General features: G+C 39.2%; 1 protein-coding gene and 1 long non-coding RNA gene across 4 annotated transcripts; one reads left to right on the top strand and one right to left on the bottom strand.

The window, feature by feature from the left end:
• The first annotated feature begins 14,884 nt into the window (after window positions 1-14,884).
• Window positions 14,885-73,153, top strand: LOC103876822. 3 transcript variants are annotated; one of them, XR_004177800.1, is made up of 5 exons: window positions 14,885-15,351; window positions 17,684-18,179; window positions 21,747-21,872; window positions 70,683-70,757; window positions 71,355-73,153. It is a non-coding gene; the product is annotated as an uncharacterized LOC103876822 (long non-coding RNA). The 3 variants fall into 3 exon arrangements; XR_004177798.1 differs by lacking the exon at window positions 14,885-15,351 and adding an exon at window positions 15,375-16,156; XR_004177799.1 differs by lacking the exon at window positions 14,885-15,351 and adding an exon at window positions 15,375-16,156 and having other exon boundaries at window positions 21,747-21,860.
• Window positions 20,915-44,806, bottom strand: FCRL4 (Fc receptor like 4). Its single transcript, XM_003892853.4, has 12 exons — window positions 44,145-44,806; window positions 42,568-42,588; window positions 35,582-35,833; window positions 34,231-34,485; window positions 33,642-33,926; window positions 32,571-32,858; window positions 28,023-28,136; window positions 26,851-26,878; window positions 25,319-25,401; window positions 25,023-25,091; window positions 21,912-21,943; window positions 20,915-21,813 (listed from the first exon to the last, which is right to left on the bottom strand). Exons 1-12 carry the CDS (start codon window positions 44,173-44,175, stop codon window positions 21,703-21,705), a joined length of 1,569 nt encoding a protein of 522 aa, XP_003892902.2. The 5' UTR covers window positions 44,176-44,806; the 3' UTR covers window positions 20,915-21,702.
• Window positions 73,154-119,675: the final 46,522 nt, after the last annotated feature.

A 119,675-nucleotide genomic window follows, 5' to 3' on the forward strand; every position in this document is an offset into this window, starting at 1 on the left:
ATATTCTGATTCTTCCGTACAATGACAAGCAATCATTAAAGAATAAGGTAAATCTGAACATGCCAAGAAGACGAGACCACCTTGTTTGATGTGAAGAGAATAAAAGTGGGATATAGATTGGTTTTGTAGTATTATCCCATTGGGTAAATATGAAAAATAGGATATATGTGTACATCAACTCTTTTAAGTATACTTTTTTTTCCCTGGAACGTACACACAATAATACTGATTATGTTTGAGGAGCAATAGGTGGGAAGAAGACAATTTATTTTATGTATTTCTGTACTGTTTGATTTTTTAAAAAAAATTACCATGTGAATGTACAGCTCTTATGATTTTCTAAAAGTCAAGTTTCCATCCTGGTATATGGATCAACAGAAGTTCCTAAGACATCAACTGCCATGAGGAGTGCCAGTTTCTTTCTTTCAAATAATTTCCCACCCTTTCTCTCTGGGCCCATACCTTGGTCTTCCTAAGGGGGCATTTAATTTTATATCTACAAATGCACATCACCTTAGGTATATTATGTCACATCCGCCCCACTGCACCCTGAGGCAAGAAAATCATACAGGGGTTACAGGAGTGAATAGAGATTAATCCATCTAAGTACAAGAGGAGAATTTCAAAGGGAACACAAAGTCTTTGCCTACTTTTTGTGCTAAAACAAATAGTGCTGCTATGAATATTCTTGCATACATTTCTTGGGGCATGTGTGCACATAATTCTGCTGGGTATATACCTGGGAGTGGAATTCCTGGCTCATAAGGTATGCATATATTCAGTTTAGGAAGTATTACCAAATTATTTTCCAAAGTGGTTGCGCCAATTCCCATCACACTCACCAACCAATGTATGAGAGTTACCATTGTTCTAAAATTCTTGCTGATATTCGTACTGTCATCTAGTAAAATTTGACCATTCTGCTAGAATTATCTCAATGTGGTTTTAATTTGTATGTCTCTGGTGAATTTGAGAATGAGCATTTTTTCATAGTCTAATTGGTGATGTAGATATCCTTTTTATGTGCAATCTCGTTCAAATATTTCCTCATTTTTCTCTTAACTTTCAGTCTTTCTCTTCCTGTTTTGTAGCTATTTTAAACTTTGAATATAAACCCTTGTTGGATATATGTATTGCAAATGTCTTCCTTCAGTCTGTGGCTTGCTTGTTTGCTCATTGATAGTGCCTTTTGATGAACAACCATTCTAACTTTGACATAGTCCAGTTTATTAATCTTCTTTTTTATGGTTAGAGATTTTTGTATCCCTTCTAAGAAAGTTTGTCTACTCCAAGATCATAAAGATACTCTCCCAGGCTATCTTCTAGAAACTTTATTTTTTTTTTTTACCATTTATTTTATATTTATAATAGCATTACAATTGATTTTTGTGTACAGTATGAGTGTTTATATTCACTTTTAATGTAAATATAGATAATTTACCCAGCCCTATTTATTGAAAGTTAATTTTTTCCACAATACAGTGCAATTTCACCTTTGTTATAAAACAGAAAGCCACGTAGGTCTATATTGGATATTTCTTTCATGTCCATTAGTCTATTTTGTCTATCCTCATGCCAATACCACACTGTTCTAATTATTGTTGCTTTAAAATAATGCTTATTAACTGCTAGTTTAAGTCATAAAATGTTGCTCTTCTTCAAAATTGTTATGGCTATTTTTGGCTCTTTGTATTTTTCTGTACATTTGAAAATCACCTTTTCAATTCCTGCTCCCTCTCTCCCCAAAAGCCTAGAAGACTTTTAATAACTGGGATTGCATTGGATTTATAAGTTAATTTGTATAAATTAGAAGAGATTGAGTCTCTCAATCCATAAACACAAAATATCCCCTCATTTATTTAGGTCAACTTGTCATTCTTTCAGTAATTTTCTGTAGCTTTGACTGTGGAAAGTATATCTTTTGGTAGATTTATCCTTAGGTTATTGATATGTTTTTGATGATATTGTAAGTGACATCATTAGATTTTTTTTCTAAATGTATAATTGGTATATAGAAATAGAATAGTTTTTTGTTTTACTGACCATCATTTTTATTTTTATTTTTTTGAGATGGAGTTTCGCTCTTGTCCCCTAGGCTGGAGTGCACTGGTGTGATCTTGGCTCATTGCAACCTCCACCTCCCAGGTTCAAGCGATTCTCCTGCCTTAGCCTCCTGAGTAGCTGGGATTATAGGTGTCTGCCACCACACCCAGCTAATTTTTGTATTTTTAGTAGAGATGAGGTTTCACCACGTTGGCCAGGCCGGTCTCAAACTCCTGACCTCAAGTGATCTGCCCACCTTGGCCTTCCAAAGTGCAAGGATTACAGGCATGAGCCACCATGCCCGGCCTTACTGATCTTCTAATATCTACTAAAATTGCTGAATTTACTTATTAATTCTAATAGTTTATCTCTAGGTTATTTTAGATTTCATGCATACACAATCATATAATGATAGTTTTATTCTTTATTTTTAATACTTAAACTTCCTTTTCCCTCACTTATTGAGCTGACTAGGAACTCAAACATGATACTAAAGAGAAGTGGTAATATCAGGCGTCCTGTCTTAGTCTCACAGAAAAAGCTCTTAATATTTCAATATTAAATATAATATTTTCTGTAATTTTTTTGGTAAATACTATGTATCACACTAAATACCTTTCCTTATATTTCTAATTTGTTAAGAAATTTTTCTTTTTTCCTAAATAATGGATGCTGTTTCAGTAACTACTTTTATTGCCTCTATTAATATGATCATATGATTATGTACTTTTATTGTTAATGTGATGAATTACATGGATGATAACAAATGTAAAATCAACTGCACATGCCAACTTGGCCATGATGTGTTATTTTTTTTATATATTCTTGAATTTGACTTATAAATTTGCTGTGCTTTTTAGCATTTGTGTTCATGAGAAAGATGGACCAATTTTCTTTCTTGAAGAATTTTAGTAACAAAATTATATTGGTCTCATAAGCAAGCTCCTTCTTTTTCTATTCTTGTGAAGACTTTGTGTAAGATTGATGTTATTTCTTCCTTAAATGTTTGGAAGATTTTACTGGTAAAGATGCTTAGGCTTGGAACTTTCTCTGGAGGAGGGCAAATTACAGATTTGATTTTTAAAACTGATACAAGATTATTCAGATACTTTATTTCTTCTTGTGCCAGTTTTGATATGTTGTATATTTTTTGGAATTTGCTTATCAATAATTCTAAGTCTATTGACACAACATTATTTGCAACGTCCTCATTTATTTTTTAACATATTTGAGATCTGTAGTAATGTTTTTTATTTTTTCACTCATAATATTGATAACTGTCTTCTCTTTGTCATTCTATTTTTTTTTATTCTTGATCAGTCTCTAGAGGGAATCATCAATTGAATTAGCATTTTCAAAGAACCTTTTGGCTTTGTTGATTTTTCTGTATTGTATGTTCATTTTCTATTTCTTTAATTTCTCCTCTTTTCTTTAATATTTACTTCATTTTACCTTTTAAAAGTTAACTTGCTTTTTAAAAACTTCTTACAGGGATACTTACGTTTTTGATTTTTTAGTCTTTTATTTTCTAATATGCTATACAGTTTTGTCTAAGTGTGGCTGCAATGTGTAAGTTTTGATATGTCATATCTCTATGATTATTTTGTTAAAAATAATATTAATTTCCATTAGGGTTTTCTTTCTAGCCCATGGGTTGTTTTGAAGTGTATTGTTTCTTTTCCTAATAGAGATTTTCATTTTTATTGATATTAATCTCTAATTTAATTCCACTGTGGTCTGAGAACATGTTTTATGATTTCAGTCTTTTGAAATATGTTGAAATTTGCTTTATGGGCTAGTATACAGTCAAGTTTTGTAAATTTTCCATGTTTTCTTTAAAATAATGTATATTTGCAAATGTTGGTGCAGCATTTCATTTCTGTCAGTTACATAATTCTATATTCTATATTGTGTTATTCAAATATCCTATGGTCTTACTATTTTTTCTGATATTCTATAAGTTACTAAGAAAATTATGTTAGGGCTTTCCATTATCATTGTGAATTTGTCAACTTCGTTTTCATTTCTGTCATTTTTTTGTTTTATATTTTGAAGTTATTTTATGAATTGCTTACACATTTAGAATTGTTACCTCTTCCCGATAATTTGACACACTTGCCATTATTAAATATTTCTCTTTATCTCTGTTTCTTGCCTGAAAGCCACACTGGGAGAGTCTCATCTACATGTGGACTTGATTCAGTTGATTGGATGCTATGCTTAAAAACCTGAATCTGATGCTGTGTTTGCTGTAATGTTTTTAATGACGTTCAGCCAATCTGAGTATCTAGTTGAGCATGGTCCGTTTATAGAATCATTGTTGTTTTAAGTCACAAGGTTTTGTTTGTTTGTTTGTTTTTTTAAATGCAGCAACAGATAACTGAGATGGGCTTATTCCATCATGTTTAGGAATGTTATTTTTTGTCATTAAGTGATAATCCAGTTATCTCTAGTAATGTTTGTTTAAAATTTATTTTTCTTGTTAGATCAAACTTGTGAATCATGGTATTCAAATCCACATCTTTTCTAATTTTAATCTATCTCAACTCTTGATTTCTCTTATAGCATAGCTTTTGCATGCTTTAATTTTATCTCATTCTTTGCAATTTTTATAATTGCATAGTTTTATTTCTCTTGAAATAAAGACATTTACTGCTCACAGAACACCCATATGCTCCACATTTTTCAGCTCTCATATAGTAGAGGACCATGTGACTAGATGTGTCCTATAGGCTGTGAGAGGAAGTAGAATAAGTTATTTCCATGCTGTCATATACAAGAGCAGGCAAGAAATGCCCCTGTATCACTTCTCTTGCTATAGACACCAAACAGCCTATGTGATTCAGACAGTGCAGGTACAAAATGGTGAAGCCTCTGTGAGCCTGGATCTGTTGCCAGTTCATGTTGGACATGTAACTTGAATTAAAATAAGCTATTATGTGTTGAGTCACTAAATTTTTAGGGTTGTTTCAAACTGTCTTCTTCTCACTAAAACACACTACCAGAACATTTCTAAATTACCGTTTTTCCAGCCTTACTGGGAACTATTTTGGTGCTCTTCATTAAATACAAATTTAATTTTTGGCTTGAGATACATAATTGTTATCATATTAAGAAAAAGGTCCGGCAGGGTGCGGTGGCTCACACCTGTAATCCCAGCACTTTGGGAGGCTGAGGCAGGTGGATCACGAGGTCAGGAGATCAAGACCATCCTGGCTAACACAGTGAAACCCCATCACTACTAAAAATCCAAAAACTTAGCTGGGCATGGTAGCATGTGCCTGTAGTCCCAGCTACTCAGAAGGCTGAGGCAGGAGAATCGCTTGAACCCAGGAGGCCAAGGTTGCAGTGAGCCGAGATCACACCACTGCACTCCAGCCTAGGTGGGAAAGTAAGACCCTGTCTCAAAAAAAAAAAAAAAAAAAAATCCTTCTAGTTTTAATTTTTGTGTGCCTCAGGACCATTTAAGTAACTTGCAATTATTTATTCTTTGAAAGTTAGAAAGATTTGTCTTTGAAACTCTCTTATACTGATATATTTCTATAATGGGATTGTTCCTCGGAAACTGTTTAAAATTCTACTATGATAATTTATCTGTTTAAATTTTCTATCTTATTCCCGGGCAATTCTGTTTTTTGTTCCTTGGCATTTGTTTATTTTTTTCTTTCGAAGCAAAATTAGCTCTTTAATTACCAGCTCTGTTGTTTTGTTTTCTAACGTGTGCATTTCTGCTTTTCTTAGGTATATTTTTGCTTTCTAAATTCTTAAATTAAACGTTTATGTATTTTCAGTTTTCTTATTTAGTAATTTAAATGTTCAAGGCTGTGAATTTTCTTCAGTGCTTTAGTCATGTTCTATAGGTTCTGATATATTCTTTTCATTACAATATGTTGTACACAGTTTACTATTTCAGTTTTGATTTCTTTAATGCAGGAACTTTTGAAACATTTAAAAATATCTAGATGGTAGATTTTTCTTTGTCTGGTTTTGCTATTAATAGTGACATTTTACCATTCATTGCATTTTAATACAACAACGTGATATATGTAGTTTCTGGAATTTACTACTTTCTGGAATTTATTGAGATTTTCTTTGTGATCTAATATGGTCTTTTTTCTCCTCTTTTTTTTTTTTGATAAGTATTTCATGGACCTTTAAAAATAAAAGAAGATGTATTCTTCATCTTCAGAACAGGGTGTTTCACATATATTTATTATAGCCAGTTATTGAATATGTTAAATAAATCTTCTATAACCTCATGTAATACTTATTTTTCACTGATTTATAAAATTTTAAAGTACAAGATCTGATGCATAAAAATTCATAGCCAATATTTGTTGCAGGTTGTACTCTCTATAATTATAGAGTAGTTTTTTGGGTGTGATTTAATACTTTATTGTTTTGGGTGTGATTTAATACTTTATTGTTTTAGCTGAATTAGACTTGTTTGATATTAATGTCATGATTCTTGTTCTCATTTGTTTGCATGGCTGTATGCTTTTGTCACCATTTTATCATGTCTTAGACTACTTTGTTTTAGAATTATTTCTTGCATATAATATATGCTTGGGTTTTGTTTTTAGATTACAAATCTATTTCTTTGATGAAATTATCATATTTCCACATTCGTAAGACAAATGTGGTTGGTCTTAACTCTGTTATATAATTCATGTTATCAAACTTTTGCTTTTAAATGTTTTATTTTCTTTCAATCCTTTGTATTTTTAAAGAGCGTACAGCACTGCTCATGTTTTGAAGGAATTATAGTTTGTTCTTAGTTATCCCAGTGGTTAACCTTGTAACTCTGGTATTCTTATAGCTATCTTTTTTGATGGATAATATATCTACTTATTTCCTATTAAAAAAGAAAGGAATCGGCCTGCTATTACTTTATCCCATATGTTTTCATATCCTCCACCTCCTGATTTTTATTACTAATAGTATAATTTCTATATTTTCAGGGTTTATAATATTTACACTGTGTTCTATAACCCCATAATTCTCATAATTTCCTGATTTGAGTGTTCTATTTAATTGAATTCAATACTCATCATAGGTTTTAAGTCATGTTTTGTCTTAAAGTGCCACAATCATGGAGTTCTTGCACGTTAGAAAGTATGTCTTTGCTTTATTCCTGAAATATATCTGGATTTAAAATTCTTGGGTTAATCTTTCTTCTCTAGAGGGTCTTTAAACATTAGACTATTGTCTTCTAGTTTTGAAGGCAGCTATGAGTTTGAAGACAGTTTTTTCCCCTCCTCCACATAACTTGACTTTTTTCTGGTTGTCCACCAAATTCTTCAATTTTTTTTTTTGAAATGGAGTCTCTGTCACCCAGGCTGGAGTGCAGTGGCACCATCTCAGCTCACTGCAACCTCTACCTCCTGGGTTCAAGTGATTTTCCTGCCTCAGCCTGCCGAGTAGCTGGGATTGCAGGCGTGTGCCACTGCACCCTGCTAATTTTGTATTTGTAGTAGAGACGGGGTTTTGCCATGTTGGCCAGGCTGGTCTTGAGCCCATGATCTTAGGTGATCTATCCACCTTGGCCTCCCAAAGTCCATTAAATTCTTTTTTTAAAAATCTCTGAAGTATAGTAACTTTATCTAAATATGTCATGTTGCTAATTCTGTATCAGTTTTCTGGATGCTTTCTTCTATTATATCTTTAAATATTTTTCATTTGCATTTATTCTGTTGGCTTCAGAATACCACTTATGGGAATATTGGAGATCTTTTATCTGTCACTCATATCAATTATTTTCTCTGTAATAATTTAAACCTTTGTTCTTTCCTATTTTATTTTGTTTAGTTTTATCAAATCCATCTTTCATTTACTATATTTTCAGCAATTTTTATTCATTTTTTATTTTCTGATTTTAATATGGCTGATTTTCCTCTTCTGGTTTTTGAACTTTATTAATTTACCCTCAATAGTCTTCTGTTTCTGCTACATTTTTTCAAGCCCAAAGTGTCATTACATGAAAAAGAGACTTTATTTTTAAAATTTCTCTGATGTCATGGAGAAGAGGTTGTCTGATTTTTTCCGGGTGGCTGGGTGGCGTTGTGCTTCTTCTGCCTATACTCTTTTACTGCCTACACTTTTTCATTCTGTCTACATGCCTGAGTCCCATGCTAGTGACAGTCTGATTACGGCTTATCTCTCAACAAGGGCCACACTTTCTCAGCTCTCTATTGACTGAAGAGCAGCTTGTGGGACAAGCTGGTGTGTGAGCTGAGGCAGCAGACAGCTTGGACCTAGGTATTTTGCTTCAGAATATTTCCTCATGTGGTGATTTAGCATGTACTTCTCTTCAGCAAATAATGTTCACATCTGCAGAGCCAGTACTGTGTATACCATCTCTCCTCACCTCTGCAAAGTGTCTCATTTGGACCGTATGTCCCTGTTTTTTTGAGTGTTCTATGGGACTTGAGGATGTTGCTACAGTTTCCATACTCCCAACACCTTGTCTTCTGAGTATGAGTTTACTGGTTTGGAGCTTCAGGACTTTGCCCCTTACTTTTGGAAAACTTGGAGCTTTTCCTTTAGAAGTGTATTGGAGCCTGTGTTTCTTGCCACCTCAATTCTTCCCTTGGTTTGATTTGAATTTTAATTTCACTGTGGTTAGAAGCTGCTCTCCAGAGTTTATAAGTCGGGGAATGTGGGTTTTCAAAAGTTTCACTGAGGATGGAGTTTCTTTTTTTGTTTGTTTTTTTGTTTTTTGGTCATTTGTGGTTGGTTTCAGTATGTAGAATGTGTAGATATGCCTTTTTCTCAACTGAAGGAGATCCTTACCCTTATCTCAATAAGAGTTACCATATATTGGATGATTACTGTAACACAGCATCACACCAGATACTTTGTAAATATTACCTTATTTAACCTTTGAATCAACAGGGAAAAAAACACAGAAAATATTCTTTCAGGGAGGTATTTTTATCCTCATTTTATAGATGAGAAAAACTGAAGTTCAAAGAAATTGCACACTTTACTTTCAAGCACCTCATAAGCCAAAAGCCAAAAGTGGTAGAGAGCTGTCTGAGCATGAGCCTAAAAATTTCAACAAAGAGATTCAACAGTCACAGGTATCTGAACAGGAATCTAGATGCAAGATCTTCCTACAGCCAGCTGTAGCAGCAGCAGGGGCCACGGTTTAATAGTTACCTCTCAAGAGTAATTACTAGGGGACGATTTTGGTGACAGAAAATGGAAACTTAGAGTTCTGAAGTTTATAAATAACCACTGTACTATTTATAACACAGAGAGATAAAAACTAAAGGTTCTTGGAGGGCGTATTTAAACAGGCAGTGTGGAATTAACCACAGTAATCTCATGATCACCGAGTGGGCTTGGAGCAGCTCTTGGGCTCTGTCAGTCAGTTTGGAGAGTGGGCAGAGCCTCTCAGGAGCTCCTGGAGGGATGAGCAGAATTTTGTATACTGACAAGCAGGATGCTATGGCCACAAAATATACTATGGTAAATGGGGAGAGAGAGTTGATACAGATGAAGAGAAAGTGCTGGCAGTGAAAACAAATCTGGGCAAAACGAAGATTTAATTTCTTAAATATTAATATTGGATTTTCCTGAGGGAAAGTCTTACAGGCGATGTTCTGTCACGATGGAGAGGTGAAGGAGCACAGGCCCTGTTACCAGAAAAACTCAGGGCTCTGCCACTCACCAGCTGGGTGACCCTGAGCAAATTATTAAACCTGAGCTTAAGTTTCTTCATCCTTAAAATGGGGACCACAGGCCGGGCGCGGTGGCTCATGTCTGCAATCCCAGCACTTTGGGAGGCTGAAACGGGTGAATCATGAGGTCAGGAGATCGAGACCATTCTGGCTAACACGGTGAAACCCCGTCTCTACTAAAAATACAAAAAATTAGCCGGGTGTGGTGGCGGCGCCTGTAATTCCAGTTACTAGGTAGGCTGAGGCAGGAGAATGGCGTGAACCCGGGAGGCGGAGCTTGCAGTGAGCCCAGATTGCACCACTGCACTCTAGCCTGGGCGATAGAGAGAGACTCTGTCTCAAAAAAAAAAAAAAAAAAAAAAAGGGGACCACAATGCCCACCTCACTAGGCTGGTGTGAAAAATCACACTCAATATATTCGAAACCTTTGTCTACATGACACCAAAATCTGTTGCTTTTTCAAAGTTCTATTCACTTTCTGCACGTCAGCCTTTCTACCAGTTGTCTTTACTTATGCTAATGGATGCTTATGAAAAACCCTGGGTGACTGCCTATGTATTTAACAGCTCTATTGAGGTACAATATTTAATGATATTATTCACTCATTTTTATCACCATCATCTAATTTTAGAACATTTTCACCACCTCAGAAAGAAACCTGGCATCCATTTGCAGTCACTCTCAATTCCCACCAACAACCCAGACTACTAACTGTTTACCAGTTGACTTTTTTTCTCTATAGAGTTGCCTTTTCTGAACACAGAAATGAATTCATATAATTTGTTCTCTTTTGTATCTGGCTTCTTTCACTGAGTATAATGTTTCTGAGGCTCATCCATGTAATAGCATAAGTCACTACTTTGTGAATTTGTTTTTTGTGGTTTAAATATTCTAGAGCAGTATAAAAAGGTTTATTAAGAATCTATTGGAGGGCAGGCATGGTGGCTTATGCCTGTAATCCCAGCACTTTGGGAGGTATAGGCAGGAGGATCGCTTGAGCCCAGGAATTTGAGAAGAGCCTGGGCGATATAGTGAGATATAGTGAGAACGTGTCTCTACAAAAGATACAAAAAGTAGGCAGGTATGGTGGTGCGTGCCTGTAGTCCCAGCTAATTGGGAGACTGAGGCAGAAGGATTGCTTGAGCCTGAGAGGTTGAGGCTGCAGTGAGCTTAGATTGTACCACTGTACTCCAACCTGAGCAACAGAGGGAAATCCTAGCTCAAAAAGGGGAAGAAGAAAAAAGAATCTACTGGAATATTTCACAATTTTCTGAGTGTACTACCTATACCAACTTGAATGTGATAAATAAGGGCAACAGCTAGAGATGAGGAAAGAAAATGTCTCGATGTCCACCACAAGCAGCTTCTCTTCTTTGTGGCTCTTCTCCCACGCAGGCATCTCAATACAGCATTGGCCTTGTTTATTCAGATGCTGATCCTTGGCAATGGAGAAAGCTTGTTATATGGAAAGAACATAGGTTTTGGGCTGGGCATGTTGGCCCATGCCTGTAATCCTAGCACTTTGGGAGGCTGAGGTGGGTGGATTGCTTGAGCCCAGGAGTTCAAGATCAGCCTGGGCAATATGGCAAAACCCTGTCCCTACAAAAAGTAAAAAAATAAAAAATTAGCCAGGTGTGGTGGTGTGTGCCTGTAGTTCCAGCTACTTGGGAGGCTGAGCTGGGAGGATCTCTTGAGCTCGGGAGGTGGAAGTTGCAATGAACCGAGATTGCACTACTGCACTCTAGCCTGGGTGACAGAGTGAGACCCTGTCTCAAAACTAAATACATAAATAATAAATAAGAGCATAGGTTTGGGAATCGGACAGACATGAAACTGAATCTTAGCTGTGTCACTGTCTGGGTGACTGTGGGAAAATTTTTGCAAGATATAATCCCAGTTTTTTCATTTATAAAGCAGGTATTAGTTAGACTTGCCTTCTAGCTGTTGTCAGGATTAAATGAGATGTTTGTAAAGTAAATATTAGAAGCACATAGCAGAAGCTGCATAAATAGCAGTTATAAAGTTTATCAGCCTAGCCCTCTGAACTCTGGCCTCAGGTCTTCTTTCCATTCACACAATTACTATTTCATCAAGGCTGTTCTTAGGCCAGGGCTTTGATGCTCAGTAGCCCCCTAAGCACAGCACAGTCATGGTCAGAAATTCCAATGACAGGTTAAAATAGCTACAAAGAATTTATTAAAAGAGAGTACGAAATTGTTGGGGGCCTGTTTAAATCTAGAAGATCAGTTCCCCATTGGAGAGCCCTCCCACCAGTCTCTTGTGACTTGATGAAAATACTCAACTACAGTTGGCTTCCTCGGATATGTCCGATGTGGTCACGCAGGGCCCAACATTCAGAAGGGCCCTGAGCTTGGTTTAACACTTTGTTGTTGCCATCTTGAAACTTGTAATAGTTCTATCTTTGAACTTGTGTTTAGTACATGAAGTCTAATTGGATAAGAGTCTATGCATGAGCTGAGGAGATACTTGCAATATGCGTGTTCACTATTGTAACATCACAGGATCACAGAATTTCAAGTGCACCCACAACGAGTGGGACTTCAGTGAGACGCAAAGCAAGTACAAAGTAAGTGTATGACATCAATGACCGACAGCCCCACGAAGGCATCACTTTGCATTTGACCCAGATCTTGCTTCTCATATAGAAAGAAGGCAGTGGTGTTTCTAAGAAACAAACAGTCAAGGAACTCTATCATATCTTCCTTATGTTACGTCCTTATATTAGTTAATCACTTTCATTGAAAACAACAGAAGGAAATGGAAAGACAGGGCAACCTGGAGTTGTTTTACCTTTCCCTCCTTCCATTCTCATCAATAAACCAAAGGTAGAAAGTGTTGTTAGAATGTGCACATATCAAGAAATAAAACAAAAAGAATCGCGTATTTTTAAAAATTTTATAGCATTTCCACTGTTCTGATAAGAACAAAATGCCTGTGTGCATAAGCTATGAAGTATGTATTGTCTAATTTTAATAATCCTGCATACTGATTAAATGCTTTTATAGTGCAAAATATAAAGATGAACAGTAAAAATTCACACTGATAATTTAAAATGTCATTTTTTTCTTCTCTTAGAATGACATTAAATAGCAAATAAAGAAGCATCGTGACAAGTTAAGGGAGAGACCATGGAATAAAGGAAAAAGTGCCTTTAATGGCACATTTTTTCTTGCTTTTTGAACAAAGGGCCTTGCATTTTCTTTTTGCACTGAGCCCCACAAATCATGTAGCCAGTTTTGCATCTAACTCTGTTCTCTTTTCTGCAGTCCCTGGGTAACTGCCAGGGGAGGACTTTGGCTTTTTAAAGAGATAATAGAACAGATGTGTTCTCAAAGAAGGAAGGCCTTATGCAGATGAACTTTCTTCCTTTTGTCATGAAAACCCTCATTATTAAACCAGAAAATAGAAGGCAACTGGTTTGAGGCTTTCCCCTTATCCCCTCAGCTTATGTAAATATTTGAGGTGTTATTTTTCCATGGCTCTGGGAAGTCCGATGACCCAACACACTTTTGCATAAACATAAATGATATATTTATCTTGAGGTTCCTCTTTCTGAAAGTCTAGAACTAACGTTTGGGTGGGGGTTGTGGAGTTTTTTGTTTGTTTGTTTTCTGAGACGGAGTCTCACTCTGTCTCCCAGGCTGGAGTGCAGTGGCGCAATCTGGGCTCACTGCAAGCTCTGTCTCCCTGGTTCAAGTCATTCTCGTGCCCCAGTCTCCTGAGTAGCTGGGACTACAGGCGCCTGCCACCACACTGGCTAATTTTTTGTATTTTTAGTAGAGGCGGGGTTTCACCGTGTTAGCCAGAATGGTCTCGATCTCCTGACCTCGTGATCTGCCCACCTCGGCCTTGTGCTGGGATTACAAGCATGAGCCACCACGCGTGGCTTGTGTGGGGGCTGTTTTTAAATCTTCTCTAAAGTTCATGCCAGCTTTGGAGATTTCATTAAATATGACAAGTGAGAATTTGGGATGGAGCTTATGTGCACTGAAGGCTGATGGTGTGCACAGGGGAATCATGGAATACATGGCACTGGTCACAGAGATTATATAGGTAAACTTTCTACCTTGACTCAAGAATAAAGGCAAGAAATTGTCAAAGGCTATTTTTTGTTTTTAGTGAAGACACAAAGTGATATTCTGGGAGAAAGAAACTCAATATGAATGTCAAAGTTTCTAGAAATTGTTTTGGGAACAGATTTGGAAAATTAAATCATGGAGCATAAAATGCAACATTAAGAGAAAAAGAATGAAACTGCAATATGACCAAGGAGCTTTTAGATTATGCTGCATTCTCTCTCCATTTATGGCACATCATTCCCCTGGCTGTCCAAGCCAAATTCCTGGGAATCAGCCTAGACTGTCTCCTTCACCTCCAATCAATCACTACTTTTACTGTTTCCTACAAAACAAGTTTTGCACCCTTCTGCTCTAGCACATCTGTGACTCTGGCCCTCTTTTTCTAACCCAGGTGATAGTCACAGCAACCAACCACCCTCCCTGCCACCAGCCAATCTCTCCTACCTTAAAGTTATTTTTTACACAACCACCAGGAGAATCTATCTGAAGCACAAACCTGGATATGCTGCTTGATTAAGCACTTCAGTGGCTTTCAGTTGTTACAAGATGAAGCTCCTGATTATGGCACCAAGGCCTACTAGGGTCTCACCCTCTCTGGACTGACATGATTTTCCAGTAAAGAGAATTTTATTCTGCAAATATACTAAATTGCTTGTAGTTTCTTGAACACATGTTATTGTCTTATGCCTCTGCACATTTTCTATTTCAGTCTAAAGCCATTTTCTTCATTTCCCAGCACATCCTCTCTGTGTCTAATTTTCCAACTCCGTCTCCTTTTGCTCTTCTTTCTGTTCCCTCTTGCCTTCTCATACTTGCTCCTCTTCCTGAGAGCTAACATTTATTAAATGCTTACTATGTAATTATGCAGTGCTTAAGATTTCACACATTTAAGTGAGCCGAGATCACACCACTGCACTCCAGCCTGGGCAACAGAGCGAGACTCCGTCTCAAAAAAAAAAAAAAAAAAAAAAAAGGATTTCACACATTTAATCCTCACAATAAGTTTGTAGGTTCAATTTTATTATATTTTACTGTTATTCCCATTATTTAGAGATTAAAATGGGTTGGAGAGTTTGAGTGATTTAACTAAGCCTACTAATTCTTACCTGAATTTCAACTCAGCTTTTCATGACTCCACAAGTTACTGTCTTGATGTCTGTGTGCTATATCCTCCAGTAAAATTTCCCTGAACGTTTCCCTTTGCTGAGTATGGGAGTATGGCAGTTACTTTCCAGGATGATAAGCAGATCTGTATCCTCTGCTTCTTGGGCAATAGCTAGACTATTTTTCCTACCCCTTGAGATAAGCAAGGAACTGTGATTGAATTCTGGCAGATGAAATGTGGGAAGGATGAATGCATGCCACTTTCAGGAATGGCCTCTAGAGTCTCCCGGATGATCTGCCACATACTCCCTCCTTTCGCAGAGAGTTTGGAAGCCCCGAAGATGGTGGTACCATGAGATGTAAGGAGCCTAGGATCCTGAATGATCATGTGGAGCAGAGCCTTGCCCTTCACCCTGGGAGTAAGTGATGGGGTGTTTTGTTTTAGAGAGTTTCTAAGATTTCTAGGATCATCTGTTAAAACTGCTAGTGTTATCTTCCCTAACACATAGACCTAGGGCCTATTAGTTCTAATGTTACTTTCGTATTATATGGAAATTATCTCTTTATGCATCTATCTCTTCCAGTATATTACTGGGGAAATTTCACAAAGAGAGACACTTTTCCCCCTAACCTGTATGTTGGTCAAAGGAGACACCTTTTTCTGATCAAAGTTTGTATTTGGTATACTAAGTCTTCAATAAATGTTTGTTGACATAGAAACATATCTGTAGTAAATACCAATACTAATGATTAACATGTATTGGGTGCTTATATGAGAAAGACATATTATCAGGCACTTACACTCATCGCTTTATATAATCCTCATAATTCACAATTCAGCACTTACCATATATTGGTTTCTATAGGATGCAGTGGGCATACATTAGTGAACAAAACAGATAAGAGTCTCTGTCTTCATAAAGCATAAACAATAGGTGAAACAATCAGATAAATAAATGAGAATATTTTAGAATATTTGATAGTGAAAAGTGGCATTGGAGAAACATGAGGTAGAGTAGGATGAAGGAGGTTGATAAGGGTTGGGGCATGTTGCTATTCTAAACATGTGGCAACAGAAGACCTCCTTAAAAAGATAGCATTTGAACAGGCACTGAAGGTTGTGAGGTCACAGACAGTGGTTGCCACGGGAAGAGCATTACAGTCAGAGAGAATAGCAAGTGCAAAATCTTGGAAGAAGAAATGTGCTGACAGCAGCTGTACAAGGTAGGTGTTATCTTCATTTTACACAGAAGGAAATAAAACCCAGAAAATGTAAGTAACTTGTCTAAGGGCTTATACTAATAAGTGGGACATTATGGATTTGAACTAAAATCTTTTGAATTTAAAAATCTGTATTCTGTTTTGATACACTCCCTCTGTCTGCAACTTTTACTAATTACACTAAAAGAATACACACACACACACACACACACACACAGAGCATTCTAAAAGAAACATGGTGGTAAATACTGAAGAGTAGCTGTTTCAATAGCAATTTAAGCTCCTTCTAGAGTGACTTCTTGTTCAATAGGAAGTAGAAGGGTAAAGCCAGGGTCTTTGCATATAGCCTCTTTTCCACTAAACAGACCACCTGCAAGACTCAGAAGTGAGCTTGAGTCTAGTTAAATCATAATTGTGTGGCTATTCTGGAAGCTGGGTGATGCAAGTGGATATTTTGCTTTTTCTGAGCTATGGCCTTTGGTTGTCTAATCGTGTAGTACCGAGTGGCAATTAGGCAGCTTTTTGACTCGAGAACTTTTGCAGTAGCAGCAGAGGCCCCACGGATCTTGAGTCAGCTGTGGTGATAGTGGCTTGTCAGGCCAGTTTGGCAGTTTGCTTCTGGAAGTTGTTCCTAGAGGCCCAGCCTAGAGCCTTACTCTCTAGTCTTTCCACTAATACCCTAAACAAATTCCTTTCTTCATAAACCAGTTAGGGTGGCCTCTATTGTCTGCCACTGAACCCTGACTGGTAGAGCAACTGGCAGGAAAATGGGGTGACTATGATTCTCTTCAATGATTCTAAGCAGGCTTCTAGTTTACTGTCATTTGTATACATATGGCCTGCTCACCTATTTTGTTTCTATGATCCAAAGTTCTTGTCAGTCATAGTATTGTCATTACCATTTTCTCATTATTGTAGCCATGCCTTCTTTTGTCTCTGCTACTCTGAGACTCCATCATAATCAGGGGGCCTACTTGTGAGACAATGTCTTCACTTTTGCCCTTGATCTATTTCTATTATACTTTTCAAAGGTGCTGGTACTTTTATCACTAATGTATTTTTCAATGCTCTGTGGAAATACCCTTTTAAGAGATACAGGGCACACGTGAATGGAACATGTGTGATAAATCCACCGCAACAATTCCATCTCTATACATCTTTGAATTTTTCTTCTACATTATACCAAGGACCTGTTATTACCTCACTTTATTTTTCCAAGGCCATTGTTGCCTAAGATTTTGATCCACCAAGAGAGAACTAATTAGAATCACTCCCAGCTGCTTGATCTAGTCCATTGAGTTGAGTCTCTTCCAAGTGTATCTGTATCAATTCATTTAGCCTCAAACAGAATTATATTCCTCTATCCTTGGTCTACTATTCTCAGCAAAATATACAGATTTCTGCTGTTAAAATTAATAGTTAAATAAATTCTATTAAATCTAATTCTTCCTTTATGGGGATTTATTGTGCAATTAGGTGTCTGCAACATGTTGGGATAGTAAATTAAATTGTTGCTTCTATTCTTTTAAGGAAGAAGCCCAACATTTGATACGCCTCTGGATCTTGGAAGCAACAGACGTCACATTTGGTTGCCTATTCTCACTCAATAACTGGATAACTCACAAATCTATCATCTTTGAGTGGGTCCCTGAGCAAGCTAGGGGTCTTTAGCTTGTCTAGGTTATAGCGCAAGCAGCACGGACTTTGGCTTTTAGGATCCAGCATATCCAAAGAGCCCAAAACTGTTATGGCTGGTCAGGATGTTGTGTAAGGGCTACAGCAAGGCTCTACAAGAGAATCACAGTTGAGAACCATAAAATTTTGGAGCAAAACTATGTTCTCTTCAAGTAACTTTTCTTTTTCACTGAACACTTGAACATGGCCCATCAGAGACCTGAGCTGTTCCCCATGAACTGGAAGCTGTCTGATCCACTAAGCAAAACTTCATAATATATTGAGGATTATTCCATCATTAAGTGGAAGTGATTTACAGGAGGTCTCACTCCAGAATGGTCTGAAAGCAATGGTAAGTTGAATAAACAATGAATAGCTCATATTCTGCTGCTTTTTTACTTCTCTCTCTCAACCAGCAACTGTGACCTAGTGGTGAGTTCCCTATGACCAACTGACAGAGGAGGAAAAAACAGTCTATCCTAGTTTAAATACACCCTCACGTCAGCTGAGGGTGCCAACTGCAGCACCACAACCACATTTGGGAATCCCTGGAGGATTGTGACAAAGGTGGGTATTCCCAGTGGTCCACTTTACCTGGAAGATGAGATGTCCAGAGGTGAGGTTCTACTCTGATTCATGAGCGGTGGCTAGTGTTTGGAGCTGTATGGTCAGGATTTGGAAAGAATAAAACTGCAAGATTAGGGAAGAATCATATTGTTGGACCTCTTCCAATGGATCTAGAGTACGAGAATATTTGTATCTTATGAGAATACTCATCCAAGGCCTTACTGAGGAAGATTTCAGTAATCAGGAGGCTGTGGTCACGTGCTCTGGCTGAATGTCAGGCAGCCTCTTTCTCCAGTTACTCCAGCGATTGCTCAAAGGGCTCATTAATGAAGTGGCCTTCGTGGAAGGTGCAGAGTTTATGGAATGATTCAGTAACATAAGCTTGTACTCACCCAGGCCTCTCTGACCACTGCTAAGTGCCCAATTGACAGACATAGAGGCCAAATCTGAGCCTCTGATGGAGAGTCAGATCCTCAGCGGCCCGTGTGCTCTGTGGTTGTGGATTATTTGCAATGGATCCTTTCCATCATGGAGAAGGCAACGATTTTCCTCACTGAAACAGATGATTCATTCATTCAAAAATATCGATTAAACACCTACTATGGACCAGGCAGAGTTCTAGGTACTTGGGGTATATCAATGAACAAAGAGAACAAGGTTTGTTGCCCTTAAGAAATCTAGTTTTTAGAGAGATGATACGCAGTAAGCGTAGTAAATCGGCAACGTTTGTTTCAAAGTATGTTTGAAAGTGATAAGTGCTATGGAAAAAAAGCAAATCAGGGTAAGGGAGACTGGAGGTGCTGAAGATGGGGGGGAAGTAGTTTCCAAATTTACATGTGACTCAAAGCCTTGAGTCACCAGGGCAGACCTCAAAGCTTTGGTAGATATCAGGGAGGAAGAGCATTCTAAGCAGAGAGCAGCTCATGCAAAGGCCTCAAACAAGCATTTACCTGGTGTGTGCAAGAAGCAGTACGGAAGGCAGCACTTCCTCTGTGAAGTGCTAAGGGGAAGAATGGCAGGAGACTGGCAGCAATGGAGGCAATCAGGTGTAGCCTTGTGGGCACTTAGGGCCTCTGGCTTTCACTGTAAGAGAGATGGGGAGGCACTGCAGGGTTTTGAGCACAGTGACCACAGTGCTGAGAATGGGCTGTGGGGATGAAAGGGAAAAAGAAGGGAGACATGAAGCTACCACTGTAACAGAAGTGAGTGGCACCTCAGACAAGAGTAGAATAATGGGGTGGTATAACGAGGCAGTCTTCTGGGTGTAGATATTTTAACTCTTTATTATGGAAAATTAAAACATGCAAAAGTAAAGAGTAGCATAAACCTCCTCTTCTTACCCATCACCCAGCTTCAGAAATGGTACACATATGACCGATCCTGCTACGTCTATACCTACCTACTTCCTACCCACCCTCACTTCATAGGGTTATTTGAAACCAAATCACATAATTTCATCTACTAATTTCATGTACACTGAATCTACATTAATAAACTTTAATCTAATACTTCAGTATAAGCTATAAAAGTGAATATACTTTTGCTTTGATAAAAACATCACTACAATAAACTATCATTTATATATAAAACACACAACAATTTCTTAATATTAGTGTACACATTTTTCTTAGTATCTCATAGGTAATTTTTTTTTCTTAATTTGAGTCAGGATCCAAACAAGACCCATGCATTCCTTTTGGTTGAATTGTCTCAAGTCTCATTTAATTGATATGTCTTCTCTTTTACTTTTTCTCTTTTTTGGGGGTGATACATGTGACAAATTCATCCATTCATATAATTTGTAAAGATCAAATCAATGTAATTGGCGTATCTATCACCTTAAATATTTGTCTTTTCTTTATGTTGGAAATATTCTAATTACTTTTCATCATTTTTCTTTTCTTCTTGCTCCCTTTCTTCCTCTCTCTCCTTTTCATTTCTTTTTTTTTTTTTTTTTTTTTTTTTTTTTTTTTTTTTTTTTTTTTTTTTTTTTTTTTTTTTTTTTGCCATTTGTTTGTTAAAGAAGCCAGGTCATTTGCCCAATAGCACTTTTTCTCAGTTTGTGTTTTGCTGGTTGCAATCCCATAATATTATTTAAACAAGTTCCTTTTTTCCATGGATTTTCTATAAAACAAGTATTTAGTTAGAAAGACTTGAATGGATTCAGTTTTAACATTTGGGGCATGGATACTTTGTAGGTGGTATTGTACACTTCCATCAGGAGACCTATAAGATTTGGCTGCTGGTTTTTGTCAATTATTTAACCAGTAGGTATATCATGAAACATCCATACAAAATTGTGGCTCCCTATTTCTTTTATTCTTTCTTCATTTATTGCAAGAGTTATTCTCACATTAATGAAGTAGTAACTCAAAGACACAGTTCCTACAAGAAAAGCAACCTTATTTCCTTTGAGTAGGGAATGGTATTTAGAGAATCTGTAAGGAGTGCTTATTGCTTACGGGTTGGTAATTAATTTCTAGGCCTTTTCAGTGAACAGATGTGGGAAATATTTATCTATTTTTAAAGGCAGAGTTTATTATGAGTTTATACTAATATTTTAAATTCAAATTTAGGTTTGGAGAATTGTTACTTAAGTTTTTAATTTTATATTTGTGTCTCTTTTCTCTAATGTTGCAAATCTTTGTCCCTAATGACATTAACATAATTATCATTTGCTTTAGGAAGCGCAGCCTAGAGCTTGCATCTCCAGCCCTTCTGATGTCCTCTTTTAAATTCCTCTGTCTGTAAACCATTTCAGGTGGGTTCTGTTATCTGCAACGGAATCCTGACAGTGTAAGCTGTGCAGGCAGAAGTGAAGGGGCTTTTCATTGTTTGTGCGGTACCCATGCAGCCACTCACAGTTAAACAAACTGATGCAAGTGAGTCTCCAGTGAGAGAATTGTTGTAGATGTATCAAGCAGAGATCCAGGTCACCCAGTCTTTTTCATCTCTGTGCAAATCCCAATTCACCAAAATGTGTGCTTCTGTTTTTCAAAAACAGTCATTCTCTCTCTTTATTCCCCTTCGCTAATGCAGACCCTAGGGAATGTATTAGGCCAGGCCCACAGCAAATAATCCAGGGTCTTGTCTTAACCGTGGATCCTGGTCATTTTAGTGAAGTCTTTCACGCCATTCCATCCCAACATCAGAGCAGATGAATGAGTGTTCCTGGGAGTGAATGCATATGCATGAAGAGAACTGGAAAGCTGGAATGAGTTGATCATTCCAGGGGCCACAAGGACTGCACTGGGCCTGGGACTTTGGATAAGGGACAAATCACATGAGTAGGACATTCTCGTAACTTTTCATTCTCGTAACTTTTCATTCTCGCAACTTTCTTCGTCCTTAGAGCTGATCTCTCCAACTGAGTTATCTGGGTGTTGTGTCTTCACCTCAGAGTAGACAACTGAGACCTCCTGGAATGGAAGAAAGAAGTGGAAACCAAGAGGGAGTGTGAGGCTAGGTAATGGTGGAGGTAATGGTGGAGATAAAACTGTGGGGAAATGAAACTCACCTTATCCTCTAGAAGTGTCCTGGAGGTATTAGCTGTGGAGAGAAAGATAATCACTGGACTATGGGCACAAGGATGCACTTAGAACTCAGTCTGTTAGCTGATTCCCTAGAGTCTGGGAGCCACTAGGCCCTGTCCATTGATTGTCATGTTTTCTCCACCTCTTCCCCTAACATGTCTTAGAATACATTTGACTTTCTGTTCTACCATTTCTTAACCCAGCCCTCTGCAAGTTCTTTTCAAGCTCCATTGATCTGTAAAGTCCTCCATCAATACCACACTAAGAAACCTCACATCCTTCCTCTACCAGATATTGAGAGATTATTTTTTTTCTTAGTTTTAGTTCTTGCTTCTCTTAACTTACAATACTGTCATCTCACCACCCCGGATTGTTTGGCAAGTTCCCATTACAGTGCTCCATATGTATGCCCTGTGAGAAAAACTCTCTCCTATATTAACAAGTTCTAGGTCTTGAATTTTATTGCCATAGTTTCCTAGAGTTGGAGCCAGAGTGAGAGGTAAGTTTAGCAGATATGATTTGGTGGATCATGCATATTAGGAATTAAGAGTCTCAGAGTAAAAGGTAGAATTATCAGAGCAGCACAGCAATTTTATGGAGAGAGAGAGCCTGAAAAAAAGATACACTCTGGGGCACTTGAGGTTTCTCTCTGTTTCTTTTTCTTTTCTTTTTTTTTTTTTTTTTGAGACGGAGTCTCGCTCTGTTGCCCAGGCTGGAGTGCAGTGGCTGGATCTCAGTTCACTGCAAGCTCTGCCTCCCGGGTTCCCGCCATTCTCCTGCCTCAGCCTCCCGAGTAGCTGGGACTACAGGTGCCTGCCACCTTGCCCGGCTAGTTTTTTGTATTTTTTTTTTTTAGTAGAGACGGGGTTTCAGCATGTTAGCCAGGATGGTCTCGATCTCCTGACCTTGTGATCCGCCCGTCTCGGCCTCCCAAAGTGCTGGGATTACAGGCTTGAGCCACCGTGCCCGGCCGCTTTCTCTCTGTTCCTTACTGTATTGTTACCATATTCTTACCTCAAACCTTTAGGGATTGCAGATATTTTTCATAATATGATCGAAGCTATGCACTCTCCCCAGAATAATGGTCATATGCATAAAACTTTGCATATGATTTCAGGGGCTTCATGTAAACCTTGAGGAACAGCTAAAGAAACCATTCTACAAATCATTAATACTTCAAGTGTCTGAAATGTAACTAGTCCATCAACAGAATACTTGGCTTAAATGGTGTTTTCACAAATATGTCAAGGAAAGAGTATGAAGAAAAGCAAAATGATAAAGATAGCTCTATAAGATAAGATGTACTCAATCCACCCAAGAAAGGTAGTGGCCTTTCTAATGCTCCCATTCAAAGGGGATCCTGATTAATGGAGGTGGCTCAGGGAACAAAGTGAAAGACAAAGCAAGTGATCAGGTGATATATGTTGGTCAAATATAATAATAGGCCGTGCATGCAGAAAATATAGCAAGACAGAAGACTTAGTCTTAGCTTTGTCCTTTACTGACTTTGTGACCTTGAGAAAGTCCTTCTCTGAGTCTTATGTGTAATACTTCATTTTCATAGAACACCTTCAGCATCAGGTTACAACTGAAATTCCTAGATTTTAACCTCCCAAGTGAGGTGCCATGGGTAGATTTATACAAGAAATGGAGAGAATTGTTTGTTTCCTTGACTGTAAGAACCCAGGTTAATCAACCAAAGCAAGGAAGTGTGGGGAGGAAAAAAATAAAAAGATTTGTTGAAGAGATGTCTTTAGAAAGATTGATCAGCTTACGTCCAATGTGTCTCTGCTTTGGTTTTCTGAGGTGGGAGTACAGGTGGAGACCTCTATTTTATAGCCCCCAGCCTGGTGAAGGAGATCTCAGAAATTCCTCTTGAACTTCTGAAGTGATTTTGAAGTGATTTCCCTGATGCTGGGATATAGAGCTCCCACCTCAGAAAGCCAAAGTGGACCACAGGTTGCAGTTACCTACAGTGATATTTTTCTAACAACAGATCTCAATTCATTAGTGGGTCTTAAAATGGAGTCTGAATAGGATTAAAGAAGCGAAGTAGAACTTCAAGGAACAATTCAGCTTATTCTGGCCAAAATGGACTAACAGGGACTGGATTTGTCTTCCCATTTTAAACAATGAGAAAAAAGGACAAAACAGTGCTTTTCAGATATTGCACCAGTTTACCACTAAGCTGTGCATGGACTTGGGAGTTCAGACAGAACCTGACTTCTGGCTTGAAGCCTTGCTGACTTGAAGTGACAGAGACCAACAGTTCTGTTTTACTAAAGCAGCTAGAATTTGTAGGACAGTACCAAAGAGACAGGAGGAAAACAGATCGAAAGCTCCAGAAGTCTGCAGAGGGCTCTCCTCAAGTCTTTGGCTGAATACTGATAGGTATATTTGTAAGATGAAAGTATCTCAGGCCAGGGTAAGAACCACCAGAGAAAAACAGGCAGAATAATCCCAGAAGCTGATGCAGATCTTGTAATTAATGGACCATCTGATGTAGAATCCCCAGAAATGCATTGCTTTACTATCAGGCTAGATTAACCCTACTCTAAAGGTTGCTTGAGACTCACCCTAACAAAGCTTAAAAGCAAGCCTCAAAAGGATCCAACTCATTCCAAATAACTTACCTTTCTCCAACATAAAATTCAAAATCTGACAGTAATTAGAGGAATACAATACTGTAAAAATCACATTTTCTAGCACTTAATTAAAAATGCCTTGCATACATATATATATATATATATTCTCAGCACAATGCTTACCACATAGTAGACGTTTTACAAACATTTATTCATTCAGACCTAAGGGAGACCTTAGTACATACACTATAATGATCACAATATCTATCAGAAGGATGCTTAATGTCCATCCTGATCATCAGCAAAAGTATACTGTGTATATTTCAGTACCTATTTTCCCTCCTTAGAATCTAAGCTCCCCACTGCAGGGATTTTTGTCTGCCTTGTTTACTGGTTGACTTCCCATACTTACAATAGTACCTAGCACATAGGAGGTGCTCAGTAAATGTTTGTTGAATGAATGAATGAATGAATATAGTTTGCAGCCAGAATCTCTTCCCAGGGACGTACCTTCCCCTTCTTCTCCCAGCCGAATAGTCTGGATCTCAGAGTACATCAAATCTCCCTCTTTGGGGTGTACTGGAAAGAAAAGACATTTTCAAGGCTGTTCCTGTTAGTATTAAAGTGCTACAGATACCTCTTCCTAAGCATCATTTCCACTCTTCTTGGACACACAATGGAACAATTATCTGGGAATATCTGGATTTGGGACACTTTAGGGAGTTCAGGGGCATTTCCCATGGCTGAAAGCGCATTATCTTTCCATGGCTGAGGCCAGGAACAGCTTCCTAGAGGGGAATCCTCACCATCGACACATAGCGACTGAAGCTCCACCTGGGCAGGGTAGATGGAATGGGAGGAGTCTCCTGGGCCTGGAGTGGGAGGAAGCCTGCGAGACACAGAAACCATAATAATCCCTGTCACATTATAACATGCAGGAGAGTGAGATACTCAGGGAGAGCGGCAGAGGAGAAAGAGGATTTGGAGAAAGTCAGCAGCCAACAGGGAACAGGAAAGCCTGAATGGTTTAATCAGAGTTTCAATACGTCTATGTAGAGTGAGATTGTTCTTTTGAAAGAAATCCTGGGGCTGTAGGATGGACAGGCTGCCTGGAAACAAGGTTAGGGAGTCTCTGACATCATAGTAACAATCATCGTCTCATAGTTAGAATGACTACTCTTGGTTGGTTAAAAAATACTAGCTTTCCAGCCTGGGCAACATAATGAGACCTTGTCTCTACACAGAATAAGATAAAGTTGACCAGGCATGGTGGCATGTGCCTGTAGTCCTAGATACTTGGGAGGCTGAGGTGGAAGGATTGCTTGAGCCTGGCAGGTTGAGATTGCAGTAAACTGAGATGATGCCATTGCACTCCAGCCTGGGTGACAGAGTCAGATCCTGTCTCAAATGTATACGTACTGGCTTCTTCATCATCAGGAAGTAGTGATTAAATGTCTTTATTTTACTGTTGGCCTGGTTCAGTGGCTCACACCTGTAATCCCAGCACTTTGGGAGGCTGAGGTGGGCAGATCACTTGAGGCCAGGAGTTTGAGACCAGCCCAGCCAACATGGTGAAACCCAGTCTCTACCAAAAATACAAAACTTAGCTAGATGTGGTGGCTCACGCCTGCAATCCCAGCTACTTGGGAAGCTGAGGCATAAGACTCACTTGAACCTGGGAGGCGGAGGTTGTCGTGAGCTAAGATTGTGCCACTGCACTCCAATCTGGGTGAAAATAAATAAATAAAATAAATAAAATGTCTTTACATTGTAATGTCTGTACAATTCAAGAAGGAATTAGACATAATCCACACTCCTATTCCTAACCTAAGACTGAGACACTGACATAGAAAGAGGAAGATGACAGTATTTTCCAAATGGAAGTTAAGGACATAACGTTTAATGAGTATATATGCATGTATGGTGCAAAAAGAAGATTATTAGAAACATAGAGTTCCCTGGAAAACCTAGAACATTTGTAGAAAATCTAGACTCTAGTCATTGTATGCATAGTTATAGTAACACATTGTCTAACTTAATTATAGTACAAGAAATATTCTTTGCCAACCCAGAAAATTTATAACCTTTGGTATTATCCATTTAGATGAGTAGGTTAAGGTCAAATAAGAAATCTATCATTTTTTATGTATTGCAAACTATTAGCTGACAAGCAAAGTTCTAGGAAGCTTCATTTTTGACCAATTCAAGGAGTGTGAAAATGGAAGTATCTAGCTACAGGGCCAAAGAGATATAACTTGACCTAATTTCATAACCCCACAGTTTTGCATATTGTGTACTTGGGAAACTAAAAAGGAACTGGCAGAAGCTGAGGTCTCACCTGGTTTCGTCTCCCAAGAAACCAACTCCTGCAAAATAAAGCAAAGATGCATTTGTGTCAGCAGAGGGAGCCCTTTCTCAATGACTTCACATAACAGGCGCTATCTAAGAGATGTCATCAAGAAAGTCAATTCAAACACCTGCCCGGTCCTGGGTTTTCAAGAAAATGAGGTGAAAAAAAGATTGAACAAAGCATATAACTTGTTGAGACCAGGACTGCATACTCCAGAGTTAAATATGCAATTGTTTGAGAATTTATGAAGACTCAAGTCTGTGTTGAAATCCCTCAGGAAACATTACATATAACCAAAGTGTCACTTGGAGAGTAGTGAGCTGTGGGTGAACTTCGAGGAACATCTGTGGTCATGCCCAGAGGAGCATCGGGCTCTGACTCAGGCTCACTAAGGAGAATCGGTCAGAGGTCCAAAGCTCCCTACCTCCAGCTCAATGCAGGACACATAGAAGGTGCTGTCAGGAATCTGGAAAGTTTAATTGAATTAAGAGACAGAGTTGAAGGATGTGGATAATTGTTCTAGAGCTGAAAAAGGTTCTGCTCCTGTCTTCTACACCAGGTTTCTTGGCATCTAAAGCCAGCCTGAGGTGGGCTGAAGCAAGAAGCCTTTGGAAGTACGCAGCCAGCAAACAATGCCTGGGACAGACCATGTCCAAGAGGCAGGGGAGGCTGACCTGAGGAGAGAGGGGCTGCTGGAGCACTAGATGGCAGGCTCAAACTCAGACCGAGAAAAGCTCCTGAGGGGACAGAAGGATAAAATTAGCCAGCTCTTATTCTCAGTCATTTCTGCAGAGCCCTTTAGTTCATTTTGAATCTCCATTTATGGTGCATTTAGGTTGAAGTATCTAACTGGCCAGTCTGTATGAACCAAAGAAACTGCCTAAGTAAACTGTTCAGATACAGTTTTTGGAACTTTACATTAAAAATTTCACTTTTCCTCCCCTTCCCTGAGACTTTGCCAATCAGACTAGATATGAGCAGCTCTCATTCATGGCCTCTATTTGCAAAACTACCCCTTAAGGAAGGGACAGACGTGAGTGTGTGTGAACGCTGGAAGGGGAGACTTGGGAGTGGTGGCCTGGTGGCCACTGAGGCTGGCTGCACGCTGAGTTCAGGGGAAGGGACAGGGCAGGAACTGTGGCAAAGAAAAGAGCACAAACCTGACTTCCTCCAGCGCCAGCAGTAAAACAGCAGGGCCAAGGCCAGGAGAAGAGCAACGAGCAGCCCCCCAGTGGCTCCCGCGGCGACAAGGCCATCTCTGTTGCCTGAGATCTCTAAGGGGAAAGGACCTGTGTGAATCTCAGTGGAGAGGTTCAGGGCTTGGGATTGCCTTTTCCTCAGCTTGGTTGGGTACTGAGCCCTGGAAGAGAGAAGAATCTAAAGGACTAGGACTCATAAAGACATCTTGGGCCAGGTTTTGGCCAGAAAAGCTCACACTGGGTGGGCCAGGGCCTGAGTAGAAGAGGAAACAGCTCCCTCTACCTTCAGTAAATCATTTTAGAAACTAACAATTTAGGGGAAATCCTAATGTTGTATTCTGGTAACCTGGCTTCCTGCAAATTGCCCCCAGACACCTGGAGAGATACTGTGGGACCATGGCTTGGCAGCACCTAACTTAGGAACAGCAAACTGCATGAGAGAGAATGAAAATTGCACCAGTGATTAGGGCGCCAATTGAACCAACAGTAACTCTGAGATTGCTCTGCATTGGGACACCGTGATGAAATGGCATCAGCCTCCTTCCTCACAGAAGCCTGTGCCTGTGTGCTCTGAAGGGCAGGAGAGAAAAAAACGGATGGTAAAAGTACACACAATCCATGCATTATTAGGGGATTTTGATATTTCCATGGGGTCCATTCTCCTATCCTTTCATCCACAGAAAAGGAAGTTTCATTCAATTTACTCATTTATACAGCAAGTATTTACTGAGGCTACCCTGTGCCAGGCACTGACCTAACCCTTGAAGATACAACAGTGAACAAGGCATTAAAGTCCCTGCTCTTGAATTGATAACCCAGGGAGGGGAGACAAGCAATAAACAAATAAATAAATTTATACCATGCCCTGTGGTGATGAGCTAAAGAGCAAAAAGCATGAGAGAGGGAGAGAGAGTGGAGAGTGAGGGGTGGTACTTTCCCATACGTATTCTTGGTTCCCAGGTAAACTAAATTCAGACCTCAGACACAGGTACCACAGAATTGACAGAGAACATGCAGGTAGTAGAACAACAGCAACACTGACCGTGATTTCCATTTATTTTCATCTATGATTTCGGGCACAGAGGAGCCATTGGCCAGGAGTGGCTGGTGACATTTCTGATATTATCCTTCCCTCCCTGACAATACCAACATACCTGCGCTTTGACCTTTGAGTGGTTCCACTGATAGACAGTATTCAGTGGACAGTCAGCCCAGCTTCCCAGCCACAACAGCTGAAAGAGTAGGGTGGACAGCAGGAGAGAAATCTAAGGACAGAGAGGCTTGGCCACTACATCCTGTATTGATTCTTTCCCTGTCGCCTGCTGGGGCATCCGCCTGTGCAAAATCAGAATCAGCCATGCCCAGGTCTAGGATTCTAGACTCAATGGGCAGAAAGCAAGTTACTCTACCTTCCTGGTAAGTCTATTTCCTAAAAGAAATGGCTACTTTGGGGAAAGTAATTGAAATTTGTCTCAGTTAGAAAGGCACAGATTCTAAATCCAAGTTGTTGGGTTAGAATCCCAGCTCTTCAACTTACTCACTGTGTGAGCAGGGAAAATTATTTAATCTCCCTTTGCCTCAGTTTTCAACTACTTACTGTTGTAAATGAGTTAATACATGTAAAGTGCTTTGAACAGTGCCTGACACTTAAGTGTTATGTCTAGGGAAGTACTAGTTCTTATTTTGTGGTCCTGACACCATGCCCTAGACTCTCAGGAACTTCAGGCAGGTCTCTCATTAGCTTAGAGAACACCTCCATAGGTTAAGCCTGCTCCCATACAGCCCTACCCCAGACAACCTCAGTCCATGCTGTGGATTGATTTGTACTCTTTTCCCCCAAATTCATACGCTGAAGCTCTAACCCCAGTGTGATGGTATTTGGAGATAGGGCCTTTGAGAGGTAATTGGCTTTAGATGAAATCATGAGGGTGGGGCCCCAAAGATAGGATTAGTGCACTTCTAAGAAGAAACACCAGAAAGGTTGTCCTGCTTTCTCTCTCTGCCAAGTGAAGATACAGCAAGCAAGTAGCCTTCTGTAAGCCAGAAAGAGAGCCCTCATAAGAATCCACATTATATTAGTGCACTAATCCCAGACTTCCAGCCTCCAGAACTATGAGGAAATAGATTTCTGTTGTTTAAGCCCCCCAGTCCCTGGTATTTGGTTATGGCAGTTCAAGTTGCCTGAGACAGCCCACCTTAGCCCAGCACATGAGGCTACTGCAGAGTTTCTCTCTTTGTTATATATTCTCCTATTTCTAAGCACAGGGGATTTTGCACGAAGTCTATGATTAAAAAATATTTAGGAGGGAATCCCTATTCCATCAAATATCACTGGATCCTTGACGTCCATTTAATCTTTGAGATCATCTGTTTCCTTAACAGATGTTGACACCTGCTTTCCAGGGCTGTCATGAGAATAAAGTGAAATGATACATGTGAAGTGGCCAGTTCACTGCCTGGATCGGGAGAAGCTGATCCATTCTAAAGACCCTAACCCCCAAAAGGGAGAGGAATAATTTATACTTACCAACAGATTCACTGTTATCTCCTCAGAGATTATAATCTTTGAGCTTCCTGAGGCAAACTTTTCAGAATAAGAGCCTTCCTGCAGAAGAAACACCCTCTACCATCAGCGTTACTCTGGATTTCAGGGCATTCAGGAGTCTTTAGAGCGAGCCCTTGGCAGTTTGCAATTTTGCTAATCCCTTCTTTCTCTTCCCTAATCTGATTCTTGAAATGCCATTGAGCCCTGGAATTCAAGACCAGACTGGGCAACATAGTGAGAACCTTTCTCTATGAAAAATAAATTTAAAAATGTAGCTGGCCACAGTGGCACATGCCTGTGGTCCCAGCTACTTAAGAGGCTGAGGTGGGAGGATCACTTGAACCCAGAAGGTCAAGGCTGCAGTGAGCCAAGATCACGCCACTGAACTCCACTCTGGACAATGGAGAGAGATCCCGTCTTTAAAAAAAAAAAAAAAGTCATTGAAATGACATTAGCTCAGTCTCAGTCCTTCTCTGCTGGGAATTACACCCAGTGTTATTCCCAGACTGAGATGCAGACTGCTGTGGTACTTAGTTCTGGGGAAACACCTCAGTCTCTTAACCTGGTGGGGCCTGCTTGATCACAAGACTTGCCAGCATCTGGGCTATTAGCATAGCAACCCCCTTGCTGGAGCCTCTGACTAAACTGTTCAGGTTTATGGCTCTGACCATCAGAGCTGACTTTGTATAAACAGTGCAGCTGTTTTGGGGGAGCAGTCTCCAAAATTTAGAAGTTGGAAATATTAAAAGGATCCAGAAAGAAAACTTCAAAAAGTATCTAGTGAATAGATAGAATACTAACAGGTTATGTCCCAGAAATTGAGCAGGAAAATGTTTCAAGAAGGAGGGAGGGATCAACTGTATCAAAAGCTGGAGGTAGGTCAAATCAAATGGGAACAGTTTTCCACTGGCCTTAGAAATATGGAGATCATTAGGAATTTTGGTGGATTGAGGCAAGCCTGGTGGTGATGGGTTTAAGAAAAAATAACGGAAGTAAGGAGAATGAATTGAGGAGTTTTACTATATAGAAAAAAGGGAAATCTAGCTTTCCAGTAACTTAATAAAAGCTTCTTTCTTTCTTTCTTTTCCTTCCTTCCTTCCTTCCCTCCCTCCCTGCCTCCCTCCCTTCCCTCCCTGCCTCCCTCCCTTCCCTCCCTCCCTCCCCTTCCTTCCTTCTCTTTCTTTCTTTCTTTCTTTCTATTCTTTCTCTCTCTCTCTCTCTCTTTCTTTCTTTCTTTCTTTCTTTCTTTCTTTCTTTTTTTTTTTTTTGCCAAGGATGCAACCAAACCTGAGATTGAGGAGGAATTGAATCCCCGTAAAGACCATTTCCTTAGTGCCAAGGTAGCTGAGTGAGAACATAGCTTGACCCAGTGTGGCTTCTTAGGGATGGAGGAAGAGACCTATATGAGCTAAACCTGTGAGATCCCAAAGTAAGGCTTCTCTCCTCAATGGACAAAAGTGGGCTCTGTATCTGCTCTCCATGCTTCTTGTGAGTTTCCTGAACCACATAGGATTTGGCTGCCGAGAATCCCTCAGGATTCTATTATAGTAATGAAGGAAAGGAATGCCTCGTGCTTTCGGTTCTGTGCGGCTGCTGGTCTGATGCGTGTGGATGATTTACTGAAAGGAGAGGTTAGGGTGACAGAGCTGTGCCCCATCCAGAAGCACTGCTAACGAGGGAAGGCTCCTCTTGGAGATAAACACACAATGGGTCCAAATACAGACAAAAAAAAATCACCTCCAAAAAGCAAAATGGCTCCCAGCCAGCATTACCTCACTACAGGACCTTACTCTGACCCGATTGAATTATTAACATTCTAATGGAAGAAATTGTTTATCACAGTGGAGCATGGCAAAATGGAAACAGAAAAAGCAGAATCACAGGGTAATGTTAATTACCTTACCCACCCTTAATTTGAGGAAGTTTGCTGAGAATAAATAAGGTCAATAGAGATGAAAACTCACCTCTCACAGTGATATTCAGCAGCGCGCTCTGGACGGGGCCATAGCTGTTGTCTGCTGTACAGTAGTATCCCCCTGCATGGCTCTCTCTGATGGCAGGGAGCTCCAGCTCCGCTCTGGGGGAACGCTGAGTTTTCCTCCCCAGACTCTCCTGCGTGTCCTCTCGGTGCCAGGAGAACGTGGTGTACCCTGTGCCTTCAGCCACGGAGCAGACAAGGACCAGCATCTCGCCTTCAACCGCCTGGCCCCCTGTGGGCTGTGTCTCCAGGAGCACCCCAGACACAGGGATCCCTATGTAAAAATGAGACCACAGGTCGGGGCCAGTTGTGAAGGAGGGCAGGGCTGGGTAGCTGGGGTGTTGGGCAGGGTCACTTCTTATGTGACTTCAAGATATCCTCTTCAGCAGGCACTAACATTGTGACCAACAGACCACGAATTTAGGGCTGAAAATATCACTAAATGTGATAAGCTTTCCATCCTGATATATGAGGCCCCAGGAAAGAAAAAAAGAAGCATTTGGGTTTTGTCTGACATCCTGGCTGGAGGTCTGAGTTGTTTTGAGGGAGAGGTAATAGCAGTAGTGGCCGTCATGGCAGTAGGCTGGACCACATCTACTTTTAAAAGTCATAGTTTGGTACCTAAGTGATGTTTATTGGACCTATCTATCTCTCCTTCTCTTCTGCTGTACACATCATAGGCACTCACATTGTTCATTGCTACTGATGGATGCTTGTCTTCTAAATAGTTTTCTTTGAGATCTAGCCATTCTAGAATCTGCCAACTCCCTAGCAGGGCACCTTATTTTCTTGTTTTGTTTTCCATAGCTCTCAAACGTAACTACATGAGTCAGCTGTGATTCTGAAGTCATAGAATTTCAAAGGAAGACTGAGGTTTTAGGAAAATGGAGGTAGAAAAGAAGTCATGTATTTCTCTTATTATTGTACTTCACTTCTTGGCCTAAGCCCGGTTCCTCTGTTGGGATGATAAAACCGGTCTCTGCTACATAGTCCCCATGCCTGCAGAGCCTGAGGGGCCCAGAAAGGCAGGGAAGACGCCTGGCTCTCCAACACTCACGCTGCACGTGGATCTGTAGCAAGAGACTGCGCTTGTGGATGTTCCCCATCACTGTTTCAGCACCACACCAATAGGATCCTGAGTTTTCTCTCCAGATGGCTGGGAGCTGGAGTTCCCGGGACGGGCTCCAGTCTGACAGGATGACCCTGTCATCTCTGAAGAAGATGAAGTGAAGTAGGGTATCCGACCGCTCTGGAGGAAGCTGTGTTTCACAGCTCAGGTTTACAGAATTCCCCTCTGTAGGCTGAGAGTCTGTAGCTTTCAGCTGTGGATGTGGAAATAGTTCTAGAGAGAAGAGGTAAATCAAGTTCTGAGCATGAGAGTATTTAGCACTCTGGGAGAGACAGGTTTGGGTGCTCAGTCCCAGGAAACTTCAGACACACAGCAAGACAAACTTATCAAAACCTCTATCAAAATTTTCTTCCACAGGTTTATTCAGGTACAATCATCCCACTTTCTCTGCCTCTTAGAGGACTTGTGCCTCTCATCTATCCAGGGTTTCAATAGTAACCCATAAATTCCTTCCTTACATGCTCAGTTTCCTATCCCTGACATTACTAAGCAAATCTATATGAACTGAAAGACTCACCTTGAATTTTAATCATTTTGAAATTTGATCTAAATACATCATTGTTGTCTCCATATCCAAAGCATTGATAATTGCCATTGTTATTTGAACTTGCATTTGGGATAAGAAGATCCCAGCTTTTATTAAAATTGGAAAGAATTTTTCCATTCCAAGTATATTTCACAGCAGTCAATTTCTCTTTCCTCCTTCTGTGGCATCTCAGAACCAACGTGTCACCTTCAAACACAGAATACGGGACCTGCAGGATTAAGGAGTCTGGAAAAGACACAGAGAGGAGATCGTCATTCAAAGCATTCCTGCTACTTCCTTCTTCTGTGTCTCTTGAATTACAAAGGCTGTATTGTTTTCTTCTTTCTTCCACAAGATGTAGTCTCTTGATCCAAGCTCACAAAACTCCTAAATCAGTGTAACATGCTTCAGATACAATTCCTAAATTTCCTAAATAAATCCCAGAGGCAACTATTTTATCATTCAAGGTCAGATTCCAAAGATAAGGAGTCTAATATGGAGAATAAAAGCTGAGAGGAAGGGTGATCAAAATCCCTGACCTAATAGAGCACGTCAGAACTTAAAACCAACCTGCTCACCGAGTGCCAGAGCAGGAGCTATGAAAGAAGGGGCCCTTGGAGAACTATGTGAGGAACTCTTCCCGGGCATTGGAGCGTGATTTGTAGCAGGATTCTTGTCAGAGACACAGTCTAGGTTCAAGGGACAGTGGATGTGGTCCTCTATGGAAATTCCATGCTGTTCAGATTCTAATGATTCTAATTTGAGGTTAGCTATATCTCTTCTTTCTTAGATGACTGTGTTGAATGCCTATGCCTGTAGACCATGCCCTTGCAAGTGACCAAAATCATTATCAATCAGGTAAAACTGGACAGGAGGAGCTGTGGGAGCTTGATGCCAATCAGAGGGAAAACTAGCAATGAGGAAGGGACACATAACAACGGGTGGGGATAAAAAGCATCAGTTCGGAGATTTCCCACCTCTGAGCTCCTCTGATGGCACTTTTGTCCTCAGCACAGTTATGTGTGTGTAACTTCTCCCTTATGAGGCTATAAAGCCCTGCAGGGCAGGATCTGAGACAGCTTCATTTTTGTACTCCCTAAAACTAACTCATTTTCTTGACCGTGTAAGTGTGTGGGGATGTCGATTAATATTAACCATTTAAACTCAAGTTTCAATCATAGTTTGAAAAACACTTGCAGCCATTGGAGGGAAAATGTGAAACTAAAGGAGCTGGGATCGAGGGTTAGAGAGCAACGAAAGACCCCAGTTCGTGGAACCTCCAGGGAGCTAAGATAAACGGAAACCCTTTATAAAGTTTCAACTAATTCACCTTCTTTCTCACCTGAAGAAAAGAGCAAGCGCACAGGGTTACTTTGCGGGGATCCCTGGGCCTGGCATCTGTACAGTCCAGATTCCCGAACCTCGAGGGTGTTTCCTGGGGTTACGGTCAACTTTTCTCTCCAATAGTGCTGATACCATGTTGTTTTCTCTGTTGCATAGAATTGAAATCCATTGCAAGTCAGAGTCACTCTCTCTCCCTTGAAGAATGTGGTCCATGGAGGATGGACGGAAATCACAGGTTTGTGTGCAGCTGCTGAGGAGGAAAGAGTAGTAGGTCTGAGGTGGAGGTGCCTGCAGTCCCAGCTGCAGTGGCTTGTGTAGGTTACACTGGAGGACATGGCTTGGGAGTTCCCTAAGAGGCCCCTGGATGACTTCTGTTTCCCCAGGTTGCAGGTGAGCTGTGCTCACCTCCTCCAGGGTGCAGTGGCTGCTCAGCAGTCTATAGCAGCAGATTGGCCTTTCAGAGGGAGGGCAGCCCTGGCAGGATCCACTCAGCAGTGATAGATGATGCGAGGCTCACAAACCCTCTCACTTGTTTCAGTGAACCAAGTCCTCAGGTAGATAGTTGGAAATCGCGTTTCTCCTGGACTCTCACCTGAGATCTTGGTGTTACAGGGACCTCTCTAAGATGAGTTCTTGTGTGTGAAGGGTACCAGAAAATGCCATCTCCAGGTTTGTCTCTTTGGCATATGGATTATTTTGAGCCAAAGGCCACTGAGAATCACCAGAAATAGGAAAAGTTCTAAAAGCAAGGCACAAGTTTTCCTTTATAAGTGAAAAGTTTTCCCTTATAAGGGAAATTTCCTTTTGTAAATGTGTCTCCCTCTCCCACACTAGGAAGAGGAAGACTCTTAACAACTTTCATCGATAGAGAAGGCATTGACTTAAATATGCATAAAAACCCTTGTTTACCATGTTTTTCCTAGTCAACCTGCCACAGCCTGCCTCTCCCACCCAGAAGCCCAAAACTCCTTTTCCTTTGTTTAGTCCAGGATGATATACAGGTTGAGTATACCTTATTCAAAACATTTTGGAACAGAAGGGTTTTGGAGTTTGAGTTTTTTTCAGATTTTGGAACATATACATAAACCAAAAATCTGAAATATGAAATGCTCCAATGAGCATTTCTTTTGATCATCATGTCAGTGCTTAAAAACTTTCAGATTTTGGATTTCGGATATTTGGATGAAGGATATTCAACCTGTGTAAATCTCAATCATCTGGCTGCCTCCTTCAGCCATTGTTTTCTTTGTAAATTCCCCTGTCTATGTACATAATTAAAAATTTTTTTTCACTTGTTAGTCTGTCTTTTTTTTTTTTCAAGAAAGGGTCTCGCTCTGTCACCCAGGCTGGAGTACAGTGGCGAGATCTCGGCTCACTGCAACCTCTGCCTCCCAGGTTCAAGCGATTCTCCTGCCTCAGCCTCCTGAATAGCTGGGATTACAGGCGAGTGCCACCATACCCAGTTAATTTTTTGTATTTTTAGTAGAGACGGAGTTTCACCTTCTTAGTCAGGATGGTCTCAATCTCCTGACCTCGTGATCCACCTGCCTCAGCCTCCCAAAGTGCTGGAATTGCAGATGTGAGCCACCGCACCTGGCCTAGTCTATCTTTTATCAAGTTAATTTATGGGCCTCAGAAAATTAACCTGTAGGATCAAGAGAAAACTTTTTCTTTGCCCTCTTAATTTGCTGAAAAATCAACTGATGAAAGGCAGATTCATAGAAGAAATGGTCTACAAATTTATTTACATGTGCAGGGCAGAATTACAGAGTGATTCCCCAAATATACCAATAAGGCCCAGACACTTACACAGCCATTTTTGGAGGGGAGTGGGGAGAGGGGGAATGTAGGTAACTCTTTTGAAGAGCAATAAATAATGACCATGGTGAATTAATGGATAAATGGTTCTATTTGGAAGATGAATGAGCCTGAAGCATAGATATTTTCTTGTGACGGAGTCTGTTCAGGTGTGGTTACACCCGTCAGTCTTCTTTTCTACAGTAGAGAGGAGGGAAGAACAGTTGTGCTTACTGGTGGGTCGACTGGTCTTTAGGTGGATAGGGAGAAGTTTCTTCTGCTGATCTTTAAAGGCCTTTAATTCAAAATACTAGTTATACCAAGTGGCCATATTTTGGGGTGAAATATTTTGGCTTTCTTCAAACCTAAGAGAGATGGAAATTTTTTCCCTCCCCTACAGGTAGCATGAGCATGTGGTGGGATAGGGGTTATAGATGGAGTGAATATAGAAATCAGGAAGCCAATTAGACTGTTATGGAAAGTGGTTTAATTTATGTTTTTACTGTCAAGAAATATGTATGGGAGAGGTGAGCAGGCTCTGTCTGTCATAAGAAATATATCTAGATAGCTGCAGAGAGTAAGAGTGCAGGGAGCTAGGTGGTCCTAACTTCCCAGACCTCAAAGCACTCTCTTGTGACAGTAAAATACTAACCCTACATGAAATTAGGCCCTAAACTCTTTGAAGCATTGGTGGATAGAAACTGAAGAATTTGAGGATAATACAAATCAAAAATAAGAGGCTTAATTCTCCCCGACAAAAGGAAGAGGCTTCTCTTCCTCTTTCAGAATTTCTTTCTCTGTCCTTTGCAAATGCATGTAAATGTTTATATTGGTTAAATAACCAAAACAGCATGGTACTGGTACCAAAACAGATATATAGACCAATGGAATGGAACAGAGGCCTCAGAAATAACACCACACGTCTACAACCATCTGATCTTTGACAAACCTGACAGAAACATGAAATGGGGAAAGGATTCCCTATTTAATAAATGGTGCCAGGAAAACTGGCTAGCCATATGTAGAAAGTCGAAACTGGATCCCTTCCTTACACCTTATACAAAAATTAACTCAAGATGGATTAAAGACTTAAATGTAAGACCTAAAAACCATAAAAACCCTAGAAGAAAACCTAGGTAATACCATTCAGGACATAGGCATGGGAAAGGACTTCAAGACTAAAACACCAAAAGCAATGGCAGCAAAAGCCAAAATTGACAAATGGGATCTAATTCAACTAAAGAGCTTTTGCACAGCAAAAGAAACTATCATCAGAGTGAACAGGCAACCTACAGAATGGGAGAAAATTTTTGCAATCTACTCATCTGACAATGGGCTAATATCCAGAACCTACAAAGAACTTAAACAAATTTACAAGAAAAAAAAAAAAACATCAAAAAGTGGGCAAAGGACATGAACAGACACTTCTCAAAAGAAGACATTTATGCAGCCAACAGACACATGAAAAAAGGCTCATCATCACTGTCATTAGAGAAATGCAAATCAAAACCACAATGAGATACCATCTCATGCCAGTTAGAATGGCTACCATTAAAAAGTCAGGAAACAACAGGTGCTGGAGAGGATGTGGAGAAATAGGAACACTTTTACACTGTTGGTGGGATTGTAAACTAGTTCAACCATTGTGGAAGACAGTGTGGCGATTCCTCAAGGATCTAGACTAGAAATACCATTTGACCCAGTGATCCCATTACTGGGTATATACCCAGAGGATTATAAATCATGCTACTACAAAGCCACATGCACACATATGTTTATTGTGGCACTGTTCACAATAGCAAAGACTTAGAACCAACCAAAATGTTCGTCAATAATAGACTGGATTAAGAAAATGTGGCACATATACACCATGGAATACTCTGCAGCCATAAAAAAGGATGGGTTCATGTCCTTTGCAGGGACATGGATGAAGCTGGAAACCATCATTCTCAGTAAATTATCACAAGGACAGAAAACCAAACACGGCATGTTCTCACTCATAGGTGGGAATTGAAAAATGAGAACACATGGACACAGGGCAGGGAACATCACACACCGGGGCCTGTCAGGGGTGGGAGGGCTGGGGGAGGGATAGCATTAGGAGAAATACCTAATGTAAATGACAAGTTGATGGGTGCAGCAAACCAACATGGCGCATGTATACCTGTGTAACCAACCTGCACGTTGTGCACATGTTCCCTAGAACTTAAAGTATAATAATAATAATAATAATAATAATAATAATATAATAAATAAGCCTATTGCCTGGCTCACAACCCAGGGAAGTCCTGGGAACCACCTTTTTGAATACAAACATCTAGGGAGAGAGTTCCTCTGTCTCTCTCAGTTCCTGTGGGAGAGTAAGGACTTAACTTTGGTGGCCTCAGCTTTCTCCAATGTGCAAAACGACCTGCTGTTGTAAAGACAGAAGTTTGTTTCCCTTCAGTTACTGAAGACAACGGGGTGGAATTCCTTTCTGTCTTTGCAGCTTCTTAGTGGATTGTCTGTGATGTTCATCATATTCTGGCTTATTGCTTATTCAATAATATAAATGTTTCCTTTCTCTACTACCCTTGTGGAGAGGATTTCTGAGTTGGGAGGAGATTTTGTTTTTAATTACGTATCTTCTAAGAAGAAACTGTTTCCGAGGCTGTTTTTAATCTGAATGTTTGTTTTCTGAGTTTTGTAGTTCTGACTTCGTGCTGGCTAACAACAAAAGTAACTACAACACAAATTATTCACTACTAGAAACATTCACTCAAACGTCCTTACCAATATAATACTACTATCTAGCCTTCTCCAAGATCAGTGCTTTGGTAGGCTAATCTTTAGTGGGTGTACAAATGAAAATTGATTGCTATTTTAGATTCTGCTGAAGACGCAATAATTTATAAACTTGGTAAGTTATGTGAAACCACTGCTCTGATCAGTCATAAAATCACTGAAGAGTATGGCCCAGCAAGACCTATTAATGATTATGAAGGAGAAATCAATAATAGGGAAAACACTTGTTTGGCTCTCAAAAGTCAGTCCCAATGCTCTTCTCTCTAACTTGTTGCCCCCTAATGTGTTTGAAAAAATGAAGTACTAACTTTCCCACCTACATGATCCAGGTCTGAATAAAGGGATGTCAGAGAAATAATGCTAGGGATGGACTAGGGAATAAGGATTCTGGGAAAGTGCTTTTCCTTTATTTGAAAGAAGAGATGTACACTGGGTGCTCTTTGACAGCTTTGCTTTCCTTCTCCACTTGCCTCCTTACTTCTCCCCATTTTCTGCCTTGAACAAAGTCATGAAGCCTGGAGCTGTTGCAGCTACCACATTTTGAAAAGTCAATATTAGATTCATGCTTTGTCCTACAGATTGCCTATGGTAATGTCACTTCTGTGAAGTAGAAAATAAAATGCATCATTTTCGTTTGTATTGCTTTTCAAAAATAAAATCTCAATTTTGGGGATTGCTATTTACTATAAAATTTTTAATAGAAAAACTTCTAATTATTTTCTTCTTGGAACCTTTTTACTCAGATGAGGACTGTCTACCTTTAAGGATTTATAGGCAATTGATTTTTTAAAGCTTAAAATTTTAAACATTCTTGCCTTTGTCCAGAAGAACTTCCCAAATAGATCTTTTAGTTACATCTAAATGAGAAGAAAATGCCCTTTCTCTGTTTGGGGGGAAAAAAGAAAACTGTAAAATAACCCAACTTCATGTTTTACAGGAAGAAGCTAAATGTTCTGTTGGGTAAGGTGAAACATCTGTGTGTCTCTGCAGAATTTATTTTATTTTATTTTTCAGATAGAGTCTTGCTCTTGCCCAGGCTGGACTGCACTGGCCTGATCTCAGCTCATTGCAACCTCCACCTCCTGGGCTCAAGTGATTCTCCTGCCTCAGCCTGTAATCACGTGCCACCACGACGGGCTAATTTTTTGTATTTTTAGTAGAGATGAGGTTTCACCATGTTGCCCAGGCTGGTCTTGAACTCCTGACCTCAAGTGATCCACCCACCTCAGCCTCCCAAAGTGCTGGGATTACAGGCATGAGCCACTGTGCCCAGCCTCTGCAGACACTTTTTAAAAAGAAACTTCTGTATTTAAAGGTTTAGACAGGATACCCTATGTCATCAGTGGGAATGGGGCTGTGTTTCTGCTGAAGAGAATAGAAAACCCTACCGGCTATGTTCCTGGGAAGCACCTGGATGCAGAGCAATTGAGACTTAGGCAATAGGTCTTCTACTGGAGGGAAGTAGAATTTATTTCCTTTGATATGTGCAACTAGACTCTTCTTTGCTCTGAGGAAGCTGCCCCTGCTATGTGCAGGTGGCCCTATGGCCAAGAAGGGACACAACTTTTCAGGGCCTTTGTGTGTTTGAGACTGAGTTGATGGGCTCTGAGATTAGCTACATCCTTGGCTGTAGTTAATTCAAGACACTTTTTGTATTTCATTTCCCCATCCAAGAACCATTAGCAAAGTCTGCCAAATTATAATCTTGTCTCAGGAAGGGTGTGTGGGAAATAGTCTGTGTCCATGGCACCAAGGAGGGGAAGAACAGCAGAGTTAGGAGCCGCAAAAGACAGTGCACCTCAAGGGGGCCAAGACCCTTGCTGGCTCCAGCAGCTCCTAGGGTGCTCCAGAGGAATGGCCCAAACGCCTGTGAGGCGGCTCCCTATGGAGGATGGGACTTTTTGTTGACCAGTAGGGTAGATGCAGACTCAGGGTCATCATAATTTGAGCTATTCACAGAGAAGCGTGTCTCCATGGGATGCGGAAGTTGGGGATAAATTTGTTACACATGGTTAGTGGAAAAGCTGCTGGAGCCCCAGCCTCCCCCTGTGAAGTATTGGCTTATTTCTACCCTTTTCCTCTCGGGATGCTATGCATTCCATCAGGCTTGGCTAGAATCCCACATCAGGCAGGGTGGCAGCTCCTCCTCCTGTGGACCCTGTGACACATATCCCAGGCCCTGCCATGTTTATCCAGCACAATGGCAGTTTTGGTTTAAGAGAGTGACCCCCAAATAGCCTGATTCTTAGAGTCAGGGTCACCACACCAGCTGATGTTTCCACATCCCTGCAGCCCTCAGGAAAAGAATGAAATGGACAATGGGGACTCCTGTAAGTATTTGAGATAAGATATAGTTGTTAGGAAATCTAGAGATATAAAGGAGCAAAGAAAATAAGGACTTACCAGATTGTCCACAGACTGGAGCTGAAAGAGAGTAAAGAGCCAGCCATCAGCATAGGCAAGGAGTCCCAAACTATTCACCCTGAGAGCCCACACACTCGTATGCTACTTCCAACCAAGAGGAAGAGAAACGCGTTCCGTTTCACCCATCCCAGGGAAGTGGGGAAACACAGTGGCCGGACGCTCAGGCTGTGGGCTCAGACGGTCTGGTTTGAATTTTAGCTGTATGACCCAGGGCAAACCACATGAACTTTCAAGTCTCAATTTTCTCATTTGAAAAATGAGGCTCACAAAATTGACCTCATAGTAGTACTGTAATGAGTTAGATCTGTAAGGTTTCAATTAATGGCTGCTGTCATTAATTTTTTAGTGTGGGGCTGCTGCTGCTCCCTCTTCTCTTGACTCAGAACACTTATTATCATAGCTAATTTGGAACTCAAAATGAGACAGACAGTGGGGGGTAGTAGTTAAAAGCCTAGCTTCCAAAGTTAGATTATGGGTTTGAATCCTGTACTAGCTGCATAAACCTTAGGGATAAGACCAACATCTTTGTGCCTTCATTTCCTCATTTGTAAATGGGAGTTATAAAAGTTCCACCAGATCAAATATTAGAGAATTGGATAAATTTATACATGGCGTAACCTTAGAAACGTGGGATGTGGTCAGGGCTCAGCAAAAATTAATTGACATCCTCACACATTATCCTATAACTATTTGCGTAATATTTTTCTCCTATTGTCGAGTCAGATGTTCTTGCATATGTACATTGAGGTTCTATTGAGAATGTCACCTCTTGAGGGCAGAATCTCTGTCCTTCAGGTCTCCATATCCTCTGTGGTGCCCAGCAGTGTGGTATGCCAAGTATACCCATCCATTCACTCCTTAGTTCTCATCATATGTCAATCACACTAACAGGTCTTCCCTTAGTTGGGGTCTGGGGATCAGGTGGGAACTAGACAAATATGCTTAATAAATATTTAATGTACAACAGACTGACTGTTCTTTAATTCCCTAGCTTGAGCTACTAGGAAATCAGTGCCTCATTTGTACAAATACTGACAAGTGGTACAAAAGCAGGAAGAAAAAAATCAAAGGGAAACCATCTTATCTCTTCTCTTCTCATGCTCTTTGCAAACATCAGAGCAGGTTTGAGCTTAGAATACAGAGAAGGAAATAACTATTCCCAGCAGATGATCCTTTCTACCTGAGTTCACAATCAGGACTTGGTCCTTCACAAAGGACTCAGTCCGTCTTCTCCTCTGGGTCCTCATGCTCTGTGACTTAGGGACTGAACCTAGCCATAGGTTTCTTTTTACATAAACAAAATAAGTCCATTTGGGGGTAAAATGATTTTCCGTAGGCAATTAATAGCAAAAGTAGATGAGAAATACATCTTTGGAAATCAATCATTATCATTTTTCCCCTTCTACCAGTAAATCATTATCTTTCCTTTTTGTTCATTTTCTGCTGTTCTAAAATGGGAGTAAAAATCCATAATTGCAGCAGCCCAGAAAAGAGGGCTTTTGCTCATGGTGAGGCTCAGCTTTGCAGCAAGCAGAGGCCTCCTCTCAATCACTTACCAAAGAGCAGCAAGGACGCCCACAGCAGCATGGAAGCCTGCTCCAGGGTTAGAGAAGGAGTTCTTAGTAGACAAGCCAGGTCAGCCCAGATTGCCAAAGCAGCACTTGCCTACACCAGCACCAGCAGTGAGTTCAGTAAGCTTCTTCTCTGCATAAACCTGATTGAGATAATGAAGTGAAAGGGGGAAGTAGAGGACTCTTTCTGAAAACACCAAACAGCAATGTGGCCCAGTGTGAGGGAATCCAAACCATAAAAATCAAAATTTAATAGAACTAAGTACTGCTGTGACATCCTGGCGTAAATCACTTCTCAAGGCTAAAGCTACTCTATTTTCAGGACTCTCTAGCCTCTATCTTTCAAGGAAATCACAACCTATTCTCTCTGCTACCAGAGATGAGGTAAGATTGCAGGCTTATTGAAATCCACATAATATAAGGATGTCCCTGAATCTCACCAGAGATGAAGAATTTCTCATTCAACATGGAAAAGGCCTCCTCTGACCTCTGATGCTTCTACTGGAACACCGCCAGCAGGCCGTCTGTATATCTGATGAAACATCTCAATCACAAGGCAACTCTCACCTTGTCTGATATATATGAAAATATCCTGACTCATCAGTCTGGGAGAAGCCACAGCTTTTGATCTGAGTAGAAGGCAAGCTGAGGAGTAAATTATAGCCCCATCATGCTCTTCCTAGATAATAGACCATGACATTTTTACTTAATGTCCTAGAATCCGAAATTTGCTACAGGAATGTCTTGGCAAATATATATTGATTGAAATACATATGCCTGGTATCTGGTGGCAGAGAGAATAAGTTGTGATTTCCTTGAAAGACAAGAGGCTACAGAGTTCTGAAAATATGATGGCTTTAGCCTTGACATCAGGATGTCAGAGTGGGTACTTAAATAATTCTATTAAATTTTGATTTTTGTCATCTGGATTCTTTCACACTGGGCAACATGCCGTTTGGTGTTTTAAGAAACACCTAATGCTCTCCCTATCCATAACAAACCTGAACACTCTGCTCATGTATCACAGAACTTAAAAAAAATGTTAAGAAAAAAAACAGGGAAAAATCCATAATGACTTTTTTGGTACATATAACCTTTTGGTATGTATAACTCTTTAAAACTTTTTTATGCTGTTATCTTGTGTATATAGATATAAAAAAATGTTAATGGCAAAAAAAAAAAAGAAACACCGTGGTGCTTCAGGTATGGTGCCAGGTGCTGGAAGTACAGTGTTAATCAAGACTTGGAAAGCTTTCATTCTAGTGGGGAAGACAACAAGTCAACAGGAAATTACATACAAGTGAAAAGTGTTCTGAGAGTCCACTAGGAGAGAAATCTGACCCAGTTCTGGGGATGCACGAGAGGCTTCCCTGAGGAAGTAACATCCAAGCTGAAAGAATATCATTCCAGGACTGAGAGATTAGCATGGACTAAGATGAAAGGCAGTTATCGTGACCATCATCATCACCCTCAAGATATCTGTGAATAGATGATAGACATAGGATGGATTAAGAGTGGTCTGTATTTTTCTAATATAATGTTTTTCTATATATTTGTAATAGTTTATTTTCTAACTAGGGTTTGTATCGAACATCAACTGTATTTTAGACAATGTCCATGGCCTTAGAAGAATAAAAAGGTGAATAAAGTGAATCTCTCTTAAAGACTTAGAAAAAATCAATGTGGTAAGGACCAGAGTAGACACAGGCACAAGGAACCATAGAGACACAAGCTGTCAAGGCGGCAAACGGGTCCTTTGTCTCCTTGCCTTGTGACCTTGCTGTCATCTTTCAGCTGCCTTCACTTGTCCCAGGAGGAGCGAGGGTGTAAAATGGCAGTCAAGAACCTGATCTGTAGAATGCCACACATCTGGATCAAACCTTGACTTCACCTCTTGCTATTTGGGTGACTCTGGTCAAGTACTTAGCCTCTTTCACACTGGCAAAAAGGAGATAAAAATAATGTCCAGCTGAAGTGGCTGCTGATATTGATGTTTGTATGAATACATTAATGACATAAAACTCTCGGGTCAGTCCCTGTGCTGAGAACTATTCTGTAATACTCGAAGTAACAAGTGTAATGAACTGGAAAGCACTTTATAATTGACATAATATTCTACCATCATTTTTGTATTCCTTATAACACTGGAAAATAGTGTTTTGCATAAGTTTAGAACTCCAATATTTATTGATTGACTAAGGATTGAGGGGAAGTTGAAATCATATTGCCTGTTTTCTTGTTTCTACCATAAGTTTTGTTGAATGAATAAATTTCAATTAGCAAAATAACATTTCACATTTATGACATTATACAAGATGTCCAAACACAAAAATCATATTTATTTACAACTACTGTGTAAATGTTTAAGTTTACATCAGTCAAGTACTATTTTTGTTGTTGTGTTTAAGTCACAGACAGAAATGTTTTAGTTATTGGTTCCAGAAGTATGGTTTTACTTTGAAACATCAGCCAGGGAGTACCTATACCATGATTTATTAAGCAAGTGCTTGACTAACCCGGAACTTTTAGATTTTATGTTAACAAAGGACAAAAATAATTGTTTTCAGTGAGAATGTAAGAAACCGAAAATTTGAAACTTTTCTAATTTTTTTTGAAAAACATTTAAACCGTTACAGTTTAAAAAATAAATTTTCATTTTGGGGTAATTCTAGATTTATATACAATAGTAAGGATAATACAAAGAGTTCCCATAGAGGAAGCCCTCACCTGTTTCAATTTCCCCTACAGTTATCATTTCACATCATGGTGGTACATTTGTCAAAACTAAGAAACAAAGATTGCTGCATTGCTATTAATTACATGCTTATCCAGCTTTTTTCAGTTTTTCCATTGATACCTTTTTCCTCTTCTAGTATCCCCTCTAAGATACTACATTACATTTAGTTATCTTTGCTCCGTCTCTTCTGGTCTGTGAGTTTCTCAGTGTTTCCTGGTTTTTCATGATCTTGACAGTTTTGAGGAGTACTGGTTAGGTAGTTTGTAGTGTCTTTCATTCTGGGTTTGTCTGATGTTTTGCTCATGATTAAATTGGGGTTATGAGTTTTCACAAAGAATACCACAGTGGTAGAGTATCCTTCTCATCACAATGGGGGTATGGAATCTCAACATGACTTATCACTGGTAATGTAAATTGTGATCGCTTGGTTAAGGTAGTGTTTGCCAGGTTTCTTCAATGTAAAATTACTGTTTGTCTTTTTCTATGTTCTTCTGTTTGGGAGCAAGTCCAGCCCACAGTCAGGGCGAGAGGTGAGGTAGGGGGATTTGTCTCCTTGTTCTTATTTACTTATTGATGTAGCCATCCATTCAATCATTTATTTATATCACTATGGATTTGTACGTTTACTTTAAACTTTGGTAACAATATAATGCTTTATTTATTTTGTTGCTCAAATTGGTCCAGCTTTGGTGAGTGGGAGCTCTTTCAGGTCAGCTTCTTTGTGCCTTTGACAAACCCTGATCCTTTTCCTTGTTGGAACATTTCTGTACTCTCTGGCACTATGAGATGCTCCTGGTTCATCTTACATTTTCCTGCCCCAACTCTAGAATCAGCCACTTCTTCAAGGAGCCCCAATTCCTTTCAATAGAGATTGATATTTAGAAACCAAGATCTGAGTGTGAGTATGGTCTTTACTGCAATGGGAGAATCATACATTTTTAACTATGTGACAGGGAGTCTGTGGTCTTGTCAGTGCTTTATGGGTGGGAAAAATACTGGAGGGATAAACTTGTTGTTCTTGTTATTAAAAGACTCTTCTCCCAAATCAGTGGCTATATACATAATGATTTCTATAGCCATTTGTTAGTGATGGAGGAACAGCTGCTTGGAGTAATCAACTTTGAACTTCAAAGAAAAGGCAGTGAATAAGTTCAGTTACATTTATTTGTAGGCTAGTGCCATGTAGAAACTTCATTTTATTTTCCATGACTGCAGATAAGAATATTTCTAGCCTTCAATGGTAAAATATAATCTCCTTTTGTTTTAGAGACTTTTTAGAGATGATTTCTTGTTCTAAGTTGAGACTCTTCTATCTTCATGAACATACATATCTTTTTGCTCAAAAACTTGTCCAAAGTGAGAACAGAATCACAGGTTGTTAGTGCCCTCTACTCTAGATTCATAGATCCACAGTTATGTAGTAGAGGGTGTGAAATGGACACCAGATTTGAACTCTAAGGCCTGGCTATGGTTTTGCTTCATCACTTAGAAGCTGTGTAGCTCAAGGCAAATCCATTTTGTTACTTGGAGACTTTAACACCAAAACTTTGATTTCCCCAATATTTTTATTTCAAAAAATTTTAAACTTTTCAAAAAATGGCAAGAATAGTACAATAAATACTTACCTGCTCCACTGAGAGTTATCAGTTAGTAACATTTAGCCATATTTGGTCAACTTTTTCCTGAGGGTTGGCCAAGGCAGTGCTGTTTGAGGGATGTGTCAGAAGGTTGCATGTGCAGGCTGGCTCATTCCAGTGTATTGTACTATGGGATGGAGCTGGGAGTAGGAAGAGAAGTAGGAAGCTGTAAGCTTGGAACCGGAGACCAGAGCCTGCTTTCCTTATCACGCCTTGTTCTAGTACAAAACTCCCATGATCTTAAATGTTATATTTGAACCCAGACTTCCAGGTCATTATGAAGGTATATTTATTAAAGTAGGAGAATAAAACACATCTTATTAGGTTATTAGATTGATTTATACTTTTTTTTTTTTTTGAGACGGAGTCTCTGTCTGTCGCCCAGGCTGGAGTGCAGTGGCTCGATCTCAGCTCACTGCAAGCTCCGCCTCCCAGGTTCACGCCATTCTCCTGCCTCAGTCTCCCGAGTAGCTGGGACTACAGGAACCCGCCACCATGCCCGGCCAATTTTTTACATTTTCAGTAGAGACGAGGTTTCACCTATGTTAGCCAGGACGATCTCCATCTCCTGACCTTGCCATCCACTCGCCTCGGCCTCCCAAAGTGCTGGGATTACAGGCGTGAGTCACCGCGCCCGGCCAATTTATAACTTTTAAATCCCCAGATTTGTATTAGGAAGACCTCAACTTGCACTGTTGCCAGGGCCTCTACAAAAGTTAGGGAGGCACAGAACACTTACCTAGAAGGGGAAGGGAGATACTGCTTTTCCATTAATTCACTTTATGTGGAAACTGATTTTCTACTACATTCATTTCTAGTAGCCAAAACTGAGTTAATTTCTTGAAAAAGAATCACCAAAATAAAAGTTTTAAAATCATAATTTTTAGATTTCAAGATTTCTTAAACGAGGCAATTTATTAGACTGTGTATTGAAGAATTAAAAAATTAGGTGCTAAAGTAAAATCACGCATCCACTGGTAAACAACATTAAGCTAAGCATTTTATGGCTTCCAAATTTTATCTACAACTACTCATTTTTAGCTGGAACTGCACATCACAAAAACATTCAACAGAGAAACACTTTAGAGAGGTGTATTTACAAAATTAAACTGGATGACGAGCTTCACTTCATGGGAGTGGAGGAAGTTTACATTTTACTGATTAACCCTGATTTGATTACTTTTTGTAGATTGGTACCCCTGGCATCAGTTTTAATCTGGCTCAGCCTATTTCAGGGGGTGTAAATTCAAAACCTATGGGAGCCAGATAGGCAATGCAGAATGAAGAAAGTAATGTGTGAGAAAAACTAACTGCCAAAATTTAATAAAATTTGATTATTTTTGCTGAACTATTGGGTATGTGTGTAACATAATACAAACACTTGTTGGAGGTTATATTTTAAATTCACATTTGAAAAATACAAATTGGAATGCAGACACAATTAATTTTTAATTTTTCCTTTATTATTTATTATTTCTGAACTGGGGACTAAAAAGTTGACATCTCTTCTTTTGCACCAAGAAATCAGCGGCAAAACTTACATTTCACAGTGTATGTGCAACACAGGATTCAAATTTGTATCCTTTAAATGGTCGCGATATTTAGTTTATTATTTTATAAAGGCAAATTGCTGTTTGCAAATGTAGGCACTCTGCCCATGGATAGAAACTTTACACAATAGTTTTATATTTAGGATAGCTTCTTCTGAGATATTTGTAGATTTCTGGCATTCCTACATTGCCATATTGTTTTTCAGTATTGTCTTCCCTACTTCTATAATTATTGCTATTTGTAACTCTTCAGTCCCGCTATCAATATTAATTGAAAAAAGTCAATTCAACCATGCTGGTTTATTTTTAGATTTTTACTTTCTGAATTCACTTTTCAATTCAGCAATTTAGGATATATAATTCAATCCTTTTATTTCTGGAAACTGATTTCAGTGAATAGGATTATAATTTTCGGTAATTATTCATAAATGTTTATCTGAGAAAGATTCAAAGTGTTTAAATGGGTTGTATTGTTCAGTAAAAAGGCCAAGTATTTGATCTAATCTTTGGTAAGGAGCCAAGACCAAGTTTCTTCATTGGGTGAAATGAAGGAGTTTTTTTTTTTTTCAATTCACCATGCCACAAGCAAGCCACCTAAAATTCATGTATAGTTGATCGGCATACTTTGCATCTAATTCATCAAGTAAAGTGCTAACGCTTCTGTGCTTCTAACCTCAGGAATATATCTAACTCATGGTTTTAATTACTGAGTTTGAGATATGTTCTGTTTTTAACTCTTTAGTGCAGAGTGAGTCTGGTGAATAATATAATGAGATTTAAGTTATCTGTCATTACAAAACATTACCATCTTGAATTTAAATTTCATAACAAGTTCAATGTTAGCACCATTCACAATAGGGTCACCTCTCTATTATGTTAACTAATTTGTCCAGACTACATTAAACTCTTCACGACTCATGGTAGATTATAAAAATGGCCACAAATTCTTCTCTTCCCTGAATCCATATATTTGCAATGTGACTTTGTAGCTGTTTACCTAGAGAGGTGGAATTTGTTTCTCTAGCTCTTGAATATGTTTTGGCCTGTGTCTTTGTGACATGACAAGCAATATGTCTTTGGTCTCTGTCAATGGTAATCAACTTTGATGAGTAAAATCAATATCACTTGTTGTCATCATTCTTTTTTTTTTTTTATTTTTTTATTTTTTTTTGAGATGGAGTCTCGCTCTGTCACCCAGGCTGGAGTGCAGTGGCCGGATCTCAGCTCACTGCAAGCTCCGCCTCCCGGGTTCACACCATTCTCCTGCCTCAGCCTCCCGAGTAGCTGGGACTACAGGCGCCCGCCACCTCGCCCAGCTAGTTTTTTGTATTTTTTAGTAGAGACGGGGTTTCACCGGGTTATCCAGGATGGTCTCGATCTCCTGACCTCGTGATCCGCCCGTCTCAGCCTCCCAAAGTGCTGGGATTACAGGCTTGAGCCACCGGTTGTCATCATTCTTGTCTTGAGAACATCAGCAGGGCTGAAGTGGTGAGGAGACTCCTCCAATCCTCAACTCCTAGTCCCTTACCCACATGTCTTCTCCCCCTTGAGTCTAGTCCTGAAACATCAACCCAAAGGAAATAATTGTCATTGCAGTACACTGGCTACAGCTGGGCAACTAGGCACTATCTAGGGCTGAGTGGACCCTTATGACAGCAAGAAAAATAAAACATGATATTTTGACTGAGACATAAATGAGAATGGGAGATAAACTGGGAAGAAAGAGGTTTGAGAGAGAGGATCTCAGAAAATCAGTAGTCAAGAAAAAGAAAGGTCCTCTATGAATAATGGGGTAATGTAATTTATGTAGGGCTTTTTGACATGGACATTTAGGTGGAGGAGAAACAGGAAGAGGGCAGAGGGTGGTGGAGGGAATACCTTAGCTGGAGGAGCAGTCTGGCAACTGGACACTCACAACCACAATTCTCCACCTTGCTTGGCTTTAAAATTAATGGTATCAGTAGGTTAAAAGTAAGAGGAGAAAAAAAAGAAAGATGTACTATGCAAACACTTGTTCAAAGAAAGCTGAAACTGATCAAAGTGATGTCACCAAGATGGCAGAATAGAAGATATTCTGCTCATAGATAGGAGTTTGTAAAAGCCCAGTGGAGCTAAAGATCTAAGAAGGAAATTTTGAGAGTGCAGACAGATATCCAGGTGGCTGATCTGCCTTGCCAGTATTTCTTCTGGGTTCAAGCCCCAAAATAATCCAGTGCCCCAGGGGGTTGATTACTTTTCTGTTTGGTCTTGAGTTTGCAAGCAAAACTACCTGTCAAGGGCCTGAGAAAAAATTGTGCACACCAGTGCCTTGGCAGAAAGGTTCATCTGTTTGCTGACACCAGTCTTGGCAGTGAACCTGAAAGTTGCCTGGTTGCCCTGCTACAGCCTTCTTCAGCTGAGGTCTGGCATCGGAACTGCTTATATAAGGACCCAGAGGAAGATTCACCCATACCTCATAGCCTGGAGTTTAACCTTTACCAATGGGCTCCTTAGCCTCTGTCCTATACCAGATCCCAAGGGGGGCCAGTCTCAGCTCTGGTTCCTCTTGCTACAGATGGGGAACTATCTCATATGTTCTCAGACCTGCTAAAATATGCATATCTGACTGGATGAATGACACAGGCTCTCCAGGCTCTGTACTACAGAGGATCCTGAGGGGTCTCAGTCTCAGCTCTGGCACTTCCTATTGCAATCGGGGAGCTATCTCAGCTGTGCAGGAACTTGCTGGGAGAGGGATGCCACTCAAGGCCACCAGGGCAGACTTTTGGCCCAAGGTCCCTGACCAGTGTTTTCATGCAGCCCAGTACCTTCCTTGGGTTTTCTCCAGATCCACCTGGGTTGGAAAGCTGTATCAGAGTCCTCATGAGACTCACAGAAAGCCTGAGATTAGAAAATCTTCTTATTGCTGAGAAAACTGCAGTGGTCACAGGGTCAGGGACACAACTGTCAGAAAACTTAGAATGCCTAGAAGGACCTCTGAAGAAGGACAGGCACACAAAAAGCCAGACTGTGGCTTTTTTATTTTAAAACAAATACTTAATATCTTAATCTGCACACATTGTTGAACTTCCACAAGTATCAAGAAACTTCAGAGAAATATGACCTCACCAATGAGACAAAATAAGACACCAGAAACTGACCCTAAAGTAATGGAGATGTGTGATTTCTAAGACAAAGAATCCAAAATAGCTGTTTTAAGGAAACTCAAAAAAATTCAGGAAAACACAGAGAACCAATTTATAAATTTATCAGAGAAATTTAATAGAGAGATTGAAATAATAAAAAACAATAATCCCTGGAGCTGAAAATGCAATAAATGAAACAAAAAATGCAGTGGAGATTATCACAGAATTGATCAAACAGAAAGATCGGTGAGTTTGAAGACAGTTTATTTGAAAGTACACAGTCAGAGGAGAAAAAAAAGAAATAATTAAAAGGAATAAACAAAGCTTATGGTATCTATGAGACAACATCAAAAGCAAATACTCAGGTTATTCAAGTTAAAAAGAGAACTAGAGAAAGGCAAAGTGGTATTATTATTGTGTTATTATAGTGTAGTGTTATTATTTAAAGAAATAATAGTGGAAGGGTTTTCAAACCTTGAAAAGCTAGATATAGATAAGTAATAGATGATGATGATAATTAGATAGATATATCCAGATATTGATCTATCTATATATTCAGTTATAGGAAGGTCAAAGATTCCAATCAGATTCAACCCAAATTATAATGCCACAAGACAAATTATAACCAAAAAAGAAGATCCTGAAAGCAGTGAGAGAAGAAAGCAAATAACATATGAGGGAAATCCAGTACACCTGGCAGCAGACTTCTTAGCAGAAAGTTTACAAGCCAAAAGAGAATGGGATGATATATTCAGCATGCTAAAGGAAAAAAAAAAAAAAAAAAAACCAAGAATACTGTGCCATGCACAGTTATCCTTCAGGAATAAAGGAGACAAAGACTTTCCCAGAACCCCTTCTGGCCCCCAAAAGTAAAGAAATTTATCAGACCTATTCCATAAGAAATACTAAAATGTGATTGTTATAGTAACAATCTGTTAAGAGATAGATAATAGAGAAATAAAAATAGACTGCAACACAATAATAGTAGAGTGCTCCAACATCCCATTTATGGCCATAAGCAGATCTTCCAGGCAGAAAATCAACAAAGAAACATCAGCGTTAAACTATATTCTAGGCCAATTGGACCTAACACGCATTTACAGAACATTTCATCCAACTGCTGCCAAATACAGATTTTTCTCACCAGCACGTGAAACATTCTGTAGGATAGACCATATTTTAGATCACAAAACATGTCTTAACAAATCTGAAAAAGTAGAAATTATATCAAGTATCTTTTCTGACCTCAATGGAATAAAACTAGAAATAACAAGAGAAACTTTGAAAACTGCACAAAAACCTGGAAATTAGACAACATATTTCTGATAGAACAATGGTTCAATGAATCAATTAAGAAATTTAAACACTTATTGAAAAAAATGAAAATAGAAGCACAGCATATTAGAATCTGTGTTATATAGCAAAAGGGGCACCAAGATTGAACCATAAAAAAACAGAAAACCACAGTAGATCAGTAAGACGTAATGAGATGGAAGCAGTAATAAAACTTCTCCCATCAAAGAAAATCAAAAGACCTGATGGATTTATTGCTGAATTCCACAAAACATTTGAAGAAGAACTAATACCAATTCTACTCAAACTATTTCAGTAATCAAAGAGGAGGGAATACAACCAAACTCATTTGAGAAGGCCAGAAATACTCTGATATAAAAACCAGAAAAAGAAACAACAATAAAAGAAAATTATAGGCCAACATCTCTGATGAACATAAATGCAAAATCCACAACAAAATACTAGCAAACAGAATTCAGCAACACATTAGAAAGATCATTCACCATAGTCAAGTAGGATACACCCCAGGGATGCAAAGATAGTTCACTATATGCAAATCAATAAACATGATAACATTATATCAACAGAATGAAGGAAAAAAAGTAGGATGATTATAATAGATGCCGAAAATCATTTGATAAAATTCAACACTTCTTCGTGATAAAAACCCTCAACAAATTGGGTATAGAAGGAACATATTACAATGCAATAAAAGCCATATAACAAGCCTATAGCTAATATTAAACTGAACAGAAAAAATTGAAAGCCTTTCTACTAATATCTGGAGGCAGACAATGAAGCCTATATTCACCACTTTTAGTCAATATAGGACTGAAAGTTCTAACCAGAACAATTAAGCAAGTGAATAAAAGAACAGGCATCCAAACTGAAAGAAGTTGAATCTCCCTTGTTTGCAGATAACATGATCTTATATTAAGAAAAAAATAAAGACTCCACAAAAAAACTCTTGGAATTGATAAACAAGTTTAGCAAAGTTGCAGAATACAAAATCAACCTATAAAAATCAGTAGAATTTCTACCTGCTAATCGCACCCAATCTAAAAAATAAATTTAAAAAAATCTCACTTAACAATAGATACAAAGAATATAAAATACCTAGAAATCAATTAAACCAAAGAAGTGAAAGATCTTTACAAGGAAAAATATAAAACGCTGACGAAAATCATTGAAGAGGACCTGCAAAATGGAAAGATAGTACATGCTCATGAATTGAAAGAATTAATCTTGTTAAAATGTCTGTAATGCCTGAAATGATCTACAAATTCAATGGAATTTTTATGAAAATACCAATGACATTCTTCACAGAAATATATAAAAACAATCCTCATCCTAGCATTCACAGAAGAGAAAGAAATAATGGGCATCCAATTTGGAAAAGAGAAAGTCAAACTATTGCTGTTCACCATATGATTGCATACCAAGAAAACCCTAAAGACTCATCCAAAAAGCTCTAGATCTGATAAACGAATTTAGTAAAGACGGGTTACAAAATCAATGTACACAGATCAGTAGCACTGCTATACACTCACAATGACCAACCTCAGAATCAAATCAAGAACTTGGTCCCTTTTATAACAAATACAAGAAATAAATAAAGCACCTAGAAATATACTTAACCAAGGAAATGAAAGATCTCTACAAGGAAAACTATAAAACACTACTGAAAGAAATAATAGATGACACAAACAAAAGGAGACATATCCCATGCGTATACATGGGAAGAATCAATACTATGAAATGACCATACTGTCCAAAGCAATCTACAGATTAAATGCAATTCCCATCAAAATACTATCACCATTTTTCATAGAACTAGAAAAAAAATCCTAAAATTCATATGGAATCAAAAAAGAGCCTGCATAGCCGAGCAATACTAAGCAAAAAGAACAAATCTGGAGGCATTACCTTACCAGACTTCAAATTATACAAGGCTATAGTTACCAAAACAGCATGGTACTTGTATAAAAATGGGCACATAGACCAATGGAACAGCATAGAGAACCCAGAAATAAAGCCAAATATAGTCCACTGATCTTCAACAAAGCATACAAAAACATAAACTGGGGAAAGGACACCCTTCAATATTGTATGACCTTCAACAAAGCATACAAAAATATAAATTGGGGAAAGGACGACCTTTCAATAAATGGTGCTGAGAAAATGGGCAAGCCACATGCAGAAGAATGAAACTGGATCTTCATCTCTCGCCTAATACAAAAACCAACTCAAGATGGATCAAAGACTTAAATCTAAAACCTAAAACCATAAAAAATTCTAGAAGATAACATCAGAAAACCTCTTCTAGACATTAGCTTAGGCAGATAATTCATGACTAAGAATCCAAAAGCAAATGCAACAAAACCAAAAAATAAATAAATAGGACTTAAACTAAAAACTTCTGCATAACAACAGAAATAATCAGCAAACAGACTACCCACAGAGTGGGAGAAAACATTCGCAAACTGTGCATCCAACAAAGGACTAGTATCCAGAATCAACGAGCAGCTCAAACAAATCAGCAAGAAAAAAACAAATAATCACATCAAAAAGTAGGGAAAGAATATGAATATACATTTCTCAAAAAAAGATATATGAATAGCCAACAGACATATGAAAAAATATTCAACATCACTAATCATCAGATAAATTCAAATTAAAACCACAGTGAGATACCACCTTACCCTTGTAAGAATGGCCATAATTAAAAGGTCAAAAAATGATAGATGTTAGAATGAATGTAGTGAAAGGGAACACTTTTAAACTGCTGGTGGCAATGTAAATTAGTGCAACCACTATGGAAAACAACATAAAGATTCCTTAAAGAACTAAAAGCAGATCTACCATTCGATCCAGCAATCCCACTACTGGGTATCTACCCAGAGGAAAAGCAGTCACTATATGAAAAAGATGCTCGCGCACACATGTTTATAGCAGCACAATTTGCAATTGCAAAGATATGGAACCAACCTGAGTGCCCATCAACCAACCAATGAGTAGATAAAGAAAATGTTTTACATATATACACACACACACATATATACACACATATATATACACATATAATATACACACATACACATTTATATATACATATATACATGATATATATAATATATATAACATGAAATACTACTCAGCCATAAAAAGGAACAAAATAATGTCTTTTGCACTTCTTGGATGGAGCTGTAGGTCATTATTCTAAGTGAATTAACTGAGGAATAGAAAACCAAATATCGTATGTTTTCACTTATAAGTGGGAGCTAACCTATGAGGATGAAAAGGCTCAAGAGTGATATAATAGACTTTGGGGACTCATGGGAGATGGTTTGGAGGTGGGTGGGGGATAAACAATTATTTATTGGATACAGTGTACACTGCTCGGGTGATGGGTGCACTAAAATTTCAGAATTCACTTCTAAAGAACTTATCCATGTAGCCCAAAACTACCTGTATTCAAAAACTACTGAACAATAAGAAGAAAAAAGTCCTCAAATTTGCATAGAACCACAAGAGACCTTGAATAGCTATAGCAATCTGGAGCAAAAAGAACAAAGCTGAAGACTTCACACTATCTGACTTCAAAATTTACTACAAAGCTATAGTAACCAAAATCGGGTAGTACTCACATAAAGAGATACACATTGACAAATAGAATAGAACAGATAATCCAGAAGTAAATCTATACATTTACAGCCCACTCATTTTCAAAAAAGCACCAAGAACATATATTTGGGAAATGATGGTCTCCTTAATAAATGGTGCTGGAAGAATTGAATATTCATATACAGAAGAATGAAACTAGATTCCCATCATTTGCCATATACAAAAATCAACTCCGAATGTATTAAAGATTTAAGTGTAAGAACTGAAACTATGCAATTACCGAACCATTAGGGAAACACTCCAGGACATTGCTCTGGGCGTAGATTTTTTGGTAAGGCCTCAGAAGCACAAGTCACTAAAACAAAAATAGACAAATGGGATTTTATGAAGATAAAAAGCTTCTTCACAGCAAAGAAAACAAAGTGAAGAGGCAACCTACAGAAGGAGAGAAAACATTTGTGAACTATCCACCTGACGGGAGATTAATACCAGAATATATAAGGAATGCAAATGACTCAATTGTAAAACAATTCAATAAATGGTGCTGAGAAAATGGGCAAGCCACATGCAGAAGAATGAAACTGGATCTTCATCTCTCACCTAATACAAAAACCAACTCAAGATGGATCAAAGACTTAAATCTAAAACCTAAAACCGTAAAAAATTGTAAAACAAATACACAATCTGATTAAAAATAAATCATAACCTGAATAGACATTTCTCAAAAGAAGACATACAAATCACCAACAAGTATATGAAAAAACACTCAACATCACTAGTCATCAGGGAAATGCAAATCAAAAACACAGTGAGATATTATTTTACCCCAGTTAGAATGGCTATTATCAAAAAGACAAAAAGTAGTAAACGACGGCAAGGATGTGGAGAAAGGAAAACACTTGTGCACTGTTGATAGGAATGTAAGTTAGCATAGCCACTACGGAGAACAGTATGGAGATTTTTCAAAAAGCTTAAAAGAGATCTACCATGAGATCCAACAATCCCACTGCCTGGTGTATATTCAAAAGAAGGGAAATCAATATACCAAAGAGGCATCTGCACTCTCAAGTTTATTGCAGCACTATTCACAATAGATAACATATGGAATTGTCAACAGATTGTCAACAGATGAACAGATAATGTGGTATATATCCACAGTAGGTTATTATTCATCCATAAGAAAGAATGAAACCCTGTCATTTTCAGTAACACGGATAGAACTGGGGTCATCATATCAAGTAAAGTAAATCAGGTACAGAAAGATAATTATTGCATGGTCTAACTCATGTGTGAGAGGTTATAAAGTGTATTTCACGGAGGTAGAGAGTAGAATGATAGTTACCAGAAGCTGGGAAAGGAAGGGGAATGAGGGAAAAAAGAGAAGTTGGTTAATAGACACTAAAATGCAGTCAGATAGAAGGGATAATTTCTAATATTTGATAGTGTAATATAGAAATTATAGCTAACAATAGTTTGATGTATATTTCAAAATAGCTAGAAGAGAAAACTTTCAATGTTTCCAACAGAAAGAAAAGACAAATGTTTGAGGTGATGGATATCCCAGTTAACATGATTTGATCATTACATATTGTATACATGTGTCAAAATATCACATGTACCCCAAAGTATATACAACTTGCTGTATTAATAAAAATACAAAATTTCCCTTAAAAAGCTGAAATGGCTAATTAGTATCAGAGAAAGTAAACTTTATAGCACAACGAGGGAAAAAGAGGGACATCACCTAATGATGAACAAGTTAACTCACCAATGGGAGACCACAATCTTAAATGTGCACGCACTGAAAACAGAGGTTCAAAAAATGAGGCAAAACCTGACAAAACTTAAAATAGAAATACAGAAACCCACCATTATAGTAAGAGATTTTAACACTTCTTTGAACTGTTAGAGGGAAAATCAGCAGGAGTATAGAACTGAATGCCACTATCAACCACCTAGACACAATTAATATTAATAAAACACTCCACCCAATAACAGGAAAAAACACATTCTTTTCAATGGCACATGAAAAGTTCAGTAAGATATGTCCTATCCTGGGTCACAAAACAAATGTGACAAATTTCAAAGATTTGAAATAATGTAAGCCATATTCTCTGATTATAATGGAATTAGACTACAACTTTATAACTGAAAGATAACAGAAATATCTCCAAACACTTAGAAATTGTATAAGATATCTCTAAGCATTCAGTGGTTCAAAGAGGGAGTCTGAAAGGAAGTTACAACGTATCTGAGCTAAATGAAAATGAAAATATAATGTATAAAACTAGTGGGATGAAGCTGAATCTGTGCTTAAAGGGAAATTGGTAGGATTAAAGGCTTACATTAGATAAGAAGAAATGTCTCATTAGAATTTAAATTTGCAGATTCCGAATAGAGAAAAAAAATAAAAGTGAAAACCCAGATCGAGTAGAAGAAAGCAAATAGTAGAGATGAGTAGAAATGAATGAAACAATAAAAATATGCCATCTCACCACTTCTATTTAACATTGTACTTCAAGTTCTATCAAGTGCAGTAAGGCAAGAAAAAGAGACAAAGTTATATAGATTGGACAGTGGAGAAAATCCATTGTTATTTGTAGATAACATGTTTCTCTACGTAGAAAACCTTCTAGAACCAACAAATGAGCTTAGTAAGATGTACTAGGCCATTCTTGTGTTGAATTAAAGGAATACCTAAGACTGGATAAGTTATAAAGAAAAGAGGTTTAATTGGCTTATGGTGTTGCAAACTTTATAGGAAGCATGGTGCTGGCATCTGCTTCTACTGTGGCCTTAGGAAGCTTACAATCATGGCAGAAGGTGATAGAGAGCCCGCATGTCACATGACTAGAGCAGGAGCAAGAGAGAGAGAAGGGGGAGGTCCCAAACTAGTTGAGTGAGAAGTCACTTATCACCAAAGGGATGGTACTAAACCATTCATGAGGCATCTGCCACCATGATCTGATCACTTTCCACCAGGCCTCACTTCTAACATAGGGAAAACATTGGATTCTCACATTTAAGAGTCCATTTGAGGTCCTTGAAGGAGTGTGCAGAGAGGAAGATAATCTCTACAGGCCTCTAAAATGGACTAGAGGGGAGGACAGGGCTGTGGTGGCATGTAGCCCTGTTAAGCTTTGTAGCACTGATCATGGACTTGTGTACTCACCTCCAATCTCATCTGTCTCCCTTACCATTCAGTATAAATTGAAAATAGGAACCATTTTTCCATTCAAGTTGGGGGCACTTCCTCCATGGATTATTTGGAAAATATTACTGTCTGTTATAGTGCATCTCAGTGTACCCTGGAAAGAAAAATACCTGCTTCTTGCCCACCAGCAAGGCTGAACTTCTGGAACCCTGAAGGGGAAGGAGCCACATTCAGAACACGTACTTGAACAATTTAGGGAGAAATGCTGCTCCCTAACTCATCTAGTAGGTGATTATGTCCTCGGGTACTTAGAATCCTTGTTTAACATGTAATCTTCATAGTTCGGGATGATCTCAGTTATAATTCACACACAGTGGCCTGACTGGAAGCTGGTGTGTGTGGGTTGTGTGTTTGTATGTATTTACACATTCATGTGTTTGTGGTGCATGTATGCGTGTCCTTTGAAGAGGCTGGGGATGAGGGATAATAAATTTGTCTGGTTCCCCTCTGATCTCTGGGAATCTGAATACTACAGGTGGAACTGAAGGCTAAGCTGGGGAGATTGAAGGGAAGAGACAAACCAGACAATTTTTTTTTGTTTGCATTAAAAATTGAGCAAAAAGCAGGTTACCTTGTTTGCATGAGGAAAAGAGGTGGTGATGGGGACCGGTGAGAGAAGAGGATAGTTTTTTATCTTTTTGTAGGACCAGTTAAATCACTCCAGTTCACCCAACTCTTCTCCTGTGAGACAAATACCATTTATTGCTAGAGACACACAATGATACTCTGGCTTTCATTTCCCAACAGCCACGTATCTTTTTTTTCTCCAAGTTCCATATGATAAAACAAAGAACTTACGGTGCCGCAAAGTCAGTGATATGGACAAGTGAAGAATATCAGGCTGGCCCATGGCCGGTCTTAAATGTAGAACAGAGGTGAGCGAAGATGCTGCAAAATGGGAAGATGGTGTGTGCATGCCAGTATTCTACATATAAATGTTCTCAACAATAGCATGGTGAAACAGCCAAGTTTACCATTTCTTCCTCTGCATTCATAATGCAAAATGAACCATTGTGTCGTGAGGTGTCACCAATGATCTGACACATTCTAGGACTTGATCAACTCCTATTCCGTGGGTCAGGAGAGGAAGGGAGCCGGACATACCCAGGCTCCTGGATGTATCGCGGCAGAACAACGAGAAACGAAATAGAGTCTCAGGAAGGCAAAGATGCGCAGCGGAACACACTGAGCTTGAGGCATCAATGAAATGGAGACGCCTGGCAGAGGGAGCTGAATGGAACTGATGTTAGGCAGAGGGTGGTGGAGACACAGCTGGGCACAGCAGCATGGGAATGATCACTGAAGGTGGCAAAAGGGCACCAAATGAGATGGAAACAGTCTCATGACAAGACCCAGCTACTTTGAGGGGAAAGTGGAGTGCAGAAGAGGGAGGCAGCAGTTGAGCCTGAGGAATGGTGGAGGCAGGATCTTAGGAGACAGTATGACGAAAATCCCAAGGAAGACAGTTCTCAGAAAGAGACAGAAAGGAGCAATGAAAGCAAATGCTGGCGGTTCCCCACCCTCATTGAGTTCCTGTGGGTAAATTTGCTGGTGGAGGAAGTCCGAGGAGTGAGTGTCTTGGAGCAAGTGTACAAGTGCAGCTGTGACATGGAAGATGAAGAAACAGGAGATAGTTGCAGGGTGAGGTTAAGGGGATGCTGAGAGGGGAGAGTCCTGAGAATGTTTAAGGGCTGCAGCAAAGGACTGAGCAGGGTCCATGGAACACACTAGAGAAAGGGGAACTGCATTAGAGATCGGTGTTCCTGAAACAGTGGGAGGAAAAGGGACTTGAACCACAGGAGAAGGCACTCACTTTAGACAACAGGAGCACACTGCTTTGTGTGGGGACAGTGTGAGAATTAGGACAGATGAATATAAAGGCAGGTCAGTAGGAAGTGTGCTGGTAAGAACTTGAAGACATTACTTTCTACTGTTCATTTTTTTTCTGAAAAATGGGAGGTTCTCTCATTTACCACGAGTGATAAGATAGGTTAGTGTCTTAGTCTGCTCAGGCTGCCATAACAGAACACCACAGACTGGAGATTGGACATCCGAGATCAGGGAGCCAGCATGGTTGGGTTCTGGTGAGGTCTCTCTTTCTGGCTTGCAGATGGCTGCCTTCTCACCGTGTGCTCACAAGGTGGCTAGAGAGTGATGGGGGTGAGTGAGGGGCGGGGCATGGGGAGGGGGAGAGAGAGAGAGAGAGAGAGAGAGAGAGAGAGAGAGTTCGATATATTCATCTTATTGTAGAAAACTAATCCCATTATAAAGACTCCACCCTTGTGATCTCGTCTAACCTACTTACTTCCCAAAGTTCTGATCTCCAAACACCATCACATGGGGCTTTAGGGATCCAACATAAGAATTTTGGGAGGGGAGGGTAACACAATTCAGTCCACAGCAGATAGAAGTTTGAGAGAATGTGAGAGGCAGTCAGCAGAATGATGAAAGTGTGGGCTCTGGATTCAAACTACCCGGATTTAAATCCTGGTTCTGATACTTCCCAGCTGTGAGGACTTGAGAAATGACTTAGTCTTTCTATGTCTCTTCCTTCAAAATCTGTAAACGGGGATAGTGACATCTATCTCACAGAGTGCTTATGAGGATTAGATGAACTAAAACCTGCAGAATGCTTTAGACAGTCTTGGCGCATAGAAAGCACTCAGTATGTGCTGGCTATTATTAGTTTATACTATCTTTAGCTGTCATGCACTTAACTGATTGTTGAATGGTGTTAACATTTTGTTGTGGTTAGGTATTGTGAATTTGTGATAGGTCATCCAGAAGACTGGTGATTCTGTCAGGCAGTGTGAGAGTTGTGCAGAGGTTGGATCAATACAAGGTTCATGATTTGCTAACTAGGTAAGACCTGGTGGTAGTGAAACAGAGTTATTTAGGAGCCTGGCTGGAATGTTCGATGTGCTTATCCATGGGATTTTAGCAGGGTAGTAAAAGAGGTGTGGTAGATAATGGTGAGCAGGTACTCAGTGGAGTTCCTCTACCCTGGAGGCAGTAAAGCAAACCCCACATTTACCAGGTTCTGTGGCAGCTGGGGCTCTGAAAGTGATTTAAGCTTCATTGTCAGAGGTGGGATTGGAGGTTGGAAGTGAGGCAGAAGTCACCCTTTTGCTTTTTCTGGCCTTCTGTGTTAAGGACAGTGATGGTGTCACTGGATTTTCTGCCATAGCAGAGGCCCACATGTGTCTCTCTATATCTGTGGGTATTGGGAGAAAAGGTGTTGGTCTTTGATTTTTCTTGAATCAATGTGCATTTAGAAGGTATGGCATGACTCTGCAGCCAGCAGTGCTCGTGGTGACTTCCTGACCCCGAATCAGAGCTGGTTATTTGCAGCCAAGTATCCTAGTTGATGCACGCATGGGTGCTGATGCCATGCAGGGTGAGTACAGGAATTTGGCTAAAGAAAATGTCTGAGTTTGATTTTGGTGAGAAATGACCAGGAGGTTGGTAGATAGATGACTGCAGTAAGGAGGTGTAGAGTGTGATACAGTCAGATATATCCTCAAAGGACTGGGTATCAAACATTTTGTGGAGAAACTGTGATCTGGATACAACAGAGAAGAGTAAAGAAGTCTTGACTACCTCTCTATCCTAAAATACGTAAATGTGAAAAAATGGTTGACAATCTCTTGAGAATTTCAAGGGAGAGAGGGAGAGACAATCTCCAGTTAAGGATAACCCTTTCTACATTTATTTAAAAAAATTAATTTTGTGCATTGTATCTTTTCTTCTTCAGTTATGTTTTACATTTGGTTGTAATATATTATGCATTTTAATATGTTGACCTTAAATTCAGGACAGTTAAATGAGTTCTGTTATTTAAATATTATATATTGTTGTAGGGAGACCCCCCTGAAACTATTGCTATGGAGTAAAAGATGAAATGCTCCTGATTATTGTAAATACAAAATTGCATGCAGAATTGTGTAAAGACAATGCCAGGTTGGACTGCCAGAATGAGCCAACAGCACGTGATGTGCTTCCCCCTGCAGAGAGCCTATGAATGGACGTGCAGTCAGGGAGGTTTCACATCACCAGGATTCCTATTGCAGAAAAGCAGATGTTCATAGCTCTGGTAATGGAATGCGATCCTCGTGGAGAGCCTATAAATGGACGCATGGGGGGTGTCTGTCCATATGGATAAGATAGGGCTATAAACGTCCGCATCTTGCTGCGACTCCTCTAGGCCTCTTTAGAGTTAAGGCATACTCCCTTCTGAGAAATTCTGGTCTAACTGGCTGTCTAACTTCACGTCCTGTTTCTATGAATTGTTTGCAACCAGCTTTTGCTGCAACTGTTACTGCTGATTAATATCTTGCTAATCATAGGTTATGGAAAGACTGTGTTCCTGTTTTAAGGCTCTGTTAGAAATTACTGATGCACACACTATATTGTAAATTCTTACCTCTGTATACTGTACTTTTGCATACAGATGTTATGTTAAAGAATTACTTCATCCCCATGTGACCATCTCACCTCAATCAAGTGACCCTAAATCCCTCACTAACTTACCCCCACCCTCAGTAAACTTAATAATAAATGCTGGCATATCCAGTGCATTGTTGGCACCGTGAGACCAGAAGGCGGTGACCCCCCTGGACCCAGCTTTCACTATCTTGTGTGTGTCTATTATTTCTCAACCTGCCGATCCACCTGGGAACAAAGAGAGCCCCGTTGCATTGCGGGCTGCTGCCCAGATCTTGCAATATATTATATTATTAATGTTTATATTAAGCTGATATTAATACAATCCAGGTATGTATAAATTAATATGTCAATTGTAATCCCTAGGAAAACCACTTAGAAAATAACTGCAAAATATATAGTATAAGAAGGGAACTAAAATGACACCATACAAAATAATTGTTTGATATGAAAAAGGTGACAATGTAGGAATAAAGAATCATAATACTTCTAAACATACATACATGCAACTAACAAAAGAGCCTTAAAAGATGAAGCAAAAACTGACAGAATTGAAAGTATGAATAGATAATTCAACAACAGCAATTAAAGACTTTAATAAAACAATTTCAATAATGACTAGAAAATCTATTCAGAAAATAGAAGACAATAGAATACCCTAAACCACGTAGACCTAACAAGTTTATTGAACTATTCATCTTCCTTCTTTTGAACTGCTTGTTCACTATTGAGCTAATCACACATTCTTTTCAACTGTACCTGGAATGTTCTTTCAAAAAGACAACATATTAGGTCATAAAACTTTATTTCATAAGCTTCAATACGCTTAAAAAGTTCGAAATCATACGAAGTATGTTCTCCAAAGCCAGTGGAATGAAATTAGAAATCAGTAACAATAAGACATTTGGAAAAACCACGCATCTATGAAAATTTAAAAATGCGCTCTTCAACAACTAAAGTGTCAAAGAGGAAATAACAATGGAATTAGAAAATACTTTGAGATGAAAAAGTCTGAAAACACAACATACCAAAACTTATAGGCTATATTGAAAGCAGTATGCAGAGGGCAGCTTATAGCTATTAATGCCTATGTTAAACAAAAAGAAAGATCTTAGATCGATAACTTAACCTTCCAACTTAAGAATCTAGAAAAAGAATAGCAAACCAAACCCAAAGCAAGCAGAAGGAAGAAAATAATAAAGATTAAATATTGCATTGTATGCATATACTACATTTTGTTCAGTCATTCATTAGATGATGAACATTTCAGTTATTTTCACCTTGTTTATCATGAATAATGTCATGTTTTTATATAAATATGTTTTCAGTTTTGTTGGAAGCTTACCTGGGAGTGGAATTGCTCGGTCATGTGTAAGCTATGTGATTAACATTTTGAGAAACTGCCCAATTGCTTTCCAATGTGGCTGCACCATTTCACGTTCCCTCCAGCAATAAATGAGGGTTCTGATTTTTCCACATGCTTGTCAGCATTTGGTATTGTGTGACTTTTAAATTATAACATCATGGTAGATATAAAGAAGTATCTCATTGTGACTTTGATTTTCATTTATTTAATAACTAATGATGTGAAATATTTTTCCACATCATTTGAGATATGTCTATTCCAATTACTTGCTCATTAAAAATACTGAGTTATTTGTGCTCTTATCATTTAGGTATAAGAGCTCTGTATATTTTCTGGATAGTAGACTGTTATAAGGTATATGATTTGCAAATTTTTTTTCCATTTCCTGGGTCATTATTCACTTTCTTGATGATGTTCTTTGCTGCATAAAAGTTTTTAATTTTGTTGAAGTCCAACTTATCTGTTTTTTCTTTGGTTGTTTGTGTTTTAGGTACCATATCTAAGAAACTACTGTCTAATAAGCAAATAATTTCATTAATGAATGTTTTCAGCTATGTTTTTCTTAGAGTTTTTTAGTTTTAGCTCTTACAATCTAGTCTTTGATACATTTTGAACTAATTTTTTTATGGTATGAGGTATGTTGTATTTTCAAGGTTTTTTTTTTTTTAAATCTTAAAGTGTTTTCTAATTCCACTGTGATTTCTTCTTTGACACCTTGGTTGTTGAAGAGTACCTTTTTAAGTTTTCACAGATTTGTGATTTTCCCAAACTTATTATCATTATTGATTTCTAATTTCATCCCATTGAATTGTTCTGGCGCCCTTGTTGAAAATCAATTGGGTATTGATGGGTGGATTTATTTCTGGGCTTTAAATTTTATTCCCGTAATCAATCCTTGTGTCAGTGCTACATCATCTTGATTATTTTAGCTTTCTGTTAAGATTTGAAATTGTGAAGTGTGTCTTCTGTCTCTATTCACATGTTTATGTGGGCATAAAGGAAGTCTAAAAGTTGAAACAGTTAACAGTGGTTATTTTCTGAGGTCTATTTTTTTTTTTTAATTTTGTGTCATCAGATTCTCTGTAATAGTTATCAGAAAAAGAGATTATCTATTACAGTTTTTTAGCATGCAAGTGACATGCTCAGTGCTGTGCTCCAAATAGATAAAGCCACATTACGCCAACAAGAGGCTTGTCATCCTGGTAACCAGTTATAGTTTTTATGTACATGCTCCTCTTTTTGCATTCTATTTGTGTTGAAACAACCCCTTCAGGATCTTTACTGAAACCACTCATAATCATCTCTGGATCTGTGTAGACGGTACAGGCAAAGTGAAATTTTGGTCTAACTGATCCAAATGAACAATCCTTTGAATTGCTCACAACCCTGGTTGTTCATTGGACCACACACAGAGCTTTTAAAAACACAAATGTCTGGACCCTATCCCCAAATTGCGGATCATCTGTGTTTCTTAAAAAGTCAATATGTAATTCTCATGCATAATTGCACTTGAGAACTCAAACATGTGGTTTTTGTGGAATCTTCATAAAATTCAAACGGGAATGTATATGGCAAGCAGAGGCTGACAGCTTGTCTTCCAAGACAATCCTCAGCATGTCCTCAGTGTACAGCACAATAATTAATGGCTGAGGAAGGAATGAATGAATGATGAGATCCCACAGTTTGGCCTTATCCTGGTGTGTTCACCAAGGTTCTGAGTCCGACCCTCAGACCCTGAGACTGAGACTAGTGGCTTCATGCTTCATCAAATACTGTCCAAAGCTGACCTGTCTTGGGGATGCAAAATCTTGCTAACAGATGTGACAAACTATGAATAGACAAGTCCAGAATGCATATTTATTAATTGACAGTAAGAAGTATACTTGTCAACTGGACTGGATATTTCTGTTACCCTAACCAGTGCATCCTCTTTCCAAAGACAGACCACATGGGAAACCAAGACATCCATAAGTTGCTTGGGGAGCTGGGAGTCAGAGCCAGTGAGCAGATGCTGCTAGTGTGGATTCCGCCAACAATCTGGAGTCTGAGCTCTTCTTGTACATTGTAGGACTTACTAGATCAGGGCAATAGGACTTACTGGATCAGTGCAAAGTAATCTCCTCCAGTTTAACAGGGCACTTTATTTGTCTCTATCACATACCTTTCTTTGTGCTTCATTTCTAATTACCTGTCTTTCTGATTGACATATTGTTTCTTAGGTCATGTGAGATTGTCTTACGCTTAAGAAGTCTTACCCTTAAGAGATTAAGTCTTACCCTTATAGAATTTCTATACCTCTCCTGTGAGCTAGGTACACAGAATTACATTTAACTGCTAAAACACAGACAAACAAAACCACACAGCCTTATTTCCCTTACTTCCAAATTCTTAGTAAATAGAATAGAGGAAGAGGACATCCCTCAATATACCACATACCACATAGTAACTGCTGAATCACCAAACTGCTTTGGTAAACAGACCCAATGAGAAAAATTGTGAACTGGTGAATGGGATTCTGTAGCTCTCAAGGTTAGAATCTTCATCAAATTTATCACTTAGCCTTTGACCAAGCTGCTCTCACATATGAAATAGCCAAACAACAACAAGAAAAAACTCTAAGAGATATAATATATAATTAACATCTATTTAATGTAAAATATTCACTAAATGTACAATTTCTGGAAAACATAAATTACTTAAATTGGTTTACATGTGTGTATAAAACTCAAAAAACCAACACAGGAAATACTTTAAAACTTTATATTCATCTTTTCTCTTTCAAAGGCTTAAGGACCAAATCCTACTGACAGTGGATTCACTCAAACTTGTAATGAACAGACCATTTTTGTAATAACAAATACAATGTACATCTTGGCAGAAGATAGAAAGTTTTCATTTATGGTTCAGAAAACTTGGTGAACAAGGAATAAAGTCCCACCCAGTTGTCAAGGCTGCTTGGGTAGTTCTTACTTCCCTTCTGCTGGAATTTTTTTCCTGGTGAGTTCCACTCCCAGCTTCCCAAGGAGCCCAAGGAGCACAAGGCTTTTTGCAAGCATCGTCCATGGTAATGGGAATAAGAGTGAAGTTCCAGTCCCTACTGGGTCAGAAACAGAGCAGGGAGAGAGAGGTGACTGGGTGACTGGGTCCTGGGGCTGCCATGCTTCCTGCAGAGGACTAGCTCAGTGTCAGGCACTCTGCTCCACCTGGTGGTTTGTGGCTGGGAATAAGCCTATGTGATTTTTGTCAAAGACAGTTACCTAGAATCTAGGTAACTCTAGATTCTGGAAGGAAACTTACCATAAAGTCCTGCCGCCCTCATGTACTTATAACACCTTACCATAAAGTCCTGCCCCTGTCTGCCCTTATAATACCCCTATCAAGTGGCTATGGCTATGCTTATGCCCCACCAATGACAGGGGCCTCAGTGTGTCCTAAGGCTTCCATTCCATTTTTGTATGACTCTGACCATAGAAAGCTCTTCTCTAATATTATGAGTTAAAACTTGCCTTTCTCTAACTTCTTCATGTTTCCCAGTTGAAATCACTTGCTACAAATGTGACTCCTCACACACTCAGTGGCTGTTCAAGTAGGATTCAGAGCAGAGCAGAGGTAAGTGCCTAGTATAGCTATTCTTTTCCTAAAACCCCTGATTCCATCCCTTCCTCGGATAGTTTCCTGGGGCATATGCAAATTTTTACTATTGGTGAGTCTTCCCAGCTGGCATTTATTGTCCAGAGGTGGCAAGGTTGGCATGGGATGGTCAGCACAACTCCCCAATCTCCAGGAAAAGAAGTGTCTTCTGAGCTGAGCATACTCACCTTGCTTGGCACTTTTTTGAGCCCAACGTAGTTCCCCAAGGTTTTTGGTGGCAGTTTTCTGGTCCACATAATTGCTGACTACACAAGTGAGGCTGGCATTGCACTGGCTTGGGAGCAGGCTCACTGCCAGAGTCCATGGGTTGGGGGACTGGTCCTAGTGTCCCTCTTTGCTCCAGCTCCCTGGGGAGGCCCTGGCTCTCTCAGGTCACATTCAGGTCCTCTGTGGTCCCTGGAACCCTACACTCCATGGTGACGTAGCACTAGCCTGGTATAATGGATGATGACTGAGCCAGGATCTGGGGGAGGGGCACAGACTCTGGGGAAGGAGGGAATAAAATAATAATTATTTTTATTCTGAGGCATGTTCTTCACTGATTATCTAATTTAGTTTCAGAGCACCTTGCTGAGCAGGAAGATATTTCACAGCCAAAGAAACCAGGATTCGAAGAAGTAAAATAGTTTGCCCAAAGTCATATCCTGAGAAAGTGGTACAGAACTCCAGATTTAGAGAAGGTGTATCAGCCAAAGTCTCGCAGCTTCCTCCACTAGTTGTGTGTCCCCTGCCTGTACTAGATGCAGCTGAGTCCACATTCATTGTTCTTCAAATGCCTCATCAGACCCTTTACAATCCCCAGAGAACGTGCAGGGTACAATAAAACCTCTTGGGAAAATGCCTTCCACTGAAGAATTTGCAAAGCTAGTTCTGAAAACTGGGTTTGAGACTCTTATGCTCTCATTTATATTGAAGGCATAAAAACTTAGGATTTGGAGATCATAGGAAGAAAAATTCTTTGGAAAGAGCTATGCTGTGAGTTCCCTCCACACCCCATGAGTACCTATCCTTCACCTCAATCCTGGTGAGAGGGGCATCAATGAGACCATTTGGAGAGCTCAATATGTGTCCCCTGCACCTTGGGGATGCACTGGACAGGTGCCTAACTCACATCTGAGAAACTCAAGTGGGAGATGCTGCTGAAACAGCCTATGGCCGCAGAGTCAGGATCACCAGTGGGGAAACTGCATCCCCATTGAGGAGTCAAGTGAACCTGCTTTTCATCTGCTGGACATGGGACCTTAAAAGAATTGTTCGAGAGGGTCACTTGAAAATAGAACCCTAGTAGGGAGAGTCTGTATGGAAACGGAGCAGCCAGGAAACGGGGGTCAAAGAGAGAGTCATCAGTGGTCACCCTGAGAGTGTGTTGTGAATGACAAAGTAGGATACAGATTCTCAGCATGGGTGAAAAAGGCTATCTATCCAGAGAAGCTGTGAAAATGCCCTGGGGGAGAAATAATTCACCTGGACACTGTCAAGCCCAGAGAACCAACTGATGGCCACATAGAACTACTCAGGAAGGCCTTTCCCGTCTCTTTCATCTCCATCCTCTTTACCGCTTCTCCCTGCCTGTCCTCATGGAGTTGGGGGAAGGAAGTCCATTTTTTGGCTCTTCTGTCACCTTTGTAGGTGTTTACAGGGAATTTTGTCCTGATCTTTGGGTATCACTCTCCACATCTGCTGCTGATGGGACTGGTCCCGCTTGGCAGGGACTGAGGTGGGCAGGTGCTGCTGACACCTGTGGTTCCTGCCACGGCCTCTGTAATGAAGTCCATGCACTCTGACCTTCCTTATTTTAGCTTAGGCATCTTCTGGCCCACGACCTCTCTCAGTAATTCATTTCTCTATAGACGCCCAAGAGAACTTCAGAATCTCCCAGCATCATGCACAGGCTGAGGAGAAATTGTAGCACTTCTAGAGGTCTTTGTTCTTCTGAAACATACCATGCCCCAATTTCTGCTCAACAGGGCCCCCTGGGAGGAGGCCCTGCCCTCCCTTGTCAAAGGTAAGTGAGACCTAATCCCCCTGCCTTTGTTTTTCCTGTCAGCCTATCTGGAGGTCCTATCACCTGGCCTGCTCTGTTCCCTTCTGCCCCACAGCCCCCTCTGTTGAGCCCTAGGAAATGGTGATATCAAGTTCCTTCTAAGTCATAATCAGAGTCTCAACTTTAGGCATTTCTTCAATGCTCACTTAGATCCAGAATGTTATATATAGATGGTGGAAAATTACATCTCTTACCTGGCATTGTTTTAGTTTGTGACTTGGAAGAACTCTATCCTCTGAATCTACAATCTTTGGTTTGGAACACACAAATCTATTTTTTTTTTCTATCAATAAAATTTAGTTCTTGCCCATTTTGGCAGTCAAAAGGTGAACACTGAGTTCTGCATTCTCAGTAGGGTCTAACCTCTGCCTGAAGTAATGGCTGCCTACATCCCAAATGTTGGATGTTTGTGGGCAACAAGAATTACAGAAATGGAAAAGATACTTTGGAAACTTCCAGAGAAGAAGGCACTTGAACTGACTCAGTAAGCCCCTCCTAACACTCTGACCACACAATAGTGCTTGATAAAAACATAACAAAAATATTTTAATTATGTAACTTAGGTTCAGGAAAACTCCAGGTACAGAAACAAGAAGGAACTCAATGCTAAGGGGGTGAGTGGGATTTGAAGTTCTGGAGACCCAAGAAGTTATCAGAACCAGAAGCAGACCTTAGAGGCCCATGTTTGATATCCCTACATGAGAATGAAGTCTAGGCTGTGTCTGTGCTTGTAGTGAAGCTGCGCAAAGCCAGATGAGGGGTTGGGGTGGGAGAACGAGTCTGTCTTCTCGTTTGGGAAACCAGGTTGGGGAATGCCACCTGTCCTGTCTTAAAGATGGAATCTGTGAGAAATTGGAATCCAATCCTGCACAGTGAATGAGTGTGGACATCAGTTTTCACTTTGTGCTAGAACTTTGACCCCAGAAGCTACCTTAAAAATAGATGAAACCTATAGGACCCCAGCAGGGGAAACAATAAAACCATGAGGAGACTTCCTCAGCTCAGGGCACAGTGTAGGCTCTTGTAAAGAACAATCACTGCTGAAGATATGATAACAGTAAAAAATTACCAACATGTTAGGAAATGCACAAGCTTCTGATAGAGAGTTAGCAAAGGCCACTAACCAGAAGTCTCAGTCTGGGAACCACAGTTAACAGAGAAATTTGCAACAGAGCTTCAGAAAACTATGCTTAAACCCTAGAAAGAGCTAAAGGGCGAAGTCAAGCCTGTAATACAAAACAAAATATTTTGAAGAAAAAACAGGCAGGAGGGAATGAGAAGGAAGAATCATAAGCAAAGAAACAGGTAAAAGACATTAGCAAATATTAAAAAGTATTGATGGTAAATATATATCTATATATTCAGATAATATTTCAAACTTCCTTAGTAGGGAAGTAAATCCAGGGAGTCACAACTTGGGAGCCTGTGCGTGTCAGAAGTGGACCTCCATTGACTGAGAATATCTCACTAAGGGTCACCGTGGAATCAGGTGCCTTTAGGAACCACTGGGGTGGGAGATGCTCTATCCCCAGTGATGGAAGCAGAAGGCTTGATTAACCCCAGACACCTTCTCTAGACCTGGGCTCCTCACTTTTCCCAGGGGTCTTTAGTCATTTCTTATACACCCTGTTTTCTTGGAAGCATTGATTGTATTATAAATGTTATATTATTAATTTTCCGTTTTTTAAATTTATTGATTGGTCTAACTCAGATCTTCATTTGGCACTGGTTTTGCCTATGATTGGGTCAGCTATCAACCTGAATAAATATATTACACACTATAGACAAAGATAAAATTGTACAATAAACAGAGGTAGAAAAGACAGATTATCTACAAAAGAATGAAAGGAAAACTACAACACAGCAGGATTATATAATGTATAATGTCATCAAACATTATACATTCAATTCAATTAATCTTTGAATTATCTATTCAGGGGAACTATTACTCAACAAGGATAAACTAAAGAGATTTCCAGGCAAAATAAAACTGGGAATGCACACCACCATTAGACAAGCACTAAAGAACTTCATGATGAAGAAAAATGGTCCCAGAAGGAAAGTTTGAAAAGGGACAGGAAATAGTGTGCAGAGAAATTGGCAAACAGGGAATAAATCTGAACACTGATTTCATAAAAAATAATTTATAATTGTGGTAGTGGAAATACAGAAAAATAATAATATTGAATGAGACAAGAAGAAGATGAGAAGTTTGAAAGTGCTTCAAAGTCCTTTAATTTTTAGGAAGTGGATATAAAGAGATATTTATATAGGCTTTGTGTTAGAGATACATATAAAAATTTCAGGTCAAATCTCTACATGAATGGAAATACAGTGTATAAATTCCAAAAAAGTAAAGAAAAAATAGAATAAAGATTTCAACTTAATTACATGAAGGAAAGTGGAAAAGAAAATAGGTAAAACACAACAAATAGAAGGAAATAATAGGTGATAGAAATAATTCCATATACATCAGCAGTCACAATACCTTAAATGGGAAAAACCTCACCAATTAGACAGCAGAAATGAAGAGATTTGAGAGAAAGGTAAATTCAGCTAGTGTTTATAAGAGACATGATAGAGTGAAAGGAGATTGCCTGAGTTCATTTGGGCTGCAATAATAAAATGCCATAGACTGGGTGGCTTATAAACAACAAAAATTTATTTTTCACAGCTGGAGGCTGGGAAGTCTAAGATCAAAGCACCCACAGATTCAGTGTCTGGTGAGGACTTGCTTTCTGTTTCATAGATGGTTCTTTCTCACTATGTCCTTATATGGTGAAGGGGGTAACTAGCTCTTTAGTGTCTCTTTTATAAGGACACTAACCCCATTCGTGAGATCTCTGCATGACCTAATCACCTCCCAAAGATCCTACCTCCTATTGCCATCATCTTAGGAGTTGAGTTTCAATGTATGAATTTGGAGAGGACACATATATTTAGACCATAGTGTGGGTCATACAATAATTCTTCATCTACCAGCAATGCGTAACAACACTTTCAATAACATAGCCTTATAATATATAACACAAAATTGACAGAACTGCAAGAACTGAAAAACAAATCTATTTTCATAGTAAGAGATCTTAACAGGAATCTCAGTAATTGGAAAATACAGATAAAAATATATAAGGAGAAAAATTCTAATTTGATTTAATAGGTAAATACCAAACCTAACACTCAATAATTAAAGGAAGGATTTTATTTTCAGGTACAAATGGAACATTTATAAACGTTGACAACCACTACTAGTAGCGCACAAAGCAAATTTTAATGAATATTATAGAGTACTCTCTTTCTTTTCCAACTATAATGCAAGTTGTTTCCTGCCTGTAGGGATAAAGCTTCATATATCATCTGTGTCCTCCACAGCCACTATAGCACAATTATGGACACCCAATAAATATCTGATAATTTTGCAATATGAAAGGGCAAATTTAGAGAGATTTAGCAAAGATCCAGAAGTTTTGATATTTTTTGGAGTCTGTTGATAATCATTCCACTCTTAATGCACTAGCAGAAAGAAGAACTCAAGATAGCACTAGAATCTGTCTCGAATAGACCCCTGCTGCCCACTTAGAGGAAAAAAGGAACTAAGGTGTAAGCAATGTCCCTACTCTACCCTCCTCTTTCTGTCTCCAATATCCCCTTTACAAACATTTACTCTGCACACATATTTGGGATCTCAGGTTCAGTTTTCCGACCGTGTGAGCCATAGTATCTATCTCGCACCAGAAGGACCCTGAAACTTCACTCCACATGGCACTGATCTGGAACTTCGGGGAGCTACTCCAGCGTGATCTCAGGGTCTGGCCATCTCTGAAGAAGCAGAACTGGAGCTGGACATCTGACCTCTCTAGAGAGAGCTGGGTCTCACAGCTCAGGGTCACTGGGCTCTGTCTGATGGGTTGATGGGCTGGGAGGAGCTGACTCTCAACACTGGATGTGAAAACAGCTCTAGAGAGAAGAATCACAATAGTCCCAGAGCAATGAGGCTGAGATGTGCTCTGGAGAAAAACACACTTCAAGCAGCAGCACATCCAAAAGCAGGCAAAGAAATGGATGCCATCGATCCCTGACTTCCTTCAGCCCAAAGCACTACTGTACTTCTTTTGGTCCTTGCAGGAATATACCCCGAGGTTTAATGGTATTCCAGCCCACCCTTTTCCTCCTGTTCTACCTCTATGTCCCCAGGGAGTCTCCATTTGACCAACTCACTTCACAAAATAATCAAGGCTTTACCTTGGACTTGGATTTTGACTATGTTGGAAGAAACACAGAAATTACTTCCGTTAAATCCAGTACAGTGATATGCACCATTGTCCTTGAGACTTGCATGATGAATACGGAAGTCAGAGATTTTTTAAGGAATGCCAGGACGTTACCATTCTTGTACATAGTACTCAGTGCTACTTCCGCCTTTGCCCGGCACCTCAGAACCACGAAGTCTCCTTCAAACACAGAAAGTGGAGCTTGCAGGATCAGCGAAGCTATGAGAAACACAACAGCAGCTATTTGGTTCATCTCATCATTTCCCTTTTCCTCTCATTGTTTTTCCAAATAGACTGTATTTCAAAAAATGGGTTGGGGAAAAGGGTTATTACAATAATTATAATTTCTTTTTTTCTGTTTAAACACATGAGCTTTGAGAAAAGTTCAAAAGCAAAAAGTTGAAAGGTAAAAATTACCTAATGTCTCACCAGTCACATTTTGGCATATGTTTTTCCAGTTTTCTTTTCCATCTTCATATACTTGACAGTCTATGTGTATTTTTTATGGAATAGGAATTATAATTATAGACTTGGTAACTTGTTTTTCTATTAGTATATTATGAAAACTTTTCTATGTTATTAATATCATTCCTGAATCTTTCAGTGGCCACAAAATGTTCCCTAAATGGCCGAAACATAATTTATTTAATGAGTCTTATTCTTGACAATTTAGGGTCTGCAATTTTCAGGAATGTACATCTATGATCGTTTCAGAAGGCAAAATCTTAAGAGAGAGATTGTTAAGTCAAAGAGCATAAGCATTTTATTTGTTCCTTGCTACCACACTGCTTCTTTTTTCACTAAATTAAAGGACTTTAGGATGACGTGGTTTCAATTTCAAAACAGGTGGTTTTAGGGCAAAAAAGGAAATGTCTCTTCCATTATCTGTCATTCTCTCTCTACTTCTCCATTATCTCTCTCTCTCTCTCTGTCTCTTTCTTTCTCTAAATAGAAAATAAAACTCCTGCTACTTATTTATTGCAAACAAATAATATGGCTTAAAACTACACATAGATTCAGGAACCTTCAAATAAATTACTCTTCAAATACTCTTTTACTAAAGCAGCTTGCAAAAATACAAATTCTTGGGCCCTACTCTTCTAGCATTTTACTCAGTAAATATAGGGTAGGTCCTGAGTATCTGCATGATTAATAAACTGCTCCGGATATGTGACTCAAATTGAAGGAACCATGAGTTTAGAGACATTAATGCCCTCAGTAGAAACTACAGTGTTCGCACGGTTCATTCATGCAAACTTAGTTGATATTTATGATAATTATTTCCTTCTAGATACACTACTTGAAGTCAGTGTCCCTTGGGCTCAATGAGTTTTATACAGATAGTTTAAATTTTCATCATTTTAATATGTAAACTTAAGCAGCTAATCCCATTCCCTGTCTGGTTGTATTGTGAACTTTTTACTCTCTCCCTGTCTTACCACAGTGTGAAATAAAATTGTCCACTCATGAAAGGTCTGAAGCAAACTTACTTATGTAACTAAACACCACTTATTCCCCAAAACAACAGAAATGTTTTAAAAAATGAAAACCCAGATCTTCATTTAATAAAATCGAACTTTACAGAATTACCTAAGTAAAAATAAAAAGTTTTACCATTTTCTTTATTTTTCAGAAATTATCTTTGTTGAGTATTTGGTGATACTTTCTTGATCTTTTCTATGTATAAGTATACTCATGTGGACACATAAATAAATACATTAAGAGCACTCACGTGCATGGGATCACAATAACATACTGGCTACAACCTGCTTTTTCCCCTTAGCAATATATTATGGGCATCTTTCTGTGGTATTACTTAAAGATCGACATCACTAACTTTTAAAACTCATATTTATTAAGGCATAATTTACACACAATAAAGTACAAGTCTTAAATTTACAACTTGATAATTTTGGATAAATATTACCTGATTATTCTTAGCAATGACAAAGTATTCCATTGCATAGATACGCTATAACACATTCAAGCATTTTCCCATTAATGGATGTTTGGGATGTTGTTGTTTCTTAAATGTCAACTAATGCTGCATTAAATAATTCTGTAGATATATTATTGCATATTTACACATGCATTTCTTAGGAGAAATTCCTAGACATGGAATCTCTGGGATGAAGTATACAAACATTTTAAGTAATAACATATAATGTCAAATTGTTCTTCTAAAAGATTGGACCTTTTAAAATTCAAAAGTAAGGCAACAAAGCAAACATGAGACAAGTGGGATTATATCAAGCTGAAAAGAATTTGCACAGCAAAAGAAACAATGAACAGAGTGAAGAAACAACTTACAGAATGGGAGAAAATATTTGCGAAGTGTACATCTGACCAGGTGTTAATACCCAGAACATAAAGAACTTAAACAACTCAACAGCAATAAAACAAAGAAACTGATTAAAAAACGGGCAAAAGACTTTAACAGACATTTCTCCGAAGAAGACATAAAAATGGAAAACAGGTACATGAAAAAACATGCTCAATATCACTAATTATTGGGGAAATACAAATCAAAACTCCAATGAGGTACCACCTCATTCCAGTTAGAATGATTGTTATCAAAATGTCAAAAGAAAGAAAGTGTTGATGAGAATGTGGAGAGGATGGAATCCTTACACTGCTGGTGTCATTGTAAGTTAGTACAGCCACTACAAGAAACAGCATGGAAGTTTCTCAAGAAAATAAAAATAGGGCTACCATATTATCCAGCAATTTCACTGCTGTGTGGATATTCAAAGGAAATAAAGTTGCTATGTTGAAGAGATATCTGCACTCTCAAGTTTATTGCAGCACTATTCACAATAGCCAAGATATACAAGCAATCTAAGTGTCCACCAACAGACGAATGGATAAATAAAATGTGGTATATATACATAGTGGAATAGTATTCAGCCATAAAAAATAATGAAATCCTGTGATTTGCAGCAATATGAAAAGACCTGGAGGAGGTAATAATTAATGAAATTAGGCATGCACAGAAAGACTGATACTGTATGATTTCACTCATATTTGAAATCTAAAAAACCCGAAGTTGATACTATAGAAGCAGAGAGTAGAACAGTGGTTATCAGACACTGGGGAGGGGAGAGGAAGGAGGATAGGCAGAAGTTGGTCAATGGGTACAGAGTTATAATTAGGAGGAATAAATTCTGTTCTATTGGACAGTAGGGAGATGATGGTTAACAGTCAGGTATAGTATATTACAAAAGAGCTAGAAGAGAGGCTTTTGAATGTTTTTATCCTGTTTTTATCCCAAAGAAATGATAAATGTGTGAGATGATGGGTACAGTAAATATCCTAATTTCATCATTATACACCATGTATATGTATCAAAACATCACTTCTATAAATATATACAATTACAATGTGTCAATTAAGAACAAAAGGTTGAACCAATTTACACTTGTAATAATGGGGTACAAGACTTTCTGTTTCTTCTTTCCCTGATCATTTATGGTCATATCAATGTACAACTTTGTTTTTATTATTTATTTTTTGTCAGTTATAACATCTATGGTTGCTTGACCCAAAGAATTCACATGTTCTATCCTGTGTGATCCTACAGGCTACTAGTTGGTTTTTCATGGAATTTTAGTGAAGTATAAACCATTAATGATGAGTTACTGTTGCCAAAGTATTCAGAAATGATTTACAAAATGAACATTTTGAAATCTGTCACTAATTTTTTAAAACTGTCCATTCTTATGGATAATTTCCGGGACACTTACACTCTTCCAAGACTAAACCAGGAAGAAGTTGATTCCCTGAAAAGACCAATAGCAGGCTCTGAAATTGAGGCAATAATTAATAGCCTACCAACCAAAAAAAGCCCAGGACCAGATGGATTCACAGCTGAATTCTACCAGAGGTACAAGGAGGAGCTGGTACCATTCCTTCTGAAACTATTCCAATCAATAGAAAAAGAGGGAATCCTCCCTAACTCATTTTATGAGGCCAACATCATCCTGATACCAAAGCCTGGCAGAGACACAACAAAAAAAGAGAATTTTGGACCAATATCCCTGATGAACATCGATGCAAAATCCTCCAATAAAATACTGGCAAACCAGTTCAACAGCACATCAAAAGCTTATCCACCATGATCAGGTAAGGCCTTCATCCCTGGGATGCAAGGCTGGTTCAACATTCGCCAAATCAATAAGTAATCCAGCATATAAACAGAACTAAAGACAAGAACCACATGATTATCTCAATAGATGCAGAAAGGCCTTTGACAAAATTCAGCAGCCCTTCATGCTAAAAGCTCTCAATAAATTACGTTATTGATGGGCGTGCCTCCAAAATAATACAAGAGCTATTGCCAGCAAACCCACAGCCAATATCATACTGAATGGGCAAAAACTGGAAGCATTCCTTTGAAAACGCTGGCACAAGACAGGGATGCCCTCTCTGCACCTCTATTCAACATAGTGTTGGAAGTTCACAGCTAGAGGCAATCAGGCAAGAGAAATAGGGGTATTCAGTTAGGAAAAGAAGAAGTCAAATTGTCCCTGTTTGCAGATGACATGATTATTTAGAAAACCCCCATCGTCTCGGCCCCAAATCTCCTTAAGCTGATAAGCAACTTCCTTAAAGTCTCAGGATACAAAATTAATGTACAAAAATCACAAAGCATTCTATACACAGTAACAGACAAACAGAGGCAAATCATGAATGAACTTCCATTCCTGAATTGCTTCAAAAGAGAATAAAAATACCTAGGAATCCAACTTACAGGGGATGTAAAAGGACCTCTTCAGGAGAGCTATAAACCCTGCTCAGTGAAATAAAAAGAGGACACAAACAAATAGAAGAGGTATACCATGCTCATGGATAGGAAGAATCAATATCATGAAAATGGTCATACTACTTAAGGTTATTTACTATGGGTCCAATGCCATCCCCATCAAGCTACCAATGAGTTTCTTCACAGAATGGAAAAAACTGCTTTAAAGTTCATATGGAACCAAAAGACCCTGCATTGCCAAGACAATCCTAAATCAAAAGAACAAAGCTGGAGGCATCCATACCTGACTTCAAACTATACTACAAGGCTACAGTAACCAAAACAGCATGGGTACTGGTACCGAAAACAGAGATATAGACCAATGGAACAGAGAACAGAGCCCTCAGAAATAATGCACACATCAGCCATCTGATCTTTGACAAACCTGGGGAGAAACAAGAAATGGAATGGATTCCCTATTTAATAAATGATTATGGGAAAATTGGCTAGCCATAAGTAGAAAGCTGAAACTGGATCCTTTCCTTACTCCTTATCTGAAAATTAATTCAAGATGGATTAGAGACAAATGTTAGACCTAAAAACCATAAAACCCTGAGAAAGAAAACCTAGGGAATACCATTCAGGACATAAGAAGCATAGGCAAGGACTTCATGTCTAAAACACCAAAAGCAATGGCAGCAAAAGCCAAAATTGACAAATGGGATCTAATTAAACTAAAGAGTTTCTGCACAGCAAAAGAAACACCATCAGAGTGAACAGGCAACCTACAGAATGGGGAAAATTTTTGCAATCTACTTATCCTGACAAGGGCTATCAGAACCTACAAGGAGCACAAACAAATTTACAAAGAAAAACAAACAACCCCATCAAAAAAGTGGGCAAAGGATATGAGCAGACATTTCTCAAAGAAGACATTCATACAGCCAACAGACACATGAAAAAATGCTCATCATCACTGACCATCAAGAAATGCAAATCAAAACCACAATGAAATACCATCTCACATAGTTAGAATGGCAATCATTAAAAGTCAGGAAGCAACAGGTGCTGGAGGATGTAGAAATAGGAACACTTTTACACTGTTGGTGGGATTGTAAGCTGGATTCAACCATTATGGAAACAGTATGGGCGATTCCTCAAGGATCTAGAACTAGAAATACCATATGACCCAACCATCCCATTACTGGGTATATACCCAAAGGATTATAAATCATGCTGCTATAAGACACATGCACCGCATTATGTTTATTGTGGCACTGTTCACAATAGCAAAGGCTTGGGAATCAACCCTTATGTCATCAGTGGCAGACTGGATTAAGAAAATGTGGCACATATACACCATGGAATACTATGCAGCCATAAAGGATGAGTTTGTGTCCTTTGTAGGGACATGGATGCAGCTAAGGCTCCAACATTCTTGTAAACTTCTCCTTAAGAACAAGAAAACCAAACACCATGTTCTCACTCTTAGGTGGGAATTGAACAATAGAGATCACCTGGACTTGGGAAGGGAACATCACACGGGGCCCTATCATGGGGAGGGAGGGAGGGTAAGGTGCACTGGGAGTTATACCTGATGTAAATGGCGAGTTGATAGGTGCTGGCCGAGTTGATGGGTGCAACACAGCAATATGGCACACAAATATACATATGTAACAAACCTGCGATTATGCACATGTACCCTAGAACGTAAAGTATAAAAAAAAAAAAAAGAAAACAAACAAACAAAAACCTGTGCATTCTTTTTGAATTGTGAAATAATTCACAATTTACTCTGAAATAGTAATAATCATGAGAAAATGATTCCTCTCCTTCCTCTGACCAACTGATATTTCTTTGTTACATTTTTTTTCACATTTTCAGTGTTTATAATAGTTACTTTCTATTCTGTGACCATAATTCTCACAGTTGATTAGCCTTTGTTTCTATATCTAAATCAGTGGTCAATACACAACATTCTCACCTGAGGTTGAGTCAAAAAATATTGATTCTGTGGCCCCATCTGTGAGATTCTGAATTGAATTAGTCTGGAGAGGGGCTTAGTAATGTGTCTTTTACAAAGGTCTTTGACGAGTCTAATGTGCAGCCAGGGTTGAGAACCAGTCATAGTGCAGTTTCCTCATTATGAGTCCTTTATCTTCATTTACATCTTGTTGGGCTGGATTTTGTCATCAGATGGTTTCTCAAAAATGCTTAGTGCAGTCTCAGTTTCCGAATCCCTGTATTTTTGACAATGCCTTTTGGATTTGATATAAAATTCTCAGTTATTATTCCTCCCTCAGAGGTCCAAGTCTGGACATCACTCTTCTCTTTTTGGCACTGAGTGCTCTGCAAAGTCTAAGACTAATTCGATATTTTTCTTTCTGAGATGATGGCTTTTTTCCCCGTGATCATAAACACATACATATATTTTTAACCTCAAAGGTCAATAACCTCATCAACATATATGTTTTGATCTACATGTTCAAGTTTTCTTTACTTCCCAACAATTTCTACTACATCTTTGAGTTTCATTTTACTCTTTGGTTCAATTTTCTGAGGGTCTCCATTTTAATTATCTACATAACTGGATAATTGGGGGGCTCCATTGTCTGATTTCCGTATTGTAATGTTTGCCCTTATTTCTGTGTCTTTCTACTTTGCATTCTGTATTGTTTTCTCAGATTGGTTCTATATTCAATTAACCATTTTCACAGGTATCCATTGTATTCTTACAGCTTCAATTTGGCATTTCTAAAATAGCTTTGTTGTTTTTCCTCTAGGGCTTTGCTAGATTATTTTTAAAAATCTCCTCTCATCATCTTGTCATATCATCTGTCCACTAAATTACAAATGTTGACTGATGACCTACTGCATTCAAAACACTGAGTAAGCACAGGGATGTTGTGGAGACCAAGATGGATGCAGTTCTGTTCTCATGAAGCTTAAATTCCATTGGCATTAAGGGTGACCATGAAGAAACAGAAAATAAAGAGGCTTAAGATGCTGCTAAATATGAGAAGAAAGTAAAACATGGATAAAAACATGGTAATGGGATACAAAATGCATGAAGCCTAGAAGCTTCCTAGATAGATTTGGCTCTGATTTTGGAGTAGTCTCAGAACATTTACATTTTTAAAACGACCTATTTACTCAACAAGTTATACTAGGGGCATGTCTGACACATCAGGCTCAAGATTTTTCTATCATACCATGTTGTTTCTCTGAAAAGAAAAAGAAATATTCCCCCAGTTTCTGCTAAACAAAGATTTAAGTAAAACAGAAGAGTAGCACCCAAGATGGCCAAATAGGAACAGTTCAGCCTCCAGCTCCCAGCATGGTGACACAGAAGGCCAGATTGATTTCATTTTCAACTGGTACTAGGTTCATCTCACGGGGGAGTGCTGGACAATCAGTGCTGGTCAGCTGGTGCAGCCAACCAGCAGAGCTGGAAGCAGGAGTGAGGCATTGCCTCACCTGGGAGGCACCTGGGGGGAAAGAATCCCTTTCCTAGCCAAGGGAAACTGAGACAGACAACTCCTGGAAAATCGGGTAACTCACCCTAATACTGCACTTTACCAAGGGTCTTAGCAAATGGCACACCAGGAGATTATATCCCACACCTGGCCCAGAGGGTCCCACACCCACGGAACCTCCCTCATTGCTAGCACAGCAGTCTGAGATCTAACTGCAAGGTGGCAGCGAGGCTGGGGGAGGGGCACCTGCCATTGCTGAGGCTTAACTGGGTAAACAAAGCCAACAGGAAGCTCGAATTGGGTGAAGCCCTCTGCAGCTCAAGGAGGCTGGCCTGCCTCTGTAGACTCCTCCTCTGGGGACAGGGCATAGCTACACAAAAAGCAGAAGAAACCTCGGCAGAGGTAAATGCCCTTGTCTGATAGCTTTGAGGAGAACAGTGGATCTCCCAGCATGGAGGTTGAGATCTCAGAACGGACAGACTGCCTGCTCAAGTGGGTCCCTGACCCCCAAGTAGCCTAACTGGGAGACATCCCCCACTAGGTGCAGACCAACATCTCACACCTCACACAGTGGGGTACACCCTGAGACGAAGCTTCCAGAGCAAGAATCAGACAGGAACACTCGCTGTTCAACAAGATTCTATCTTCTGCAGCCTCCACTGCTGATATCCAGGCAAACAGCGTCTGGAGTGGACCTCAAGCAAACTCCAACAGACCTACAGCTGAGGGTCCTGACTGTTACAAGGAAAACTAACAAACAGAAAGGACACCCACACCAAAACTCCATCAGTACGTCACCATCATCAAAGACCAAAGGCAGATAAAACCAAAAAGATGGGGAAAAAGCAGTGCAGAAAAGCTGGAAATTCAAAAAATCAGAGTGCATCTCCCCCTCCAAAGGAAATGCAGCTCATCGCCAGCAACAGAACAACGCTAGACGGAGAATGACTTTGACGAGTTGAGAGAAGAAGGCTTCAGTCGATGAAACTTCTCAGAGCTAAAGGAGGAACTACGTAACCAGTGCAAAGAAACTAAAAATCTTGAAAAAAGAGTGGATGAATGGATAACTAGAATAATCAATGCAGAGAAGACCTTAAAAGAACCGATAGAGATGAAAACCATGAGAAGAGAACTACGTGACAAATGCACAAGCTTTAGTAACAGACTTGATCAACTGGAAGAAAGAGTATCAGCAATTGAAGATCAAATGAATGAAATGAAGTGAGAAGAGAAGTGTGGAGAAAAAAGAGTAAAAAGAAATGAACAAAACCTCCAAGAAGTATGGGATTATGTGAAAAGACCAAATCTACATTTGATTGGTACACCTGAAAGTGATGGGGAAAGTGGAACCAAGTTGGAAAACACTCTGAAGGATATCAACCAGGAGAACTTCCCCTACCTAGTAAGGCAGTACAACATTCAAATTCAGGAAATACAGAGAGCACCACAAAGATACTCCTTGAGAAGAGCAACTCCAAGACACATAACTGTCAGATTCACTAAAGTTAAAATGAAGGAAAAAATGTTAAGGGCAGCCCGAGAGAAAGGTTGGGTTACACACAAAGGGAAGCCCACCAGACTAACAGCAGATCTCTCGGCAGAAACTCTCCAAGCCAGAAGAGAGTGGGGGCCAATATTCAACATTCTTAAAGAAAAGAATTTCCAACTCAGAATTTCATATCCAGCCAAACTAAGTTTCATAAGTGAAGGAGAAATAAAATCCTTTAGAGACAAGCAAATGCTTAGAGATTTTGTCACCACCAGGCCTGCCCTACAAGAGATCCTGAAGGAAGCACTAAACATGGAAAGGAACAACAGGTACCCAGAAGTCATTGCAGCTTATGTCAAAATGTAAAGTCCATCAATGCTAGGAAGAAACTGCATCAGCCGAGCAAAATAACCAGCTAATATCATAATGACAGAATCAAGTTCACACATAACAATATTAACCTTAAATGTAAATGAACTAAATGGTCCAATTAAAAGACACAGACTGGCAAATTGGATGAGAGTCAAGATCCATCAGGTTGCTATATTCAGGGAGACCCATCTCTCACATGCAGAGACACACAGGCTCAAAATAAAGGGATGGAGGAAGATCCTAACAAGCAAATGGAAAACAAAAAGCAGGGGGTTGCAATACTAGTCACTGATAAAACAGACTTTAAACCTCAAAGATCAAAAGAGACAAAGAAGGCCATTACACCAATGGTTAGGGATCAATTCATCAGGAAGAGCTAACTATCCTAAATATATATGCACCCAGTACAGGAGCACCCAGATTCATAAAGCAAGTCCTTAGAGACTTACAAAGAGACTCAGACTCCCATGCTATAATAGTGGGAGACTTTAACACCCCACTGTCAACATTAGACAGATCAACGAGACAGAAGTTAACAAGGATATCAGGAATTGAACTCAGCTCTGCATCAAGTGGACCTAATAGACATCTACAAGACTCTCACCCCAAATCAACAGAATATATGCATTCTTCTCAGCACCACATCACACTTATTCCAAAATTATTGGTTAGATAAAGCCTCCTCAGCAAATGTACAAGAACAGAAATGATAACAAGCTGTCTCTCAGATCACAGTGCAACTAAACTAGAACTCAGGTCTAACAAACTCAATCAAAACCACTCAATTACATGGAAACTGAATAACCTGCTCCTGAATGACTACTAGGTACATAACGAAATGAAGGCAGAAATAAAGATGTTCTTTGAAACCAATGAGAACAAAGATACAGCATACCAGAATCTCTGGGACACATTTAAAGCAGTGTGTAGAGGGAAATTTATAGCACTAAATGCCCACAAGAGAAAGCAGGAAAGATCTAAAATTGACACCCTAACATCACAATTAAAAGAACTAGAGAAGCAAGAGTAAACACATTCAAAAGCTAGCAGAAGGCAAGAAATAACTAAGATCAGAGCAGAACTGAAGGAGACAGAGACACAAAACACCATCCAAAAAATCAATGAATCCAGGAGCCGTTTTTTTGAAAAGATCAACAAAATTGATAGACCGCTAGTAAGACTAATAAAGAAGAAAAGAGAGAAGAATCAAATAGATGCAATAAAAAATGATAAAGGGGATATCATCACTGACCCCACAGAAATACAAACTACCATCAGAGAATACTATAAATACCTCTACACAAATAAACTGAAAAACCTAGAAGAAATGGATAATTTCCTGGACACTTACACTCTCCCAAGACTAAACTAGGAAGAAGTTGAATCCCTGAATAGATGAAGAGCAGGCTCTGAAATTGAGGCAATAATTAATAGCCTACCAACCAAAAAAAGCCCAGGACCAGATGGATTCACAGCCAAATTCTACCAGAGGTACAAGGAAGAGCTGGTACCATTCCTTCTGAAACTATTCCAATCAATAGAAAAAGAGGGAATCCTCCATAACTCATCTTACGAGGCCAACATCATCCTGATACCAAAGCCTGAGAGATATACAACAAAAAAAGAGAATTTTAGACCAATATGCTTGATGAACATCGATGCAAAAACCCTCAGTAAAATACTGGCAAACTGAATCTAGCAGCACATCAAAAAGCTTATCCACCATGATCAGGTGGGCTTCATCCCTGGGATGCAAGGCTGGTTCAACATATGCAAATCAATAAACATAATCCAGCATAAACAGAACCAAAGACAAAAACCACATGATTGTCTTGATAGATGCAGAAAAGGCCTTTGACAAAATTCAACAGCCCTTCATGCTAAAACTCAATAAATTTGGTATTGATGGAACGACCTCAAAATAATAAGAGCTATATGACCGACCCGCAGCCAATATCATACTGAATGGGCAAAAACTGGAAGCATTCCTTTGAAAACTGGCATAGACAGGGATGCCCTCTCTCACCACTCTATTCAACATAGTGTTGGAAGTTCTAGCTAGGGCAATCAGGCAAAGAGAAAGAAATAAAGTGTATTCAGTTAGGAAAAGAAAGTCAAATTGTCCTGTCTGCAGATGACATGATTGTATATTTAGAAAACTCCGTAGTCTCAGCCCAAATCTCCTTAAGTTGATAAGCAACTGTATCTCAGGATAGAAATCAATGTGCAAAATCACAAGCATTCTTATACTTCAGTAACAGACAAACAGAGAGCCAAATCATGGGGCCGAGCTCCCATTCACAATAGCTTCAAAGAGAATAAAAACACATAGGAATCCAGCCACAGGGGATGTAAGGACCTCTTCAAGAGAACTATAAACCACTGTACTCAGTGAAATAAAGAGGACACAAACAAATGGAAGAACATACCATGCTCATGGATGGGAAGAATTCAATATTGTGAAAATGGCCATACTGCCCAAGGTAATTTATAGATTCAATACCATCTCCATTAAGCTACCAATGACTTTCTTCACAGAATAGGAAAAAACTGCTTTAAAAGTTCATATGGAACCAAAAAGACCTGCATTGCCAAGACAAACCTAAACCAAAAGAACAAAGCTGGAGGCATTATGCTACCTGACTTCCAAGCTATACTACAAGGCTACAGTAACCAAAACAGCATGGTACTGGTACCAAAACAGAGATATAGACCAATGGAACAGAACAGAGCCCTCAAGAAATAATACCACACATCTACAGCCATCTGATCTTTGACAAACCACAACCAAAACTGAAATGGGGAAAGAGGATTCCCTATTTAATACGTGGTGCTGGGGAAAATTGGCTAGCCATAAGTAGAAAGCTGAAACTGGATCCTTTCCTTACTCCTTATACGAAAATTAATTCAAGATGGATTAGAGACTTAAATGTTAGACCTAAAACCATAAAACCTAGAAGAAAACCTAGGGAATACCATTCAGGACATAGGCATGGGCAAGGACTTCATGTCTAAAACACCAAAAAGCAATGGCAATAAAAGCCAAAAATTGACAAATGGGATCTAATTAAACTAAAGAGTTTCTGCACAGCAAAACTACCATCAAGTGAACAGGCAACCTACAGAGATGGGAGAAAATTTTTGCAATCTACCCATCTGACAAAGGGCTAATATCCAGAACTTATAAAGAACTCAATCAAATTCACAAGAAAAAAAGAAACAACCCCATCAAAAAGTGGGCAAAGGATATGAACAGACACTTCTCAAAAGAAGACATTCATAGAGCCAACAGACACATGAAAAAATGCTCATCATCACTGGCCATGAGAGAAATACAAATCAAAACACAATGAGATACCATCTCACACCAGTTAGAATATCTATCATTAAAAATCAAGGGAAGCAGCAGGTGCTGGAAGGATGTGTGGAGAAATAGGAACACTTTTACACTGTTGGTGGGACTATAAACTAGTTCAGCCATTGTGGAAAACAGTGTGGCACTACCTCAGGGATCTAGAACTAGAAATACCATTTGACCCAGCCATCCCATTACTGGGGATACACCCAAAGGATTATAAGTCATGCTGCTTTAAAGACACATGCACACGTATGTTTATTGCGGCACTATTCACAATAGCAAAGACTTGGAATCAACCTAAATGTCCATCAGTGACAGACTGGATTAAAGAAAATGTAAGCACATATACACCATGGAATACTATGCAGCCATAAAAGGATGAGTTGTATCCTTTGTAGGACATGGATGCAGCTGGGAAACCATCATTCTCATCAAAACATGAGAACAGAGAGAACCAAATACCACATGTTCTCACTCATAGGTGGGAATTAAACAATGAGATCACTTGGACACAGGAAGGGGAGCATCACACATTGGGTCCTATTGTGCGAAGGGTTAGGGGAGGGATAGCATTAGGAAATATACGTAATGTAAATGACTAGTTAATGGGTGCAGCACACCAACATAGCACCGCAGTATACATATGTAATGAACCTGCCGCGTTGTGCACATGTACCCTAAGACTTAAAAATTATAATAATAATAATAATAAAAAGAAGCAACTTAGCTCTAAAAGACACCGATCCACACACGTATAGTGCACGTTTCTTGAATGTATGTCACACTTCAACAAAAGTTTTTTTAAATAATGCAATGAAATTCCAACTCCTCAAACTTCTGGAGTTTTTATGATCCCTTGTTTTCTAATCTACTAAAATCAGTGTCATTTTATTGCATATAAGAAAAACTATCAGACGATACAAAAACAATATTATTTGTATTTGAAGTTCCTCACAGTCTGTGTCTCCACTTTTCTGTGGACATTCACCCTGGAAGAAGTGACCTACATTATCATCTACTTCATTATCTTATATACAAATTATGCACATTTGTCCATTATAACTTGGTTTTTTTTTACCCCAACCCCAATGTCGACTAAAGCTGATTTTTCTTTTTTTTTTTTTTTTTTTGGCCGAGTCTCGCTCTGTAAGCCAGGCTGGAGTGCAGTGGCTGTGATCTCGGCTCACTGCAAGCTCAGCCTCCGGGTTCGCCCATTCTCCTGCCCCTCAGCCTCGAGTAGCTGGGACTACAGGCGCCATACCTGCATACGGCTAATTTTTTTGTATTTTTAGTAGAGATGGGGTTTCACTGTGTTGGCGGATGGTCTGATCTCCCTGACCTCGTGATCCGCCCTCTTTCGGCCCCTCCCAAAGTGCTGGGATTACAGGCTTGAGTACAGCCCGGCAGCTGATTTTTCATGTTTATGAATGTAGCAATGATGATCATGATAAAAATAAAAAAGATATTTGTCATAATGACAGTATAGTGCCTTTAAGTTCTGGTGTGTGTATATTTGTCAGCTGTAGTGTGTAAATATTTATATGTATACAGACGCTAATTTAATCATCAAAGCAATTCAATGAGGCGGGTACTATCGTTGTCCCTGTTTCACAGACGAAGATGCTGAGGCCCGAGTGGTTGAGTTACACAGCTAGTAAATGAAGAGGCAGCAGTCAAACCCAGGTATTCTGGTTCCTGTTTGTGTTCTTCTGCCAAAGAGTACTTTGTGGCTAAATTCACTGGATGTGACTCAGTTTTGTTTTTGCTTTTTGTTTGTTTGTTTGTTTGAGACAGAGTCTCATTCTGTTGCCCAGGCTGGAGTGCAGTGGCACTCTGCAGCCTTCGCCTCCTGAATTCAAGCAATTCTCCCGCCTCAGCCTCTCAAGTAGCTGGGATTACAGGTGCCTGCCACCACGCCCGGTTATTTTTTGTGTTTTTAGTAGAGATGGGGTTTCACCATGTTGGCCAGGCTGGTCTCGAACTCCTGACCTTAGGTGATCCACACACCTCGGCCTCCCAAAGTGCTGGGATTACAGAAGTGAGCCACTGCACCTTGCTGTTATTCAGTTTTTATCATTCATCATCTCTTGGCTTTGCCTTATCCAAACTGGCTCACTATCTTCTACTTAGAACACGTTCTGCCCTTGGTGACAGTGGTACCCACTCTCATAGTGCCTCTTCCCTCAGCCAGAGGCCTTCCTTCTCATGTCCCATCTCCCCTACTGGGACTGGCCTGGGGGTTCTGTCCAACTGGGCACTCTCTTGTTGGGCTCTCTCCTTCACTCCTGGCTGCTCCCCAAACTGGCTACTCTATGACCTGATCCTCACTGTGCTGCTGGAGTGGTGTTCCCCAACATTTAAACCTTCATGGAGTCCAAATTCCCCTGCAGAATATGGCCCAAGCCCTTACTCTGCTTCTAAGTAGGTTCTAACCATGTTTTCTTCCCCAACGTTATCCTTCCTTTCTCCACTGTTCCGTCTATGCTTCAGTCATCAAGAACTGACCCCTCTCCGGAACTGGAAAGTGTCCTCCCTCCCTCACCACAATCCTCTTCTCGTGCTGGTCTCACCTCGCCTGTGAGCTCTTCTAAGAAATTTTTTCTCACTTCCCAACTCGGATTGGCATGCCTTTCCATCTGCTCCTGCAGCCACCAGGTACTTCTAACCTAAGGTTGATGTTTTCTCTATTACTTGTCTGCATTTGCTATTAGTCCCTATGAACTGTGTGGGCAGGGCCAGGTTAGTCTAGTCTCAGATGCATCCTTAGATGTCAGCACAGTCTGATCCATGGAATAGTCAGTATTTATTACTGAATATATGTATTATTACTGATAAATACAATCAATATTTATTAGGTGAAGAAATGAGTCATCGAATAGGACTTTATACATCTCTGAGTGAGTTGGATCACGACGTCACCATCTCCACTTTCCTTGGGCCTTTGGATGTCAGGGGCACAGTTCTCTTTCTAAGTCATTGGATATCTCCCCCCCCCGGGATTCCCTGGTCCTCTACAATCTCACACATCCATGTGGGAGGGACTGGATTCTCCCTTGCCTTCCAAGCTGGTATTACTGTTTTACAGGAGAGGAAACTGAGACTGCTTCCAGACCCAGCAAAGACTGGACACTCTGTCAAAAGTATAGGCCCAAATCACACTGTCTGCTTAAAAACTGAACCTAGCGGCTGGGCGTGGTGGCTCACGCTTGTAATTCCAGCACTTTTGGAGGCCGAGGTGGTTGAATAACAAGGTCAAGAGCTCAAGACCAGCCTGACCAACATGGTAAAACCCTGTCTCTACTAAAAATACAAAAATTAGCCAGGCATGGTGGCAGGTGCCTGTAATCCCAGCTACTCGGAAGTCTGAGGTAGAGAACTGCTTGAACCCAGGAGGCAGAGGTTGGAGTGAGCTGAGATCATGCCACTGGCATTTCAGCCTAGGATGGTTCAAAGCTGAGACCCAAAGTACCACAGAAACTTTTTTGATGTCGTAAGTATTTGACAGCTGCTTGAATAGCTGTGAGGGCATTAAGTCAAACAAGTGGAGGTGAAGCTGTCTTCTGGCCTGCCCCCAGCCCACCACTGCCTGTGCCTTTCTTACCAACTGCCCAATCAACTCTAAAAAAGGCTTGAGCAAGAGGGACATGCTGGGGTAACTGTGATCCAGCTACTTGTCTTTGTATCTTGCATGACTTTGCATCTGGTTATGCACTGATGTCTGATATTAATCAGACAGGGGACATTTCTATGCTCCTGGGAACTGAGTCTGAGTCTATATCTACTGAGAACAATTTTGTGAATGAAAATCAGGCATCTGGGGGATCTACAGGATAAGTAGAGAGCACGAGAAAAGTGCCTGACTGCTCAGAATTTGAGGAGCAGGGAAAAGAAAGCTGCTGCATCATGAGGCAGGGGTAGGAAGGCACCCAGACTGCAGTGAGACAAGGCTGAAAGTGGTGGATAGGAGGTTCAGCGAGCCAGAGAGTGGAGGAGGACATTAGGTTGTCCCAAAGAAGAAGCAGAGGAAACCGGAAGGTACATGCTGACTTCTGAAGGACGGTGAGAGAGGACTCTCGGCCAGGGGTGGGCGATTGGCAGGAACCCAGGGCTTACCAGTGATGGACAGGCTCACTGCCTCACTGCGCTGGGGGCCAAAGCCATGGTCAGCTGTGCAGTAGTAGTTCCCTGAATGCTCTGCAGTCAGAGAGAAGCTGATGGCCACTCCTCCTGCAGAGTGGGCCGACCTATTCCCCAGGACGGCATCCTCATGATGAAACTGGTACACGATGGGGAGTGAACCTCTCTGGGCTTCACAGTGAAGTGTCACCTTGGCTCCCTCAAAATTCAGGTCCTCTGCAGAGCTGAGGGTGAGGACAGGATGAGACACACGGACTGAGAGAGAGAAAAAAAATTAGTTAAGATTTGTTTCTGCCTCTTACTGTAGATTTTGTAAAAGGAAAATAAATCTTGGGAACCCCAAATCACTAAGCCAAAGGGAAAAGTCAACCTGGGAACTGTTTCAGGCAAATCTGACCTAAAAAAACCCCTTTTTTTAAAAAAAAAAAATTATTCCTTAATAAGATAGCCACAAAGGCTTTTTTACAAAGCTACATACCTCCCTGAAAATTTGCCCTCTAAAACTTTATTTGTGGACCCCAAGATCTTCACCCTAAAATGGTTCTGTTTTAAATGTTTCTGTTTCACCCTAAAAATGTAAATTGATAGCTGATTTTCACAGGTGCAGGACAAAAGACAGAACTCTAAGTCATCCCTGCTTGCACGAGACAAATGCATATCCGATTTTTTTCCCTGATTTCAAAATGCAGACTCACTGGGCTAGAAGAAGACAGAAGTGACTATTCCTCTGCCCTGTCTCTCACATGTAAATTGTATATTCTGATAAATGCTGATCAAAAACTCAAAAGAGTGAAACTGTTTGTCTCTTATGTATGAATACCTTTTAAAAATTTCTTCCTCTTTCTCCAATGTCTGTTCTTCCCTCAAAATCATCTTTGGAGAAGGCAGAGAGCTGAATCTGGGGCACATGTGTTTAACCATGGCAAACTAAACCGTCCAAATTCATTGAGACCTGTCTCAGGTAGTTTTTGGCTCAAAGACTCAATGTTTGGCCAATGCAGATATTCAGTCTCCAGTCCACAGTCTCCAGGTTCCACCTACCCACAGGGTGACCCAGCCACTCCCCAGGCTTCTCTCACCAGCTCTCTTGCCCTCCAAGCTGGTCTTTCCCTTCCTGTTCCACTTCCACCAGACCTCTCATCTTTTCTCCCTTCCCAGCTCCCCTTGTTGTATGCCCTACCTCTCTTTTGCAGAGGAGACGTTGCTTTCAGGAAGAATTCCCTTGTCTTGTCACCAGCTGAACCACACCCTTACCTGCACCAGCTCCTCACTCCTTCCTGTGCCCTGAGACCATGGAAGAGCCTCCCTGGCCTGCCTGGGGGGATTCTCTTCAGTCTCTTGATCCTGTGCACACCTGCCTCTGTCCTAGATAAAAGGTTCTTACCTCTGCTGGCTCCTTGCAAACACCATTTTCATGTGTTTAACCCTCTCCATGTTAGAAAAACCAGTAGACAATAGAAAAACAACCCTATTTGCATTTGAAGTTCCTCACAGTCTGTTTCTCCACTTTTCTGTGGTCAGTCTTCTGGAATAAGTGACAGACATTTATCATCTCTACTTCTTTATCTCACATCTTATACGTGCATTTTGTTCATTCCAACTCTGTTTTTATCCCCAACAATTTACTAAAGTTGATTTTCATGTTTCTGAGTATAATTATGGTGATAATGATAAAAATAATAAAATAGATGTCTGTTATAATAACACTATAGTGTCTTTAACTAAGTTCTGGTGTGCGTATATTTGTTGCATGTAATTTGTAAATATTGATATATAGAGAGACACTAATTTAATCATTAAAGCAGTTCATTGAGGTGGGTACTATTGTTGTCCCTATTTCACAGATGAAGATGCTGAGGACCCAAGTGGGTGAGTAACACAGTAAGTGAAGAGGCAGTAGTCAAACCCAGGTATTCTGACTCTAGTCTGTGCTCTTCTGCTAAAGAGTACTTTGTGGCTAAATTCACTGGATGTTACTTAGTTTTTATCTTTTGTCATCTCTTAGCTTTGCCTTATCCAAACCGGCTCACTCTCTTCTGCTTAGTACTCATTCTGCCCTTGGTGACAGTGGGGCACACTCTCATAGTGCCTCTTTCCTTGCCCAGAGTTCTTCTTTCTTATGTCCCACCTCCTCTACCAGGACTGGCCTCCTCCAACTGGACACTCTCTTGTGGGGCCCTCTCTTTCACTCCTGGCTGCTCCCCAAACTGGCTGCTCTATGACCTGTTTCTCACTGTACTGCTGAAGTGGTTTTCCCCAACATGTAAACCATTCGTGCAGCCCAGATTGCCCTGCAGAATATGGCCCAAGCCCTTACTCTACTTCTAAGTATGGTCTAACCTTGTCTTCTTCCCCAGCCTTGTCCTTCCTTTCTCCACTGTTCAGTCTATGCTTCAGTCATCAAGAACCAACTCCCCTCCAGTTTCTGGAACATGTCCTCCCTCCCTCACTAGAATCCTCTTCTCCTGAAATGTTCCCACTCATCCTCAGGTCTCAACTCACGCATGAGTTCTTCTAAGAAATATGTTCTAACTTCCCAACTCAGATTGGCAATGCCTTTCCATCTGCTCCTGTGGCTACCAAGTACTTCTATCCTCAGGTTGATGATGAAACGAAATCCCTTGCAGGTCAGAGTTACTTTCTCTCCTCAGAAGACTGTGGTCCATGGAGGCTGGAGGAAAATAACAGACTTGTGTGTCCTTGCTGGAGAGGAAAGAGAAAAGGAGTCTGAGGTGGAGGCACCTGCAGGCCCAGCCTCAGGGCCTCTTGTTGCATAGCCTGAAGGACCTGGGTTTGGAGGATCTGAAAGAGGTCCTCGGGGAGGGTCACTGATAGCTCAAAGCTCCCTGTCAGCCAGTGGCTCTCACCTCACCCAAGGGAGAAATTGCCCAGGGGATGGCAAAATGATTTCAGGAGAGTGACATCAGCAAGATTCACCGTCAAATATCACAGTTAGGTAGCCTTACATGGAAGTGGGTCCCAGAGAAAATCAGTGCTGCGCTGCCATTTCATCATGTTCAAACACTCATAAGAAACTCCAAAGGTGATGTTAAAATCACAATTTTGCACTTTCCCTAAGAGAATAAATCATATTATCTTAAGATTTGTCCCTGAGAAAACCTCGAGAGCTCAACTTACCTAACATCTTCATTTTGTGGATGGTGATTCAAATGCCCAGAAGAACCCCATCATAGCTAATTGTGGCAGAGCAGGGAAGGGGCAAGTCACTCACTGGCATCCAGAGGTGACTAGGACAAGGTTAAAGCTGGGACCACTGATTTGGACAAGGAGAGGGGTTGTAGAGGGTTCTTGCTACTCCTGAGTTCTCACTCATCCACTCTGAGCCAAAGGAATGGCAGTAAGAGCCAGAACTAATTAAATGTGGGATGCAGATAACTTGTCTTCTCCCCTCTCTCCCCTTTCTGTGCCTTTCTTTTTTGTAAGGACCCAGTTGTTGGATGTCCAGGAGGATTTTACTCCAAAGCTGCAGAGAATGCAGCATTCCTGCTGGCATCAGCAGAGTGGGATGTTTTTGGGGATTTTTCTGGCTTGCTGATGGGAGAGGATCCTATCCTAAGTCCAGCACACTTGCCATGGAGTTGAAGATGTCCTGCCTGGCTAAATGGGATCTGTTGGCAATAACAGTAAATGCAGGGCTTAGCAAAGGCCGGGAGCTGCTTGGGCATTCACCCCTTCCCCCCGGGAGGGTCAGAGGGTGACCATGGAGCTCTCCTGGCACTTGGGAGATGCCAAAAAACCAGGCATCACTTTCAAATCCCTGCTGACCTCAGCGAGAAAACAGGAGATATTAGAGATCTCAGGCAGCCATCACAAATATTTTCTATTTATTAGGAGGAGACACTCAACCAGAGACGCTGAAGAGACAAAGACAGGAGAACTCACCAAACTGTCCACTGACAGGAGCTGCAAAAATGAGAGCCAGAGGTGAATATAGAGCCAAGGTTATTTTGTTTTAAGAAGATAAATCCTTTTTTACCCCAATGCATGTATTACCTCTCCCATTAAAAAATTCATTTTTTAAAAATCCAGTATTTTTTCATCAAATATTCATATATACTAAGGCATGGTGCTTGGATTTTTAAAATGAATTTTAAAAATGGTATCTGCCATCAAGAAGTTGACTGGTGGAAAAACAGAAACACAATGTAAAGTAATATAATTATAACACAGGGTGTAGTACATTGGGTATCTTGGGGACAGAAGAGTCACCTAGCCCTGTGTGTAGTATATATGTGTGTTTGTAGAGTGTGTGTTTGTGTGTATATTTGTTGAAGAGAGTGGATGGATCCTGGAAGGTACCTGAAGGAGATGATACTTCAGAAAACTGTGAGTGAGAACATGAGTTTGCAGGTGAAAGTTAGCATTTGTGTGTGGAGAGAGACGATGTGGAGGGTAATGAAGGCAGAAATGACATTGGTGCTCAGGAGTTGGGAGTGTTGGGGAAAATAGGATCAGAGAAGCATGCAGGGCCCGAGGAAGTCGCTATAATTTTATTATAAAAGCCACAAGGTGTCATGGAATGGTTTCAAGGAGGAGATTGACAGGGATAGAATTTGAGCTTCGATGGAGCACTCTGTAAGTAGACAGACTTCAGTGAAACACAATATGAAGTGGGGAGACTGATTAGAAGGTAGGGCAAGGAAATGGACATGAATTAAGCCTCCCTTGGGCACCAGACTCCAGGGTACATTCTTTTCACGAGATCATTGAATCCAAGGGCTCATTATCATCATGCTTAATTTTTAAATAATTAAATTAGCCTCAGGTCATTTTGCCCCTGTGGTCACAGAGCTAGAATGTTACAAAGATAGGATAAACCTCATTGTCTCTAAATTTTAGTACCATGATCTTTTAATTAAACTGTGCTCTCTGTCTGAGAAAGTCAGAGAAAGAGACCCTAACATTAAATAGGTTAGCAAAAGCCTTATCTCTTGCTTGGGGATGGCCAAGGAACCAGGGAGTACACACGCTGTAGGGTAGTTACGGGACTTTCTTCATATGATTTCTTGTATCAGGGTATCAAATGGATCAGAACAAATAAGTAAATATTTGGGCACAGGATATTCCCCTTTTACATCCAAATGGCTTCTGACCCTTGTGCAGACTAGGGGCTAGGAAGCTGAACCAGGGTCAGTATCAAATACTGACTATGTAAGTAAAAAAGGAAGAAACGACAGCAACTTGTTCTGAGCCTGGACCAAAGATTTGGATATAAGACCATTTCTGCAAATATCTTTTTTCCAGAGTTGCCTCCCTGCTCCCCAGTATGGACTTCCAACTGGGGAGTCCCCAGAAGCCTTAGTCCATCTGTGAGCAGGGAAACAGGCTGTCTCGATGCCTGCCCTTCCTTTGTCAGGTGAACAATTTTCCCTTTGCAGAAGGCATCAGAAATCACAACTCTTGGGCAGGGCCGAGCAGGAAGGTGTCAGAGAGAGCAAGCAAGGTAGGCAGAAAAAAAGTGACTGGGCCTGGTGGAAAGGAGTATAGTTCCCTGCCGCTGTTGGGGACATGGGTTGGTGCAGGCTTCCCAGGCTCCTCTGCTGGGCACTATTACTCCAAAGCCAAGGAGAAGAAACAGAGGGAATCTTACAGGACTGTCCTCTGACAGGAACTGTAGGAGGGACAGGCATGAGAAATTAGCCTCTGCTGCACACTCACACTTTCCCTTCTGTGCCTTCCTTCTGTGCCTTCTCTGTGTCACTCTGCTCCAAACTAAACAGCAAAGAACACTTCAGTTCAACATCAGGATGGATTGGCTCCTCTGCAGTTCTCTTTCTTTGGTACCAGATGCTGATGTGGAATTTCACAGAGGCAGGAAGGACAGAGGAGAAGGACATCCAACCCCTCCCTTTCCTCAGCAGCTGGTTTCCCTAATTGCTCTCTGGTTTGGCTTTACTATACAAAGCAGAGTTTAGCAGATGCCTGATCTTACCAAGATCTTACCTGGCAGACAGTGCCTTTGCAAGAGCACTCAATAGAGGCAACTTCCTTGATCATTCATTCATTCATTCATTCACTCATTCAACAAATATTCTTTAAGCACTTACTGTACAGGCATTGGCCTAAATATTGTAGTTACCAAGAAGAATGAAATACTGCTCCTGCCCTTAAGAAACTTATAATCTATTGGAGGAGAAACTAAGTTAATAAGCGATATAACACAGTGTGGTGGGGCTATGATAATGGGAAACATAGAGCATTGTAAGAGCACTGAAAAGAATATCCAACTTCTCCCTTTTACTGAATAAGAAAAGACCATTTATGCAGCTTGTCATATAACAGGAATAAGTCAGAGTCAAAATGTTGAGCCTGTTTTGTTAAAACCTGAGATTCAGTTTTTCTATCATTTTTCAAATGTTTTAAATATTGCTTGTATTTTAAAAAGTGAAACAATCTATGCCTACTCTCAATTTCATAGTTCATCTGGTTTCACTACTTGTTCCCTTCCAAACACTAACCTTGTATGTGCATAATCTTAACCTAGTTTTCATGAGTGTTAAGACACTGTTTACTATTCTGCTCTTTTCCCCTCAATATTACCATAATAACTACAATGAATATTATCTTCTGCAGTCTTACCACTTTATCTTAGCTTTCTGGAACTGGGAGTACTGAGTCAAAACGTACTTATTTATGTTATTTCTTGTTAACTGGCTTTCTAATTGAGCTTTACCATTTCCACTGCCACAGCAATGTATAACTTATCCAACCTTCCTACACTGTACAGTATCCAGCATTTGCGGGTTGTTGTTGCTGCAAATTTAATGACTGCAAATTGTGCCTCTGTGTGCATTTACTGAATGCATTTATTCATTAACATAAGGCATATTTATTGAATGCCAACTATGTTCCAGGCACTCTGCTGGGTTTGGAGGACAAGCAATGGGTTTTATGAAGCTTGCAGGCAAATAAACAGCAGCTACAGGAGTGTTTGTGTATTCTATAATTCTGATATTTATCCATTTACCCAATAACATTTTCAAGTTTTTTTGGCCAATGAACATGAATTCTTTGTATCATATCTCAATTATTTGCCTTACTTGCTACAAATATCCTAATGCAACATTAGTTTCTATTAAAGTTATGTTATTGTAATACATACGTTTTTAAGTTTTGGATTTAAAATTGCTAATCTTTCTACTACTTCAATGTTTAGGAAGAAGTAATCTATATTAAAAAATAGTCTTAATTTTATTTTCCATCATGTTTTTGGTTTCGCCATGCTGCCCAGGCTGGTCTCAAACTTATGGGCTCAAGCAATCTGCACATCTCTGTCTTCCAAAGCGCTAGGATTATGAGCCACTGTGTCTAACCAATACGGTTTCTTTTATTTAGCATTTTTATGCGTTTTTTTCATATAATAACAGCGAATTTCCATATAGTCTTCAATTCTGATACAAATTAAAAATATAATTATGATTATCTGAAGTTTATTTTTAAATTTGTAAGAGATTGTAAATGTCTATTGTATTATGATATCTGTTTTTAATATATTAAATAACATGTAATTAGATATATTTCTGGGTTTGTATTATTTTCCATTGACCTATATTTATATGAGATCTATTCTTTAATACATAAATTAGATTTCCAACATTTCTGGTTTTTTTAGAAAAGAATCTATCCTTTGGCATTCTTACCAGCATATTTTTCAAGGTACACTTTTGAATATGTTATTGAGTTCCATGGAAAATTCCACAGGTAGTTTGAAATTATACAGAATCTACAAATCCACTTGGAGAGAACCGATCTCTTTTTTTTTTTTTTTTTTTTTGAGACGGAGTCTCGCTCTGTCACCCAGGCTGGAGTGCAGTGGCCAGATCTCAGCTCACTGCAAGCGCCGCCTCCCGGGTTTACGCCATTCTCCTGCCTCAGCCTCCTGAGTAGCTGGGACTACAGGCGCCTGCCACCTCGCCCGGCTAAGTTTTTGTATTTTTAGTAGAGACGGGGTTTCACTGGGTTAGCCAGAATGGTCTCGATCTCCTGACCTCATGATCCGCCCGTCTCGGCCTCCCAAAGTGCTGGGATTACAGGCTTGAGCCACCGCGCCCGGCCAGAACCGATCTCTTTATAACATCTTTACTTTAATATTTCTATCCAGACTAATGATATGTCCTTACACATTGAAGTTTCCTTTGTACAGTTTTATATATTTCCTTTTCTAGGTTAAATAACTCTAATTATTCCTATGTTTTCACTTTTATTGCTATTGTAGATGATATTTCTCAATTATAATCTCCAAGTGGTAATTAATAATATTCATGGATTTCATAATTTTGAATATTTATGTTCAATCTTCCCAATTCATGAATATTCATACATTTCTAACTATACCACATAGATGATATGATCAAGAGCAGGGGGCAGGGGCTGCATATTTCATGGCAATAATAGCAAACAAGCTGGTGATCAATAAATGCAGTGCAAATGAATAAAGAATAAATAATACTTTTTAAAATCCTGGCTTCCTATGTGTATGCTTCCTATTTTTGTTGCTAATTTAGTGTGTTGGCCAGGTTCTAAAAGCTATTGCAAATGATGATGATTGCAATAATCTTGGTTCTAGCTTCAATTTGAATGGCAATTTTAGTCCTGTTTTTAAGGTGTAATATTGGCTGTCAGTCTAGAACACATATTCTTTATCATGTTAAGTAAGTATTCTTCTGGCTTAAGAATACTTATTTTTGGAATGAATATTGATTTTTAATACTTATGTCAATACTTTTGACATGTGTTGTCATTATACAATTTCTTTTTTGTTTGTTTTTTGTTTTTGTTTTGAGAGACAGGGTCTCAGTCTGTTGCCCAGACTGGAGTACAGTGATGTGATAACAGCTCACTGCAGCCTCAACCTCCCAGGCTAAGTGATCCTGCCATCTCAGCTTCTTGAGTAGCTGGGACTACAGGCACACAACACCACACCCAGCTAATTGTTTCTGTGGAGACGGGGTTTCGCTATGCTGCCCAGGCTGGTCTCAAACTTCTGGGCTCAAGTGATCTGCACATCTCAGCCTTCCAAATGCTAGGATTATGAGCCACTGTGCCTAACCAATATGGTTTCTTTTATTTAGCATTTTTATGTGTTTTTTTTTCATGTAATAGCAGTGAATTTCCATACGGGCTTCAATTCTGATACAAATACTTGGTAGTATTTACTGTAAAGATTAAAATGGATGAAAACATATAAATTACTAGTGAGCACTCAACAAATGCTAGCATTTCTATTATCATCATTTTTGTTTTGATGTGCTGCTAAATTCTTATTTAAGAGGCCAGGGGCTTATATTCCAAAAACGTTTGCCCAGCCCCCTCTAAGCCTAGAGACTGCCTTAGGACAAAGTACAACAGAAGCTTTGGTGAGCATCTGAGGTCAGTGCTCAGTGCCCCCCAATCCAGGTCTAGATTCATGGTGTCCACTCATCTAGAACCAGCATCAAAGGCCATAGCAACATGAAGACCTGTCCTGGAAGACCCTAAGGAAGTTTATATTGGAGAATGACCATACGATTCAGGTGTAAGTACAGATGCTCTCCACATTGGCACCCATGATCATTGCCTAGGAGATTTTGAAAAAGGGAAGCAAGGATACTGCTATTTGCTAACTGGCATTTCCTCTGCGGTGGGTCCTAAGGAAATGAAGTTGTTTTCTTGTTTTTAAGTCTTCTTAAATACAGGGTGACATTATGGCTGAAGTAGACAAGAAGCTCTCCAGCTATACAAGCTAAGACTGGCTCTCCTGTTAGAAAGGTTCGAGTCTCCTTAGCTTCTGTGTCTGGGGGACTTCATTCACTCATTTAACAATTATTTATTGAGTATTCACAGTGTTTCACTGGTTGCACAGTGTTGAACAAAGATGATATGATCCTTACCTTCATGTAATTTCTAGTCTAATAAGGGTAGAAAGACTTTATAGAGAATAACATGTCCTCTATTTCCTATTAGAATTTAAAAACTTGATATCTTTCAAGAGTGAAGGGGTGGCCTGCCCCTCCACACCTGTGGGGATATCTTGTCAGGTGGGACAAGAGACTGAGAAAAGAAATAAGACACAGAGACAAAGTATAGAGAAACAACAGTGGGCCCAGGAGACCGGCACTCAGCATACCAAGGACCTGCACTGGCACCGGTCTCTGAGTGCCCTCAGTTTTCATTGATTATTATTTTCATTATCTCAGCAACAGGAATGCGGTAGGAGAGCAGGGTGATAATAAGGAGAAGGTCAGCCGAAAATAACAACAACAACAAAACAAAACAAACAACAACAACAACAAAAAAACATGTGAGCAAAAGAATCTGTGTCATAATTAAGTTCAAGGGGAGGTACTATGCCTGGATGTGCATGTAGGCCAGATTTATGTTTCTCTCCACCCAAACATCTCAGTGAAGCAGCATTGCTGCCAACATGTCTCACCTCCTGCCATAGGGAGGTTTTTCTCCTATCTCAGAATTGAACAAATGTACAATTGGGTTTTATACCAAGACATTTTGTTCCCAGGGGCAGGCAGGAGACAGTGGCCTTCCTCTATCTCAACTGCAAGAGGCCTTCCTCTTTTACTAATCCACCTCAGCACAGACCCTTTACAAGTGTCTGGCTGGGGGATGGTCAGGTCTTTCTCATCCCATGAGGCCATATTTCAGACTATCACATGGGGAGAAACCTTGGACAATACCTGGCTTCCCAAGGCAGAGGTCCCTGTGGCTTTTTGCAGTACATTGTGCCCCTGGTTTATTGAGACTAGAGAATAGCGATGACTTTTATCAAGCATACTGCTTGTAAACATTTTGTTAGCAAGGCACTTCCTACACAGCCCTAGATCCCTTAAACCTTGATTCCATACAACACATGTTTTTGTGAGCTCAAAGTTGGGGCAAAGTGGCTGGGGCAAAGTTATAAATTAACAGCATGTCAGCAAAGTAATTTTTCAAGGTACAGATCAAAATAGAATTTCTTATGTCTTCCCTTTCTACACAGACACAGTAACAGTCTGATATCTCTTTCTTTTCCCTACAAAGAGTACTTCTTATCTGCCGTATTTCGGTATACCATGTGGCTCCTTATAGATTCTGTTTTGCCTACACCCTTGAAACATACTCCTATGCTCTAAAAGCTATTGCCTCTCTCCTTGGGCAAAAATCTCAACTTCTTCATCACTAGTTAATATGTGAGTTAACACGTGAGTTAATATGTGAAAGCCCTTCAAATAGTGCCTGGCATATTTAATACATAAATAAATAAATAAAAGAGATGACTATTTGTCTCAAACTTGGCATGCACTAAATTGCTCCAGTCGACTTCCAGAGTATATACTGCCCAGCTCTTTTTCACCCAGTGGGTCCTTAGTGCTCCATCGATTTTACAAGTATCCCGGGTTTTTTCTATGACAGTTCCACAGTTGAGTGTGTGGCCAGTGCTCTGAAGCTTGTGGGTGACAATGATACCATAAGAGTGTTCAGGAAGCTTCATTGGAAAGAATGTAAAATGGTCTTCCCAGTAGTGGATTCTATGGTTGAATGACCCTGGCACTTCCTGAGACATAGGCAGGCCCTGGAAACGGTGTCAGGGAGACACTGAGGAGCACTATCTGTTCAGGAGCAGATGACTACCTTCCTCCTTGACCCAAATCTTGTTTTTCTTTCCTTTCCCCTCATTCTCATTCCAGTTCCATCCACCACTGCTTTTGACTGCTGAACTCAAGACATTTATTCTCTTTTCCAAAGTAGAGATTAGTTGTCTATTAGGGAGTCCACAGAAGCTCCTAAAGACCTATTTCTTCTAGGATTAAGGAGGGTTAAGTTCTTCAGTCCCAAAGTCCTGTTTATCTTCTTGGAGGTGGAGGCCACTGTTTCCTGAGCAGTTCTCCACACCCCTTCCCACACTACAAGTTCACACAAACATATAGAATCAGTATGGAGTAAGGACACTTCCTGCCACATTTTTGTTAAAAACCATAAAGCAGTCTAAGACTTTACTGGAACGTATTGTTACATGTAAAACGATTCAGCACATAACAACTGGTAGAACTGACTTCTTGAATTTGATATCTACTTTTTATGAAGAGATATAGATAAAATTACTTCTACCTCAGACATTATTTCTATTCTTTTACTCCTCTGATTGCAGTATGTTGTAGTTGGGAGGTGGAGAAGGAAAGTTTTTGGAAATCTAAAAAGGCCTTCTCTATGCAGTTGTGCTTAAATTTCAACTAGAGTAGTAATACTAAACATAATTGTCATCATCATCATAGCTCATACTTATGAAACACTTACTTAATATCATGTGTTGGGCTAAGTAATTCATTTTCTTTTCAGGAAACCCCTATAAGTTAGATTACGCTGCTTTTCACATGTCAGAATGTCTTCAAAGTTAAAAAAAATTGCTGCATCTTGCACCTTCTTATTACTAAAGAAGAGGCACAATACTTGGTAGATATCTTTGGAATTTGGATGCAATATATCCTCATTTAAGTGCACCACGCTTACCCATTTGCTGAGGAGCCCATAACATTATTAGTTTTGAGTGAGGCTCAGGGCAAGAGAAGGCTCTGCAATAATTCCAGATTGCCTTGAAAGCTGCTTGACCACTTGAGACTTGTGGTGTGGTAGATCCGATGTAGCCTGAAATGACTGTAGCAAATACGGATGTTGTATGGTGCTTCTAAGGAGTCAGAAAAGTAAATTAGAGCACAGACTTCTAGAATTTTAGATAAAAGTTATACTCTCTTCTGGAGGTAAATGTTCTTTTAGGAGATAGCATCAAGTTTGCCTAGACCTTACTAAAAACTTAATACTTAACATGGGACTTCAAGTGACCACGCAATCTGCAATTTGAACTGCTTATCATGAGTGGGGTTATATATATATATATATACACGACTGGGTTTAACCTGGCATAAGTAAGTTGTATGAGCAGGTGGCTCAAACTGCTAAGGCGCCAACTTTTCCTGCATTCCCTCCTCTCCTGCAGTTCACATCTATAGCCTCAGATGGAAACCCAGAACTTGCTTCACAGATGATTTTATATAATATGTTAGCAAAACTGGAAGTGGACTGTTGCATTACTGCAACCACAATTAGTGTTGTTCTTGAAAGAAAGTGATGAAGGAAATCCTTGAAAGCGGGCAGAACTTGAGGTAGTAGCAGTAGTAATGGTCATCTACTCAGTCTGGCTTGAAACTAAATTAATCCTGATTGATTCAGCCTTACAGTTGAGATTCACTGAGCTCCCCTCCATGGGTTAGAAAGTCTGGCTTTTGGCTAAGGAAATAGAAACAGCCCTGGGAATGAGAGACAGTTACAGGTTTCAGAGCAGAGGTACTCAGAGGATTGGGTCAGAAATAGGCTGAAAGTTCTCCGCTCCAGCAAACAGGACACGTAGCAGAACACTCCATTGCCTTCCCTCTACTGAGGGAGGGATAAACCTTACATACTAGAGGAGAAGACCCATGCTTTACAAGTAAGCCATTAAGTAAATAAGACAATTTCAGAAAGTGGCAAATTATTTTAAAGAAACAAAATAGAAATCAACATATGTGGGCAGAAAATATGAAACAACCAATAACAGTATTTGAGTGGCTAGCAAATTTCAGACCTAGGTCCAATCTCTTTACCTGTGTTAACTCATTCAATCCTCACAAAAATCCTAAAAGATGGATATCATTGTGCCCATTTTACAGATAAGGAAACTGATGCATAGTGAGGTTGAGCACTTTGTCCAAGGACACAGATGGCAGGTAGAGGAGTCTGTCTGATTGCAGGGTCGAGGTAGTTCCAAGGATCCCAACAACCTCCCACTTTCTGATTCCAGCTTGTTTATGACCTTCCTGCTTAGCATTCTAAGAGCTATCCATTTTCCTTTACAATAAATTACCATTTCTTACTTAAGATTGCATAAGTTAAAATAAAAAACAAAACAAAACAACAAAAAAAAAGGTTGCATAAGTTGGTCCATGTTCCCTGCTACCAAAAGAGTCCTATCAGTATTTATAGATAAAAGAGTAATTTCCACTTTCAGCAGATTTAAACCTGCATGGAGAGGAAGGCTTTTCTCTTTTCCTTATTAGCATTGGAGGCCTTTCTTTCCAACAGGTCCTGAGGGACAAAAGGAGATTGTATGAAGAAATATTTGAAGGATCCGGTGGACCTGAAGCTGAAACTAAATGGCAGGGCTGGACGTTGAAAGCAGATAATGATTATAATTATATTACTTTATTCTAGGCATGGAACATGGATTTATCTGCAAAATTCCTTTTGTGCATATTTGTTTTCAGGGTCCATCTCAATGGAGTTAAATCAACTACTGTACCCTGAGAAGATTTATAATATGGACTTTGGTCCATCAATAACCACTTATAACATCTGTCCTTCCCTTTGAAGATCCCTTCTGTCTCCCTCGTTGGCATTTCTCAGCAGATATATTTACTTTTTAGGGCAAGACCTGCTCACACAAAATGGAACACAGGTGACCAGAGTGGAGATGAGTGTAACCATTGCGCTTCCTTGGCCTGAGATGATAGAAGACCACGCTCTTGCAGCTGCTACAGAGAAGGGGCTTAGATAGATATTGATGAGTCTCCTGTGCATTGGTCAGAGAGTCAGTCTTGCCTGGAGATCATGAAGAAGGTACAGAAGTCACAGATTATTTTTTCTTCTGCATGGAGCTGCCAAAAAGGAGAAACCAGAGATTAGCATAGAACTGTTAATTTTTCAGTCTTTTCAGTTTGTAACCTTTGGAGAACTTTCTCAAGAACCCACTAACCACTACTTCCTCTTTTTGTGACTACTACTCTCTGTTCTTTTTTGACTCCATACGCTGTATGTAAAGCAGTCCTATCCTAGCAGAAGGGCTGAAGAAACAGTAGCTGCTCAAGAAGAATCATGGTAATTGCCCATGGATAGGGAAGAGGGTAACGATCCATTTTAAGAATAGTTTGTGTAGACAGGTTCAGTCAACTTTCTTCAATCCAAATAAGGGAGAGATAAAAATTTATAATAGGAAGTGAAGAGTTTGCAAATATGATTTTACCACAAAAAGCAGAGTAGACAGAGGAAACCAAGGCATCAAAGGAACCTGTAAGAGGCTCTTACATTGTCAGTTATATATATATATATATATTTTTTTTTTTTAGTAGAGATGGGGTTTTGCCGTGTTGCCCGGGCTGGTCTTGAAATTCTGGGCTCAAGCAATCTACTGGTCTCAGCTTCCCAAAGTGTTGGGTTTATAGGTGTGAGCCACCATGCCCGGCCTTTTGTCAGTTATATTTTTGACACACATGTCTCTTCATTCATCAGCAAGGCACTGCTTTTGTCTTGGATATTAAGAGTTTTCTCCTGTAAGTGTGTAGCACAGAATAAAATTAATACTTTAATCTATATGTCACCATATTCACTTTTGCAAAAAGTGAAGCTGCTCTCTGGACTGAGTGGCCCAAGGGTTGTAGTTCTCTTGAACAGTAACCCTTAGTCCATGATTCTGAAATGGTCTTTTTCTGTTAGCAATTCCTATTTCTAATTCTTTCTCTCCTGGACCTAATTTTAGGAGGTTTTGACCATCAAAACACCACACTTTAGAGAGCACAATTGGAGAAGTGGCTCATCTCCACATTACCTGTGATAATTTCTTCTCTTAATCTCAAACTCAGATGAAGTCTTGGTTCCACATTTAGAGAAGTTTCAGTTGAAGTCCTCATATCTTAACCTATGGCTAAGCAAGATATCTTGGTAAATTAGCACATGTTCATAATCTATTAGATAACCTTGGTAGATGAAAGATACCATAAACAAAAGTAAAAGGCAAAAGACATACCATGGATGTCTACATCACACATAATTAATAAAGGATTACTATCCTTAGTTCACTTAAAAAAACTCACATAATTTGTTAGGAAAAGAGTATCTTAGTTTATTGAAAATGTGAAAAATTTTTATCCTAAATGGACTATTGATTAAAAAAGAACACTCCCCGAAACACGTAAGATTATATTCTACTTAACTAATAGTCAAATAAATTAAAATTTAAACAATAAAATGTAATTTCTGTTATCATTTTTGCAAAAACAATAAAGAAATTACAGCACCCAGTGTTGGAACTCATAAACTATTTCCTGCTGGTACCATACAATGTAAAAACTTTCTGGATTATGAGACGCAAAGTTCCTTATACTACTTTTCCCAATAAAAGTTTATTCTGAGGAAGAGAGGAAAAGATTTCATCTGAAAGTTTTTATGAAAGTAAAAAAGCAAAAATATCCAGAAGAATGATTAATTAGGGTACCTATATATGATGCAGTATTATAAAGCTATTAAACTCATGTCTTAGAAGAATAATTTTAAAGCATGAAGTGTTCAAATATGTAAAATAAATTTTTAATAAAATTGCAGTCCAAGTATGTAAAATGCATATATACACATATGTAGATACATCCTGAAAAATGCAGACCTTACTGACCAATGAATACAAATATGTCCATTCACACTTAAGATAGAATTTCACTTCTGGAATAATATTGTAAATTCCCTTCAGACAAGCATCTAACTGGTAACAATTATATGCTACATAAAATACAGAAAATGACCACCTGAGAATTCTGAAGAGTAAAAGAGCAGCCAGGGTGTAGTGGGGAGGTGAAAGTTGGAGAAGTGACTGGCATAGCAGTTAGTTTTCCATTTTTATTGTAGATTTGATTTGTGGATTTGTTTTTTGTAGCAGAGAAGGCATATTGTAGGTTGGTAAAATTCTGATAGCTCATTGTCTTTCTGGTCAGAGGATCTAAAAAGAGAGTCTGATTAACTGCAGTTACTAGAACGTGGAGGGAGAATTCCACAGAAGAGAGAGCCAGAGAAGGAAGTCCTTTAATTTTCTGTGTGGTTAAATACACAAGTTCAGGCTGATGCCTGAGTCATATAAACACAGGACTGTCTCAAAACAGAGAACTAAATAATTGAATTAAGATTTACACCACAGAATTTCCTTCCTACAGAAGGAAAGGCAGAGCTCACACATTGAGTCTAACTGGGTTAAATGCCTGCTAAGACAAAAAATAAAAACAAAAACAGCATGATGGATGTCACAGAACACAGAATCTATACAATGTAACATTAAAATGTCCAAGATGAAATGAAAAGTACTCAACATACAAAGAAGCAAGAAAATGAATTCAATTTTTTCAGAATAAAGACAATCAATAGATGCTAGCTTCAGATGCATCTGATGTGGGAATTATTTGATGAGAATTTTTTAGTAGCCACAATAACTATATTCAATGAGATTTTTAAAAATATGTAAAATGAATAAAAAGGTAGGAAATCTCAGCAGAGATATATAAATAGAGAACTAAATAGAAATTTTTGAAATAAGTCTGTAATATATTTCAAAAATTTACCAAATGGACTTACAGAAGAATGAATAGGACAAAGGAAAGAATCAATAAGATTAAAACTATATCAATTAAACTATTCATCTGAAATATAGAAAGAAAGTTTGAAAAAATAAACAGAAACTAGGGACTTGTGGGACAATATCAAGTCTATCAAAAACTGTTACATACATATATTTGAAATCCCAGCAGAAAAGGAGAGAAATTGGACATAAAATAATATTTAAAGATATTGCAGCTGAAATCTCTTCAAATTTGGTGAAAAACATACATTTGTAGGTTTGAGAAGTTCAATGACCCTTACAAAGGATAAATTCAAAGAAAACCATACCAAAAACATAATCAGACTGCTAAATATCCAAGATAAAGAACAAATCTTGATTGTAGACAGAGAAAAATGCTACAATATTTATAGAACAGTGATTTGGGTGACTAGTAACTTCTCTCAGAAACCACAGGCACAACAAGACAGTGGAACATTTTTAAAGTAAGAGAAAAATGTTTAAAGAAAGGGAAAATGATTATCAAACTTGGTTTTTATATTGAGCAAAAATATCCTTAAAAAATGAATGCAAAATTTCTTTTTTAAAAAATAAGTAAAGCAAAATGTAGAGACTAATTGTTAGAAAACACTACAAGAGATTCTAAAGAAGTCCCTGTCGGAGACCAGCCTGGCCAATGTGGTGAAATCCCGTCTCTACTAAAAATACAAAATTTGCTGGGCATGGTGGCGTGTGCCTGTAATCCCAGCTACTCGGGACACTGAAGCAGAATTGCTTGAATCCAGGAGGTGGAGGTTGCGGTGAGCCAAGACTGCACCACTGCACTCCAGCCTGGGTGACAAGAGCAAAACTCTGTCAAAGAAAAAAAAAAGAGAGAAGAAGAAGAAGAGGAAGAAGAAGAGGAGGAGGAGGAGGAGAAGGAGGAGGAAGAAGAAGAAAGAAGAAAGAAGAAGAAGAAGAAGAAGAAGAAGAAGAAGAAGAAGAAGAAGAAGAGAAGAAGAAGAGAAAAAAGAAGAAGAAAAAGAAGAAGAAAAAAAAAGAAGAAGAGGAAGAAGAAGAAGAAGAAGAGGAAGAAGAAGAAGAAGTCCCTTAGGCTAAAGGGAAATGAAATTAGAAATAATGGGGATTATCAGAAAAAATTAGCAACACTGTAAGTGATAAATATCTAGGATAAAATAAAAAAGACTACATTTTTGTTTAAGTTATCTAAAATATAAGTACTTAACAAATTATAAGAATTTTTGTGGGATTTTTAAAATGTATGTTGATACAATGCCTACACATCCATCCTAGAAATGATTGGACATTTATGGGATATAAATGAAGAGATAGGACAACCATCTTATAAATGATTGAAGGGGTGGACATATATGTACCTATTAATTTCAAGATTCTACATTTTCAGTGGAGAGGCAGAGTATCAATTTTAAGTAGGCCATGAAATGTTAAGAATGTATATTGTAACCTCTAGATCAACCGTTGAAAACAATACAAGAATGTATTACTAAAAAGAAAACAGATACATTAAGATGGAATACTAAAAGAATTCAAATGATTCAAAAGAGAAAAAGGAGAAAAAATGAACAAAAAATGGTGGAGCAAATGGAAAATAAAAATTTTTAAAATTCAACCATATTAATAATTGCCTTAACTATGAATAGTATAAGAATTTTAACTGAAGGAAAATATTATCTAAATAGATTTTAAAAAGTAAGGCCAATGTATATGATGCTTACTAAAAGCTCACATGAAAAATAAAAACACAAATAGATTGAAAGTAAAAACGATGGAAAAAGATATGTTATTTAAACAGTAAACATACGAGAGCTGAAGAGGTTACATTACTACTGAATTAATAAACTTTAAGACAAACAATATTATTAGACATAAATAAGGTGTTTTGTTATAATGAAAGGGACTATTTCAAGAAGACATTAACGTGTGTGCATTTCTTACTAGGGTCTCGAAATATATGAAGCAAAAATTTATGGTATAAAAACAGAAATAGAGTAATTCCACAATCATGGTAAAAAATTTTTAACATTCCTTTCTCAGCCAATGGTAAAATGAGATAAAAACACAAAAAATTTGAACAACACTCTCAACTTTCTTGCCTTAATTAATTGATATTTATAGAACACACTATTCTGAAATTGTAGAATATACATTATTTTCAAGTGCACATGGTATGTCACCAAGAGAGAACATATGCCAGGCCACAAAACAAGTGTTGATAAATCTGAAAGGATTGAAATAATATTATGTTCTCCAACCACAAAGTAATTAAATTACAAGTCAGTATCAATAAGATATTTAGGAAAATCTCAAATACTTGAGAATTAACAACATATTTTAAAACAGCAATGTGTTGAAGAAAAAATGAGTATTAGAAATTATTTGGTACGAAATGAAATACTAAAATATGTACAAGTAATCTAAAAGAATGCTGGAAGGGAAAAGAAAAAAAAATCAGAGGAAAACAAGAAACAAATAATAAGATGGAAGGCCTAAATCTAACCATATCAAGGAGGACAATATTTGTGAGACACAGCTAAATGAGCATTAGGAGGAAAACTGATAGCTTTTAATGCTTACACGCAGAAGAATGAAACTAGACACTATCTCTCACCATATACAAAAAACAACTCAAAATGATTAAAGACTTAAATGTAAGACCTGAAACTAAAACTACTGGGAAAAAAACAAAGGGAAAATACTTCAGGACGTTTGTCCAGGCAAAAATTTTATGAATGAGGCATTAAAAGCACAGGCCACAAAAGCAAAAATAGACAAATGGGATTTCATAAAACCAAAAAGCTTCTGCACAGCAAAGGAAGCACTCAACAGAATAAAGAGACAAACTATTTGTCTGTCAAATGATTAATACACAGGATAAATAAGAAACTCAAACAACTCAACAGCAAAAACCAAACAAACAAAAACAATCTGATTTAAAAACGGACAAAAATCTGAATACACATTTCTCAAAAGAAGACATGCACATGACCAAACTAGCATATGAAAAAATTCTCAACATCATTAACAGAAATGCAAGCCAAAACCACAATGAGACATCATGTCACGCCAATTAAAATGGCTACTATGAAAAGGACAAAAAATAACAAATGCTGGTGAGGATGCAAAGAAAAAGGAACTATTGGTGAGAATATAAATTAGTATAGCCACTATTGAAAAGAGTATGAAGGTTTTTCAAAAAACTACAAATATGCTGGGAGCAGTGGCTCATGCCTGTAATCCCAGCACTTTGGGAGGCCAAGGCTGGTGGATCACTGGCAGTCAGGAGTTTGAGACCAGCCTAGCCAACATGGTGAAATCCCATCTCTATTAAAAATGCAAAAATTAGCCAGCGAGGTGGCAGACACCTGTAATACCAGCTACTTGGGAGGCTGAGGCTGGAGAATCGCTTGAACCCAGGAGGCGGAGGTTGCAGTGAGCCAAGATTACGCCATTGCACTCCAGCCTGGGAAAGAAACGTCTCTGAGTGGATTCCCTGCTTTAGCATAAATGGAACAGAATAGTACGGAAGTAGACTCACATTTATAAAGGCAATTGGTTGTTTACAACAATGAAAAGGTAAGTCAAAGGAAAAACAAAAAACAGATAATCTTCAAAACAGGGTGCTAAGATCATTGGATATTTGTGTGGGAAAAAATTGACATCAACCCTGACCTCATGCTGTGATAAAAATTTACTTAGGATGCCTTACATAGCTAAACACAAGAGCTAAAAATATTGCATTTCTAGAATAAAATGTAGAAGATAATCTTTATGACATTTGGTCAGAGAAATAGTTCTAAACAGGACACATAAGGCTTGAACTACAAGAAAAAATGATAAATTCCATCATATGAAAAAATTTGAACTTACAAATTATGGTTAAGAAAATGTAAAGGCAAGTCACAAAATGGGAGAAAATACTTGGTAGGCATTTATCTGACAAAGTTATATTGTACTGTAAATTTTAAAACTTCATATTTTCTTGCTTCCTCAACAACCCACAAACAGGCTGAGAGCATCCTGCCCAGACAACCAGGTGCAACAGTGTGGTAAGATTGGTCCCTGCCACAAGTTTCCTTTCCCAACCTCTCCTGACCATAACCTAGTAACATTTCAACACACCAGTAAAATTGTTCTTGTGTATCCCTTTTCTTGTGTGTCTCAACCTGAGTTCCAATAAAGGCACTTACCCTCTGGTGTTCGCCTGCTCTCTGCTCCCCACTTGATTGGCTGAGCCTTTTTCCTTGGTGCTCTTTTCCACATCACTCCCTCTCAGCATGCAGTGACTCTGTCCCTCTAGGACCTTGAGTATAAGAAACTTGTTTTTCCCTTTGCCTCTTCTGTGTCCCCCTTGTGGTTGACCAGACTGACCATCACCAAAAATAACTCCTGCAACCACATACTAAGAAGACAACCCAAATTAACAAGAGGCAAAATAAAGTTTATTCAGTAAATAGTGTTGGACCAACTGGGTACTTATAAGAAAAACAAATCAATATATTTTTTTTTCTCACTATACACAACATGAAAAAAATCACTCTAAGTGGATTATAGATTTAAGTGTAAAAGTAAAACTATAATATTTCTAGGAAACACAGAAAGGAATATTTTTGTATGTTTTAAATTAATACATCATAGTTGTACATTTTGGGGGTATGTGTAATATTTGATACATGTATACACTGTGTAATAATCAAAGACGTGTGATTGGGATATCCATCATCTCAAACATTTATCTTGCTTTGTATTGGAAACATTATATTTCTTCTGGATGTTTTAAAATGTTCAATATATTATTTTATTTTTAAATATATAATTTATTATTTATTTTCACTAAAATTTCCCTACTTTGCTATTGAATACTAGAATTTATTCTTTCTAGCTAACTGTATTTTTGTACACATTAACCAACTTCTCTTCATACCTCTCTCTCCCTTTCCCTTCCCAGCCTCTGGTAACTATCATTCTACTCTCTCTCTTCATGAAATCCACTTTTTTGGCTCCCATGTATGAGTGAGAACATGCAATAACTGTCTTTCTGTGCCTGGCTTATTTAACTTGATATGATGACCTCCGCTTCCGTCCATGTTGCTACAAATGACAGGATTTCATTCTTTCTTATGGCTGTATAATATTCCATTGTGTATATGTGCCACGTTTTCTCTGTTCATTCATTTGTTGATGGGCACTTAAGTTGATTCTATATCTTTTCTATTGTTCATAGTACTGTGATACACATGGGAATGTCAGTATCCCTTCAATATATTGATTTCCTTTCTTTTGGATATACACAGTAGCAGGATTGCTGGATGGTAGAACAGTTCTATTTTTAGTTTTTTGAGGAATCTACATACTATTCTCCGTTGTGACTTTACTAATTTATATTCCCACCAAAAGTGTGTGAGAGTTCCCCTTTCTCCACATCATCACCAGCACCTGTTAGTTCCTGTCTTTTTGATAAAAGCAATTTTATCTGGAGTAAGATAATACCTCGCTGTAGTTTTGATTTGCGTTCTCCTGATGATTAGTGATGTTGAGCATATTTTTCATGTATTTGTTGGCCATCGTATGTCTTCTTTTGAGAAGTGTTTATTCAGATCTTTTGCACATTTTTAAATTAAATTATTTGCTTTTTTTTTCTACTGAGTTGTTTGAGCTCTTTATAAATTCTGGTTTATTAATCCCTTGTCAGATTAGTGGTTTGCAAATATTTTCTCCTATTCTATAGGTTGTGTCTTCCTTCACTTGCTGATTGTTTCCTTTGCTGTGCAGAAGCTTTTTAGCTTGATGGAATACCATTTGTCTATTTCTTGCTTTGATTGACTGTGCTTGTGAGGTTTTACTCAGAAAATTTTTGCCCAGACCGATGTCCTGGAGTATTTTCCCAATGTTTTCTTCTAGTAGTTTCACAGTTTCAGGTCTTAGATTTAAGCCTTTAATCTATTTTTGTGTGTGGATGGTAAGAGATACAGATCTAAGATTCATTCTTTTGATTATAGCTGACCGAATTTCCCAGCACCATTTATTAAAGAGGTTGTCCTTCTTATCACATTTGTTGAACATGAATTTGCTATAAATGTGTGGATTCATACATGGATTTCCTATTCTACTCCATTGGTCTGTGTATCTGTTTTTATGCCAGTACCATGCTGATTTGGTTACTATAGCTTTCTCATAAATTTTAAAGTTATACAGTGTGATGCCTCCAGATTTGTTCTTTTTTCTCAGAATTGCTTCAGCTAATTAGGGTCTTTTATGGTTCCACATAAATTGTAAGACTTTTAAAAATTTCTGTGAAGAATGTCATTGGTATTTTGATAGGGATTGCGTTGAAGCTGTAGATTGTTTGAGGGTAGTATTGCCATTCTAATAATATCAATTCTTCCAACTTAATTATGATTTTTTTTTCATTTTTGTGTCCTTTTCAGTTTTATTCATTAGTATTTCCAGTCAAAGGCTTTTAGATAAAACTCCCATCTCCCTGGGACAGAGCACCTGGGGGAAGGGGCTGCTGTGGGCACAGCTTTGGCAGACTTGTTCTTGCCTGCTGGCTCTGAAGAGAGCAGCACATCTCCCAGCACAAATGGCAGTCTGACCCCTGTGCCTCCTGACTGAGAGAAACCTCCCAGCAGGGTTTGACAGACACCTTATACAGGAGAGCTCCAACTGGCATCTGGTGGGTGCTCCTCTGGGACAAAGCTTCCAGAGGAAGAAACAGGCAGCAATCTTTGCTCTTCTGCAGCCTCTGCTAGTGATACCCAGGCAAACAGGGTGTGGAGTGGACCTCCAGCAAACCCCTGCAGACCTGCAACAGAGGGGTCTGACTGTTAGAAGGAAAACTGACAAACAGAAAGGAATAGCATCAACATCAACAAAAAGAACTTCCACACTGAAACCCCATCCTAAGGTCACCAACACCAGAGAACAAAGATAGATAAATCCATGAATATGAGAAAAAAAACAGAGCAAAAAGGCTGAAAATTCCAAAAACTAGAATGCCTCTTCTCCTCCAAAGGATCATGACTCCTCACCACCAAGGGAACAAAACTAGATGGAGAATGAGTTTGATGAATTGACAGAGGTGGGCTTCAGAAGATGGGTAATAACAAATTCCTCCGAGCTAAAGGAGCATGTTCTAACCCAATGAAAGGAAGCTAAGATAAAAAAAAAGAAACAAAAAAATCTATACACATTTACTTCCTTCTTGCCCCCACATTTTGGTTTTTTGATGTATATTTTACATTTTTTATATTGCATGTTTCTTATATGATTTTTAAAATTATTATTCTTAGTGGTTTTGTCTTTTAGTTTCTTACAACACAACAATTTGTCTCTTCAACACAACAATTTGTCTCTTCAAATACAACAATTGTATTAGCATAACAATCATGTTAGCATCCTTTTCTTTTGGTTTGAAGAACTCTCTTTAGCATTTTTTTTTTGTAGACAATTCTGGTACTGATAATTTTCCTCAGTTTTTGTTAGTTTGAGAAAGTGTTGCTCTTTCCTTTCTTACTTTCTCTTTCTTACTTTCTCTTTCTTTCTTTCTTTCTTTCTTTCTTTCTTTCTTTCTTT

The sequence above is a fragment of the Papio anubis genome, chromosome 1 (genome assembly GCF_008728515.1).
Source record: "Papio anubis isolate 15944 chromosome 1, Panubis1.0, whole genome shotgun sequence".
In the NCBI taxonomy this organism is placed as follows: domain Eukaryota; kingdom Metazoa; phylum Chordata; class Mammalia; order Primates; family Cercopithecidae; genus Papio; species Papio anubis.

Excerpts from the sequence above, each read along its gene's own strand:
- FCRL4 (XM_003892853.4), bottom strand. The coding sequence starts at position 44,175 with ATGCTGCTGTGGGCGTCCTTGCTGCTCTTTG. Across the intron at positions 34,486-35,581 it reads GCGCTTGCTCTTTTCTTCAG|ACTCCTTAATCCTGCAGGTC; the intron begins GTGAGAAAGAAG and ends TGTCTTTTCCAG. Across the intron at positions 26,879-28,022 it reads CTGGCGCTGGAGGAAGTCAG|GAGTTGGTTTCTTGGGAGAC; the intron begins GTTTGTGCTCTT and ends TTTATTTTGCAG.